Below are 117645 nucleotides of genomic sequence, written 5' to 3'. Positions count from 1 at the left end.
CTTGTTTTATATCTCTCTATGTTACCTTTGGAGTCTTTCTCGGTCTTAAAGACCCATTTACGCCCTACGGGCTTTACTCTTTTAGGTAACGTGACAAGATCCCACATTTGATTTTTAGCCATAGAGTCTAACTCTTCTTTCATGACTTTTATCCAGTGCGAAGATTGTTTGCTTTCAACAGTTTCCATAAAAGTCAACGGATCATCATTCATATCTATGAAATCACTAGGCTCTTGAAGGTACACCACATAATCAGGATGTATGACAGATCTTCTAATCCTTTTGGAACTCTAAACAGGTCGTTCTTCAGGCCCAGATTGAACCTGATCATCCTGTTTGTGCTCTTCCGCATTGTTCACAATAGATTCACTTTGGATTTATGCATTAACAATTGAATGATCAACCACACCATCATTAGGAATAACAATGTGGTATCTTTTGATGTTTTCCTTAACAGGTGATGAAACTGGATCCTGTACTTTTTCAAAACCAAGGCTTTGAAGTGCACTCAATCCTACTGAACCATTTTCTAGGAATTTTGCCTTATCCGTTTCAACAATCTGTGGTGAGTGAGATGAACAATAAAACCTGTACCCTTTTGATCTTTTTGGATAACCAATGAGATATCCACTGGTTGTTCTTGGATCAAAGGCTTTAATGTGGGGGTTATACAGTTTAGCCTCTGCAGGACATCCCCATATGTGCATATAAGACAGTAATGGTTTCTTACCTGTCCACAACTCATAAGGAGTTTTAGACACAGATTTTGTAGGAACCTTATTCAAAATATGCACAACAGTCTTTAAGGCTTCACCCCACAACTTTATGGGAAGTATTGAATAATTCAACATAGCTCTGACCATTTTCTTAAGTGTACGATTTCTCCTTTCAGCTACATCATTTTGATAGGCACTACTAGGCATGATATATTGAGACACAATGTCTTCCTCTTTGAGAAATCGTGCTAATGGTCCTTCTCTCTTCCCCATCTCAGTAAATCTACCATAATATTTGCCACCTCTATCAGACCTGACTATCTTAATAACCTTATCGGTTTATTTTTCTACTTCTTTCTTAAAATCCTTAAACATCTGAATAATATCAGATTTTTCAAAGATCAAGTAGAGATACATATACCAAGAATAGTCATCAATAAAGGTGACAAAATATTTTTCGCCTGTATAACAAGGGAAAAACGGTCCACATACATTCGTATGGACTATCTCCAATATCTCACTGTTGCGTTTGACACCCTCTTTATAAGTGTTTGTATGCTTAGCCTTTATGCAATCAACACATGGGTCATTGTCGGTAAAATCTAGAGATTTCAAGATCCCTTCATTTACGAGTCTCTTTATTCTCTTTTCAGAGATATGACCCAACCTTCGATGCCAAAGCATGTAAGATTTATCATTTATCAAACTACATTTATTTCTAACCAATGTGTATTCAGAAGTCAACGATTCCTGAGTTTGGACCTTCACATTCAATCTATATAAATCATCATAAATTGATGCAGAACCAATTTTAATTGAATTTTTGAATATGAACAATTTAGAATTTTCAAACTTAAAAAAATATCCAAATTTATCCAACTTTGAAATTGAAATTAAGTTTCTACTATACGATGAAATATAAAATATATCATGAAGATCTAAAACTATGTCTGTATCCAGAGTAATCCTGCAGGTTTCAACACCCTTCACATGTGAACGCATGTTGTTTCTCCAATAGATGCTTTTCTCATGCATTGTTGGTTCTCTTATGCTCAGGAACAACTGTAGACAGTTGGAAATATGAACAATAGCACCAGAATCAATCCACCAGCTATTTTCAAGAATTTGTAATAAATTACATTCATGAGAAACAAATGATAAATTACCTCTTTTTTCCAACCACTTTTTATACTTTATGCAATCTGCTTTTATGTGTCCCTTCTTCTTGCAAAAGAAACACTTTATGAGAGCAGAGTTGGATTGCTTGTCTTGGGATGACTTATCCTCAGTTGGCTTCTTCCTAGCATTTCTCTTAAATGCATTCTTTCTTGGTCCTACCTTGGATGTATGAAAAGTTATATGTGCACTCTGCACCTTCTCCCCTTTCAACCTCTCTTCTTCTTCAACACACTTGGACATAAGTTCATTGAATGTTCATTCATCATTATGTGTGTTGTAAGAGATTTTGAAAGGTCCGTACTCCAAAGGTAAGGACGTTAGAACTAAATGCACTAGGAAAGAATCAGAGATGGTGAACTTCATGTCATTTAGCTGAGACGCTATGTTTCTCATCTCTAAAATGTGCTGGTGAATGTTTCCCCCTCTAGTATATTTCATAGATATGAGTTTTGACATCAGGGTACTGGCTCTGGCCTTGTTTGAACTATGACACTTAGAAATTCCTTCATTGTTCTGCATTGTGGGATAGCACTACGAATATTCTTAGCTACTTTAGATTGCAAAAGCAACAAGCTAAGCCTATTCGAGCGCTCCCACTTCTCAAAAGCAATCTTTTGATCAGCAGTGCTCTGATCAGTGAGAGCAACGAGTTCATCTATCCTTAGGGCCATATCTAAATCCATATACTCTAATATAAAAAGAACAGTTTCTTTCCAATCACTAAAATTAGATCCATCAAGAAAAGGTATAGAGCTTGAGTCATTTAAAATCACAGAACTAGAAAATGCATGACAAAAGACACGTATCAAGAAGCATTCGTACGAGACTAAACATTTAATGGAAAAAGCAAAAGAATCAAGGCCCTTGATATACTTATTTTCAGGCCAGTGAAAGGGGTCATCAAAGTCCTACTTTGGTAAGAGCTTCGACACGCGAAACCACTTCGCCTACCGACCATATTCGGTAAAACTAAGGTTCTTATGAAGTTAGACCATCAACATAAGGTATCTTTGGATACCCATGTGTGATGTATCTTAACACATTTATCTTATTTTACCTATTTAAATTCCAAGTACGATAAAACTACCTTTGGGTCATTTATCGTTTCATGAATATAAGTACAATAGTAATATTGGCTAAAACCGTATGATAGTACAAAATTTTGACAACATACGTGTATTCAGTCACTTTGGTAAAATGAATACACTAAATTATCTAACTATCCTTGATGCCAATATTTAAACAACGCTTTGAAATGGTTCAAAATTGGATGAACCTATCATATGAACCATGAACCGGTCCGAAAATTGGATGAACTGGTCAAAATGACCAACGAACCGGTCCTAAAACCGTATGAACCTGTTGAATAACCCATGAACCGGTCCTAAAACCGTATGAACCGGTTAAATCAAGCTCTGAATCGGTTCAGAATGTACCGAACCGGGCCCATTATACTCTGAACCGGTCTCTGCTGCAATGAACTGGTCTCAGTTACCTGAGAACCGGTTCTAGAGAGATCAGGATCGGTTCAGAAACAGGTTGAACCGGCTGAAACAGTTTGTACCCAGTTATAGCTTATCCGGATCCGGTTTTGTCAAGCTGACGGATCCAGAACCATATAATCCGGTTTTAATCGGATTTTGGATCAGTCACTAAAAGAACTGGGTCCGGCTTACCAGGATCTGATCCAAAGAATGTTTTCTGATTCGAGATCTAAGACCCGAAGATCTGAATCCGGACCGAACCTGATTTATCTTCATGGGTCGGTACGGTCATTAAATCCAGGTCAGAACCGCTACCCTATCCAAAGAGTATTTATGTATAGGATATGGTTCCAGAGATCCAAAAAACAGATCTCACAGACCTGATCCGAATCCAAAAAATATAACGGGTCAGGGTCAAATGGATTTGGATCCATTACCCGAGAAATGGATCCGATCCAAAAAAATTTCTTTGATCGGGTTGGATAATATGGATCAAATCTAATCACGGATCCGATTCAGACCCAAAATCCACGCAGATCAGGGTTCTAAACAGAAACGGGTCCCCCACCCGAATCCCTGATCTGATTCGAATCACCTTTATGGATCGGATTCGGGTGGGCGTGTAATAACCACAAATTTTTATGCGTAAATTTGCATAATTTATATGTTATGGGCCTGAGATCCACCTTTCGGATCCAGGATCCATATGTGAATAATATCATATTTGAAATATATATATAATATAATAAATTAATAAAAAGATTAATAAAAATATGTAAGGGATCCACAGTTGGATCCATTTAGACCCAGCCTATGGATCCACTTCGCAATGGGCAGCGGGTCCAAATTTATGGACCCTAATAACCATCAAATCTGCACCGGGTCCCGAGTTCGGACCCGAGTCGCGTCGCCCGTAGCAGGTAAGTAACAAAAAATAAAAAATAAAAAGAGGAACTCTTAGACCCGGGTCGGACCCGACCCGGATCCGTAACCCGGTAGGGTTTTTAAAACCTGATATCGGGTTGCAGTCTTTAAAAAGAAGGGAAAAGCAAGAATCGTGCCTAGGGCACGATTTCTGCAGTACCGAAAGGGAGGAGGGGGGAGCGGTTACAGAGGGAGTAACTGAACCCCGCACCTCTCGACAAGAGAGAGGGGGGTTTCGACGATAAAAGGGGAAGTGGAGAGGGGGTCACACCCTCTTCCCTCGTCTCTCTCTCTCTCGTTCTCCTCCTCTCTGTCTCTCTCATCTTTTCTCCATCCCTCTCGAACCCTTCGCGGCGGCAGCCACCATCACCATTATCGAAGTCGGCGACCCTCCACCCGCGGCAGTCACCTCCTCCGCCCACCAAAAAATGTAGGAACCCTGTTTTTCTCCCTCTTCCCTGTGTTTTCTCGGCTAGCTACCGATGACACCCTCTCAAATCCTCCTGTTAACAGCTGGTGCCTTCCGTGCATTCCCGATTGTGCCTTCACGACAGTCGGAGCAACTAGAGCAATCAGACCGCCTCCTCACAGTAGCAGCCCCAAACGTCGGAAGAGGTACAGGTTCCTCTCTTGCTTCAGATGAGAATGACAACATGGGTTTGATTTTCATTTGGTGTTTTTGAGAAGAATCCATTTGAAAAAAGTAACTCTAGGTGTTTACCCAAAAATACGTGGAAGGGGTGTTGTAGATCTTGATTTTTTTTGTGGTATGCACGGTTTTCCACTCTGTTTCAGCTGTTTGTGTTTCTTTTTACTGGTTGTTGCATTTTGGACTTGAAGCCAAGAATCTGCTCAAACCCAGACTCACGTTTGGTTTGTAGTGTTCAGAGGAGAGTTTAAGCTTCACTTACCTGTTAGCATTTTATTTCTTTTATTTTTCCTATGTTTGTTGCTCTCATTTTGTTTTCAGAGCCGAGCCTGGTGGTGGTGGAGCCTCATCCGAGTGCATCGGCTGGCATTCTTTTAGCATAAGGACCTAGCCGACTGTCAATCGGCTGGGCATTTTCGGCCTTAGCCCCAGCCGATTACATGTCGGTTGGATAATGATTTTGGGCCCGGTGTGGCTTCGTTTTGGACTGGGGTCACATATACTCAAAAGAAGAGAAAAAGAATTTAGATGTCTATACATAATAATTTTTTTGTGCTGGCAGCTTCTTGAAATATATATATATATATATATATATATATATATATGTGTTATTACAGGCTCGTTGCAAAATCATAAATATATATGGTCAAATCAATATTTTTATGATATTGGGCCTTGTGTTGCTGAATCTGTTTTTTTTTTCAAATGAAACTATTTAGCAGGTTCTTATTTGTCACCACATGTTATGCTTATTTGAGCTTGAATAAAACTTCAGTCTGGTATGCAAAACTTTTAGATTTGCTTATTGTAATAAAGATGGCACTTATGCATGTTAGGAATGAGACAGTCACATGCTCAGAATGGGTACCTTATGCTTGATCATTGTCCTTATGTAAAGCTACTTCCATGTGCATGTGTAACTTGAAAGAGTTTATGTGTTGTTACTTGTACATGATTTCATGAGTGCTCACACCTGTCAGTTCAAAATGATTAATGAATGGGAACCCAGTTGTGAATGACTACACCTAAGCACTGCGCACCCTAATATGATCTGACTTTTCTGTTATCATGGGTGCAACGATTCTTTTACAAAAAGGGATATATATATATATATATATATATATATATATATATATAATATGAAATTTGGAGTGGATATGTCCAAATTTTCTTTGCTTATGGGAATAAAATATGCCAAAGTATTAGACTTAATCATATGCATACAAAGGGGTGATATTTCTTATGTGATTAAATTTGATAAGTAATACTTGTTCGAAATTATTGTTGTAAGCGAGTGTACTTGTGCATATACACATATGGAATTTAGATGCCTTCGTAGGGTCAGAATGGCATGGTTGTTCGCATGTTTTAATTGGAATGATTCATGAATGAACTCTTGCATTGGACCTGAGTATTGTGCATGGCATAAAAGCATGCATTTAATGTAGGTATGTGAAATTATGCTTATGCTTATGAAATTATTGTTTCATGCACAACTTGTACACATGAATGTGCATTGAAAAGTGTATGAAAAGAATGCATAAGTGGCATACTCTTTATGATTTTTTTTGCTTATGAGGGCATTGATGGTCAATTGGATCATCGGGGGCTGGGTGAGCCTCGAGAACCCTTTGTTCTCTGTTTTAGTTATTTTGATGCATTGCGCAAATCAGAAGTGATATTATGGTTTCCACTGCACTGTTCTTTGTTGCTACGGACTATGGTCCCATGAACAGCTTGGCATGCTGTTTTGCAAGCTTATGTTATTAATTTTTGCATGTTGATTGGCAAATGTAAAAGAGATGAATTAATAACAAGATAAAAAAAGTAAAGAACAATGTAATTCATGTTCTCCTTGATGTCCCTTCTTTATTGTAGGAATCTTGAAGGTTGCGGTTTGAGAGAAACCGTGAGGATACAAAAACTCCGTGTGCATTGTTGTTGGCCTTGAACCCGATATTGAGGTTATTCTCCTGACCACGATTTTAGAGAGAGTCCTCCACTTTTCCTGGGGTGGTGTGTTTTGACACAACTGTTGTTGTTTTGGTATATCAAGAAAGTGGTGCCAGTGGATGCTGTTTTCCATGGTGTCCCTCACATTGGATGTCATTTTCCAATGTTTCGATGGATGGTGTTGTTTCCTGATATCGGTCGAGGGCTAAGTTTGGAACCCGGTAATAAAATACAAATTGTGTGCTAAGCTACCCCGGAAACTCTACTTGACCTCGGGAACTGTACCCGTTTGGTGTATCTGAGGGTAAATGGTAAATTAGAAAGAGAAACTTAAAGTTGTGTGCATTTAATAGGACATGCATATGAAAAGAGAAAAGCTTAAATGAAAGATAATAAAGGGTTCATGCATTGCTCATAAATTATGCATATTCTTGCTATGCATTAGATCATGCATGTTTATCTGTTCCATTGGTTGTTATATGTTGATCATTGCATGATGTTGATCTCTTTTGCATTTAATTGCCTTATTGATGAAATTTTGATCAATGTTACTTATTTCGTGTTCCTTCATGCTTAATGTTTAGTTTATTTTTGCATGGATGGTTCATTGTCTTATAAATTGGTTATAATTGTATTTCTCAAAAATATTACATGGATCTTATTTATGTTCTTTTTCTTATTCGATTTATTAGGGGAACATGAATGCAGAATTCTTCAAATTTTTGACCCTCTACTTTTATTGGTTTTTCCCAGACACGGGTGATCGGTGAAATCGACTCGCTTTTGAGGAGATACGAGGGTCACATTTGCTTCAGACTGCTTTATTTACGGACAAAGTGACTCTACTTTTGTTTCTTTTAGTTCTTCTTATTTCCTGCAGTTGTTATTTCACTTTTGACATTGTGTATGAGACTCTTTTTGATTCATTAATAAAAGAATTTAGTTGGTTGGTTATGGATGATAAATGTAAGTTTATTTGTGGTGTGTGGCTATCCATCTGAAATTGGAATTGTAAGGACCCCGGGTCTCTAAAAAGTTTTCCGCAACTCTTAGAAAAAAAAATTGCATTTTTCAAAGATATGAGTTGGGGTCGTTACAGGTTTGGTATTAGAGCCCACCACAAAGACTTGCAATGTTATCATCTTTTGAGTATTAAATTTTTATTTTTTGGTATATGAGCCCTGTTCTGAAGCGTCAACAAGTGTGACTCGTCCTCCAGAGCAGTCCTCTTCACTGGTAAGGTCATTTAATACTTTTACTTAAATTATGTGAATTCTGTGTTATTGATTGCAATTATAGTTCAATATTCTTTGGTGTGGATTTAAAAGTCTTGTGTGATTACATGAACGATTATTGTTCATGATCAACCCTAAGGGGGTAGGATCAGTAAGAGTCTAATTGGTAAAAAGGATGTACGTTGTAGATGTCACATTATACCTGCAGAGGTGCTTCGTCTTCTACTGCTGCTCCCACAAACTGGCAGAAGCAAAGAGATTTCATGATATAGGCCATTCATACCCTGACCGAGACCATGACGACTCAGGCGACACAGACAACACAGGCGTTGCAAGCAGCGCAGACCATACAGGCGGCACAGGCTGCACAGGCAGCGGCTCGTGATCCTCGTGTCGATATTGTTTCAAACGTGGGTTGTGTTTCCTTCGAAAGGTTCCTGAAGTTGGATCCGCCTACCTTTTCAGGAAAGGCCGACCCAGAGGCAGCCGAGAGCTGTGTCGAGGAGATCGAAAGAGCATTTGATGTCCTACCTGTCCTTGAGAACAGGAAGACACCTTTTGGCATGTACCGTCTAAAGGGCAATGCCAAGAAGTGGTGGGACACCCTGCAAAGGCTGAAGTTCGTCGATATGGATATAATTCCATGGGAGGTGTTCCGGGAGGAGTTCTTGGACACATATTTTTTCTGCGTACGCTGAGGAGCAAATACAACAGAAGTTCCTCAGCCTAACCTAGGGGAACTTGAGTTTGGTAGACTACACCACCAAATTTCGGAGCCTCAAGAGGTACTGCCCGAACCTATTCAAGAGTGAGAATATGAGGGCAATGAAGTATGTGTGTGGGTTGAAGGACGGACTTCGAGTGCGAGTATTGGGAAGCCGACCCACTACACTGACAGATGTGATTGAGACTGCGACGATCCTGAACGAAGAATGGGAGAGGTTTCGGGGCGACTCGCAGAATAAGGGTAGCAATGGGGGTAGTTCGGCTGGTGGTGCGAGAAAGAACCCACCAGCAAGTGGGATGGAGCAGGGAGGCAAAAGGCAGCGAACCCAGGAGGGACGTCAGCAGGGTGCGCATCAGGGACAACCTCAACATAGGCAGCAACAGGGGAAAGCCCAATCAATGTGTCGCAGATGTAATGAAAGTCATCCTCAGGGTTTTTGTCTGATGTTCAAGGGAGTTTTCTACCGGTGTCAGCAGCCTGGGCACATCGCTCCCTACTGTCCGAACCCGGCAGCAGCTCATGGAGGACAACAACAACAACAACAACAACAACAACAACAACAACAATAACAACAACAACAACAACAACAGAGACCTCAGCAACAACAAGGCCAACAAAAGACCAACGGGAGAGTTTATGTTGTAACGACCTCTACGCAGAAGGATGAGATTGTTTTGATCGAAGGTATCCTCTTGGTAACCGACCATTAGACTTGTGATATACTTGATTTCCGTACTACCCACACTCTTGTAGTCGTTTTAATTTCGAGGACGAAATTCTTTTAAGGGGGTAGGGATGTAATAACCATAAATTTTTATGCGTAAATTTGCATAATTTATGTGTTATGGGTCTGGGATCCACCTTTCGGATCTAGGATCCATATGTGAATAATATCATATTTGAAATATATATATATATAATATAATAAATTAATAAAAATATTAATAAAAATATGTAAGTGATCCACAATTGGATCCATTTGGACCCAACCTATGGATCCACTTCGCAATGGGTAGCGGGTCCAAATTTGTGGACCCTAATAACCATCGAATCTGCACCGGGTCCCGAGTTCGAACCCGAGTTGCGTCCCCCGTAGCAGGTAAGTAACAAAAAAAAATAAAAAAATAAAAAGAGGAACTCTTAGACCCAGGTCGGACCCGACCCAGATCCGTAACTCGGTAGGGTTTTTAAAACCCGATATCGGGTTGCAGTCTTTAAAAAGAGGGTAAAAGCAAGAATCGTGCCTAGGGGACGATTTCTGCAGTACCGAAAGGGAGGAGGGGGGAGCGGTTACAGAGGGAGTAACAGAACCCCGCGCCTCTCGGCAAGAGAGAGGGGGGTTTCAGCGATAAAAGGAGAAGTGGAGAGGGGTCTCATCCTCTTCCCTCGTCTCTCTCTCTCTCTCGTTCTCCTCCTCTCCGTCTCTCCCATCTTTTCTCCATCCCATCACCATTATCGGAGTCGATGACCCTCCACCCGCGGCAGTCACCTCCTCCTCCCACCGAGAAAGGTAGGAACCCTGTCTTTCTCCCTCTTCCCTGTGTTTTCTCGGCTAGCTGACAACGACACCCTCTCAAACCCTCCTGTAAACAGCCGGTGCCTTCTGTGCATTCCCGTTCGTGCCTTGACGACGGTAGGAGCAGCTAGAGCAATTAGACCGCCTCCTCACAGTAGCAGCCCCGAACGTCGGAAGAGGTACGGGTTCCTCTCTTGCTTTGGATGAGAATGAGAACATGGGTTTGATTTTCATGTGGTGTTTTTGAGAAGAATCCATGGGAAAAGGGTAACTCTAGGTGTTTACCCTAAAATACGTGGAAGGGGTGTTGTAGATCTTGATTTTTTTTGTGGTATGCACGATTTTCCACTCTGTTTCAGTTGTTTGTGTTTCTTTTTACTGGTTGTTGCATTTCGGACTTGAAGCCAAGAATCTGTTCAAACCCAGACTCACGTTTGGTTTATAGTGTTCAGAGAAGAGTTTCAGCTTTACTTACCTGTTAGCATTTTATTTCTTTTATTTTTCCTATGTTTGTTGCTCCCATTTCGTTTTCAGGGCCGAGCCTGGTGGTGGTGGAGCCCCATTTTAGTGCATCGGCTGGGCATTCTTTTAGCATAAGGACCCAACTAACTGTCAATCGACTGGGCATTTTCGGCCTTAGCCCCAACCGATTACATGTCGGTTGGATAATGATTTTGGGCCCGGTGTGGCTTCGTTTTGGACTGGGGTCACATATCCTCAAAAGAAGAGAAAAAGAATTTAGATGTCTATACATAATAATTTTTGTGTGCTGGCAGCTTCTTGAAAGAAATATATATATATATATATATATATATATATATATATATATATATATATATATATATATATATGTGTGTGTGTGTGTGTGTGTGTGTGTGTGTGTGTGTGTGTGTGTTATTACAGGCTCGTTGCACAATCATAAATATATATTGTCAAATCAATATTTTTATGATATTGGGCCATGTGTTGCTGAATATGTTTTTTTTTTTCAAATGAAACTATTTAGCAGGTCCTTATTTGTCACCACATGTTATGCTTATTTGAGCTTGAATAAAAATTCATTCTAGTATGCAAAACTTTTAGATTTGCTTATTGTAATAAAGATGGCACTTATGCATGTTAGGAATGAGACAATCACATGCTCAGAATGGGTACCTTATGCTTGATCATTGTCCTTATGTAAAGCTACTTCCATGTGCATGTGTAACTTGAAAGAGTTTATGTGTTGTTACTTGTACATGATTTCATGAGTGCTCACACCTGTCAGTTCAAAATGATTAATGAATGGGAACCCAGTTGTGAATGACTACACCTAAGCACTGCGCACCCTAATATGATCTGACTTTTCTGTTATCATGGGTGCAACGATTCTTTTACAAAAAGGGATATATATATATATATATATATATATATATATATATATATAATATGAAATTTGGAGTGGATATGTCCAAATTTTCTTTGCTTATGGGAATAAAATATGCCAAAGTATTAGACTTAATCATATGCATACAAAGGGGTGATATTTCTTATGTGATTAAATTTGATAAGTAATACTTGTTCGAAATTATTGTTGTAAGCGAGTGTACTTGTGCATATACACATATGGAATTTAGATGCCTTCGTAGGGTCAGAATGGCATGGTTGTTCGCATGTTTTAATTGGAATGATTCATGAATGAACTCTTGCATTGGACCTGAGTATTGTGCATGGCATAAAAGCATGCATTTAATGTAGGTATGTGAAATTATGCTTATGCTTATGAAATTATTGTTTCATGCACAACTTGTACACATGAATGTGCATTGAAAAGTGTATGAAAAGAATGCATAAGTGGCATACTCTTTATGATTTTTTTTGCTTATGAGGGCATTGATGGTCAATTGGATCATCGGGGGCTGGGTGAGCCTCGAGAACCCTTTGTTCTCTGTTTTAGTTATTTTGATGCATTGCGCAAATCAGAAGTGATATTATGGTTTCCACTGCACTGTTCTTTGTTGCTACGGACTATGGTCCCATGAACAGCTTGGCATGCTGTTTTGCAAGCTTATGTTATTAATTTTTGCATGTTGATTGGCAAATGTAAAAGAGATGAATTAATAACAAGATAAAAAAAGTAAAGAACAATGTAATTCATGTTCTCTTTGATGTCCCTTCTTTATTGTAGGAATCTTGAAGGTTGCGGTTTGAGAGAAACCGTGAGGATACAAAAACTCCGTGTGCATTGTTGTTGGCCTTGAACCCGATATTGAGGTTATTCTCCTGACCACGATTTTAGAGAGAGTCCTCCACTTTTCCTGGGGTGGTGTGTTTTGACACAACTGTTGTTGTTTTGGTATATCAAGAAAGTGGTGCCAGTGGATGCTGTTTTCCATGGTGTCCCTCACATTGGATGTCATTTTCCAATGTTTCGATGGATGGTGTTGTTTCCTGATATCGGTCGAGGGCTAAGTTTGGAACCCGGTAATAAAATACAAATTGTGTGCTAAGCTACCCCGGAAACTCTACTTGACCTCGGGAACTGTACCCGTTTGGTGTATCTGAGGGTAAATGGTAAATTAGAAAGAGAAACTTAAAGTTGTGTGCATTTAATAGGACATGCATATGAAAAGAGAAAAGCTTAAATGAAAGATAATAAAGGGTTCATGCATTGCTCATAAATTATGCATATTCTTGCTATGCATTAGATCATGCATGTTTATCTGTTCCATTGGTTGTTATATGTTGATCATTGCATGATGTTGATCTCTTTTGCATTTAATTGCCTTATTGATGAAATTTTGATCAATGTTACTTATTTCGTGTTCCTTCATGCTTAATGTTTAGTTTATTTTTGCATGGATGGTTCATTGTCTTATAAATTGGTTATAATTGTATTTCTCAAAAATATTACATGGATCTTATTTATGTTCTTTTTCTTATTCGATTTATTAGGGGAACATGAATGCAGAATTCTTCAAATTTTTGACCCTCTACTTTTATTGGTTTTTCCCAGACACGGGTGATCGGTGAAATCGACTCGCTTTTGAGGAGATACGAGGGTCACATTTGCTTCAGACTGCTTTATTTACGGACAAAGTGACTCTACTTTTGTTTCTTTTAGTTCTTCTTATTTCCTGCAGTTGTTATTTCACTTTTGACATTGTGTATGAGACTCTTTTTGATTCATTAATAAAAGAATTTAGTTGGTTGGTTATGGATGATAAATGTAAGTTTATTTGTGGTGTGTGGCTATCCATCTGAAATTGGAATTGTAAGGACCCCGGGTCTCTAAAAAGTTTTCCGCAACTCTTAGAAAAAAAAATTGCATTTTTCAAAGATATGAGTTGGGGTCGTTACAGGTTTGGTATTAGAGCCCACCACAAAGACTTGCAATGTTATCATCTTTTGAGTATTAAATTTTTATTTTTTGGTATATGAGCCCTGTTCTGAAGCGTCAACAAGTGTGACTCGTCCTCCAGAGCAGTCCTCTTCACTGGTAAGGTCATTTAATACTTTTACTTAAATTATGTGAATTCTGTGTTATTGATTGCAATTATAGTTCAATATTCTTTGGTGTGGATTTAAAAGTCTTGTGTGATTACATGAACGATTATTGTTCATGATCAACCCTAAGGGGGTAGGATCAGTAAGAGTCTAATTGGTAAAAAGGATGTACGTTGTAGATGTCACATTATACCTGCAGAGGTGCTTCGTCTTCTACTGCTGCTCCCACAAACTGGCAGAAGCAAAGAGATTTCATGATATAGGCCATTCATACCCTGACCGAGACCATGACGACTCAGGCGACACAGACAACACAGGCGTTGCAAGCAGCGCAGACCATACAGGCGGCACAGGCTGCACAGGCAGCGGCTCGTGATCCTCGTGTCGATATTGTTTCAAACGTGGGTTGTGTTTCCTTCGAAAGGTTCCTGAAGTTGGATCCGCCTACCTTTTCAGGAAAGGCCGACCCAGAGGCAGCCGAGAGCTGTGTCGAGGAGATCGAAAGAGCATTTGATGTCCTACCTGTCCTTGAGAACAGGAAGACACCTTTTGGCATGTACCGTCTAAAGGGCAATGCCAAGAAGTGGTGGGACACCCTGCAAAGGCTGAAGTTCGTCGATATGGATATAATTCCATGGGAGGTGTTCCGGGAGGAGTTCTTGGACACATATTTTTTCTGCGTACGCTGAGGAGCAAATACAACAGAAGTTCCTCAGCCTAACCTAGGGGAACTTGAGTTTGGTAGACTACACCACCAAATTTCGGAGCCTCAAGAGGTACTGCCCGAACCTATTCAAGAGTGAGAATATGAGGGCAATGAAGTATGTGTGTGGGTTGAAGGACGGACTTCGAGTGCGAGTATTGGGAAGCCGACCCACTACACTGACAGATGTGATTGAGACTGCGACGATCCTGAACGAAGAATGGGAGAGGTTTCGGGGCGACTCGCAGAATAAGGGTAGCAATGGGGGTAGTTCGGCTGGTGGTGCGAGAAAGAACCCACCAGCAAGTGGGATGGAGCAGGGAGGCAAAAGGCAGCGAACCCAGGAGGGACGTCAGCAGGGTGCGCATCAGGGACAACCTCAACATAGGCAGCAACAGGGGAAAGCCCAATCAATGTGTCGCAGATGTAATGAAAGTCATCCTCAGGGTTTTTGTCTGATGTTCAAGGGAGTTTTCTACCGGTGTCAGCAGCCTGGGCACATCGCTCCCTACTGTCCGAACCCGGCAGCAGCTCATGGAGGACAACAACAACAACAACAACAACAACAACAACAATAACAACAACAACAACAACAACAGAGACCTCAGCAACAACAAGGCCAACAAAAGACCAACGGGAGAGTTTATGTTGTAACGACCTCTACGCAGAAGGATGAGATTGTTTTGATCGAAGGTATCCTCTTGGTAACCGACCATTAGACTTGTGATATACTTGATTTCCGTACTACCCACACTCTTGTAGTCGTTTTAATTTCGAGGACGAAATTCTTTTAAGGGGGTAGGGATGTAATAACCATAAATTTTTATGCGTAAATTTGCATAATTTATGTATTATGGGTCTGGGATCCACCTTTCGGATCTAGGATCCATATGTGAATAATATCATATTTGAAATATATATATATATAATATAATAAATTAATAAAAATATTAATAAAAATATGTAAGTGATCCACAATTGGATCCATTTGGACCCAACCTATGGATCCACTTCGCAATGGGTAGCGGGTCCAAATTTGTGGACCCTAATAACCATCGAATCTGCACCGGGTCCCGAGTTCGAACCCGAGTTGCGTCCCCCGTAGCAGGTAAGTAACAAAAAAAAATAAAAAAATAAAAAGAGGAACTCTTAGACCCAGGTCGGACCCGACCCAGATCCGTAACTCGGTAGGGTTTTTAAAACCCGATATCGGGTTGCAGTCTTTAAAAAGAGGGTAAAAGCAAGAATCGTGCCTAGGGGACGATTTCTGCAGTACCGAAAGGGAGGAGGGGGGAGCGGTTACAGAGGGAGTAACAGAACCCCGCGCCTCTCGGCAAGAGAGAGGGGGGTTTCAGCGATAAAAGGAGAAGTGGAGAGGGGTCTCATCCTCTTCCCTCGTCTCTCTCTCTCTCTCGTTCTCCTCCTCTCCGTCTCTCCCATCTTTTCTCCATCCCATCACCATTATCGGAGTCGATGACCCTCCACCCGCGGCAGTCACCTCCTCCTCCCACCGAGAAAGGTAGGAACCCTGTCTTTCTCCCTCTTCCCTGTGTTTTCTCGGCTAGCTGACAACGACACCCTCTCAAACCCTCCTGTAAACAGCCGGTGCCTTCTGTGCATTCCCGTTCGTGCCTTGACGACGGTAGGAGCAGCTAGAGCAATTAGACCGCCTCCTCACAGTAGCAGCCCCGAACGTCGGAAGAGGTACGGGTTCCTCTCTTGCTTTGGATGAGAATGAGAACATGGGTTTGATTTTCATGTGGTGTTTTTGAGAAGAATCCATGGGAAAAGGGTAACTCTAGGTGTTTACCCTAAAATACGTGGAAGGGGTGTTGTAGATCTTGATTTTTTTTGTGGTATGCACGATTTTCCACTCTGTTTCAGTTGTTTGTGTTTCTTTTTACTGGTTGTTGCATTTCGGACTTGAAGCCAAGAATCTGTTCAAACCCAGACTCACGTTTGGTTTATAGTGTTCAGAGAAGAGTTTCAGCTTTACTTACCTGTTAGCATTTTATTTCTTTTATTTTTCCTATGTTTGTTGCTCCCATTTCGTTTTCAGGGCCGAGCCTGGTGGTGGTGGAGCCCCATTTTAGTGCATCGGCTGGGCATTCTTTTAGCATAAGGACCCAACTAACTGTCAATCGACTGGGCATTTTCGGCCTTAGCCCCAACCGATTACATGTCGGTTGGATAATGATTTTGGGCCCGGTGTGGCTTCGTTTTGGACTGGGGTCACATATCCTCAAAAGAAGAGAAAAAGAATTTAGATGTCTATACATAATAATTTTTGTGTGCTGGCAGCTTCTTGAAAGAAATATATATATATATATATATATATATATATATATATATATATATATATATATATATATATATATATATATATATATATATATATATATATGTGTGTGTGTGTGTGTGTGTGTGTGTGTGTGTGTGTGTGTGTGTGTTATTACAGGCTCGTTGCACAATCATAAATATATATTGTCAAATCAATATTTTTATGATATTGGGCCATGTGTTGCTGAATATGTTTTTTTTTTTCAAATGAAACTATTTAGCAGGTCCTTATTTGTCACCACATGTTATGCTTATTTGAGCTTGAATAAAAATTCATTCTAGTATGCAAAACTTTTAGATTTGCTTATTGTAATAAAGATGGCACTTATGCATGTTAGGAATGAGACAATCACATGCTCAGAATGGGTACCTTATGCTTGATCATTGTCCTTATGTAAAGCTACTTCCATGTGCATGTGTAACTTGAAAGAGTTTATGTGTTGTTACTTGTACATGATTTCATGAGTGCTCACACCTGTCAGTTCAAAATGATTAATGAATGGGAACCCAGTTGTGAATGACTACACCTAAGCACTGCGCACCCTAATATGATCTGACTTTTCTGTTATCATGGGTGCAACGATTCTTTTACAAAAAGGGATATATATATATATATATATATATATATATATATAATATGAAATTTGGAGTGGATATGTCCAAATTTTCTTTGCTTATGGGAATAAAATATGCCAAAGTATTAGACTTAATCATATGCATACAAAGGGGTGATATTTCTTATGTGATTAAATTTGATAAGTAATACTTGTTCGAAATTATTGTTGTAAGCGAGTGTACTTGTGCATATACACATATGGAATTTAGATGCCTTCGTAGGGTCAGAATGGCATGGTTGTTCGCATGTTTTAATTGGAATGATTCATGAATGAACTCTTGCATTGGACCTGAGTATTGTGCATGGCATAAAAGCATGCATTTAATGTAGGTATGTGAAATTATGCTTATGCTTATGAAATTATTGTTTCATGCACAACTTGTACACATGAATGTGCATTGAAAAGTATATGAAAAGAATGCATAAGTGGCATACTCTTTATGATTTTTTTTGCTTATGAGGGCATTGATGGTCAATTGGATCATCGGGGGCTGGGTGAGCCTCGAGAACCCTTTGTTCTCTGTTTTAGTTATTTTGATGCATTGCGCAAATCAGAAGTGATATTATGGTTTCCACTGCACTGTTCTTTGTTGCTACGGACTATGGTCCCATGAACAGCTTGGCATGCTGTTTTGCAAGCTTATGTTATTAATTTTTGCATGTTGATTGGCAAATGTAAAAGAGATGAATTAATAACAAGATAAAAAAAAGTAAAGAACAATGTAATTCATGTTCTCCTTGATGTCCCTTCTTTATTGTAGGAATCTTGAAGGTTGCGGTTTGAGAGAAACCGTGAGGATACAAAAACTCCGTGTGCATTGTTGTTGGCCTTGAACCCGATATTGAGGTTCGTCTCCTGACCACGATTTTAGAGAGAGTCCTCCACTTTTCCTGGGGTGGTGTGTTTTGACACAACTGTTGTTGTTGTTTTGGTATATCAAGAAAGTGGTGCCAGTGGATGCTGTTTTCCATGGTGTCCCTCACATTGGATGTCATTTTCCAATGTTTCGATGGATGGTGTTGTTTCCTGATATCGGTCGAGGGCTAAGTTTGGAACCCAGTAATAAAATACAAATTGTGTGCTAAGCTACCCCGGAAACTCTACTTGACCTCGGGAACTGTACCCGTTTGGTGTATCTGAGGGTAAATGATAAATTAGAAAGAGAAACTTAAAGTTGTGTGCATTTAATAGGACATGCATATGAAAAGAGAAAAGCTTAAATGAAAGATAATAAAGGGTTCATGCATTGCTCATAAATTATGCATATTCTTGCTATGCATTAGATCATGCATGTTTATCTGTTCCATTGGTTGTTATATGTTGATCATTGCATGATGTTGATCTCTTTTGCATTTAATTGCCTTATTGATGAAATTTTGATCAATGTTACTTATTTCGTGTTCCTTCATGCTTAATGTTTAGTTTATTTTTGCATGGATGGTTCATTGTCTTATAAATTGGTTATAATTGTATTTCTCAAAAATATTACATGGATCTTATTTATGTTCTTTTTCTTATTCGATTTATTAGGGGAACATGAATGTAGAATTCTTCAAATTTTTGACCCTCTACTTTTATTGGTTTTTCCCAGACACGGGTGATCGGTGAAATCGACTCGCTTTTGAGGAGATACGAGGGTCACATTTGCTTCAGACTGCTTTATTTACGGACAGAGTGACTCTACTTTTGTTTCTTTTAGTTCTTCTTATTTCCTGCAGTTGTTATTTCACTTTTGACATTGTGTATGAGACTCTTTTTGATTCATTAATAAAAGAATTTAGTTGGTTGGTTATGGATGATAAATGTAAGTTTATTTGTGGTGTGTGGCTATCCATCTGAAATTGGAATTGTAAGGACCCCGGGTCTCTAAAAAGTTTTCCGCAACTCTTAGAAAAAAAAATCGCATTTTTCAAAGATATGAGTTGGGGTCGTTACAGGGCGGGTCCGGTTGAGAAAATGTACCCGACCCGAAATGGTTTAAAAAAGAAACCTTATACGCGAAATAGGGTTTTTCAAACCCTATTTGCGTTTTCTTCTCCAGTTGTAGAGGGGAAAGGCTGCCGTCGACCCAGCGGTCCGGCAATCCCACAATTGTCGGCGATCCGTAAGGTAACCGGTGGAGTTCCACCACCGTCAGTGACCCGGCGGTCACTTTATTTCGACGGTGGGGGAAAAACCAACCAACGATGCCAGCTGTCGAGCTCCGACGACTCGATAGTCGTCGGTGGAAGCGAATTCGGCTCTGCAACACTCAGATGGAGAAGAAGGAGGCCACGAGCAGCCGACGCACCCAACCCGATTGAAAACCCCCAAAATTTGAGGTAAGCCTCCTTTTTTTTTTGTTTCGTCACCCAACGGCGACAGTCGTCGGCTGCCGACGACATCATGTCGCCCCACAGCGACCTGCTGTCGACAGCCTGCAAGGTCGCCCCATGGCGATGCCTCTTTTCCGGAAAACCTTTGTTGCCTCATGGTGACAGTCGTCGAAAAACATTGTTGCCCAATGGCGACAGTTGCCGTAAAACCCAAAAACACCATCGAACCCTCGCCGCGGAAGGGTGGTGTGGGGCCATAACCCATTGTTGGGTCGGTATCCGACAACGCCTCCCCTGTGATAGGGAAAAACCAAAAACACTGTTATTTAAAATAGTTTAATCGCATAGGAGAGGGTTGCGTACCTGATGCCGCCATTGCTGAGCTGCGGTGGTCACCGGAAAAGGGAGGTCGCCGAGGATTCTTTGTTCATCCGGGCTGCAGCCACCACAAGCGCATGCTTTCTCAGGCAGCCGGTGAGTAGACCCTGTATTCCTCTTTCGCACACCAGGGTCGCTCATGATACCCTGTATTTATAAACACAAAATGGGAACCGTTGTGTAACAGTTCCCTCTGATATTATGCAGGTTTAACGGAAGGAGCACTTTATGGGGAGCGTTACCCACATTGTGGGTAACCACCACCAACAGGGTGGTTTATCCCAACAAGATTCTCACTAAATCGAGCATGCTAAACATATCTAACAACTCAGATCTATCATAAAACACTTAAAACATATGGGGCAGGACGAGAAATGAGGCCTAATATGTTCACTTTTCTCTTACTCTCTCTCTCTCTCTATATATATATATATAGGACTGTAACAATGGACGATTTTTTCCACTGTTCTGTTATCCGTTGTTGATTGCAGGCGGTTCAACAGTGGATTTTTTTTTAAACTGAAAGGCAACCAACTGAGGCTCTGCTTGTCTGGTAGGAGCAACTTCACCTTGTTTTGGTTGCAGGTTCAAAACCCAATGGTATAGTGTGTAACTTGTAGGGGTCAGCCTAACCCCAGCTTGCCTTTCAAAAAAAAAAAGACAAATCCTACATGTCGCTAATTGTCTGCGATCAACACTGGTCGGGTCTAGTGTTCAACTTGTCCATCATTACGAGTTTTCCTATATATAAAAGGAGACGAAACATGTTTACCAACCAAAAAATATGTTTGCTGGTATAAAATGAGTTTTTTATAGTTTTTTTGGCAAATCTAACCCTGCCAATGCATTAGGCGTGGTCTATTTGCTAGAAGTCGACTGTTGGATGAACTAAGAGTCTGTTTATATAAAACCAAGCGTCTAGATTACATCTATAAGCTAAATTTTTTTAAAATAAAAAAATCTATGACAATCTTGGTTCATACCAGTAAACATATTTGGCTGGTAAACATATTTGTCCTCGCTTTCAATATGCCTTCATGTTTATTTTTTTGCACTCTCTTCTGCCTCATGCATTGTTTTTAGTATCCATTTCACTTCCCGATAACTGTGTTAAAAATAGTAGTAGTGATGCCATACAACTGCAAATAGGAATGTAAACGAGTGGGACTTGAGTCCGATCTAGTTAATAACGAGTCCTACCTAACCGCTTGGTAATAGTAGGGATATAGAAATGTGTCTGGGTTCCGATCTCAGATCTGACTCGAAACACACACAGAGTTTCAGTTTTGACACTGGATCCTAATCGTCTGGTAACGGGATCTACAAACACAATAGTCACTTCTCTGACAAAACTCTCCAGCTATGTCATTTGTGTAAAATTTAAACAAGAAAATTGGCCACCCTCCCCTAAGCGGTGGCAACTGCTTGCAATTTTTACACATCATGAGGCGTATTTATATTTTGATACTACATATAAGGGTAATATTCGCTACCCTCATGGGTAGGGGTGTCAACGGGTCGGGTTTGGTTCGGACCCAGGTGGAACCAGACTTGGACCAGATTTTCGGTATGGTATCAGGTCTAGGGATGGCAGACCAGGGCAAGGGACAAGGTCTCCACCCCCGTCCCATTTCAAAATCCGAACCTTCATCTTCGCCTCCATCCCCGGACAGGGATGGATTTTAACCTTCACCCCCGCCTCCATTCCCGTTTCATGTCCTCCATCCCCAGTCCAAACGGGGGTGGGGCCCGTTTCCCCTTAGTCTATAGTCATCCCTTAAAGGATTGGGGACGAGACGGGATGGGGTGGGGTTAGGCGGGGATTGAGACGGGGACGGGGCGGGGCGGGGAAAAGCATAAGTCCATTCCTGCCTCCATCCCTGCACGGGGATAGATTTTAACCTTCATCCCCGCCTCCATCCCCGTTTCATGCCCTTCATCCCTGGTCCAAACGGGGCGAGGCAAGGCGGAGCCCCGTTGTCCCCCAGTCCACTGCCATCTCTAATCAGGTCTGGACCTAGGTCTAATCGTGTCCACTATAAGAAAAACCATACCCAGACCCGATAAGAACTACATGAACCAAACTAGGACCATACCAAATGTTTTAAGTTTTATAACATTTTATAACATGTCTCGGTTTTTAACAAATTCGAAATATCAAATGAGCATAAAAAGTTATAAAACTTTTTAGATATAAACTAGACACATAGAGAAAGAAAACCCTTTTTACGGATTTGAAAAATGATCTTCCGTTGGGGAGATATGACTCTTACAAAATGAAATAAAAACCTATGTCACTCAAATAAGGCAGACTGATAGGGGTCTGGTTTTAGATCAAAATGAGATATCAAATGACTATAGAAATCACTGAAAATTTACAGAAATAAACTAAACTTCATAACGAAGACACCACTTTTTACGGATTTAAAATCCGATCTCTGGTTAGGGAGATATGACCCTGACAAGTTGGTCCTGATTCGGATAGCGATTTGTATCACAAATCGCTGTAGTGTTTAGCGAGAAACACTACAAATCGCTATAGCGAGGTCCAACAACACTATAAATCGCTGTGGGTCTCGTTAGAGACCCGAAAACACTATAAATCATAGTTAAAAGACCGAAAAACACTATAAATCGTTGTGGGGCTCGTTGGAGACCCCAAAGCACTATAAATCATAGTTAAAAGATCGAACAACACTATAAATCATTGTGAGGCTCGTTGGAGACCCAAAAATACTATAAATCATAGTAGAGACTCATTTGAGACTCAAAAAAATCATAACAATAATTTGCTGAAGAATATTGTCAATCAAATAACGATTTGTTGAAGAAGTGCTACAACAGTCATGATATGGGGGTCAAAATCAGAACATTTATAAAATCTGGATACAAGGTTCTGGTATTTAATCAAAATAAAATAGTAATTGACCATGAAAAATTCTGAAAATTTACAGGGATGAACTAGACACATAAACAAAGAGAATCCGTTTTACAGAATTGAAAAATGATCTTCCATTAGGAAAATAAAATTCAAACAAAATGGATCAAAATCTGAGCCGTTAAAATGACACAGGGTGACAGGGTTATGGTTTTTGACCCGAAACTGGTACGAAAACACCATAGAAATTACTGAAATTTGGTATGAACAAACTAGATTCAATTTAGAAAACAACCCTTTTTACGGATCGGAAAAATCATCTCTGGTTAGGGAGAAATCACTTTCGCAAGTTGGTCCTGATTCTGCTAAAATCCTAACGGTGCAAAATAACAGGTTTTGAATCTCGATTTTTAAAGTGGGTCAAACAAACTCAGAATGATCTGATTTTTGGTGGAGAGCATGAAGACATATGCATGAAGTGGCAGTAAAAAATTCAAGTTAAAATGAGATCTGGTTACATACAAATCGATAGATCGAAAATGCACAAGAATTCAAAGTATAATCTAGAAAGCAACTGAATATGATGAAAGCAAACTGCACATGCGTGGATGTTCAAAAATGAGATCTAATGCCTTAAAATATGAATGGATAAAAACTTTGAATCAGACTCCACAACTCTTCAAGTTGAATGATGCTACCCACGCTGGGAGGAGCCCCCAAACCCCCCTCCTGTAAGGGCAAAAACTCTAAATCAGGTTCCACAACTCATCAAGTTGAACGATGCTACAGTTAGTGTGCAGGTCAGTCGGTGTTTGATGGAGAAATGTTGGATCGTTTATTGGATGTGCACATAAGTAGAGAGAGAAGGGAGAGAGAGTGAGATGAGGTTTTACCCCTCTCTTGTAAGGGTAAAAACTCTGAATCAGGATCTACAACTCATTTAGTTGAATAATGATACCCACGCTGGGAGGAGCCCCAAAACCCTCCTCCTGTAAGGGTAAAAACTCTGAATCAGGCTTCACAAGAGTCAATGTATAGGTCAGTCGGTGCTTGATGGAGCAATATATGATCTTCTAATGGATGTGCACAGAAGCAAAAATAGAAGGGAGAGAGAGAGTGAGAGGGTTGATGTTCATGGCCTCCTCCAGGGGAGATTTCTTTCTCGGATAATCCTGCAGTGCAGAGACTGAGTCTTAAATAATCATCTTCGGGGCACTTAAGTCTTTACAACCACTCCTTTTCAAGAACCGTCATTTTTTTTTGCACCAATGGAGGAGAGGGTACTTAAGTCTTTGCAATCTTATCAAACTCCAACGCTAATTAATGCTGACAAACATGGGGATACGAGACGCACATGCTTACATACGTGGTGCTCTTTGGGACCCCCGATCATGAGATGTAGCTAACTGCCCTGTTCGGGGGGGGGGGGGACATATAACCTACTTCGCTTTTTTTCTGATAGTCGATCCTTCTAATTTGAGGAGTCCTAAACCATATGGCTTTTGAAGCTGAATATGGATAGGTAGCTCCTTTAACATGCCCCCCTCAAGCTAACCTCCTTGAGATTTAGCTTGTCTCTCGTATAACTAAATCTAGGTCCCTCCAATGGTTTAGTAAGAATATCAACCAATGGTTATTGTGAAAAAACAAACTTAACTTCAATCACTTAATTGGCTACTTTCTCTCTCACAAAATGAAAATCCAACTCTATATGCTTGGTTCTGACATTAAACACTAGATTGACTGACAAATAAGTAGCTTTGAGGTTATCACACTATATAATTGGACTTTTAGACATTTGAATTCCCAGTTCACTAATTAATTGTTGTAACCATAGCAGTTCTGAAACTCCTGCAGGAGTGCAAACGGGGGTAGGAAATGAGCCGGTTCTTTATAGATTCAGATATAAATTTGGATCTAGATCCAACCTGGTAAGATTGACTCTGAGTCCAAAATTAGGGGTGTCAACAGGTCAGGTTTGGTTTAGATCTAGGTGAGTCTGAACTCAGATATATTTTGAGGTGCAGACTCAGGTCTTATTGGGTGCGCTATAAGAAAAACCATACCTGGGTCCTATAAAAATTACATGAACCAGAGCCTAGAGCCTGTCTATACCCAATAAAATAATAATTTTGTATTTTTTTTTATTGAAAAATCATAGGTCTTAAATGAAACTCAGGTCAAACCCGGATCTGGTATAAAATATCACAAACCATACCTGGCTTCATAAACTAATGGGACCCTTTGAATCCGACCCAATTTTTTATTGGAATCTCCTTTTTTATCACCAAACTCTTAGAGTTGGGTATGGGTCAGGTCCGGGTGAAACCCAACACATTAACACGCCTGTCCAGAATACATGTGGTGATATTGGATATGGAGAAAATAAAGCAAAAAACAAGCTATTTACATGTAAAAAATGTAATGGAATTGGATCTAGATTCAGATCAATTTCAGATCCAATTTAAAGTGCTGATCAGAATCCAATCCGAATCCTTTGATAATTTGATTGGACATTTCCAAATCTTATCTGAATGCACATTTGGATTCTACTTAAAAGATTCATATTTGAAAAAAACATGTCCGATTCAGACTGGGTATCTGATATTTGACCTGTTTGCAGGAGGTAGGAATGGCAGTGGACCAGGGAGAAATGGGGCTCCGCTTCGCCTCACCCTGTTTGGAAGGAGGATGAAGGACATAAAACGGGGATGGAGGAGAACTCGTGTGGAATGAACTTACGCGTTCGACCTCGATAGCAGTAGACTGAAAGCCATGATATGAATATGATACGAGATAGAAAGTTAAAATCAAAAGCCGTGTGGGATGAAGGCTTGGGATGGAAGGCAGAATTTATTTTGAGACTGGTTGAAGGGTGGAGACCTTGTCCCCAGCATCCTTCCCTGTCCACTGCCATCCCTACTCTCTAGCGCGAGAGAGAATCTCAAGATCGGGTCAGCCATGGCTTCTTCAACTCTCTCATCTCCAACCATCGCCCTCAAACCCACCTTTTCTTCTTCCTCCTCCTCCTCTCCGCCTTACTCTTCCCCCTCATGGCCCAAGCGCCTCCTCGGCAGCGATCTTCGGTCGTCCCCCCTCCCGCCGTCTGCCCTCCGCTTCTCCGCCTCCGACTCCGGAGTCTACCTCCTCGCTGCCGTACGTTCCCGGCGGCTCTCCGGCCTGCCTGTGCGCCACCTCGTCGTGTCCATGGCGAAGAAGAGCGTAGGCGATCTCTCCGCGTCGGACTTGAAGGGGAAGCGGGTCTTCGTCAGGGCCGACCTTAACGTTCCGTTGGATGGGAACCAGAACATCACCGACGACACCAGGATCAGGGCTGCCGTTCCCACCATCAAGCATTTGATCTCCAGTGGGGCCAAGGTCATTCTCTCCAGCCATCTGGTGAGCTCCTTCTCTCTTGGTGCTTGCTATCTTTCTGCTTTTTCGATTTGCTGCGTGATCTTCGTTGGGTAGACTGCGTGTTTGTTCCTTCTCTTTCTCCGTAATTCTCTCCGTTGAAAATATGGACATGAATGGAGCATTTTTGTTAGTAAGTGATGACGGGTATTTCTGAATTTCTCTGTTTGATGATCAGAGTTTGCCCCATTTTAAACAGAAGCTTGTGATTTGGTTTTTGAGGCAGCAAGTAGAGGAAAACACTTCTTAATAGTTGGGTCTTTTGTTTTTTGTAAAGGAAAACACTTTTTAATAGTTGGGTATTTAGTTTTTGACACAGCAAGGAGAGGAAAACGTTTCTTGGGCATGGAAGATAAATCTGCTAAGTTCGGTAGCGTGGCTCATCTGCTGCAATAAGGGCTTGGTGTCATTATTTCAATAAAAAAAGGTTTGGTGGTTTATTAATGAATTGGTTCGCTACAGAAAATAAGTTCAGGGACTTGAGAATGTGAACCAAGTTCAAAATATTCTGATAGCATAATGTGGGCAGTGCGGAGTACTTGTACATGTCAACAACTCCTGGAGTTATCCAACTGCATTGGGTCGTGAACCATACGGTTACCAACTTTTCATTTGTATAATTATTCCATCTTGATAAATCTTCGAAAATTATCAGTGTACTGTGTACTCATGCGCCATCTTTCAGTGAGTGCAATTTGAATTTTCCTTCTCTACTTGTTGAATGGGGCCTTGAATTTTTTGGGTTTTTTCTTCCTTTTCCCAATCTTAAGGACATCTGCACCCAATGATGATTTCATTGGGATCTTCCCTTTTATATTGGACAACGCCTTAGTTTGTTTTGTATTTTAAATGTTAAATCTATCCCTTGGTTATTAAATCTGGAGACTTAATTGAACTTCTAGTACTAAGTTTGGTTAGAAAACTAACTCTGTGTGTGTGTGTGTGTGAACATTAGTGCTAATTATTCATAGTTCTTTCCCAAAGCTTGTCAATTATCTGTGATGCTTTAAGTCATTTTTTGCTTACAAACTGTTGGCCTGCATCTGTGGGCATGAGCAGAACTCCCTGGGCTATGCTTGTCCATGCAACTAATTGATCGCTTCAATTGATTGTGTGTCATGTTTGATACTTCTTTAAAAAATGAAGAACTTTATTATTCATGCTGCAGATGGACAATTCATAAGTTGACAAATTTCTGTGCTTAGGGACGTCCAAAAGGTGTCACACCAAAGTACAGCTTGAGCCCTCTTGTTCCTAGGTTATCTGAACTCCTTGGCATCAAGGTATAGCTTTGTACTTTGTTGTAAGATGTTCCATGCATGTTTCTGGCAAATTTAATGTTTTCGTATGTTGTTCCAACGATCAGGTTGAAAAAGCTGATGACTGTATTGGTGAAGTGGTCAAGAAACAGGTGGCTGCACTTCCAGAAGGAGGTGTTTTACTTCTTGAAAATGTCAGGTTCTACAAGGAGGAAGAGAAAAATGATCCGGAGTTTGCCAAGAAGCTAGCTTCACTTGCGGAGCTTTATGTAAATGATGCATTTGGTACTGCACATAGAGCACATGCTTCAACAGAGGGAGTGACAAAGTTCTTGAAGCCTTCCGTGGCTGGATTTCTTTTGCAGAAGGTATATTCTGGCAACCGCTTTGTCATCTGAACAATATGTTGTTTTCGTGATGCATGTGTGGGTTTATGTTTTCCATGTCAAATTGGAAGAAAATGCATCTGATTGTCTGTGAATTTTGATTCATGGAATGAAGCATGGGCTTGTTTCAGGAGCTGGATTACCTTGTTGGTGCTATTTCAAATCCCAAGAGACCATTTGCTGCCATTGTTGGAGGTTCAAAGGTGTCATCCAAAATAGGAGTCATTGAATCACTGTTGGAAAAGGTTGACATTCTTCTGCTTGGTGGAGGAATGATCTTCACATTTTACAAGGCACAAGGCCTTTCAGTGGGATCATCCCTTGTGGAAGAAGATAAGCTTGGTCTTGCAACATCACTTCTTGAGAAAGCGAAGGCCAAAAGGGTATCTCTTCTGTTGCCTACAGATATCGTTGTTGCTGACAAATTTACTCCTGATGCAAACTACAAGGTTTGTTGTTGTTCAGCTTTGTAGCCAATTTCATAAATCTAGTTATTCGCTGTCTCTTGGCAAGAGAAAAATTTTACAGTAAATTCAGAGAAATTTGTTTTTCTTAGGGAAATCTTGGTAAATTATCAGCATAAAATGTAAGAAAATATGAAACTTTAAAGAGGTGTTAAATTTGTGTCAGGTTCATGCTAAAATCACAGTATTTTATATGTAGGCACTGTTTTGATATACTGTGCTTTTTTTGGTATTTTATCAGCTTTTGAAAAACCGTTATAAAACCAGTATTTTCAAAATTCCACTGATAATTGTGACTGTATGCAACTAAATTAGAGAAATATTTGGTTTTAAAACCTCTTTTCTTTTCTTTTTTCTTTAACCTTCTGCTTTTCACTTTTGGTGTTCAGATCGTTCCAGCTTCTGGGATACCTGATGGTTGGATGGGACTTGATATAGGACCTGACTCCATCAAGAGTTTCAGTGAAGCATTAGACACTACGAAGACAGTAATATGGAATGGTCCCATGGGAGTCTTTGAGTTTGATAAATTTGCAGTGGGAACTGAGGTATGCTGATACTTATAGTGGTTGACATGATTGTGTGGCTCTTTTCTTGTAGTCCTGCCTCTTGCTAATGCGATTGCAATGGTGACTAAGCTTTCTCTCTAGCTTAATATTTGATTTGTTAGTTCATTAGTTTATGCATACTTGTTTTCATATTAAGGCCATTGCTCAGAAGCTTGCGGATCTTAGTGGAAAGGGTGTGACAACAATCATAGGTGGTGGGGACTCTGTTGCTGCAGTGGAGAAAGTAGGAGTTGCAGACAAGATGAGCCACATATCAACAGGAGGTGGTGCTAGCTTAGAGTTGTTGGAAGGAAAGGTCCTTCCTGGTGTTCTTGCTCTCGATGACGTCTGAGGCTTTGAGGGTGCTTGCCTGTGATAGCAGCCATAGATGATTTATAAATGCTTGGGAATAATAAAACAGCATCTGTAGTTTTATAAATTCCACTCTTTTTTCATTCCTTTTGAAGGAGCCTCGTTTGGTACCCATATATGTCACAATGATACTCCTTTTTTACTTGTGTTTTGTCTCTCCTGTACTAGTCATGTTGAAAAACTTCTTAAAAATGTCTATATCTCTCTGTATCCAAAGCCGTATCCATGTAAATTGTAATACAGGTGCTTTTACAGAACATCATTGTGAACCAATCACGTCTAATAATTAAAAGTTCTGAATAAACCAACCTAATTTGTAGATCAGAGACAGGCTCTACGATGACCGGATCACATATTGGATTGGAGTTGAACAGGCGCATAAACTGCATTGCACCTTGTTGATACCTCATTGAAAATTTGTGGAAAATGATGTATAACTATTAGCCAGTTAAAGAGTTGGTCACTAAGGCTATCTTGGGTTCCAGGATTTTAAAGCACCTTAAGATTCTTACAGTAGAGCCCAGCCCACGTCACCCAGTGGTTAGGGTGGTGCTTATTTACATGGTGGACCATCTTAACATTATCACTTTTTAGCTTTCAATTTGCTTCTACCATCAAGTGAATTGTGATTGAGGTATCCTACTCCCTCGGGGTGCTTACAATTTTATCCATGTTTTAAATAATTCTGTCTACTCCATGTTACCATATCTCTCGAGTGAAGAGTTTTATATGAGAAACTATTAAGAGAAACCCACAAATTGTGTTTCATATAGAAATCAATCAATCAACTTTTTTTTTCGATAGGCAAGCTGGGTTTAGTCCAGGGCCCACCAGTTATACAACTGCGCCATTGGGTTTTGAACTTGCAATGTCCCAACTCAAAGGTGACATGCACTAACAACTCCTACCAAACAAGAGGAGCCTCCGTTGGTCAATCAATTAACTTTTTAATTATGCTTTCAGAGGAAAAAAAAAGTGCAAAATCAGCTGCATTCATGTATTGAACTTAAAGTACACCTGAATTGGAGAGTGAAACCCTAGCTTGAGATTATATGGATTATCGTGCAATTATGCCATATATTTTCATATGTGTGCTTATTTACTTTTTTTTATGGAAAAAAGTTACATAAGCATTAGGGATGGCAGTGGGGCGGGGCGGGGGACAAGGTCTCCACCCCCGCCCCGCCTCAAGATTAGAACCTCCATCCCGGCATCCATCCCCGGCGGGGATGGATTTTAACCTCCACCCCAGCCTTCATCCCCGTTTCATGTCCTCCATCCCTGGTTCAAATGGGGATGAGGCGGGGATGGGGCGGGGACGGGACGGGGCGGGGAAAAGTGTACGTCCATCCCCGAACGGGGATGGATTTTAACCTTCGTCCCCGCCTCCATCCCCGTTTCATACCCTTCATCCCTGGTTCAAACGAGGTGAGGCGGGGCCCCGCTTTCCCCCGGTCCACTGCTATCCCTACACACATACATATGAAAATATATGGCATAATTTCACGATAACCCTTGTAATCTCAAGTGACAAGAAAAGTAAGTATTTGAAACGATGAAAAACTAATTGGAAAGAAACAATACGACCCTGTTTAGGTGATTAGGTGCAAAACCAGGTTTCTCAAAAAACCAAGATTTGCCGCCAAACCATGTGTTTTTTGTAATTTTAGTTTGCCAAAAACTTGGGTTTTCAAGTATTTGGTAGACAAAAAAACTGACTTTTTAAGTAATTTGTTTGCAAATGCAGATCTGTTTAACCAACATTTGATTAGTTGGATCTGGTATCTGTTGCATCCAAACCGAATAGCAACTGATTACATCCCAAACACAAGATTCCTTCGGCGTATTCTGACATGTCTAACTCAGTCCACTAGGTTGATACCAAACCCAGCCTAACTCAATCCATTAGGGTCATGCCAAACCCAGCTTACGCTACAATATTAGAGCTCCAAAATGGATTGAATATGGTCGGATATCTGATTTGAGTTTGACATATTATTTCTAACTTTAAATTCTTTAAGTAAAATTTAAATGTGCTTTCTAGCTGAATTTGGATTTGTACAATCGGATTGCTTTTGGATTTGGGTTGTATTCAGATTGGTGTTTTAAGTCAGACCTGAAATTAATCTGAATTAAAATCTCATCCAGTTGCATTTTTCTATATTTATACTACTGATAAAGGAGGATGAGGAACATTAAAGGACCAAAAATTGGTTGTATTGTAACAACTTGAAAATGAGAATGGAGCGTTTTGGGTTGAATGTCATTTATTTAACTGTTTAGCCTTTTTTTTATTTATATAGGATATACACGTCAAGCAACATCTTCCAAAAAATGACATTGAATATTATAGTTTTTTGTTGTTATTTACCAAATTTGTTAGGGGTTGAAAGTATTTAGTAAAAGAGAGAAAATTCTATAGGAATATTAGAGAAAGAGAAATCAGGAAAGAACCTGATCTGAGAGAGAGAGAGAGAGAGAGAGAGAGAGTCTCTCTTCGTTCTCCCTAAATGGATGTAAAAGTTCAGATTTGGGTAAGATGTAGTCAATACCAAATCCGACTAATCAGATATTGGCTAAGAGGACTTGGGTTGAGATTCGGATGGAGAAAAGCTCATAAATCCGTTGGATTCGGATAATCGATTTTTTTACATGTATTTGGATTTTCATATTCAATTAAAAACCGGATATGGTTTTGGCTTACCATGTTTGACTAAATGGAGTCGGTTTTGGGTCAGATATCCGCTAAAATCAAATCCATTGGCATCTCTAATGTGTGTGTGTGTATGAGCTGATACCTGATCAATCCAATCCATTGACCTGTCTGTAAGGACAGGCTGCATTCTAGTTAAATGTAAACCAGTGCTGCAAATGGATCGGATATAGTTGAATATTTGATACAAGTCTGACATGTTATTTCTGGATATGGATCTTTTAAATAAAATCTGAATGCGCATTTTGATTGGATTCAGATCTATTCAATCAGATTACTTTCGGATTAGGGTCAAATTTAGATAAGCATTTTAAGTCGGATCTAGAGTTTATGCGAATCAAAATCCAACCAGATTATATTCTTTTACATGTAAATAGCTTGGTTTTGTTTTAGTTTTTTCAGATCCAATATTACCACATGTATTTCATATTCATATCCAACCTTGGCTCCTCTGATCTGATTCGAATCCACTGTTTACATTTTCGATTCAGATCTGACAAAATTGGGCCCAAATCCGACCTGTTTGCAAACCTAATGTAAATAGCTTGTTTTTGTTCTACTTTTTTCAGAACCAGTATTACCACGTGTTTTGGATTTGGATTCAATTTTGCCTCATCGGATCTGATTGGGACATACAGTTTGCATTTCGCTTTCGAATTCGGATCTGAAAAGATCTAGCCTCAATCCGACCCATTGCTCCCCTAAACTAGATTGAGGTTAGTGCGAGAAGAGAACCACTAGCAGCAGCAGCCAGACATCGGCTTCTGTTGAGACCATGGTAGCGATGAGTCCGCTCCTCTTCCTTCTCACTGCCAAAATGAAATCCAAAATCTGAATTGTGAAGGAGAAGAAGAAGAAGAAGAAGAGTCACCATCACCAACTTCGTTGCTTCCTTAACTCAAGCCCGAGCTATGCCGCTGTCTCACTCCATCCTCTGCAAACCCATCTTCTTCTCCAAGCTCTCTCTCTTCCTCCTCAACAAGCGCGGCCCCCGCGGCCATGCCTTCCCTTTATCTTCCTCCTCCTCATCCTCAGCGCTCTCTCCAACCAAGACGAACCGCCATGGAGGTCGGGCGCCGGTGGTTTCCCTTCTCGAGGTTGGTGGTGTCAAAATCGACAAAAATGGTGATCACGCACTTCGCAGAATGGCTCTTTCCCCCCATTTTTCTCTTGTTTTCTTCTGAGTTTTTGATGATGGGTTTTAGTTCGTCCGTCGTATAGATGTGGTGCGAGAGGACGTTCCTGGGAACAACGTGCCCGACTCCATATTCTCCAAGATCTCGGGGCGCAGCTCCACCGGAGGGATTCGCACCCGATCGGGATACTGAAGAATGCCATTTACGAATACTTCGACGCGAATTATGCGTCTCTTTTCGTCAAGTTTGATGATCTCTGCCCCATTGTTTCTGTCAAGGAGGTACTTTTTGTTTCCCTGTCTTCCTTTTGGGTCACCGTTTCTATTGCTATCTATGAAGACACTTTTGTTTCTTCGGTGATTGTAGTTTGTGTGGGTGTTCTTGTTCTTAAAGTCTAGAGAGATTCACTGTTCGATAGAGTGAATTGAGGAGCTTTTGTTAAGTTTTATGCTCTGTGAGGAGTAGAAGAGAAAATTCATTGCTTACAAAATAAAAAATGAATGTTCATGGTTGGTTTCTCTTAGGGGTTTTTTGAAGGCACTTATTTACCTGAAAACTAGAATAAGTTCGGCTATTGCTTTTTTCTCGTCATCCAACTTGTCATGATTTTTTTGATCAGCTTGTTAGAGAAGAAGTGTAAGAATTAAATACCAGAATATTCTTATGGGGTTAAGTGGCGTTCTTTAATATTTGGAAACGAGATATGCACGTTTAAACTTGAGGTACAACTTCTGAGGGAAGTGTTGGATGGTGTAGAATCTGTAGATACCAATTTAGAAACTGAACCACTAACATTTAGGAGGATTAATCATCCAAACTAATATAAACAATTCAACATTGGGTCAAAAGGAAGGAACAATCCTGACAAAATACAAACAGATGCATATAGGTATGAATGCAATATGTGCATAGGACCCACTCTAGTAACGGGTTAAGGACAATATTCACAAAATATTATGGATAAACATAGGTAGTGCTACGGGTATTATAACAAAAACTCTGCCTATAATGCCGACAAACGTTGTACACATTCTAGTAACCAGATTGACTGAACATGTTGAGGTTTGTACGGAAGCTTTTAAAACTCAACATAGCACTCTTCACTATCTCACTCCATCAAAACTTTGTGTATCGACAGCGATTCATCATAAATTCAGCTGGAAGCAAATGTGTTCAGAAAATCAAATGCGATGCTGATGGAGCAAGGCCAAACTTCTATTAGAAGCATTCAATCAACAACATGTGCTGGACTATGAATGAAACATTCAGGTAAAACTGAAATGGCTGGACACTATCTTAACCAAGTTTTCAAGAGAAACCAAGGTTACCAGACTAGGAAGTAAAACTGAGAAACAAAAATGAGAAGCGGAAGTGAGGTATTTTCAAATTTGTAAAAAGCGGGATGCGAGGAATCAATTTAAACCCGAAATAGGAATAAAAAAAAAGTAATATGGGATCAAACGGAAAGTAAAACACTAATCAAACGAGAAGGGAATAAAAACTAAAATAAAATTGTCTATACTTAGATTTCATGATTTTGTAGTGTTAAGAATTGAATTCTTCTCAAAATCTAAAAATGATGGTTACCAATTTAGAGAAAGTACATGGGAAAGTGAGTGGGAAGTGTGAAAGAAAGCAAGTGGAAAAGGTAAAAAGAGGCATATAGGATGCAGAGAAGAAATGTGTGGGAAGCATAGGAGAAACGTGGGTGAATAGAGATTCCATCAAGTTTTGGAAGCGAGGAGTATTGTGCTTCCGAAGCGAGTTTCTAGAAAGCGCGCTTCCCAATATTTACGAAGCTTCCGATAACTCTAGGAGAAACATCTGACCATGTTATCATTTAAATTATCATTATCAGGAATTTAGCATAAGATTAGACTAGAGCATAAATAATCTTTATGTTAAAATTTTCTTCTTTTCTGAAGTTGATAGCCTATGTGGTGGCGTATTTATGCTTCCACATGTGGAAACTTTCATGGTTAGGAACATCCCATACTACATTTTCTATCAAGTTCCAAAATTTTTCTATAGCCGTCTCACTTAGATTTGCACCTGGTGCATCAATAGTAGCAATACTAAGGATAGTACTATTTAACATGATCTTGAGCTTAATAATTCTTTCAATCATTCTATTAATATTCCCTCTTTAATTTTTACAACACTAACCAACTAAAATCCCTGCCCTGTTTACTGAATCATCTTCTTTTCCCTGCATACCAAACCTTAAATCTTCCTTCAAGATCTTTAGCTTTCTCTCTTGTTTATTTCATCAATATTTTTCTAATTCTTTGAAGAATACTTTTTTAAAACTTTCCTTATATGCACGTGCATACACTCACACACGTATACACAGAGTGAAGGAGATATATTAAGGTAGTCATGCAGACAACGATAATTGTCTCATGAAAAGAAAAAAGATAAAACACTATATCCATATATTGTCTTTAAGTTAGCTCTACGCTTCTAACATTAGTCAAAGCTAGCTCTGTTACCCAAATTTTAATCGATATAGGAATGCATGTTTGATGTGCCTTTTGTCTTTATTGTCAGCTTGTTGTGTTGGTATCATGACTCATTGACACCAACCCATAGGCCCTAATGGATTGGCTTGGTGATATAGGTTTTAGGGTTAGGGCATGTGTCATAATACCTTTGTGTTTTATTTTACAAGTTTGCTCCTCATTTAGAAAAAAAACTATGAAAAAATATATAGATTTTAATAAAAAAATATGATGTCTGGTATTCAGTATATTCCTGTTCAATGTGTTCATGTTTTTCCATGTATGCTAATTATAGATCCTACTTATTTCTTGTTCAATGCATAATTATGTTCTTATGAGTTTTAATATTTTTGCAGCAGAAGGATACTGGTTTTGTTTGTCAATGTATTTATTATCAATGTGACGAATGTTTTGCAGAATTTTGATTATGTTCTAGTTCCTCCTGATCATGTCAGCAGGAGCTACAATGATACATACTATGTAGATCCTCAAACAGTCTTGAGGTGCCATACGAGTGCTCACCAGGCTGAGTTGTTGTAACGCCCCAAAATTTCAACTTGTGATTTTGAAAACATTATCGAAAAACCTTTCAAAGATTTAAAGTTTTCACTTTTAAAAACGACAACGAAGACATCTAGAAAGGAGCACAAGTCAACAATCCTGGGTACGTTAGCTGAAAAACCGTCATTCACACGAATAACTACTTAAAAGAATTGAGGAAATAAGACAATAGATTATTCATAAATTCTGTAGTTTATTACAAAATAAGCATTTTCCCAAAGTTCAATAATCTAAAGAAAAACTCTAAAACTCAGAGCCAAGCCGCCAGCAGAAAGAAGAGAAATCTTGAGCCATATTGCAACACGCCATCGACCGCCTGTGAAGTCCTACTCCTCACATGCCCATGAAATGGGTCAGTTTCATAACAAACTAGTAGGTGCACGAATAGATAAGTAGAATAAAATAAAGCAGGACATTCATGAGATAAACAACTATTATATTAAAACAACCAATACCATTGTAATCTATTCTGATCAGTGTAACATGTGCAAAGAGCTATTGTTTGAAACATTTCAAGCAGTGTAAGTCTCAATCATCTACAACTATTTAAAAAGATATTCTTTAAGTTCTGATATTAACTGGCCTGTGAGTACGCACAGACGCGAAACGTAGAAACAACCGAGACCGATCCGGGGGTTTATTATGTCAGGTGTTTTCATTAACCCGAATGGCTGACTGAGTCCGCTCCCAAGGGGACAATCAATGACCAATGAGAACAAGAGGGCTCAAGCTGTACTTTTGGTGTGACACCTTTTGAACGTCCTTAAGCACAAAAATTTGTCAACTTATGAATTGTCCATCTGCAACATGAATAATAAAGTTCTTCATTTTTTAAAGAAGCATCAAACATGACACACAATCAATTGAAGCAATCAATTAGTTGCATGGACAAGCATAGCCCAGGGAGTTCTACTCATGCCCACAGATGCAGGCCAACAGTTTGTAAGCAAAATATGACTTAAAGCATCACAGATACTTGACAAGCTTTGGGAAAGAACTATGAATAATTAGCACTAATGTTCACACACACACACAGAGTTAGTTTTCTAACCAAACTTAGTACTAGAAGTTCAATTAAGTGTCCAGATTTAATAACCAAGGGATAGATTTAACATTTAAAATACAAAACAAACTAAGGCGTTGTCCAATATAAAAGGGAAGATCCCAATGAAATCATCATTGGTCACTGACCGTCTCCTTGGGAGCGGACTCAGTCAGCCATTCGGGTTAATGAAAACACCTGACATAATAAACCCCTGGATCAGTCTCAGTTGTTTCTACGTTTCGCGTCTGTGCGTACCCACATGCCAGTTAATATCATAACTTAAAGAATATCTTTTTAAATAGTTGTAGATGATTGAGACTTACACTGCTTGAAATGCTTCAAACAATAGTTTTTTGCACATGTTACACTGATCAGAATAGATTACAATGGTATTGGTTGTTTTAATATAATAACTGCTTATCTCATGAATGTCCTGCTTTATTTTATTCTACTTATCTATTCGTGCACCTACTGGTTTGTTATAAAACTGACACATTTCATGGGCATGTGAGGAGTAGGACTTCACAGGCGATCGATGACGTGGTGCAATATGGCTCAAGATTTCTCTTCTTTATGCTGGCGGCTTGGCTCTGAGTTTTGGAGTTTTTCTTTAGATTATTGAACTTTGGGAAAATGCTCATTTTGTAATAAACTACAAAATTTATGAATAATCTATTGCCTCATTTCCTCAATTCTTTTAAGTAGTTATTCGTGTGAATGATGGTTTTTCAGCTAACGTACCCAGGATTGTTGACTTGTGCTTCTTTCTAGATGTCTTCCGTTGTCGCTTTTAAAAGTGAAAACTTTAAATCTTTGAAAGGTTTTTCGATAATGTTTTCGAAATCACAAGTTGAAATTTTGGGGCGTTACAGTTGTTGAGGAAAAGGCACACCCATTTTCTTGTTACTGGAGATGTTTATCGTAGGGATTCAATTGACTCTACCCACTACCTTGTATTTCATCAGGTATTTCTAAGTTGCATGTTTTGATTGGAGAAGCAGGTCTTCATATTGTTTCCTAATCTGTTACCTATTCTTCAGATGGAAGGAGTCCGTGTTTTCTCGCCAGATGGCTGAATCTGGCTTGGATGGAACTTCTTTATGCAGCAACGGACTTAAAGAGGTGTCTTGAGGGTTTAGCACCACATTTATTTGGTATGCCCTTCTTCTAGATTTTGTCTATTTTTTCATTGCTATATTTTTCACATGATCATTTTTGTTTGATGGACCTTTGCTAACCAAATTTTGTGAGTTTTTCAGGTGCTATTGAAATGCGCTGGGTTGACACCTATTTCCCATTCACCAATCCGTCATTTGAATTGGAAATATTTTTTCAGGTTTGAAAAGCTGTTTTCTTTTCATGCATTGTAGTCTGATGACTGGATAGGATGTATACTTTTCTTTTTATTTTTGAAGCAGAATTTCATGCATGTGTTGGTTAGATTGTTCCAGATGAAGTAGCTAGTAGGAAGAAGACTACTGAATCTATCTATTAAATTGTGCATCTTTTTTCCCCCTCAAAACAGATCTCACCAATCACCACTAGAATAACAAAGGGATGAAAGATCCTTACATACGTTGTTGGAATAAGCTCAAGTTCCACATAACTATATATGGGTACACATATCCTTTTATTTGTCTTTGAGTCATAAGTTACATGATTTGTTGGATGTCAAGGACCAGAACTCCAGAGTAGCATGATTCAGGATATGGGGCACTAGTTGTGGCCTTGTGGGTGGTGAACCAAAGTAATGAATTTTGATGGCCATCATCCCTTTCATGAGGATGAAGTCCTGAGATGAATTTGCAGGGGGCTAATGGAGAGACAAACTGAAGTGTGTACATATTTAGAGTTCAGAGAATGTATATATTGTCTTGCATTTCTTCAAAATTTCTTATGAGAAAAAAGATAACCATAATAAAAGAAAGATGTTCCTGAGGAGATAGACAATGTCTGCACGCAAGCTTAACCTGGGTTGTTTGAGGTTGTCTTATGCAAACTCAAGCAAGTTTAAGCTCCACATCTCAATGTTCAAGCTGAGTTTCATGTATTTGACTTTTTACTTTTTTAATTTGTAAAAAGAAGTGGAGGGCATGGGATTGATTTTGGATTTTAAGGGTAACCTTGTGACTTTTTTCAGTATGAGTCCAGAGTAGGTTATTAGCTGGCCAGACGCACGCATCCCAGTAGCTTCTTCCAGTCCATTTTTAGCAACATTCCATTTTTATGAAGAATTGTGTTTTCTTATGTGTGTGTGTGTGTAAAGTGGTAGCTGCCTACCACTTTTCTAGCCCACCGCCAGCCTACCACGAGCAAACAGGGTTGTTTTTCACAAATCTGACCCTGCAGATGTGTTTGGCATGGTTGATTTGCTAGGAAATGGCACTTGTTTTTTCGATAAAAAATATGACTTTTTAAGCCTTGAATATTTATGAAAATTTTAGACTATAGATTTTTAAATCTTATAAAAACCTACCTGGGTGTTGGAATCGGAAAATCCAAGAGTTAATTCCTATAAAATCAGGCATGTAAATCTCATCTGTATGTTCAGATTTAAGGAAAACATGGAAAGAACCTTCAAAAGCCCTGTAGGCTAGAAAAGTGGTAGGCAGCTACCACCTGCTCTCTCTCTCTCTCTATCTATTATATATATAGATATATATGTGTGTGTGTATACATAAGCGAGCTTAAGCTTAATCTTAAGCTCAAGATCATCTTATTTATTAAATAAACGAACTCAAGCTAGCATTTGGTAAGCGAGCCCAAGCTTCTTGTGATAAGCTCAAGTCAGCACCCATTAGCAATGGCAAATTTATCCTTCATAATTTGGGACGTTTTAATCCATATAAAATGTAAATAGAGGTTGATTATCATTTCACTAGAGAGAACATCAATGAGAAAACATTAAAGTCTTAAAGACATACAAACCAAGATGACATGATTTGCATCATTGCTCAAATTGAGAGGGCTGGTTGAAAAGGTTATTCTTTCTTTATTGCCAGTGGATATGTGCGGTATTTGGCAATAAATAGAATGGCTGAACTCTCACTTGTTCTTCCTTCTTATTGTTCCCTTTTTATCTTCTTAGTTTTCCTTCTTCTTCTCAACAAAAGGGGCCCAGATTTAATACTGGCATTCTGTGAGAGGTTTGCATCAACAATACACACAACAAAGTTGATTAAAAAGTTGAATATTGTAGGTCATCATGTACGGGCACCTAGATCAATGATTTATGTATATAGTTCACTAACTGTATAGTTTTCACATATACCGGTGGTAGACACCCACCAATCACTGATTTTCTATTTTTATTTTTTTCCCCTTGGTAAATACTGGACATTCTTGTGAAAGAGAATCTTCCAGCTAAACGTGAAGCCCTTAACTCTAACCTCAATCCATAACAAGATGCTTCTTCATGGGTGGCTAAACCAAGGGTTGTAGTTTCAATTTTCTTGTCAGCTGGATTACATAACCTTATCAATTTTGCTGGGACCTAGACTGTAGTGTCGACAATGCTGGTTCCTGAAACTCCTATACATCACAGGAGTTCCAGATTCCATGCTTCAATCTTGTTTTGTTCCCAAGCCACTTCTGAGAAATAGTAGGATCATAGTGGGGCACCTCATGCATCTTGTCCTACCACTAGTCTAGTATACGGAAAAACATCGTATTACCTTCTGCTGGTAATGCCAACTAGATACTCACTGTTTCCTGTTTTGCTTTTCTCAGTAACTCTAAGCAACAAGTTTTGAATAGAGCTTAACTGCTTAAGTTGTTTTCATCAAGTGGATTTTAAATGATCACAACTTTCTAAATCTTAATCGGGTGCTCCATTTTATTGGTTATGGGCTTCAGTTGATGTGTATATTGTGGTTAAGCATGTTCTTGTTATGATGCATTAAATTGGTTTATTTGTTATTCGATCATGGGCATGATTGTTTGTATGTCTTTTCTGAATGTAAAATCTGTGACTCATGTATAGGACTATAACTCATATTCTATACCTTCTAAGATGGCAAGCTGCAACAAGCGAACAATGCCAACTAAATGTACACAAATGTGCATATATCAATGCATTGATGTATTGAGATTATGACAAGCTGAGCTTTAGTTTTATGGTCATTTTCAGGAGAAATGCATGGAAGTTTTGGGTTGTGGGGTAACTGAACAAGAAATACTGAGAAGTGGTAAAACAAGTAATGTTGCATGGGCTTTTGGTCTTGGGCTTGAACGACTTGCAATGGTTTTGTTTGAGATACCAGATATTCGACTTTTCTGGTCAACAGATAAGCGTTTTACCTCTCAGGTATGAATTCTCTCTCTCTCTCTCTCGTTTTGGTCATTTGGTAGATTTCTGTATTGACTCATACTAAAAAATCATTCTTTAATTGCCCAAGTTCTCTTTTCTGTCTAAGTTGCACTACCTTCCTGTTCACATGGATCTTGCTTCTGATCTCTGTGTTTTTTGGAGTTCCCAGTATAAAATTGTAAACTAAGATATACTTCCCTCCACTTAAATTCCTGGTTGGAATGTCATTAAATGATTCTAACAATTCATGCATACTTCTTTCTCTCTGTTCTCAGTTATGGTTCATGCACTACTATGCTTTCTCTTCAGTAGGCGTTTGTGTCCTTGCTTCTCTTATAATACTGCTGCTAATGGGTTGAATAAGATCACTGAATGGTAAAGTCACTCTATCATAACCAATGGGCCTCAGGATTAAGGCTACCACAAGAAATTAAAAAAGAAACTGAAAAAGAAAAGTTAGTGCTGCTAATATGATTCTTCTTGCTTGTAGTTTTCTGAAGGGAAGCTTGGGGTCAAGTTCAAATCTTTCTCCAAGGTAAGTATTTATTTCTTAGAGAAGTACCTTTTACTTAATGTTTTCCGTGTGGATGCCTGTTTTTTTGGTTTGTTTAGTGTTGATGAGTTCACTCAGTAGAGCATAGCCACTCTTGTTACCTTTTCTTTTCTTTTTTTCCCCTTTTTCCTTCCTATAGCATGGGAAGTCTACTTTCCGAAGGTGAAAAATGAAAGGACCACAAATGTTACCTTTAATTACTTTCTTCCTCTGGGACTTTTGGCTCGTATATTTGATGTTTTTTAATAAATGACAACAGTTTTATGTTCAACCTATTGCTTGTATGACTGTTTAATGATTTTTTTTTATGCTTTTTAATCACGTAGTTTTGACCCTTTTTTGTTATTTGATCCCTCTGCTCATGTCGAATCCATAGTAACTTCTAATTCCATATTGATGGTTTGAACAGTTCCCTCCATGTTATAAAGACATGAGCTTTTGGATCAACGATTCATTTACAGAGAACAATCTGTGTGAAGTTGTCAGAGGTATTGCTGGTGATCTTGTGGAGGAGGTACATAATCAATGCCTTCTTTGTTGTCCACTTTTCTTGTAACTTTGTAAGCTGTGAGAGCCTGAGTTTGTTGAAATAGTTGTTCTTGGAGTTCACGTTGGAATTTATTTCAAGCAATTTCTGGGAGATTTTGCTGATAGTTTGCTAAACTTGTGCACTTTTCCTTGCCACTGGTGTTTGGGTGTTTTTCCAGATTGTTCTCCACTATATGTTGTTGTTTGGTTTGTTCTTCTTGTTCATTCTTGTATGTCTTAAGGGGGATGGTGTTTAAAGTTCATTCAAAGTTCATTCTGCTTTGCATTCTAGTAAATTCATCTGGTTACTGTGAAAAGATTATGAAATTTAGGTTTTTGCTTTTCACTGTATAGAAAAACATTTTGGAAGAGCAACTTGGAATTTTTTTATAGAAAATACAAAATTCAGGTAATAGATTACTTTTATTGGTGTGGCAAAATGTGTGATCATTGTGTTAGACCAGAAGGGAATTTTATCGGTGGTCACCACTCGCCATATGGGCACATATGTAATTGTTATATTGATTGTGTGTTTTTATCCTTGGTTTTTTATAGTGTCATATTATAGTTCCTGATGTATTATTTCATTCCTTGCAATTTTACTCATTTAGGTTTTCATTTATAAATACAGTAACAGGCGTCTGCCCTTCACCTGCAAAAGAACAAGGGGTCACGTCCAACCCTCTTCCTCTTTTTAGTCATAGATACCAGGTTTATGCATTGTGAATCTTCTAGTAGCCTATATGCAAATATTGAATTTTTCCTCAGGGGTATTTTCAGGATTACATGCTGTGCATGAGTATTAATGGTTTCTATATTCAGTTGATTATGAATGGACTATTATTCTTAATTAAGTTGATCTTTTGTTCGAAATTTCTCAGTAAAAATGAACTAATGTATCTTCTAAGAAATACTTTTGATGTTCAGATCAGGTGGCGTAGAAGTTATTCTCAAAAATGCATTTTTCATACAGGTGCAGTTGATTGATAACTTCACGAACAAGAAAGGGATGACCAGTCACTGCTATAGAATTGCATAATTCCCTCACTGATGAAGAAATAAATCACATGCAGGTAAAAAATAAAAAGATAGAAATACAAAATCCAAGATTTCAAAGCACTAGTTCTACCTGGAATAATGTAAAGTAAAAATGATTTGTGGGTGCAGTTCAATGTTAGAGAAGAAGTGCAGAAGAAGCTGAATTTGGTTCTAAGATGAAGCTGCAAGCTCTTGGAAGAAGCCATTTATCATGGTAGACCATGCATTATCTCTGAAAGAGAGGTGCTGCATCTACCCATACTCAAAATTTTGAGATTTTTGTATTTAAACCAGGGGATGGAAATTTACAATTTTCATCAAGAATCTTATAACAGCTTTGTTTCATGAGAGGAGAAATGTTCGATTGAAATGCTCATTTTTCCAAAAAGCGAATAATTACCATATTTCACTTTCATTAATATATGTATATGAAGAAAAAGTGAATATATGATAGTACATCAAAGAAAACTAGTTATTTCACGGTGATATCCTGAGGCTCACAGCCACTGGATGTGGCTAGGGTTGTGCTAAACAAGATGTTTGGATACATCTAAGGCACACTGTGTGTGTGTTTTATTCCTTTGGCATGTTAAATAGGGGTGCATTTCATTAGCAATCTGAGATCCTAAGGTAAACCAGAGATGCATGTATATTGGGGGTTTTGAGGATCGCAGGCCCTTCAAGCTGAGATTCCCTGTTTGCTTGAATGGAGGATATGGCATGTGCCTCTCACCAGATCCAACCTCGTGCATTAAGATCCAGAGCATTCAAACATGCCCTAAAAAGTGCAACAAGTGCGAGTTGGGAAAGATCTGAAAATGTTGACTCTCTAACCTGCCTGATCACTCTTGTTTGAGTTGGTAGACATCATTGGTAAAATTTTCAAAACATGTCAAATATGATGGTATATTCTTTTCAGTGGAATTGTTGAAATATCTTTTTTTTTAATTATTTGAAGATTAATAGTTGAATTATTAAAGAACATGACCAGCAATTCAAGGAATAACAAAAGGGCTATATGCCAAATAGGGTTGGTAAACAAGCCAAAGGAGCTGAATTTGAGGTGTTCAAGCTTGGCTTATTCTTGTTGTGAGCAGAGTTGAGGTTGAGATCATGGTAAGCCCAAGCTAAATAAGCTGAGATTGAGCTGGACACTTTACCCAAAAAAGGAAAAACTTATTAAAAAATTAAAAAAAGATATCCAACAAACAAGATTTAATAAAAAATATATAAAAAAAACTGGTGAAATAACACAGTTTGTGCTTTTGCCTGGTGTACAAACAATCAAGAAAGGTGATTGAAAAACTGCAGATCTTAATGCCAACCAATGTTAAAATTGGTTCACTAGGTGAATTGGTTTAAAGAAAACCCAAGAATCGAATCCAAATAGTTTGTGAATCTGAAAACTTTTTACCATCAGATGACAAGTGTCATTAAACAATAAAAAAACATTAAAACAAATATTAAATAATTTGTTTACTCTTTAAAAAATATTAAAATTTTGAATTGAAATGACACGTGAATCATTCACGGCTCCTTTTGGATCGCTAAGGGCTAATTTGATCTGGTTCGGCCAGTTCAGACCGATTTTGATAACAATGATTGGAACTCCAAACAGACCTCGCATTTGATATGAAATTTCCTAAACTATATTTGTCTCTATATACTTTAATCGGAACCTTTGGGTCCAAATATCTTAATTGGGCCTCCTCCTTTATCACCAAACATCAACCTTATCGGGCTCTGTTCAAACCCAACCAGTTGACAACATTGGGTGTGACTTGTAAGGATGCAAATGGTTGGGATTCGGATGCAGCCAATGCAAGATCCAATTAATTAGAAATTGGCTAAACATATTCAAGTTTCTGATTCGGATTCAGATGGAAAAAAGCTCATACCAAATCCAATTTTTTGCATGTAAACAAACACCCATCAGATTTGGTAGCAAAATATCAAAACCATATCCGAGTCCGATCATAATCGGATATGGGTTTTGGCTTGCCGAATCCGACTAAGTGGAGTTGGGTATCGGGTAAAAATCCAATCTGTTAACATCCTAGTTGCGAGGTAAGGGAGATTTCATACGAGTTTTAGACCATCGTGCTATAACGTGTCCGATTCGTGTCATACATGACACTCACTTCAGAAAGCGTGTCACTGTGAGTTAGACTAGTTACGAGGCAAGGTGGGGAGTGGGACGATGGGGTTTTTAAGTTACAGAACATAGCCAGTTCGTTGATGACAAGAGATAGAATGGGGAAGGAAGGAGGCGATTCCGAGAAGAGGAAGAAGACGAAGAGGCGCTCACCCTCCTCCTCTGACGCAGGTTTTCCTTCCTCCCTACCTAAAACCAAGCCCTTTTTAGTTCTTACGAACCTCCTATCAGTTTATTCCTCCCCTTTCTCATTTGATTCGGACATTTGATGGCTTTCCAGAGAACAGAGGAAGCAAGCGGCGCCGCTCCAGAGATAAGGAGAGGAAGAAGAGAAAGGAGGAAAATGATGGCAAGAAGAAGAAGAGGCAAAGATCATCCCATCGATCCTCCAGGGACGACGATAAGGGTTTTGCTTCCTTTTGCCCTTCCTCTGTTTTTCTCTTCATCTTTTCTTCTTTCCCCGATTAGTTGGTTTTCTATATCCCAAAACTGCGCATCTATAACTTTGTGTGTTAGAGGCAACTATTCCTTCCCTGCCCTTTTTCTGTAGGTTTGTCTCCTTGGGGGTGATAGAATACGAAAAACAAGGGATCGAAAAGAGTGGTTTAGTTTGTAAAATATCTTGGTGCTTTCGGTTGCTTGAGTTTTATGAATTTTGGAATTAGCTTTCCAATGCTTGTTGAATTGGAAATGCAAATTCATTGTTACCACTGTTTGTAATATAACGTTTAAGGTTCTATGATATCTTGGAAGTGAATCCCGTCAGCGGGACGTGCTTGCAGACGATATTTTGCTATTACATGAATTGCGATGACGGCCCAAAGTGGCCTCATATAGTGCACATACAACTGTGTGACATTGGTTGCATCAAAACACTCTTTTGCTGATCAACAATTTGTCCCGTGTAAGAAGATTGGAGAAGAAAAATAACCAACTTGATAATTCTCTGGGAGATCTTAATTTTCTTTTCTACCCGACCTTAGATTGAATCACAGGGATCATTAGAAGCATGAAACATCCAGCTATGACACCATCCGAGTTATCAAAATATCTGTTTTATCACAATAAAGTATGCTGGAAAGTTTTATTTTAGTTGCCACACTACAATTACACTCCCAACTAGATAGAAGCTCACTCCTACTGATATACAAGCACATCCATAGATCATACTCCTACAACCATTGAATAGGAGCTTTATTATATCCCTAGGAAATAAAGAAAAAAGAGAATGTGATTAGTTTTTAATACAAATATTACGTGCTAAAATTGAAATAACTTAGTGTGTGTAATGTATCAATGAAGAATTTATGATATTATGATACTGTAGGTTCTTTAATTGGATACAATTGCACATGTCACATGTATGTATATATGTACGTGTGTGTATGTATGTATATACTATATTAGCTACGTAATATATTTATTCATTTATATATGTATTTATCTACATGTAAATTGTAAAGTTGAATTTTGTCACTTTTTAAAATCTGTTTCCAAAGATTAAGAACTTCAAAACATCACAAATCTGTAGCATATTATTGAGACAGTTTAGTAAGTAAATTTTGAATTTTGTTTTCCAAAATATTCTCGAGCTTTTCTTATAAAAGCTACTTTATTCACAATTTTTAGAAGAAAAGTTCTCACTAATATTATTGCAAGACTATGATCACACACACACACACACACACACACATATATATATATATGTTTGTGTATATATGTATATACTATGGACATGTATGTATATGGGTGTTGTTAATATCCCAAGTCCTTAGTTCCTTACATTTTTTTATATTTACACAGATTAACCGGCCCCAGGATCAGAGACCTAGCTGCGTTGGCTCTTCCTGCCGTACTTACGATCACTGTCCTGACAGCATAAAACTCTGTGGGCTTACCCATTGCCCCTAGGGAGTCGTTACGTTTCGGCTTGCGCAAGTGGTGACGCCCATGGGATTTGAACCTAGACCGCCTGCCTAGGCTCCATCCCACTACACCAAACCCCTTTGGGGAAGTTCCTTACATTAAATATCTATTTTGAATGTCTTTGAAATTTTTATAAGAAAACCATTACAAAAAACACTTGTTGATATTGCAAGACCAATGCACTATTGGGCGTGATATCAGTTATGGGATACCAGATCCAGTCTAGTCTATCGAGTTCCAAATTGTGATATGGAATTGTTACAGATTTTGTCTGGGCGACCTGAGGTTTGTGTAAATACATTGTACACTTGGATAGGATTTGATTTACGTTTAGACTTTAGATTAGTCTTACCTATTTCTGTACATTTTTATTTCAACTTCTGTAACTGATGCAATCTTTAATTTTCTAAATAGAATTTCATGTGTGACACCCCTGACACAGGAGGTCATTAGGGTTTGAGTATACACAGTAGTCACATCTACATTCCATCCTATTTCTCTACATTTAACATATTTCTTTGACTCATATACATGTGAGATGTGACCATATATATTCATTTCCCAATTTCAGATGTTTTCCTAGTTGAATAATGATGCAAACCTGTTTGCACTCTGAGCTTCAAGCCCAAGGTGCTAACATGGCAAACAATGGCTTTAGTGAATTTGGTGCCTGTTGTTGGCACTAAATGGGTCTATGATTTTGTAGATGTAGTTTGCATTGCAAGGAATTCATTTAAACCATATGTTAATAGGTCATTGTTCCAACTATTTATAATGATAAAGTGCCACAATATTAGTTGGGACTCTGTAAAGGAAAATGCTGATGTGAAGAGATTATCTTGATATTTTCCTATAACTATTTTTTTTGATATTTACATGGAGAAACCGCCCCAGAATTAGAGACCTAGTTGCGTTGTCTCTGACTGCCGTACTTACGGTCGTTGACCTGGCAGCGTAAAACTCCGTGGGCTTACCACTTGCCCCCAGGGAGTCACCACACTTGGGCTTGAGGAAAGGGTGACGCCCATGGGATGTGAACATAGACCGCCTGCTTAGCAGCCTAGGCTCCATCCCACTACACCAAACCCCTTTGGGGCTATTTACCTATAACTTGAAAATTGGATATACCATTTGCTGATTGCTATTTTTCCTTTGACATGTTTTTACATTTAACTGTTACCAGTCTTTGCTTAAGAAAATTAAATTATGGAAATTTTTCTGTGGGCCTTTCATTATTGAAAAAGATGACACTGTTGAGACTGATAAGGACACTTTATTCCGATTAAAACTTGCCAAATCTTTTCTTGTATATTTGTATGAAAATGACATCAGTATGTCTTTGCTGCTTTATAACATGGGAACTTTAAAATGGTTATAGCACTTGCGACAAAGCTAGTAACTCTGGATGCTGCCACCTTTCTCTCTTTCTGTGTGCATTTGAGATTGCTGTGTTGTTAGTTTGAGCTGGGTGCAATTATCTATCCAAACACGATATTATGTAGTAGTAGTTGTTGTGTTTCTTTTTGTTGAAGCTGTCTAGACTATGCTTACTGGCACTAAATTATTCTCAGAGATGAAGACGAAGAAGAGGAAAGATGAGAAGTCTTTGGTAAGTCATATGCTTTTCACCTTTTTGCTGGGAAAGATTGTTCTATTGTGAAGTTTACCTTTGAGTGAAGATCATTCATGTAGTAGTGGCAAAGATGTTGGTATATAATTCTGCAATATGGAATTTTGTTGTGAACTATGTCACAGGGACTCTTCAACTAGGTGCCGCACCCGCGTCACACCCGCATCCGCATCCGCACCTGCACCCGCACCCGATGCAGTCAACCTGACCCTGGGTGCAGTCAACGCACCCAGGATCATTTATGTCCAACTTTTGGACTTTATATATATATATATATATATATAATTTTTTATATTTTTGCTGCACCCCTGCACCCAAGTTTTTGAAAGTGCCGCACCCGCACCCATGTGACATAGGTTGTGAAGTATTTCATTTAAAAAGAATCCCATTCTAAAATGAAACATGATTATTAGTTTTGTGGCTGGAGAAAGCTTCCTTCTTCACTCTTCCCACCACCAGCCACCCCTCATACACAGACACAAGCACAAACATTATGTATATATATATATATATATATATATATATATATACATTGAGGAAGATGGAGAGGGGTGGGGGGGGGGGAATATGGTCCTCCCACTAAATGCCCTTTCATCCATTCTTACCTTCAAAAATCATGTGTGCTTCTTGGCAAATCTGATCATTCGGATGGGATCTTCATGGTTGAAAACCTATGAACCAATTCTTGGGTCAAGTTTTTCTTATGTATACGTAGAATTTTACAAGGATCTAAAAATCAATGGTTCTGAGATCTTTGAAAAAATTTTACATTATGAAATCCTACCTACACATCCAAAAAGTCTGATCCAAGAGTCTATTTATAGGTTTCCAACCATGGAGGTTGTGTCTCTTCAGAGACATCTGATAAATTTGGAACCATGGAGATCTGTATGGCCAGATTTGTTGAAAAATGTATGTAGATATGATTTTGAAGGCCAGGACAGGTGGGTGCACCATTTAGTGGGAGGACCATCCCCTTCTCTCTCTCTCTCACACACACACACATATATAAGGCGCTTCTGTGGTGGTAAATTTTCACTATAACTTACAGTGGTACATACTTGATTTATGTAGATCTAAGCTCAAAAAGCAAAATCTAACCATTGGATCATGCTTAGCATATTCTATTTTATTATTTTCATGTGTTAATGTTGACTCAAATATGATGATTTATACAAATTTTAGACCACTCTTATTTTCATTATTTGTGAGCCGTTGATTTTCGCTGTATCAAAAAAAATCTTATGGTGTATTAAACGTGATAAAACCTTGTAATATACTAAATAGATCATGCTAAATACATCTGTATGCTACCATTTGGTGGATGGATCTATGCAAACAAGAGTGTGTTCCACCATATGGTGTCATGGTACAAAACCATCATATATATATATATATATATATATATATATATATATATATATATATATATATAGAGAGAGAGAGAGAGAGAGAGAGAGAGAGAGAGAGAGAGAGAGAGAGAGAGAGAGAGAGACGCCAAATGTTGGTTCTAGCCATATGGATGTATTTAACATGATCTCTTATACATCATTAGATTCAATTCTCAAGGTAGTGAAAAATCAGTGGTTCACAATTCATGAAGATGATTAATGGCTCCAAAGATCATCTTGGAATCAACTTTAATGCGTGAAAGTAATAAATAGATCATATTGAGCATGATCCAAAGGTTAGTAGTTGCTTCTGGAGATTAGATCTATATAAATAAAGAGCATACCACTTTAAGTTATGGTGGTCTGGTACCACACCCATATTAGTGTGTAAGTCCTAAACAGTCTTATTTTCTAGACCATCCTGAACGGCTAGGAGAGTGTACATATTGGTATTTGCTTAATGTGAACTTACAAATGTATTCTATATGACTTAGTAGAAAACACATGTTTGATGAGATACTTTCATGTTTACATGTGTTTCTAGATCAATAAAAAGCCAGGGGTCATGTCGCACTAAAACTTGATGGTGAAAGATCAAATTTTCTGGTTAAATCGACTCGATTCAAAGCACAGTTTTCAAGTAAATAGATAATGATAAAAACATCTACATGATTAAGCAAAAAATACCTATAACTATCTTTGGTGATAATGAAGTATTAAACTAAAGATGATGAATTGATGATGATGATGGTGGTACAAAAGTAAACAAATCAGAGTTGTCTTTAAACAACCTTAATTGTCTCGAGGTAAACTATCAAAAAGTCAACTGAAAATGTCCAACTGTCGAGATTTGAAAAGCCTAGTCTGTCTTGTTTTGTCACCCCACAACCCTAAGTTTGGAAAGATACTGCTCTACCCACGTTCAACACGACTGTGGCTTATGAGCAAACCGCACATTTGGAAATTGGGGGATATCAGAACATGAGGTGTACATGGCACCTATCATTATCTTTTATGTACCTTTTGCAGTTTTCAGCTTTGTCAATGCCATTGAAGGTCCTTGGGTTGTATGAGGCCATTAAGAGATGGAATAAACTTTTACTGTTATCTACTTGTAATAACAGAGCTTCAAAGATGCTATTTTGAAACTAATAACTATGACAAGTTTGTGTTGATGAAGCCACTGGGCTCATGGGACTTCGAACAAGAACCTTTGGCATTTGATCATAAGCCTAGGTACAGCGGAAGTTCTTGCAAGCATGTCAACAGCCTCCTCGACCAACATTTATGAGCTTTTAACAGGCTTAATAGGGGCTTTGAAAGTTTCCAAAATCGAGAGATGGGTTCTGTAAAAAGAAATTGACTAGTAAGGTGGCTTTAAAATATCTCAGATATTATAGAATATGGGGATTTTTTGTGAGCTTAGAACAAGCTTGGTTTGCTAAGATGTTAGCTTCACAAGGTTTAGCTTTTTGAAAATTGCTCGATGGTTTCTTCTCCAAACTGTCCTTACAACATGAGCGGAGATGCTGAAGCTTGTGATCTTCATCATGAAGAGAGAAGAGGTGCTCGGTTTTGGGCTGAGGTTATTGGGGGTGCCCTCCCCGCCTCCTCCCAACCCAAATCTTCCCCCTCCTATGGGAGGATCATGATGGCAAGAAGTGTATTCACTTTCCAAAAGCGGTTTATGAAGAAAGAATGAAGCTGTTTTCTTACTCCTTAGTCTGCAAGTGGGATGTGAAACCTATGGAGTGTATTCGATGGGGCTTTCAAGGTTGTGGAGACTTTAGAGCAAACCACATATCTGTGTGCTTTCTAGAAGTGAGTGTAGTGAAATATGCGAAAATACAAAACAAGGGCCTCTAAGGGCTTACAATATCATAAACACAAGGTGCACAAGTCCAACTAAGGGACAATACAAGAGCACAAAGGCACTACACTATTGTTGTTAGAGGCGAACGCCTCAGTACCTGAAGCGTATGCCTCAGAGGCGAAGCGCAAGCTCAAGGAACCGAGGCGCTGTAGGAAGGCGTTTGCAGGCTCAAATCGCACGCTTCACATGGGGTGAAGCGCACGCCTCACGTCGAGGCGCGCTTCGTTTCTAAGGCGTACGCATCATGTAGTCTGGTGCGAGCACAACAATATCCCTGCACCTTCCCCTCGCTCTTCCCAATTCCCATACCTCCATTTTTTTCATCAACAAGGCCTCCTGGAACTCATCCCCCTATTCCGTCCAAACAACGGAAAAGAAAAGAATTCTTTGATCTTTTCCCCTCGTTTTGCTCCCTCCCCTTTCGGAACAGAGGAAGGAATCCCCAAACTTTGCACTCGATTTCGTTTGGAAGGAATGGGAGGTGGGGAAACGTTTCCCTCCGGATTGGAGGCGTTAGAGTCGGAATCAGAGGCGAGGGGGGTGGTGCAGTCTTTGATCGACCTCGTTCGGGAGATCTCAGCCGTGTCGAAAAGTTGCCGCAGCCCCTCGAAGAAGCATGCCTTCGATCTGACGGGGAGGGTGAAGTTGCTAAGCCCTCTCTTCGATGAGCTGAGGGAGATGGACGGCGCCGTCGGCCTAGACGTCGTAGCTGGCCCCGTCGCCCTCAAATCGGCGTTCGAATCGGCCAAGGTCCTCCAATTCATTAACGAGGGCAGCAAATTGTTTCAGGCAATTATCTTTTTCCTCTTCTTTGCTATTTGTTTTCTTCTTTGTAAGCGTTAGTTAGTTCTTGGTGTTCTTTTGGTATCGTATCAGAGACGAGAAAACGAGCCTCATGTTTTTGTGTAATTGACTGAATTTGATTTACTTTGATGCTTAAATTGAGGTAACGGCTTGTAGTTTTTCATCCTTATATTGATCTTTGATTGAAATTTACACGGTTGTTCTTGTGCTTCATTTTTGTCTCTTTTTGTTTTGGTGATTATTGTTGTCGCTTCTAAGTTAATTTTATTTATTCATTTGTGATTATGTGAATGGAGGAGAAGGATTCATGTGGAAGACCCATAATGATTTTCTTTGTTGGTTCATATCGCCGACCCCAATTGTTTTGGGATGAAGGCGTTGTTGTTGTTGTTGTTGTTGTATTTGTGATTCTGTGAATGTTAGTTTTGTACAATAGTTGAGGAATTAACTTATTTTATATTAATTGTGCATTTGAACTCTATTATTATAACAAAAAAATTGTGCATAAAAGGTATTTCTAGAATACGTCGATTTGGAGATGGCCCCACATGTATTCAATATGATTTCATGATTGTAGATATAACTTGTTTTATCTTGCACTATGGGTCTAACTTAATTGTGGTTTACATGTGCATGTAAGAAAATGAATAATACGAGTTAATTATAGGAAAGTAGTATTTATTTTATACTGTCGTTTATTAATAGTTCTTATTTAAAATTTTCATTATTTTATTAATATTATATATTTTATTATTTTGATCATGAAGCTTACGCTTCAACGTCTCGCTTCGCCTCATCGCATTTAACAACCTTGCACTACACAAACACTAAGTGCATTCAAGACAATAAAGAATTTAAAAGAGGAACACAAGAACATAAAAAATATATATTTTATTGAGCATGAATGTTTAAGAGAAGCATTAAAGAACAAGAAGGGGGGGTTCACCCCTATTTATACACAAGAGGTAATCTCAAATACAGCTATTGGACTGGTCTATTGACTAGTCAACTCTATGCATCTCTATCTGGTCAAAGACCACATAGTTTCTATAAAAACATAAACAGACAAAAAGAACAAAGTAAGTAAAATTATCAATATACCCCTAATGGGCATAGCTTGTTACAAGGATTGAAATGACCAAAATACCCCTAATAGGTATTTACCTACTATATATAATATATATACAACTTAACGCTCCCCCTCAAACTTATTGGGTGATATATATATATATATATACAACTTAACGCTCCCCCTCAAACTTATTGGGTGATATACCGAACATTTTAAAATACAAAAAAGAATCAATGAAAATGATCTAAATCTTCAAGTGTCTTCAATGAAGATCTCCATCTTTATGATATATTAGAGAATTTTGCAAATACAAGTCTTTAAATGTCTTATTGGTGATCATTCCCAAATGCCTACATTGGCTATCGCCCTCTTCATGATGCATCAAAGATATTCATTTCTCAATCCATTGCATCTTTAAGAACCTGTAGAGGAAACAAAACAAAAGTCCCAACTACACAAAAGAAAATATTCTAACCAAATAGTCATGAAGTTTTAAAAAAAAATATATATATATATATATATATATATATATATATATATATATAACACTCAAGTAGAATTTTTCAAATAAAGTAGCATAGACAATCATTAAGAAAGATAAGAGGAGCATACCTCAAAGAGAAATTTTTATGAAATCAATTTTAGACAATCTTAAACCTAAAATCAACATATTTTTCAAGAAAACATAAATATTGATCATAAGAGAATTTAATCACTAAAGAACGTATAAATTATTAAGAAGAGATACACAATCATGTATTAATAATATCTCAAATTTTTAGAAAAACACTTCAAATAAAACCAATCATCAATTTATACCAAAAACAACATGCATATATAGTATTAACATTTCAACAACAAAGAACCCTAAAAAAAGAGGAGTTAATTAAACTTATGCATGCGAACAAGATAATCAATACGAAACACACACACACACATACACACATATATATATATATATATATGCACTATTTTTAATTCACATAATAATAAATGAGAGCAATCTCATAAATCACAATCCATTAGAATTCACTCACACAATCAAGAATGGGTTTAAGTACAAGGAACTAAATAACAATCTTTAAAACACACACACGCACGCACGCACACACACATATATATATATATATGTGTTATCAATAAAATACATGAAATTTTATCAATAAACATTTTTTCATATAAGGAAAAAATAAGTAGCAAAAGTTTAGAAATTTCATTGCGAGATTTTAAAAATCCCACAAATATCAATAAATGATATTTTGCAAATCTCAACAATAGTTCGACCACCACAAGCAATCACCTCACTAGACCTCCAAACCTCAAAATTCAAGTGTATCAGGTACTAGAACAAGAGCACAATCACAATGACACTTATGAACTTAACAATTACACAGAAAATGTAAATAACCAATGGGTGCACATAACTCACCACATTAACAAAACATCTCTTGTCTACATAAAATGACATTTAAATAAAAAACAAACATCAATATTAAAGTGTATCAACTACTATAACAAGAGCGTAATACAAACACACAAAATAGTGTGAATAACCAATGGGTGCACATAACTCACCATAAAATAACATCTCTTGTCTTTATAAAATGACACTTAAATAAGAGACAAACATCAATATTCAAGTGTATCAACTACTAGAACAAGAGCATAGTACAAACACACAAAAAATGTGAATAACCCATGGATGCACATAATTCACCATAAAATAACATCTCTTGTCTACATAAAATGACACTTAAATAAGAGTCCTAATCAAAGTTGCCAGACTAAGAAGCGATAGCGGGTAACGATATGGAAAGTGAAAGTGAGAAGCGATGTATTTGAAAATGTATAGGAAGCAAAAGGCGAGAAATTAAAAAAAGCAATATAAGAATTTAATGAGAATCAAAATAGAATGCAAATAAAAACTAAAATAAAAGTGACTATTCTTAAATTTTGTGATTTTTTAGTATAAGAATTAAATTTTTAACAAAAATCTAAAAAAGATGACTATCAATTTAGAGAAAGCACATGAAAGTGAGTGTGAAGTGTGAAAGGAAACACATAAAAACACGAAAAGTAGAGTGGGAAAACAAATAAGAAGAATAGATGAAGCGTGTGGAAAACATAGAAGCATGAGAGAATCGAGATTCTCATCAAATTTTGGAAGCGAGGAGTATCGCGCTTCCGAAGCGAGTTTTCGAGAAGCGGGCTTCCGACCTATCTAATAAGCTTTCGGTAACTCTAGTCCTAATAGTAGAGAACACACGAGGTAAGAGAGTTTGTAATGAAAACAAACTAATGTCACTAAGAAGAATAAGGATATCAATTTTAACAACCTTTAGAAACATCATGGTTTAAAAAAATAAATAGCCATCACAGATAAACATGATTAAAAGCATCCAACATAATAATAATGGCCAAATAAACAAATGAGTGATACAACACACTCATAGAATTAGAGATCAAATAACCGTCAGTTAGAGTCGAATTATAAGCCAACAATCTAAACTGACAAAAAACAAGGTGTATACAACTCACTCCGACAAATATCCTTGGTTCAACAAAGTCAACATGGATGCAAAGGTCTATAAACTATTAATTAAACCCAAGATAATTGACATGTCACTCATAACCCTTGGGAATCTAGACTGATAAGATGACATGAGGTGCACACATAATCCACCTCAACAAATAACCTTGATCCAATAACAACAAGGCCAAAAAGAAATAAAATTTGTGATGGAAAAAACAAATGTCATAAGAAGGCAATACATACTCACGAAAATCAATTTCCAAATAAGTGAGTTTATATAAAGGAACCAATTTGAAAAAAATAAATTTTCAAATAAAATCCAATAAAGATAGATGAAACCTTAGAATGAATATAGTGCAATAATATGCACAACAAAATATCAATTGATGCAATCATATGCATGGTCAATACAAGCAAGTCTACTATGAGACAACAAAGACATACAACATTAACGAGGGCCAAAACATATATAGAGATTCTCAAAGAACCATGTAGGAAACCAAGAGTATAGACAAGTACAACTAATCATGGATACCCATAAAGAGATCAAAATTCATCCATATGCAATAATTTTAACAACTTAAAACCACATATCCTATACAAAAGCGCTATGAAGAATTATATATATATATATATATATATATATATATATATATATATATATATATATATGCAAGATATATATGAAAAGTAACATATGATACATGGCATAATTATCCAAATGATCACAAGTGCCACAAAAGGACCAATAATAACATAACCATTTTTAATAATTTTAAAAACATTCATAAAAGTGAATAATTCCCATAATAAGAATCCATGCTCAATACCTTATGCATAAGGATCATATATCAATATAAACAAATATTTATTCAAATTTCAAAAATAACAAAGTATCCATGATCACTAAGATCCCAACCACATAATAATTTTTTTAATATTTCATAAAATATTTTATGTTTCACATAATAATACATCAAAGCAAAATCTCATAAAACATACTTGTGAATGATACACCAAACCATTTAAAAATAAATATTTTAAATTACTTTAAAGTATTTGATAATTTTTTAAAAAACAAACAAATTTCAATATAACAATAAATACGAATATGATTTGACATTTATAACCATGAAGTGTTAGAATAAAGCATCTAAATGCGAACAACACATGCTTAATAATACTAGATAATATACATACATATAAAACAAGTTCAAAAATCTAAGATTCAAACTAGATCTCATAAAAGCATACACATATATCATTTCACAAGATCAAACAAATTTTATAAACCTTATAAAAGATTTAATAAGAATAAATCCAACAATAATTTTAAAAAACATTTAAAGATTTTAGTTTCTAACAAAAACAACCAATAACTTTTCATAGATAAGAAAAATAAGTATTTTCTCATGCATAATGCATGAGATAGATAACTCAAGTAACACTAAAGATTTAAGATACATACCGGGTCAAGATTTCTATTGAATTCAAGCCACACAACGATCACGAACCTTCAAGAAGCACGAACTTGAACAAAAGAATCCCAAGACCCAAAAGATAAAATGCCAAGAAAGATTTCTTGGCGCTGATACCATGTAATAAAATATGCGAAAATACAAAACAAGGGCCTTTAAGGGCTTATAATATCATAAACACAATGTGCACATGCACATACACAAGTCCAACTAAGGGACAATACAAGAGCACAATGCATTAAGACAACAAAGAATTTAAAAGAGGAATAAAAGAACATAAAAAATATATATTTTATTGAGCATGAATGCTTAAGAGAAGCATTAAAGAACAAGAGGGGGTTTCACCCGTATTTATACACAAGAGGTAATCTCAAATAGAGTTGTTGGACTGTTCTAACAGCTATAAATATAGCTGTTGGACTGTTCCAACAACTCTATTTACTAGTCAACTCTATGTTGACTAGTCCAAAAGGAACCCAATAACTCTATTTGGTCAAAGACCAAATAGTCTCTATAAAAACAAGAACAAAAACAAAAACAAAAACAAAACAAAAAAACAAAATAAAGTAAAAGTATCAATGTACTCCTAATGGACACAGCCTATTACAAGGACTGAAATGGCGAAAATACCCCTAATGGGTATTTACCTATTACATCATTATAAATACATATATATATATATACACATATATATATACATATATATATATGTACAACTTAACAGTGAGTTTATTGTTTTGTTCAATAACAAGAAAGACTTTGAAAGGGTCTGTTATGGTGGTCCTTGATCTATTGCTGGTCGTACCCTTCTGATGGATATGTGGGATGGAGCAGGTGTTCCTTGTTTCACTGGTCTCCGATCCATACCTGTGTGGGTTTGTGTCCAAGGGTTGCCTACGGTTTTGTGATGTGTTGACACTTATTGGCTGATTGTAGATGCTAGCTTATAGCAATTGATCCAAAAACTTCATCTTTAGAGCATTTGCATTATGGTCGCCTTTTGTTGGAATTTTCAGCTAATAAGGTGCTAAGTGATAGTATCAGTTTTTCTATGGGAGATTTGCTCGAGGGAGTTCTATCGTTGGGTATGAATCTTCTACAAAGATTTGTTCTATTTGTAGTGCTCGTTCACACTGCCATGAACAATGTCCTAAAGTGTTACATGATAGGAAGACATCTGTTCAGGTCAATAGGACTAAATTGCAATGGGTTAAGAAACCAATTCAACCTAATAAGGGTCCTTCTCATGATATTCAGCAGGCTGGGGAACTTCTCAGTGAAGTGCATGCTGAGAAGGATGGTGCCTTCACAGCTCATATCCCCCGAGTCATCCCTTTAAACAATGTAGGGTTTAATGCTTTTATAATTAATGATCGGGGTTTAGATTTGGTGTTGGGTTTGAGTAAATCAAGTTCCGAATGTCTTGTTATCATCTCAGCCTGAGATGCCAAACCTGGTAGCGGAGATTAATCAATTTGATTCCAGCAATCAGATTTTTCTGACTGTTCAAGAAGATTCCTGCCAAATACATAGTAATGTCAATACCTTGAATGCTATGTCACAGGGACTCGGCCAACTGGATGCTGCACCCGCGTCATTTATGTCCAACTTTTGGACTATATATATATATATATATATATATATATATATATATATATATATATATATATATATATATATATATATATATATATAATTTTTTTTGCCGCACCCGCACCCGCACCCATGTGACATAGCTTGAATGGGATGGGAAATAGTGAGAAGTGTGAAAATGCCAAGAGGCCAATATTTTTAGAGGGCATAAAGTCAGGACAAGAGATAGGGATGGAGCCGATTGGTGATTTGTTGGCTCATCTACATGAGGAAAATCCTAAAGGATGTTCTGGGGTGGAGGATGAGGACATTGGGGCTTCTAAGTCAAATAGGAGTCCTCATGTGATCTTATCTCAAGGTGCTTGTAAGGAGACTAAATTCTGAAAGCAAGCAAATTAACAAATCAGGGAGTAGGGAATCTCTTATTAAACGTGGATTTCTATTAAACATGGATTTCTATCTCCTACTCAAAAACATGGGGCTTCCTAAAAAGAATCCAATTGAGGTTTCTAAAGTGGTTTCTAGTGGGAAATCTTCTTTAGTAAAGTTTCCTAGCAAGAATGTTGCTGAGTTGGATGGCTGTGCCCAACTTGTCTTAGATATAGATGGGGAGATTCTAAAGGAGAAGGCATCAGCTTTTGGGAAGGATCTTGTTGATCTTGAAGACCCTAATGTTGAGTTGTTTCAAATTGGTGAATGGTCTCTTTTCTTTGAGGGTGATCCTAATGAGGAAACTGCTGGAGTTGATGTGCAATCCAAGGAGTCTTCAGCGGGTGCAAAGTTTCCATGTTGAAGAAAGGTTTCCTTTCTTCCAAACCTAAAAAAGTGGGTAGTCCGAGGAAAGTCAGAACTCTAGAAAGTGTAATGGGGAAACCTATAATAAGTCTTGGATCTCTTGACCTTAGATCTGGATCTGTTAATAAAAATCCTAGTCCACTGTAAATCGATAATATTAGGTTTGGGCCTTGGATTTTCATTGGGGGTTTATCTCTTGAGATTTTTTTGTATTCTTTGGAATAGCTTCCTTTAGGAAGATCACTGTAAATTGCAATTCTGTTAAATGAATTGGTAGGGGCCTGCCTAACCCTAGCTTGCCTATAAAAAAAAAATGTTCGATGGGAGGAGGGATCTCTCTCTTTCTCTCTCATTTTAAGGATATTTTTATTTTCCCTAATAGTATATAGCTTGCCTATTCTCGCTATAGTCTGAACTGACACTTAGAATTCACCTTTGTTGGGTTTATTGGTACAATCTTGCAGTACATGTGCACAAGGGTAGCCTCCAATCATGACTGGCTTTGTACAAACTTGTTTAGTGTTTCAATTCTAGGAGCTTTTAATACCAGTCTTCTCTGATGTACTTAAAGAGAACATGTATCTTTGGAAGCTTTTGATATTCTGCTTCTCAAAGTTTATACTAGGCTGCATTTCTTGAGACTCGTTCTTAGCATTTTTGGGCGATTGTTTGGGGCGATTTCTACCAGCTTTAAGGGATTTTTGTAGTGATTATCATCTGATAATCTTGTAGCAAGAATGCAGCTTACACCAATGGCTTGATGTAACGTGATATCTTAAAGGTATTTCTCATTGTTGGAGAGATGATGTCATAAGTTAATGTGACATAATGCTAAAATGGTAGTTGATGGGTTCCTCATTGATGTTGTGGCCAATGACATGACATGCTGATGGTAGAATTTGTTATATCATTTGAAAGAGTACTTATGCTTACATGGTCACATGACATGATGTGGCACTTTGATGGATCAAATGATGGCATGGGCCATGGCCACGTGATGCAGATATGACATGCCACACAGCAATTGGGGTGGGTTTGAGCAATGTCATGGTGCCGATGTAGCATGAGCTAGATGCACCACATACTATCTTGACTGAACTTTGTAAGGCATTTATTGTCTATTACATGACGTTCATAGCTGTTTACATGAAAATGACCACGTCCTCACCCTTCAGAGCCATGTGGTAGTTTACAATTGTGGCATATAAAACTATGAAGATACATTATTTCAAAATATCAACAAACTCAAACCCATATTCTCTGGTTCTATTTTATGTTCTTCCATGTTTCACATCCCAAATTTAAACATCTGCAGTATTAGCTTTATGCACCTTATGAGAAACAATACATCAGATCTTTGTGTATTTTTTAAGTACCCTTCCTAAAATTATTGGTACCAAAAAGACAAAGTATGGCTGTGCTCTCTTCTCTATAAATTTTATAAACAAGATTTACCATCAATTGCTTAAGAGTAATATGGTTTTGATTTTTAACTATAGATGCAAGTTAGCTATTAGGATTTTTATGCTAATGAAACAAGTCAGCAAGGCACTGCCTTTTTTTTTTGAATAGGCAAGCTGGGGTTAGGCAGACCCCCACCAGTTACACTACATACCATTGGGTTTTGAACTTACAACGTCCCAACACATGGTAACGTGCACTAACAGATCCTACCAAACAAGCGGAGCCCCTGTTGGTACTGCCTTTGTATTTTTTAGTGCACAATGTCTGGGGATGGCATCACATAGGTAGATGAATCCTTTAATGCATTGACTTGACATTGAATGGTGCCTATTCCCAGTAGTTAGGAGCTGTGAAGCTTTTCTTTAGATTCAGAAGTCTTGGTGGCATTTTAGCCAATCAATGATTGTTTACCGGGGTGAAAGATTTCATCATTGGCCTTTAGACAGTTCAAGAAGGTTCTTGACCTTTACTGCTAGTTGTCTAATCTTCGGCTGTAATTCTAGCCATCTGATGCTTTATACAGCTGGAGCTACGGAAACTACAAGCCTGCTGGAATGCTTTTCTCATGCGTGCATTCATGCATGTATGTGTGCATGCATCCGCATACATGTGCATATTTATTTGAACATGCATGTATGCTAGAGAATTATGAACTTGTGCTTTAGTGTTTGGTGTGAAGCTGTGATCCCTCCTTGCTGAAGGACATGGAAGCATACTTTTTTTCATTGAGACTAATGGCTTTTTCCTGTGGATCAGATTGAAGAGCTTTCAGAGAGTGACTACTACTCCAAGAATAACGAGTTCTCAACTTGGTTGAAAGAAGAGAAAAAACTCTTCTTTTCCAATCTTTCATCCGATGAAGCACATAAGCTGTTTAAGAGATTCATCAAGGACTGGAACAATCACAAACTGCAATCTCACTATTACCAAGGCATAGCTAGTGGCCCGCGATCAGGCCATAACTGGAATATCAGACTTGAAAATGTGCCTGATGGTTGAAATATGGTCTATGGCTGGAAAATTGGACATGAGAAGAGATATCTGATGGTTGAAATTTATCGGTTTCATCTTACAATAGCTTCTAGAATTTGGTTACAACTTATTTGGTGGTGTTTGGTTTGGTTGCATCGTCTCTTGTGAAACTGGAATAATCTTCTGTGCATGCCAGCATAGAGGATGTACTTTTTTGGGTTGCATTTATTTCCAAGCATGGGATCTAACTGAACATGAACTAAGCCATGTAAAGTCTGAGCATGGCCGAACTGTGATGAGGACCGAAACTCACCAGCATCTGTTGGATATGTCACATGGAGTCCTAAAAGGACACGGGACACGCCCTTTTTTTGTGTGTAATTTTCCATTAGGAACAGCATACATGGGGACATGACAAAAGAGTAAACTGTTGTATCCCTGTGACTTATTGGATGTGATATATGAATTTTGGGTAGAACACTTTATTCTGCCGTAATGCTGGTTACTTCTGATAACGATTCATCTCAACCTTATGAAAAATGCTAGATTACTATTATCATGGATAATGCTGCTTGCCACGCACCAGCCTTTTTGCATTTCAAGTGCTTTCTCTTGCACAATGTACTTGCACAATGTACTATTTTCTTTAGGGATAATGTTGGATACCTCGTGGATTCCAAAACCCTTGGCAAAATATTTTTTATTTTTAGTTTTTAGTTTTTGACAAATCTGACCCTCCAGATGTGATTTATATGTTTGGTTTAGTAAAACCATATCCTTAGATCATGTTTTTCGGATGTATATGTCAGATTTTGGAGGGTTGAAAAATCAACAGCCCACAATGTACCAAATTTTCAACTCTCAAATAATCGCAACTTTGCATAAAAGAACCATTTGAGGGCTGATTCATACTATTTTGATCATGATAAACACATCCATGATATCAAATTTGGTCAAAGTTTCTATCTATGAGTTTTAATAAGTAAAATAATTAAGAAGAGATGGTCGGTTTTAATTGTAGTTTTCATGCCAAAATTAAGCTTTGTTAAATTTTAAACCCCTGTCTTTTTCTAAAATATCATAGTGTCGGGGCAAAAGTTCAGTCATCTTATTATGCGCTTGTAGTGGTTTGATGCTTTAGGTGATACTTCAAATGGCCCCCGTTTGGTAAGAGCAGTTTGCGCAAATTGTTAGAACTTCAGTTTCCTGCTGGGCTGATCTGCAAAAGAGGGAAAGGTGAGAAGAAAAAAGGGAGAAAGAAGATGAGATGCCGAGTCAATATTACTGCACACAGGTTGACGATATTCTTTTTCAATGTGATATCGTGGCCTGGTTTAATCTATTTAAGCATTAGGTATTAGGTTACAATTTAACAAGTTACAAATTACATGCATGCCCCAGTAAACACGTCAATAGGATTTTCCAGTTTGGGTTTGGGTCAGACCCAAACTGGGTCCAGCATACGACACTTAATACTCTCCCTCAAGTTGTGCATGGTCTTGAACCATGGACAACTTGTTCTTCAGGAACCAAAATCTGTTTTTCGTCAAACCCTTTATAAAAAAATCCGCCACTTGGTTTTCTGTAGAAATGAAATGAGGTTCAATCTCTTTGTCTTCAACCTTCTGTCGAATGAAATGCTGATCTATCTCAATGTGCTTTGTCTTACTGTGAAAAATAGGATTAAAGGATATGTTAATGGCACTTTGATTGTCACACAATAAAATAGACTTGGAAATCTGTTCTTCCAATTCATTCAACAAATGTCTCGTCCAAGTAGCTTTAGCAGTTGCAGCAGCCATTGATCGATATTCAGCCTCAGTACTTGATCTAGCCGCTGCTTTTTGTTTTCTACTGCTCCAGGATACTAGGTTCTCCCTGAGAAAGATGCAATATTCGGAAACCGATCTCCTTTCATCAGGATCTCTTGCCCAGTCTGCATCACTGTAGACCATGACATCATGCATGCTTCCTTTTTCCAACTTTTCTGATACACCAACCCATCTCCAATAGTACCTTTTAAGTATCTCAACACCCTCTTGACTGCATCCATATGCCCTGTTCGTGGCTCATGCATGAATTGCGACACTTGATTGACAGAATAAACAATGTCAGGGCGAGTAAAGGTAAGATATTGAAGCATGCCAACTATACTTCGATATCTTGTAGGATCCGGGTACAAATCTCCATCCTGTGAACTGAGCTTTTGATGTAAGACACTCGGTGTAGACAAAGGCTTGCAATCTTGCATACCAAACTTCTTCAATAAATCTAGTGTGTATTTATGTTGTGTCAAGGTTAGGTAACCATCCTTCCCGTCTACCTCGACTCTAAGGAAATAACGCAAATCTCCCAAATCTTTCATCTTAAACCTTTGACTTAATAGTCCTTTTATTTCTTCAATGTGATTCATGGAGTTCCCTGTAACTATAATATCATCAACGTATATCAACAACAAGGTGGTTATGCCTTTATCCTTGAAGATGAATAAGGAGTGGTCTAAGAGAGATTTACAGAACCCATGCCTCTGTATTTCTAAGGAGAAACTCTCAAACCACGAGCGTGAGGCCTGCTTCAAACCATATATGGCTCTTTTTAATCTGCATACATATGTGCTCGGGTCTCCCTCAGCATATCCTGGAGGTTGTTCCATATAAACTTTTTCTTTCAAGTCTCCATGAAAAAATGCATTTTTGACATTTAACTGACTCAATGTCCATCCATGTTTGACGGCTAAAGACAATATAATTCTTATTGTCCTCATTTTGACCACTGGACTGAAAGTCTCATCATAGTCCTGACCATATTCCTGTGTAAACCCCTTTGCAACAAGTCTTGCTTTGTATCGTTCTATAGTGCCATCGGGTCTGTATTTGATTTTATAAACCCACTTGGAATCAACAACATTTCTGTTAGGAGGTCTGGCAACAATTTCCCATGTCTGACATTCATGAAGCGCTTCCACTTCTTCATTCATGGCCTCAATCCATTTGTTTGATTTCACAACATGATGAAACCCTATAGGTTCATCATGCTTATCAACCTGAGACAGAAAAAGTTGAAGATCCATAGAAAAATTATTGTAGCTGACCCATCTGTCAATAGGATGTCCGATTCTATTCGAACTCCTCAGGTTTCCAACATGTATATAAGTATCTGATCCAGTGTGAGGAGCAGGGGGAGTACCCCTCAGGTTTTCTCTTCGCACATACACATACCCTTTAATTTTTTTGATAGGATGCGATTGTGGGTCTGCCCCTTCTTCAGTGTATGAAGCTCCACCGACTTGATCCCCAGATTGAGGTAAGCATGCTTGGCCTGAGTCAATATTATTTTGGTCAGCCGAGTTTGTTTCTTGAGTACACTAAGGTGAGCAATCACCATAAGTATCTGCAAATAATTCTGCATTCATCCACGGATGATAAACTTCTTCTCTGGGAATCCTTTGACTAGTATTAAATGATACATCTTCAAGATTATTCTCGTCAAACACAACATTCCTGGAAATCTTAATACGCTTAGTCATGGGGTCATATCACCGATAGCCTTTATAATCATCAGCATATCCCACAAATCTACACTTGGAAGCCTTTGGTTGGAATTTGTTCCTGAGAGAATCATCAATATGAACATAACAATGCATCCAAACACCCGTAGAGCATTATAATCGGGTTGAATGCCGAAAAGAGAACAAAATGGTGAACTATTTTGCAAAACTATCATAGGCAGACGATTTATAATATAGACAGCTGAATGGAATGCTTCTGTCCACAAACTAATGAGAAGATTACTGTCGTGCATCATGCTCATGGCCGTTTCAACAATATGCCTGTGCTTTCTCTCAGCGACCCCATTTTGTTGTGGCGTATATAGACAAGACACTCTACGCTTTATTCCATTACTTTGGAGAAAATCAGTAAAATCCTTCGATGTATACTCACCACCTCCATCACAATGAAAATGCAAAATATTGGTAGAGAAATGGTTTCGAACAAAGGCATGAAAGTTGCGAAATATGGAAAAGGTTTCAGACTTATGCTTCATAAAGAATATCCAAGTATAACGAGAGTAACTGCCAATAAAGATGAGATAATATCTGCTGCCAGAAGAAGAGCATATGGGTGCAAGACCCCAAACATCTGAATAAACAATTTCAAAGGATCTTGAAGCTCTTTTATTTATAGAATCAAAAGGAAGTACATGACTCTTACGCATCTGACAACTGGGGCATTTTTTATTACTGACCTCAAGGGCTAAGCTTGATTTAGGAATTAATTTGCTTGATACAAGTTTCTCAAGAAAAGAATAACTGCAATGACCAAGACGATCATGCCAAAGACTTGACTTATTACATTTGGAAAGACTAAAAACAGACTCAGGACCTGACTTAGATAACTCAGACTGAAAAGACTTAGACTTCAATAAGGGCTTCAAGACGGGACTGGTACGCGCAAGTGGATCTTCCTTGAAGATGTACATATTTTCTTTTCGCTCCCCTTCAGCGAATGTCTCCCTCGTTTGAAGATCCTTGACATACACAGAAGAGGGAGTGAATTCAACATAAGAATGTGTATCATCAACAAGTTTAGACACAGAGATTATGTTCTTTTTATGTTAGGAGCATGAACAACATTTGACAAATTGAGAGATGATTTTGACAAAGGAATGATTGCATTACCAATGTGAGAAATGTGATGGTGAGATCCATCTCCAGTAACAATACTATTTTTACCAAAGTAAGAAACCGAGTTCGAGAGCTTACCAACATCGCCTGTAACATGGGTCGCTGCTCCTGAATCAACATACCATGATCCTTGATCATTCTGTTTCAAGTTTAACCCAGACAGTGCGGCCAACAAAAGTTGTTTCACCTCCCCATCAAACTTGGTAACATTATCTTCCTTCTTGCTCTCAGTGTTTTGCAATTTGCCTTTAATTTGAGGATTAAACAAGCAATTTGCCTTTGTTTTGAGGATTAAACCAGCAATTTGCCTTAATATGTCCCTTTTTATTGCACAGGTAACATGTCGGGACAACTCTTTGAGTTTGGTTCTTCGCATTAGAGTTGAATGACATATTGAGTGTGGGAAGCAAACCTGGACCTGCAAATCTGCCACGACCTCTTCCTCCTCTGAAGCCATTTGCTCCACGTCCACGACCAAAGGAGAACCCAGTGGCTAAGACATCTTGGGAGTCAGATTGAGCACTAGAATCTTCAACCATGCCTTTCAATGACATTTCATATTGTAGAAGTTTTGCTCGGAGGTCTTCAAATGTGGGAAGCACGGGTAAGCACAATAATGATGTCACCAATACATGATAATCTGGGCCTAAACCATTCAATGTCTGTTGCACTTTATCCTTGTCCGACACTTCACATCCAATAATGGCTAATTGATCTGTAATGGTCTTCATCTTATTCAAGTAATCCATGATAGATAGACCACCTTTCTTAAGAAGCTGAAATTCTCGCTTGAGGAATAAAACTCTTGCCTCAGATATCTGAGAGTATGTCTGTGTCAACTTGTTCCACAATTCCATCGCTGTGTAGTCGTCGGGGATAGCAACTAGTACTTCCTGAGACAAGGTAGAGGTGATGTAGGCAATTAATGCCTGATCTTTTCTCATCCAAGAGACATAATCCGGGTTGCGAACACGGTGAGTAGATGCAACCTCGTGAGCGTTGGTTTCCTCCTTTGCAATGAACTCTGGTGGGATTGGAATTGATCCATCTAGATGACCAAAGAGATCTTGGCTCCTGATAAAAGGAACTATTTGCCCAAGTCAGGAAATTGGAGTTATTTAATTTTTCAGAAACAAGTTGACTAAGAAAGTTTGATGACAAACCAGACTGGGATGGAAAAGAATCCATGGTAACGAGACACGAGAATATAAAATGGAAAGCACTCTAAGAAAGGGCAATCAAATGATTACTTAAAACTCAAGATAATGTAACCGTTCAGAATCAGTCCAGAAGAGAACTCACTATAACAGAACTCGGATCCTTTTTTTTTTCAGATCACGAGAATACTCAAATTATCAACTCAATATTTATGAATCAAGCCAAAGCACAACTAATCAACGTTGTGCATATTCAAGATATCGGATCACGTGAACAAGGGCCAGATCACGTTGATTAACTGAGTTTTCAGATTAATCAACAATGAATATTCAAATAAAGGAATGGGAAAACAGATCCAACAGAAAGAGAAGAAAGGAAAGTACGAGCAACGATTCAAGAGATATTGATTAATCGTATTTGCAGATTAATCAACAATAAAGAAATGAGAAAACAAATTTTAGAGAAGGAAGAAAGAAGAAATCATGTTTTCAGATGAAGGAAGAAAGAGGAAATCACGAGTTTCAAGATAGGGTTTCAGATGAAAAACACGACAGTGCTTTAAAAAAAAAACTAGAAGAGAAGAAGAGAGGGTTTCAGATGAAAAACACGACAGTGCTTTCAAAAAGAATTGGAAGAGAAGAAGAGATCGTGGTTTGAGAGAGAAAACGATAACCCAGATTGGGAAGAAGGAAAGTTTCCTGGCTGAAATTAGATGATCTCTAAGGTCATACCTTTTTGGAATCAACACCGAGCCCTAGGTCCAACCACGCTCTGATACCATGTTAGAACTTCAGTTTCCTCCTGGGCTGATCTGCAAAAGAGGGAAAGGTGAGAAGAAAAAAGGGAGAAAGAAGATGAGACACTGAGTCGATATTACTGCACACAGGCTGACGATATTCTTTTTCAATGTGATATCGTGGCCTGGTTTAATCTATTTAAGCATTAGGTATTAGGTTACAATTTAACAAGTTACAAATTACATGCGTGCCCCAGTAAACACGTCAATAGGATTTCCCAGTTTGGGTCTGGGTCAGACCCAAACTGGGTCCAGCATATGACACTTAATACAAATCCCCATGTGATGAGATGTTGCAAGTTCGAACTCCACTGATATGGGTGGTTGAATAACTTACCTGGCTGTATAGCCACCAGTAGGGCTTGTCTACTGGAAAAGAAGTTGGGGCTTTAATCCTGCAGCTTGATCATAAAAAAAAAACTAGTTGAACATTCAATTTGGCCTGAGGTTAGTTATCACATGATGTAAAATTGAAAGTGACCAAGGTTCTTATAAGTCCATCTATTTAATCATAGTCTCACCGGGTCCACTTTTTTCGGGTAATCTGGACCTCGCCCTTGGGTGTTTAGGGAAACAACCTACTTCAATTGTTTCTTTTACCTTTTATTTTGTTTTGTTTTGTTTTTTTAATTTTTATTTCCCTTTTCTGAAGTTACTAATCAAAACATATTGCTAGCAAATGAAAGTATTTGGGTCCAAAAGCATATAAATTTGGCTCTAGATTATTGTCAATGGTGAAAAGTGCAGAATCAACTAAATGGGTATATAACCAACGGGGCTCCACTCACCTGGTATGAGCACTTTGTGCACGTCACCATGTGATGGAACGTTGCAAGTTTGAAACCCACTGGTATACGGTGGTTGAATAACCTCTGCAAAAGGAGAAGGCCCATAATTTCCCCCAACCCTGTTAAGGGGAAAAAAAGTAAATAGGTATATAAGGTTCAGATCAAGTAAAAATAAGTTTTATATGTAAAGTTCAGATGAAGTAAAAATAAGTTTTATATGTAAAGAGAATGAGATTGAAACATGGATTTGGGATATGGTGAAGAAACATGGAATGATAGTTTAGCGTCTTATAATTTTTTCTGATGTTTTTTTTAGACAGAGGAAGCTGGGGTTAGGCAGACCCCTACCAGTTATACAACCATACCATTGGGATTCGAACTTGCAACGTCCAAACACAAGGTGACGTGCACTAACTGATCCTGCCAGACACGCGAATACCCTGTTGGTAATTTTTTCTGATGTTGTGTATGTACAGCCTGAATATCCATGTTTTGGCTAGCTGTCTAAAATTTCCTAATTTTACTATGTTTCACAATTTTAAAAGAGATTCTAATTTTTTCTGATGTGTATGGACGGCCTGAATATCCATGTTTTTGCTAGCCATGTCTAAAATATTATAATTTTACTATGTTTCACAATTTAAAAAGAATCGCTTAATTTTACTATTTATCAATTGAATAAATATTCGCGCTTGTTCTAGACATGTCAAAAAATACATTTTAGCTAACATTTTACATATTCCTGAGGCTAAACAAGAACTTGGTCCTAATTTTCAAGACACATCCCACAAAGGTGATGTTCGCTCTTATGAACCATAAGAAAACAAACGTAATTCTACAATGAAGCACCGTAGCAATATTATTATTATTTGCTCCTATATATGCTTCTTTTTAACGTTTCATTTTCAAGAATTATTGATACCTTAAAAGTAAAACCCTTGATGTCCCCCTTAACCACTGGGGGAGAAATACCCAGCTTTGACCTTTGGGCAAGAGATGCTACCCGTGGGTTTTGAACTTGTGACATCCCGTCAACTTGGTGACATTCACAAGTCGCCCTACCAGATGAGCGATCATTTTTTGAGAATTATTGATATTTTGTTTTATTGGCATTGAAATAACCTCAAACAAATATCAGCAAATGATTCAAAAGGGTACACTTAAAAATTTACCCAACTAGTTTCCTTTGGGGAAAAACCTTGGAGCATGCACTTCCTCTTCTAGGTTAAATGCAAATCCTGCCATACTCGCCAAATGGTTTACTCTAAACCAAAAATGTAAATCTTTGGCTTACAACCGGAAAGAAGCAAAATAACAACCCGAAATGCTAAAGTCGTGCAGAAAGCATGGACATTCTTACCAAACAAAACTGGAATTCAAGGAGACTCGACAATCCAAAAGTGACTTCAAAATTATTCAGTGTGCAGCATGGATGAAATGTTTGTCTTCTACTGAATGATCTCACTGTCGGACTTTAGTGCTCAGAGTCTTCTGTTTCACAGAATTTTGAGTATTTATCTGAATCCATCAAGGATTTAAGTACATCTGGGTCACTCATCTCAACTTTTATAATCCAACCGTTCTCGTAAGGACTAGCATTAACCTGCATCATAAGAAACAGTTAATCCCATGCATTGCGAGGAATTCGATGAAAAATTTCCAGACCCACAACCAGAAGCTGAGGGAAGTTGAGCTTATCAAAGGGCAATGATCATTTTGCTGCAATTTTAAAAGCTTCTCAAGGTTGCCTATTTTCACTCCATTGCTGTAGCTACATCTGTAGTAAATAAAAATAAGTTGAATTTGAAATATAATAACCAATAGCAATCTTATAAATAATAAAATTACTACAAAATGATCAAAATAAGAAAAGAAACACGAAAGGACAAGGTGTTGACCATGGTTGACCCAAGTCCAATTATGTCTACTGGCATATCGTATCATGTTGACATGCAATATGTGTGCTGCATCAACATCATGTAAAGTAGCATGTTCTGCATGTCAATATAGATATAGATACAGATATAAGCACTCACACCCAAGAATAACAATATAATATAATGTTACACCATATGAAGCATTGTATGACAAAACCATGCAAGCAGGCTGCATGACAGGAAGAGCATTCCCACCATGTTGAACTGAGAGAGGGTATCTCCTGGTTGCAACCCAGTGTATGAAACCAGAAGCCAACCAGACGCATTATTAATAAATATGCACTAATGGCTGTTTATGGGTTGTCCATGAGCATGTAACTGCTTCACTATCAGAGAGCCATGGTACGGCAAAGCAAAAAATAGCATTGACCTTGTGCAGTAATCGAGGATTATCATACTTACATCCCTTAGACCACATGGGAGAGGGCTAGTCAACAAGGAATTCTAAAATGTATTGATAGCCAACGTAAGCAATTTAGATTTAGGAGCCAGAAATGTGACACTATGTAGGAAATTTGGGTTTATGAGCCAGAAATTTGACATCCATCATTCTGTTTTCGTGGACAACTGATGGCTGCAAAGCAGAGAATTTTCTAATTTCATCAGTTTGGCAAGAAACAATTCTAGGTTTTCATGTAAATACTGTCAAGAAGAATGGGGCAGATACTGTTGTGTTACTTCCCATGATTCCTCATTTTGGTCAACAGGCTGCAGAAGCTTAAGGTGGTGGCTGTAGCCTACCTCATATCACCAAAATGAGATTATAATATTAGAGGATCTTTTAATCCCAAGAAGTTCCAGGCTCACATTACAATTTTTTAGCTGGTATTATTTGAAATAGAAGTGGTGTCACATGAGGTCAGCAAATTGATAAAACCATCAGCTCTAGGATAAGACTTCCAGCACGTCTTTCATGAGGAGACCATAGACTCTTAAAGATTTTAGCTAGGCTCAAGTGGGAAAACTGGGAATTTGAATGAAGTCCAACTGATTATTGAGTTGTGCAAGAACCTATCATATGCATATTTATTTAGTGACAAGACTTGGAGGAATTCCTTCAAAAAAAAAAAAGACTTGGAAGAATTGGTGTATGTATATGACCTCAATATTTTCAATGAGTCTGTCATATGTAAAGTTTGTGCTTCATTAATTTCAATGGTGATATTATGTGATCACAAATTTATGGTTTAATATTTCTGAAACTACATTGGATATATTTGTAGTTGAACATCCTCACTCAAAGTAGATCACTAACATATCATTTAAGTTAATGTTAAATCTCAGCCACAATATTGTGATTGGTCATGTGTTAACATCTCTATTACATGGTCTCAGCATTTGATCCACTAAGCTAATCATCTATTCTGTTTACATTCTCTTAATTTCCTCCAACAATTTTTTTATTTCCTCCTATTTTAGGCCCTTAATATGTTATTTCCTTAAAAAAATCCTGCTTTTCAATAGACATCTTTTAGTTTCTTATCCTTGAAAGGAATAAAAGGGATAAGGGGAAGAAAAACTGAGGGGAAGAAAATTCATGCACAAGAAATAAAGAAAATTCACCCATCAGCTCTGTCAACATTAACTTAGCCAACAAATTTGAATGAATCCACTTCATCCACTGAAGAACCAATTCATTAAATAAATTGACCGAATCTCAGAATTATGTATTATTGATGTTAATAGTCCAGTCTTTTGGGTCATCCGTAGTTTCTCCACTTGAAATTATCAGCCAATCTAAACTCTTGGAGGTTCTTCACAGATACCTTCTGTTCATACCCCCAGTAACAAATTAGAGGTAGGAAACTGGAACAGCTAGATCCAGAATGCCTTCAACTCTCTCTTATACTCTCAGGGCATAGAATTGCCACTAGTAAGGTTGGTAGGCCAACCAAAAATCTAGGCCCAAACCACAGTATAAAAAGAAAAGAAATAAGCCAGAATCTTACATGATTAAAGCCCATCAGAAGGGGAAAGAAAAAGGCAGTTTCAATATTTTGTTAGCTTTTGAAATGTCCCCAATTTCTTAACCCATAATATTTGTAATAAAAACATATTAATTTTTCTTTATCATCCTATCTATATCGTATCATATACCTCAAAATATCTATAATGAACAATGATACTAATTAAATTAAAATAAAATTATGGAATCAAACATTTTTTTCTGATAAACCTGATAATTTTCAGAACCAAACTAGTAAAAAACTTACTTTGAACAATTACTAGGTGACTTACCAAACCTAGAGAGATGCCAAGTTTCCCATTAAAATTTTAGTAGAATTATTGATTTAAACACTTCTTGGTGATAAACCTGATTATTTTCTGGAACCAAACTAGAACCTAATGCCAGCTGTCACTAGATGACTTACCAAACCTGGAGAGCTGCTGAGTTCCTCATTTACTTCCACTACTTTTCCCGAAACAGGAGAGTTGATGTCACTAGTTGCCTTGACACTTTCAACAGCACCAAAGCTACTGCCTTGTTGTACAATGGTTCCAACTTCAGGCAATTCAACATATACAACATCACCTAAGTGATCCTGAAACAGGATAAAAAACAGTACATTAGGAAATTTGCAAGGAGGCAGCATTTCATAGGATCTACTAATGCTACATCTAGTACCACAGTTTAAGATGCCTGATGTTCTGTTCATTTTCATCATTTTCCCTACAAGGTATCATTTCCATGTAGGACTTCTATCTTTCTCTATAAGTACTGTTGTATTGCTTTAGGCTCTCTTTGGAATGTGGGAATCGGAGTTTGCTGGAGAAGAACTGGGATATTCCCAGCACCAAAACTTGGTTGGGAGAGTGGAAAACATGCATTTTGTAGATATAGTGATATACACATAATGTAGATATATGGCATGTTCTTAAGCCTTCTGTTGAATACTTTTATGAGCTAATTTGCTTTAGTCAGAAGTTCTATAGAACAAAATATACGCAATGCAATCATAAGCAGGAGTGTAAATCGTGGAGATTAATATTCTTAAAGATAAATAGCTAATTACTGTATTGTGAGAAAATCAACAAAATTTTTCAACTTTATTGTCTTTATTACAGCTTGTTCCTACATAACTTTTTTAAGTTTTTTTTGGGGGGGGAAAGGTAGGGGTGGGGTGGGTGGGGGAAATAAGGAAAAATATTTCATTAAAAGAAGTAACAAGGAATTACGAAAACAGGTACATAAAACAAAAGAGAAATGTGACAACAAGAGCTAGCATACAGTCCTAAGTTCTAACTTATCGGCTCCAATCCAACTAATATCAAAGTTGGCCCAGTCTCTAGCAAAACTAGAAATGGAATGCTGAATTTTCTTATAGATCATGAAGCTATCCATAAGAACAACATGCAATATTCAAGAACAGAAATCTGAAATACTCTAAAGGTACAAACCACTCCATCTGCGAATTTGCATAGGACAAACTTCAAACCTGAAAAATCAACTTCAATGAAGACTTCATAATCCTCATTTGTTAAATGCTAAAATAAATCCCGATCAAATGACAAGGCGGTAGTGGAATAAAAGTCATCAATGAACATAATACAACTATACTGACAAATATATATGTGAATCTGGAGCAATGAAAAATAATAACCTGAGCATGGTCAGTTATCCCCACAGTAGCCAAAGAGCCATCAACCATGACCCACTCATGAGAGTCAGCATACATCAAATCCTTCACGACTGCAACATGGCAAATGAAAATTTACTACAAAGGAAATCATGCTGTCTTAATCAGATATTCACCAACATAAACTTACTTAACAAAGTTATCACACAATACTTGAATCAGATATTCAGAAAAGAGGCCTATTCGAAAGGTTATGGAATATGGATGCACTGTACACTTACAGATAGCATGTTTTCTTGATTTTATTAGCTATATATATTTTTATAGCACGGTCATCTAGATGTTCTTTAGAGCGAGATATGGATAAAGGGATTACAAGAATAAAAATCAGAGCATCCTGGAAAGATGATCATTTAGATGTAGAGATCTATCAAGAAGCAGAAATGATTTGAAGCCAAGGAAAGTCATTTTCCCTCTTTGATATCAGGATGAACGTGGAGCAACCTAGACGTGAGGAAGAGAAGTTGCTTCGGGAAGACTATTGATCCCATAAGAATGTGAAACTGATCACTATGTTTGTGTTTGCACTAAAACTTTATACAGCATCATCATGAGTACCTTACAGTATCTCTCACCATGCTTAGAAACTAAATGGAAAAAGGGAATCGATTCATATTTTGAGCAACCACAACACTTTCTACCAACTCTAGCAATCATCCATAGAAACAGCTATGTAGCACTTGCCGATAATGAAGAAACAAATGAATCAATAAATGAAACAAAACTAAAATACATTCAGAAAACGATATAGGCTACTTATCCAGCACTCATGTTTTAGTAATTTCAAACTACTGCTTTCAACCTTCTGAAGTCACTATGCAGTTCTTGACAGCATTAAGAACTATACTGATTGATGCATTTAGTGGAGTCGGAACAAGAATGAGATTTTCCATTTCGATTATTTCGCTGCTTTGTTGTTGCAGAAACAGTGTAAAATGAGAAAAACTTAGAGATCCAACCCACCCGATGCGTCCATTGAATCGGGTACAAGCATAGAAAATGTTCCAGACAAACACAGAATCACAATAACACATTCATCTCATCACATTCCGTCAACGATCTTTATGAGAAAAGAAGTAGAACACTAGGTATGATTTTTTTTTTCTCATTTGAAAAAAAAATCATGTTTTCCGTTCTCTGAAGAACATTACAAGCTTTTTCTCTCTTCCAAACGTGTCTAAAGATAAGCCAGGAAAAGAATACCATGCCAGCGATCTCGAAGTCATCGGGATCATGATCAAACTCTACGAAGCATCATGACCAAAGCAAAAACAAACGAAACCGAAAAGAAAAAACTTAAGAATGGATAATCGAATTCGTTAAAGATTCACATATCACGATCGAAATCAAAAGATTTCCCCGAGAACTCCGATCATCAATGTTCAGGCCATGATCCCTGATACTGTATCACACACACACACACACACACACACAGAGAGAGAGAGAGAGAGAGAGAGAGAGAGAGAGAGAGAGTACCGGAGGAGAAGGATCGGCAGCAAAAAGGAGGAGAGGAGGAGGAGGAGAGTCTGAAGTAGGAAGCAGCCCTGGAGGCCCACATTCTTGAAGCCATTGATGTCACTATAGAGACAGAGAGAGAGATGGTAGCGGCTCCCCTCTGCTGCTGCTTCTTCTTCCTCAGGTGATCCCCCACGAAAAAGAGGAGGGCTGCGCTGGCGCGAGCGAGGGAGGAAAGCAGAGAGAGATAGAGAGAGTGTGTGTCGATTCCCACTTCCCTCTTGCTGTGGTTGCGTATGATATATAGGAGCCAAAGTTGGAGGCAATGCCGCCTCGTTCAGTCGCACGCGATGCAACAATAAACGGGTCGGACTCGTTTAAAGTCCGGATCTATTAGCATGTAGTGTGTGTATGGCATCAACGGGTCGGGTTTACCCGGACCAAACCCTATAGGGTCCGGGTATGATGATAAATAAGAAGACCCGATTAAGACTCGGGTCCAGATTTGAAGGTCCAATTAATACATGGATCTGGGTATAGTTTATGAAAATTTACATCAGACTCGTGCCCGACCCAAGTTTTTGACCCATAAATTTTCAATGTAAAAATGATAAAAAATATTATTTTATCGAGTATAGTTCGGGTCTGGTTCATGCAATTCTTATCGGGTCTGGGTATGGTTTATCTTATAGTGGACCCGATTAGTCCTAGATCCATACCCAAAAATTGGGTCTAAGTCTGGTTTCACATGGGTCTGAACCAAACCCGACCCGTTGACACCCCTAAGTGGGTGCCTGGAGTGTCGACGGGTCAAATCTGGTTCAGACTCAAGTGAGACAGAACTCAGATATGACTTTGAGGTGCTAGTACCAAGTTCAAACCAGAGTCCATCGTAACAAAAACCATACTCGGGCCCTATAAGGAGTACATGAACCAGAAGTGATCTATGCTAGATAAATTTTTTTTTATCTTTTTTATATTAAAAAAACATGGATCTTAATTAGAACATGAGTCATATCCTAGTTTAGCGAAAATTTTCACAAACCATATATGGCTCCATATACTAATCAGACCTTTTGGGCCTGACCCAGATTCTAATTGAACCTTATTCTTCGTCACCAAACCCTAACCATATAGGGTTTGGTATGTGTTGGATCCGGATCAAACTGACTCATTGACACCCCTACTTGATGGGTCCCTTTTCACTTTTCACTTAGTTTATGTGGACACAAAAATCGATACCACATAATGGTTGCAAAAAAAATTGACATGAAGACATACGCTCCACCTATTCAATCCAACTTTTTTGATGTGATTTATATAGTTTGTTTAATAAAAAACAAGTTTTTCACATGTTATAATATAGTCGGTCATACAACAAAGAGGAGGAGAATTGTAACGACTACAACTCATACCCCTTAAAAATGTATTTTTTTAAAATAAATGCGAAAACAATCCCAGAGACCAGGGGCCTTTACAGTTAAACACAACCACCACCACCACAATGGATCTTATACTCATCTATCATACAAAACCAAATTCAAACCAAACTTTATTTATTCAAATATAAAAAGTTCAAGACAAGTAAATAAAAGTAAAGAAAGCAAAAAGAAGAAGCCATGCCGTCCCAAGAATCTGTCTTGCAGCCGTGTAGTCCCCTCGTGACTCTTTTCAAAAGCAAGTCCTCCCTACTAGGCATCTGAGGCTACAAAAAATACAAAAAATATGGTGTCAGAATCCAAAGAATCTTAGGTATGAATCCCTCTAGTGAATCAAACAAGTAAAAAGAACATAAATAAGATTCATACAATATTTTAGAGGGACATAAATATAACACATTCATAATTCGACTAATCATTCATGTAATAGGAAATATTTATTAAGCATGAGGGAACATTTAATAACAACAGAAATCATAATTTAAGCAATAAAGATATTTAACATGCATTAGAAAATAAACATCATGCATTCATCAATATATCACAATTAAGGGAATAAGTAAATATGCATTATCTAATGCATAGCAAGAATATGCATGATTTCAGTGCAATGCATGAATAATTTATTATCTTAAATCAAGTTCTCTTTCATATGCACGTCCCTATTAGGATGCACACACATTTAAGTTCCTTTTTTTAATTACCATTGCCCGCAGATACTCAAAACAGGTAAAATCTTCGAGGTCAAGTTAGGTTCTCAGGGTAACTTAGTACACAAGTTGTATTTTATTATTAGGATTCTAAATTTAGCCCTCGATCGATATCAGAAAACAACACCATTCATCGGAATAATGAAAATCAACATCCAATGTCAGAGACCATGAAAATCAACATCCATTGACGCCACTTTCTTAGCATACCAAAACAACAGTTGTGTCTACACACCACCCTAGGAAAAATGACAGATTCTCTCTAAAATCGTGGCCAGGAGAAGAACCTCAATAGCGGGTTCAGGGGCAACAACAACGCATATAGAGTTTTAGTATCCTCACAGTTTTCCCAAAACCGCAATATCCAAGATTCTCACACTAAAAAAGTGACATCAAGAAAATATAAATTACATTGTTCTTTACTTTCTTTTATCTTGTTATTAATTTATCTATTTTATATTTGCAAATCAATAGGAAGAATTAATAATATAAGCTTGCAAATTAACATGCCAAGCTCTTCACGGGATCACAGCTCGTGGCAACATAGAATAGTGCAATAAGAACAATAACATCACATTTGATTTTTGCAATGCATTTAACCACTAAAACAAAAAGCAACACATGCTCAAGGCTTACACAGTTCAGGACGATCCATTTGATCATCAATGCATTCATATGCAAAAATCATGAATAACATGCCAGTATGCATTCCTTCCCAACACACACTTATACAAGCGATTTTTGAGATGTACACGAAACAATAAATTTCATAAACATATGCATTTATGCCATTTCGAAACATGCACGAACCCACAATATACATGTGCGTGTGCATGAGTTCACGACTTCATATTTATTTCATGCTTTTATTCAATACATGTATTCATATCAAATGCATGATTTCATTTAAAGCGTGTACTCATGTCAAATGCATGCTTTAACTCACAAGTTAACGTCCTATGCATACTTTCATGCAATACACACTTTAATCGATTATGTGCACACTCATGCAGTGATTTACATATAAACACATATCAATTCCATTCTGACTCATGCATAAGAAGCCAACCTCATATTAAAACTTTAACTTAGCATAAAACATTCAGTTAAAGCATTGAAAACAACTTATACGATGGCAACGAAAAATAATTACATAGCTAACTGAATCATGGCAACACCCATAAACGTTTTTGTTCCACTAATTACATAGGTGTATACCTAATAAGCTTTGCATGATCATATGTATTTTATTACCTGGTAAAAAGGTATGACATGATGCATACCATTAATCAAATATGCTGCTAAAAAGGAATTGAGTGGGTGATTAAACACGAGTATATATATACACCAAAAAAATTTAGGATATCCATATGAAACTGAACTAACATATATATATATATATATATATATATATATATATATATATATATATGTATAAAATTTTCTCTCTCTTTTTCAAGAACAAATGACCCAATATCATAAAAATTTTAATTTAACAAAACATGTTTATATTGTTTCCCCCTATTTCTTTTTCAGGTAACTGGCCCAACATGTAAAACCTGCAAAATTTTGGTAATGATCAAAATAAATAAATGTTAAAATTATTTAAAATGAATACAATAGTATGATATGGATTTGATCCAAATGGATCTTGAATCCGAATAAGATCAAATGAATCCAGAAATTGGATTCAGTTAGGACAAGTGGATTCGGATCCTTGATGGATCCAAGATCTATTTTGAATTCAATTGGATCTCAATGGATCCAAATGCGATTGAATCTCAATCAAGATCCAAAAATCTAGTTAGAGAGTTCAGAAGTTCTAAAGTATAGACCCAACTCGGATTTGAGATCCGAATCCCAACCCGATTGCAATTGGATCTTGATAGATCCAAATATCTTGTGGAACCTTATTCAAGACTCCGGTACAAGATTCAAGATATATTAAATAGAAGTTAATGAGATGTCAGGAAGAATTGGGAAAGCCCACGTGGAAATGAGAAAATCCGCTGAAAGGGGAAACATCAAGTGTAAGCTTATATAAATTAATTTCTGTCAAAATAAGCAACAAGAGAGAGTATGGTGTAGTGGTGAGGCTTGTTACCTCCTGGAGTTTTACCACTACAAGAAAAATGCTAATTAGCGACAAAACTATGCGACGGTTTTTTTCTGTCGCAAAGTTATGATGGATTAGCGAGAGATAACCATCCACCGTAAACAGTCAAAATATGTACGAACTTAGCGACAAAAAACATTTTGTTGCCAAATCCATCACTAATTAGCGACGGATTCCCGAAGAAAAATTTTCCATCGCAAAACTCGTTACACGTAGCGACGGATGTGGCGACAGAATTTTTCCGTTGCTAGTTAGCGACGACGTTTGCGACAGAAATATTTTGTCGCTAATGGCGCTTGCTAGGTAGCGATGGAGTAGCAACATAATATTTCTGTCGCCTATCCATCGCTAAATGTCGATGTAAAATGCCCATCTAGGGCATAAAATCGATATTTTCCTCTCTCACCCACGTCGCTCTCCGTCGACCGCCCCCTCCCTCTCTCCGGCTACCACTCCCTCCTTCCCGCTCTCCAGCGACCGCCCCCCTTCTGCTCTTTGTCGATCGCCTCCTCTCGTCGGCCCCCGGTCTGCCTCATGTTGCCCCCCCTGCCCGCCGACCGTCGCCCCCCTGCCCGCCGCTGTCGACGCCCCCCCCCCCTGTTGCCCCACGGCCAGCCGACCGTCGCCCCCCTTCCCGCCATCTGTCGACCCCGGACCCACCGTACCCCTTCTCGCCTCCTCTCAACCCCCAGCCTGCCTTTCTTCCCGCCGCCTGTCGACCTCCAGCCTGCCGCTCCCCTTCCCGCCTCCTCTCGCCCTTCATTCCCCCCTCCTCTTGCCCCCCAGCCCGCCGCCCCCCTTCCCGCCTCCTCTCGCCCCCCAGTCGATCCACCTTCTTTTGGCCCCCCTTCCCGCTGCCTGTCGACCCCCGGCCCATCGCCTCCCATCCCGCCTCCTCTTGCCCCCCAGCCCACCTTCTTTTGGCCCCCCTTCCTGTCGCCTGTCGACCCCCGACTCGCTGTCTCCTTCCCGCCTCCTCTCACCCCCTTCCTGCATCCTCTTGCCCCCCGCCCCCTCGGCCCGCCTCCTGTCGCCCCCTTCTTCGGCAACCTTATCGAGCCCCTTTCGCAGTGCACCTGATTTAGGCCGACACCCCCATTCGGACATCCCCTTTTCCCCTCTTTTTCACTCCTATTCCGGACATCCCTAACACTTTTATCCCGTCTCTAGCGACCTCGTAGGTAACCCTCCAGTCTGCCTCCTTGTATTATACTATATATTTGTGCTTTGCAGGTACTTTGCTGAGCCAAAGACACGCAATGCTTAGTGCTAAGCATCACATGTGGCTAAAAATGCAATGCAAAATCGGGTAAATACCCGTGGTGAGTAAGTGATGCAAGCACATCACATGTTATTTAATTTATTGGATGCAACACTTTTATGTTCACACACTCACATAGTTGTGGATATCTAGGACTGTTTTGATGGAGTTTAGAGATCATGCTGAGCATGATTTTAATGTATGAGTGAAAGTGTTCTTATTTTTGGAGTACGGATTTCATGCTCAATATGGTAGTAGTTAGTGAGATATTGAAGTGTGTTTGCTGCAGGTACATGTTTGATATATGTTTTGATATGAATGATTTGAATGTATTGTAATGTTTGATGTTTCTATATCCATGTTTGCACAAAGTTATTTTCCATTTTATTATGCCTTCCATGTGGAATTGTATCATGATTTTTTTATTCAAATGAATATATTTGTGTCATCATAGCATTATTAATATTTTCTTTTAACTAGTGATGAAAATATCTATAATATTTTAGGACAAAATGACTGCAAACCGTGAATTAATGTATCGTAGGATAGTTGATAATGAGGTGTCGCATGAATATATGGATAGTGTTGATAGTTTTATTGAATTTGCAATGACAAGTGTCAGTACAGTGGATCCTACCAGTCGGATCAGATGCCTCTGCACGATGTGTAAGAACAATCGATTTCTAGAACCTCATGGCATTAGACATCACCTATACAGGAAGGGTTTTGTTAGTGGTTATCAAAATTTGATGCTTAATGGTGAAAAATTTTGGAATAATTATGATGCAAGGGTGGATGTGGTGCACGATAATCTATATGTGGACCTGATATTTGATGCCGCAAGACCGAAAATGGGTTTTGCTTTGGGATATAGTGATGCACCAACTGGGGTAGAGGAAGAAACAACAAACGATGCAGCTAGTACATTCTATGACTTACTTAGAGATGCTGATGAACCACTGTGGAATGGTTGCGAGAGTCACACTATCCTGTCTGTAGTTCTTCAACTACTGAATTTGAAGTGCGAGTTTAATTTAAGTCAATCATGTTTTCACCGTTTGTGCTCTATTGTGAAGAGTATGTTGCCCAAAGATGAGAAATTGCCATAAAATCTCTATCGTGTGAAGGTTATGGTCAATGTTCTCGGTATGAGGTATCAAAAGATAGATGTTTATCCCAATCACTGCATGTTGTATTTTAAAGATCAAGAAAAAAGTAGATCATGCCCATCATGTGGACATCCTCGATTCAAGCCAAAGACAAAGAGAAATGGTAGCACAAGGTCAAAAGAAGTATCGTATAAGTCACTCTGCTACTTCCCTCTCACCCCTAGATTGCAACGTCTTTATATGTCTTCGATGACAGCTAAACAAATGATATGACATGTAAATAAAGTTCAACATGATGAAGACAAGATCACACATCTTGTTGACACAGAAACTTGGAGGCACTTTGATCGTACTCATCAGAACTTCGCTTTGAAAGTGAGAAATGTTAGGTTAGGTTTATGTGCAGATGGATTTAATCCATTTGGGGGTAGATCAACTCCATACTCGTGTTGGTCGACATTTGTCACCCCATACAACCTTCCTTCAAGCTTGTGTATGAAGCGTCAAAATCTTTTCTTGTCTCTATTGATCCTTGGTCCGACGTCTCCCGGCAAAAATCTTGATGTATATTTGAGGTCATTGATTGATGAACTGAAAATATTGTGGGATGACGGTGTTCTCACGTACGATACCCACAAAAAACAAAACTTTAATATGAATGTTGTTGTTCTATGGACAATTAGTGACTTCCCTGCATATGGTATGTTATCTGGTTGGAGCACACATGGGAGGTTAGCATGTCTGTACTGCATGGAGGATACAAAATCGTTTAGATTGACGCATGGAAGGAAGCTATGCTTGTTTGATTGTCATCGTTGATTTCTACCCAGCGATCATCCGTTCCAATGACAAAAGAATGTGTTTCGAGCAGGCACAACTGTAATGGAAGGTCCACCAACAAGGTCGTCTGACATAGAGATTTTAAGAAGACTGTGATACTTTCCATGTGGACTGACAGATGCCTGTAGGGCAACACCCTTTATTGGATTTGGGAAGGATCACAATTGGACAAAAAAAATCTATATTTTGGGAACTACCATATTGGCCAACCTTATTGATACGACATAATTTAGATGTCATGCATGTTGAAAAAATGTATTCGATAATGTATTTAATACAGTAATGAATGTGAAAGGAAAAACAAAGGATAATCCAAAGGCACGTATGGATTTAAAAGTGATATGTAAAAGATCAGAATTGGAACTCAAAGAGTACAATAGCAAAGTACTGAAACCAAAGGCAAGGTATGTGCTTGGTACAAATCAAGTAAAGCTGGTATGTCAATGGTTGAGACATTTGAGATTTTTGGACGACTATGTTTCTAACATGACTCGGGTTGTGAAGATAGACAAGAGACAGTTATATGGGTTGAAGAGCCATGATTGTCATGTCATTATGCAACAGTTGATACCCCTTGCATTCCATGATATGTTAGACAAACCTATATGGGGGGTATTGTCCGAGTTGAGTAGATTTTTTAGAACATTGTGCGCAACTGAAGTTGTAGTATCTGAGGTAAAGAATCTAGAAGAATCTGTTGTAACTACTATTTGTCATCTAGAGAAGATATTTCCACCAACATTTTTTGATGTTATGAAACATGTGGTCATACATTTGCCATATGAACTTAGGGTTGGTGGACGTGTGCAATATCGGTGGATGCACCCATTTGAAAGGTATATGTTTATTTAAATTTTTTTTTTCAATACTATTGAGAAATTTATTGTAATCCGAGATGTATATTGTTGACAGATGCATATTTGACCTAAAAAAAAAGGTTCGGAATAAAACAAGAGCAGAGGGCTCTATTTGTGAGGCGTACACCTTGAAAGAGATTTCAAATTTCTTATCTATGTACTTTGAACCTCACATTCCAACACGTTACACATGCCCACCTCGTAATGATGATGGAGAACAATTAACTGGAACTGACAAATTATCTATATTTCAACCACTTCGACATGCATTTGGCAGTTGTCGGTCAAGACTCTTAGAAGATCGAGAGCGAGACACAGCACAAATATATGTCCTTTTCAATTGCTTAGCAATCGACCCATACATTGAGTAAGTATAGTTAATACGTAACATTAAGTTCTATACATGTGTACATGGTTCGATAAAATAAGTTTATGTTAAGTGTAGACGATTTGATCTGGAGTTGCAAAGAAAGCTTCCACAACTCACTGATGCAGAAGTACAGAAAGAATGTGAAAATAAATTTATAACATGGTTGAAAGAGTTGGTAAGGACGATTGTATACATTTTTTTATTTTATACAACAATAAGATACTTGTCGTGATCATAGTCCTTGTTTGTGCTTGTAGGTCCACCATGGTGATGTTAAAGATCAAGGAATATGTGATTTACAAAATGGTCCGTCTAAAGTTGTGCAGTGTTACAACGGGTATATCGTAAATGGTTATCGTTTCCATACAAAAGACTACGGTGTCAGCAAGTCAATGATGAATAGTGGCATGTGCGTCAAAAGTAGCAGCTATGAAAAAAATGAACATGACTACTACGGTGTTATAGAAGAAATAATGGAGTTGACTCACTTAGGCACAAATAATAGCTTAACTTTATTCAAGTGTCAATGGTTTGATCCCACGACAACTAGAGTCGACAATGTCTTAGGCATTGTGGAGATGAATGGTAAGTCAGGGTTTGAAACATATGAACCATTCATGTTAGCCTCACAAGCTCAATAAGTGTACTATACATCATATCCGACTACAAGGAAGTTAGATAAAAATGAATGGTGGGCAGTTTGTAAGGTAAAGTCTAAACTATACCCCGAGTATGATCAGTTACAGGAAGACAAGATTGATGAAGATGATGAATACTATCAATCAGATGATATGTATGACTTCTCTTATGATCACGATGTCGCACATGGTATGCATGTCATATCTCCATTGGCTGATGGCACATACATGGAAGAATGTGATCCAAATGATATACGAAGTGGATGGACGCTAAATGAAGAAGAAGAAGATGATGACGAAGAGGAGGAGGAGGAGGAGGAGGAGGAGGAGGAGGAAGACTATGAAAGTCAGACAAGTGATGATGAGTCATTCATGAGCTAGTGAAATACAACTTGTAATATAATTTGATATGAATGATCTAAATGATTAGAATGTATTGAAATGTATTATATTGATTTGAATATATTGAAATGTGTTGCAATGTTTGAAAGTCTTGCATGAAGTTTTTTTCAATTTGATACGAATGATCTGAATGATTAGAATAATTTGAATGTATTGTATTGATTTGAATATATTGAAATGTGTTGCAATGTTTGAATGTCTTGCATGAAGTTTTTTTCAATTTGATCTGAATGATTTGAATGTATTGAAATGTATTGTATTGATTTGAATATATTAAAATGTGTTGCAATGTTTGAATGTCTTGCATGAAGGTTTTTTCAATTTGATCTGAATGATTAGAATGATTTGAATGTATTGAAATGTATTGTATTGATTTGAATGTATTGAAATGTGTTGCAATATTTGAATGTCTTGCATGAAGTTTTTTTCAATTTGATCTGAATGATTTGAATGTATTGAAATACATTATATTGATTTGAATATATTGAAATATGTTGCAATGTTTGAATGTCTTGCATGAAGGTTTTTTCAATTTGATCTGAATGATTAGAATGATTTGAATATATTGAAATGTAATGCAATGTTTGAATGTATTGCCAGTACATTTTAATTTGTTAGAATATGGTTCATGAAACAATCGTCGAGGACCCAGTGGTAGCTAGTCTGAGTCTTCATCTTCGCGGGCTCCTTCGATAGGTATATCATTTAAATAATTGTATATTTGATTAGTTGAAATTTATATTATATAAATTTCTAACTCATTGTTCTGTAGGTGTTGTTTCGCCTACACATGACCCACATACGTCGGATGCAAGGTCTTCTCTGTGTGACCCACGACAAGTAATTCAAATAATGTATATCGATGGCCGACAGTAAGTATTTCATTATCACTTGTTCAATATTTAACTTATAAAAAATGTATATTGACGGTCGATTGTTAATGTGTATCTTTTCATGTACAGTGCGAGGTTTGAGCAACAAGAAGTAATACGAGAAATTACAAAGTCATTACTGCATCATCTTCCAAGACTGGTAGCACAATGGAAAGAGTACCCGAGAGAGGTGTTGGACAACTTAATTTCCTAATTCATGGTATGCAATCATTTATCATAACAAGCAATGTTTTATTGAAATGTGTGCTAACGTTCTAAAAGTATTTGTAGGCCTCCCATCGCTTCGCGAGTGCAAACGAGGAGAAGGACACAAGGGTAGTGTGGCAGAAGGTGGCTGCCAATCGATTTGCCGACATGCTGCACAATATGAGGACTGCAGCAAAAAAAATAGCTGGTGGGATAGATGATCCACTACAGTGGAAGGTCCATGGGCCGGCTACTATCAGGAGAAATTATTGGGAGGGCATGTGCGACAAGTGGGCGAGCAATGATTTTCGAAACCGCTCAGGAAAGGCTGCACAAAACCAAGCAGCGATGCCCGATGCGCATCTACACACAGGTGGATCTAGGACTTTTGGGAGCCACCAGAAGAAAATGGTAAGTCATCAAATGGAAAAGGAAGCATTGTAATGTTTGATGTTTCTGTATTCATGCTTGCACGATGTTCATATATATATATATATATATATATATATATATATATATATATATATATATATATATATATAATCAAATTTGTGAGTATTTTTGCATACTTATTAATCAAGTTTTTATATCATGTCACATTGTAGGAAGCAAAAAAAGGAAGCATTGTGCCTTACAAGGATGTGTTTGTTGAAACACATAAACGTAAGAGCACGAAAGATTTTGTATTAGAGAAGGCAAGAGCGACAACGGTATGTATTTATTGTATTAATAAACATTGTAATATACAAGTTACTTTGAATTATGTTATCATAAACATTGTAATTCTTAATTATTAATTCATATTCTAATTATTACTTTGTACGAGTCATACGAGCAGTAAATGATACAACGATATGACGATGACTCCACTCAGCATCAGTCTTTTGATCCTGCAGCATGGGTGATTGCTACAGGTGAACCAAAAAATGGTTGTGTGTTCGAGTTTGGGAGTAACATGAACACCACACTAGTCGTTGCCTCCTGCAGCCTGAGCTCACAGAGTTCTCCCGCCAGCATCAACTCCCAATGTCCTATTGACCATGTTGTGTCTTGGGATGGTGTTTATCAGCGTCTTGAGGACAAAATGCAACACTTTTTAAATAAAGCCATTCCCAACCTTGTCCGTAATGAGTTGTGCAACTTTTTTCAGGACAATAGAACTTCACCTGCATTCAATATGAGCTCAGGTACCCGTCAGGTATGCATGATTGAATTGCTATAAATTTTTTCTTATAATTTTGTTAATGTCCTTCAGTTTATTACTAGTCTATTTGTCATTCATCCATTTACTTTGTTGCATTAGATTAGATGGATTGCATATAATTTATTTCATTATGTTTTGTTTATAAATACTAACATTTTGGTTCTCTTTTGTAGGATAATAGAGATGATCAATGTAGAGGAACTAACGAAGGCATAGAGGAAGGGGCAGATCGATAAAATGAAGAGGATGATGCCCAAAATCTTGGCGAGGATTAGATTTTTTTGTTTAATTAGTTTGACAAACTTGTAACTAATTATAACTTTGCAAGGACTGTACTTGGTAGTTAAAGTTTGCTTAACTTAGCATTTCTGTTTAATTTGTATGCATTTTTTATTTGTACTATTTTTTATAAGCAGGATATATGAATTATACGAGATTTTTTTTTTCAAAATATTTCAAAAAAAAAAATTTAAATTTTTTATTACAAATTAGTGACGGAGTAGCAGCGGATAATATCCATCGCTATTCCGTCGCCAATTTGAGGTAGTCGTCGGTTTGCGATGGAATTTAAGTCATCGCTAATTAGCGACGGATATTCATCCATCGATGAATGGTAGCAATAGAAATAACGTCAGATTAAATTTCGTTGCTTAACCAAATCGGTCATCGTTTAATAATGAATTTATGATGTACATGATCTGTCGCTTAACCGTCGCAACATAGCGACAGATTTGCGGTAGGTAAATTCTGTCGCAATTTAGCGACTAGGGTTATGCGATAGATGATATCCGTCGCTAGTCCGTCGCAAAATCCGTCGTAAACATGTACAATGACGGATAGCATCCGTCGCCATTACACATTTTTCTTGTAGTATACGTAGGTTTAAAACCCACTCTGAGCACACATGTGATATGAAGGAAAATGTTTTTCCTTTTTACATAGAAACCGAAAGTAGGCCCAGACAGGGTTAAGTATAATAATTTTCGCTTTATTTGCAACGAAATTAAATATAGCATAGTGGTGGGGTTTGTTTCCCCTTTGAGAGTAGACCACATTTCAAAACCCCCTTTTTGCACAAACCATATGCATTTTTACCTTTTTGAAAAAGAAAAAAAATGTAAGGGCTAAAAGAATCCCAATCTTTTAGCCCTCTTTCCACCAAAAATATGAGAGGAGTTGTTACTCCTCTCACTTTACCAAAAAAATAGGGAAGTCCCACCAAAAGGGGATGGAGGGGAAACACTAAAGCAAAAAAATAAAGAAGTTAGAGAAATTTTAGTCAAGAGGGAGAAGGGTATTATCGAAAGTAGAGGAGACCCACCAAAATTTGTGGGATTCAGAGGGGGGGGGGGTTCCATGAATTTGAGTTTTGAAATCCACCTAAGTAGGTGAAGATAAAATAGGGGGAAAGAGCTTGGGAAAATCATCATGAATCATGATTTTGGCTCTCCAAATTTCTCTCTCTCTCTCTCTCTCCCTCTCATCTCTCTCTCTCTTCCCACTCTAAGCCCACCAAAGACCCTCATTGTTGTTGTGAGATCCTCTTTCTTCACCTTACGTAGAGCCGCAGTCGGAAAGGAAGGAAGCAACGTAGTTTTGTGGTTCGATTCTCCGAATAAGGGTAAAAGCATTTTATCTTTATGTGTGTACTTAGTGACATGAAGTACACGTATCTAGCGTATTGCTTGAAGATATATATATATATATATATATATATATATATATATATATATATATATATATATATATATATATATATATATATAGTTATGCAACCATGGTTTCTCTAAAGTCTGAAAATACTCTTGTTGCTTGAACGTTGAGCCGGTCGAATCTCCCATGAGTTTGATTGTTTTCTTTTTGTTGTAACTTCTGAACCAGATGGGTTAAAATTATTCATTCGGCTTATGAGTATCGTAGTTTTCTATTTGAAAGAAGTTTCAAAAAAATATATATAATAATTGAATTTGTAGATCTGGATATTCATAATGGCCATTCTATGTGTGTGTGTGGTTAGTGCCCTGCTGCACAAATGGGTGGTAACACCCTTATCTTTTTTCTCTTGGATGACACCACCGGCATGAGCTATGTGCTTATCGTCATGACGTGTGCGTGTACGTGTACGTGTGTTGAACTCCTACTCGTTATAGAACTAAGTATAGGGGTTAAGCCAGCAACCTCCGCCATCGTTTACACAGTGACTCGTGGTATTCCTACAAGTATACATGTAGTCCTGCGCCAATAGGTATACAACTATCAAAGGCGATGATGGTGGAGGGGTGGATGGGTCGTTCCGCGACACCACGTCGGGGTGGTGATGGCGGGGACTGAATCCCATTTCATGATATCCCGTCTGCCATTAAGACCAACGATTTCAGGAAGCACCTCGAATGTTAGCTGTATGGGATCGGGTTACTATTAAGGTTGGCTACTTCCTTGAAATAAATATGGAAACCGTGGGTAGAAAGATTGGATTATGCTACTAAATCTTAGCATACCTTTTTGTTGCATATGTTACTGAAAACCATTCACGTATCACCAGTCTTTTTTTTCTTTTTGTTTAGCTGATAGTTTAACGTTGCTGAAAGAATGAGTCAGAATATACGCCACACACACCCACATGATCTGTCAAAAAAAGAGAGGATATATCTAGGTATAGGACAAAGTGCAAAGAAGCCAATACGCTTTCTACGCTGCTGTGGTGTATCCTTATAACATTAACCAGTGTGTGTGTGTTAAACAATAGCTAAGAAATTGTTGGGATATTTTTTTTACTGAAACGTCAAAATCGTTTTGGACGTTATCATCTTGTTAGAAAATTTCTGAAATATTAGTGATAGATAGTTTTGAAAAGAATCTGATCCTTGAAAAAAAATGGGTATAAAGTGGTGTAATGTGATCCAATGGGATGCACGTTACCCTGTCTCATCTAACCGTGCGGTGGGTACCCAGTGGGGACTGGTCAGGCCTGGTTGGTCTGGCTGGTTTGCTCCAACTGAACAGGGTCGTGACCCATCTTGCAAGGCAGCACACGTTGCTTCTGCTGGTGTTGTCAGCACCGCTTGTGCCAGTGGCGTAGCTAGGATTCATGTGAGGGAGGGGGGGGCAAACAAGGGTGTAGGAAAAAAAAATCTGGTTTGATAGTCGGGGGTTCGGGGGCAGCGCCCCCATTTTTTTTTGAGATAAAATAAAAAATGGCTACAATTATTAATAAAAATCTATTTCATATGAACAAATCAAACTATTTGCTGCAGTCAGGGCCGGGCTAGGACTGGGCTAAAAAAATGGATAAAAATCTATTTCATATGGAATCAGGGCTGGGCTTTTACAAAAAAAAAAAAGTAACTGTTTTGGGAGGCAGGACTGGGCTACAGCCCAGCCCCCCCCCCCCCCGCAGCTTCGCCTATGGCTTGTGCCAGTAGCACTGCTGGCCCTACTAGGCTGAGGAGCCATAGCACATGGGCTGCAGGCTGATAGGAGTTGCTGGGTGTTCTGGTGATGTTGACACCATTTGGCAGCAGGCTGACGGTGTGGCGTTGCCTGTTGCTGATGGGTAGTATTCGGATGAAGCAAAACAGCAGATCACCTGCATATGGTGATGCCGGCGCTGCCAGCAAGCATGTTGCTGCTTCTACTAGTGGGACGCCGGGGTTTACAAGTTTTCAAACCTGTGTGGGTCTGTTGCAGCCATCAGGTCCTTATAAAAAAAATGGTCACATATGTTGCAACAACTAACTGATGGTTTAAAATCAGAGTTCCAGCAAACTCAAAGTTGGTTTTAATGTCCATTTTCAATCAGTGACGTAGTTCAGTGTATATATATATAGGTATTTTATGAACTACATAGTGACCTACGATTTAAAATTTGGTTTTTTGTGGAAAACGATATTTATGTAGGATATCAAGCTTTCTAATATGTGATTTTAAAGTATGGGTTTATAAAAAAAGAAGAAGAAGAATTTGGCAAAACCGTTTGGGTTCTCGAGGCGCTAGTCGACTGTCGCTTCGTGTTTGTGCAATAGAATGGGGTGGCATGACCTCTTGTCTTGTACCCAGACAACCAGCAGAGTGCACCGCCCTGTTGGTGCACCTATTTCGTGACTGCATGGGATTTGCAGCATGCCAATGATTTGTCGCAACCCAACAACCGTCTCAAGAATATATATGTGCACATATATATATATATATACATATGATAAAATATTTTGAGAAGATAAAGCGGCTTAGTACAATCTTAAAAGAAAATAATTTCTCGAAATTACAAAACGTCTTCCAAGAGTTACAATTTTTGCACTGGTTGTTCCTTAAATGAATGTTTATCTCATTCTCGAGTTGCGAAATGCCAGTTATACTTGTTGTTTCCTCTACAAATGAAATGTGTGTACATTTGAGATTCTCTATTATACACATACTCAGAGTAGGTCTAAAACGCACTGATGCACACATACATTGGCTATGTCAAAAACTCACTTTAGTGCACATGTTTAGATAGCATGATGATTTTATTATATGCTTATGAAAAGAATGTCATATGTTGATGAATGTGGCAAATGAATGAGATGTTAATGAAGTATTTATGTTGCACATAGTTTTATATGTAATTGACATATGAAGGTTACGACCAATGTTTCAATGCATAAACTGTCTGTTGTTAAATACATATTTTTTGCTATAATTGAACAAATAAGAAAAACTACAAGGGCATGATAGTACAAGATTGAAACTGAGCATGCCAAATCCTTGTGGTGCCATATGGGCACTTATGATGCTAATTGATTTGCATATAATTTCATCATGATTGCATGTAAATATTATGACATGTCTTGTGCCGGTTGATCTATGCTTGTTCTGCAAAAAATTGCATAATAATGGATGTTTTTTATTCCATGATCATGTGAAAGCTCAAAACTGAGCTTGCGGTCTTGCAGGACCATTGTAATGCCATACGAGCACTTATAAAAAGTTGTACTTGAGACATGCCTTATGAGTGCATGATCAATAGGGTACAAAACGTACACCCGAGCTCAGAAATAAAACTTTACGATGTTGTAAGTACAAGTACTCGACTTAGAGTTGAGCCAAAATTCTGAGAAATTATGGTTGGTGCCTATGGGGCATTCGATGGGTAATGTGCATACACTGAGATCACCTCGAGTGTGGGTTGGGATTTTGGAAATCTTTTGTGGTACAATGACTTGCACAAAAAAATAAACAAGAATGAAAAATATGCACACATAACGTAAATATGAGATTCTGGGTATACCTGAAAGACAATATATGTTACCGATTTCTCGAGATACTGAGTATACCTGACAACAGTATATGTTACTGTTTTTTCCAGGTTATGAGTACACCTGAAAGACAGTGTATGTTATCGGACCCATGGTCTACCTTAGAGAGGGTAGGTGATATAAGCTTCGTGGGACAATTGTATTTTTGTGAGAGCTAGGCATTTCACTCGGTCTTCAGTCCTCGAAGTTAGGGGGCCGGGACTACCATTACATCCTAGGTGGTAGATCCAAGTCTTCTGCAGAAGTTACCAGGGTGCATCCTAATTCTAGTTTTAGCCACTAGAGAGTACTTTCTCAGTCACGGACCGTCCCCTTTGGATATCCGTACGACTAGTCATATGTGGTATTAATTTGAAAAAAACAATAGACCCCCTATGGTCTCGGTTCGCTACAATCTTGAATGCCTGTGCATACATACATGGTAATTAACAAGAGAAACATAAAGTCACTACACTTTTGAAAGTCTTCAAGTATACACACAATGCTTGATGTTGCATTTGTTATGGTATGATTGTGATTCACTCATGTGATGCATAGCAATGCTTTCCTTTACATTCAAAATACAAAAATCTAAATGTCATTCGTTCATATGATGTGTCATTCATTGATATTTTCCTTTATGTAATAAATCATGAAATGTTTATATTGAGTGAATTGTACATTCAGAATTTGTTTGAATGATTGACATTGCTTATATCAATGTGTTGCACATATACTTGTACACATGACACTGAGCACATACATATATATATATATATATATATATATATATATATATATATATATATATATATATATATATATATATATATATATATATATATATATAATGCTTCTTACTCAGACGGGCAGTCTGACACCTTCTGAATTAATATTTTAAGGAAACAAATAAAGATGAGCAATTGCAGTCGTCATTGAGGACCGACAATGAGACCATATCTTTTGTGGATATCCTGAGGAACTCTGACTTTAAGTTCATTAAATTTATTATTTATGACTTGTAAGATTCTTAGGCAAGATTTAAATTCGCCTAATATTATTGAGTCTGTGCTATCACCTATAACCCGCCCAACTTATTTGACTGAGGGATTTGTAAAACATTTTCGTTGTGGTTTTAACAAAAAAAAAATTATTCCAAAATTTTTGAGTTAAATATTTGGGGCATTACACAGCCGAACCCAGTCGACTGAGTCTGTTCACTGCCAAAGCACACCCAGCTGACTAGGTCGGTTGGGGCCAAACCGAGCCACTTGCCCAGCACGATAATGCATATAAAAAAAATTGTTTAACCACATATATATACTATTTTTTTTGTTTAAAACCCAACTACACTCAGCCGAACCTAGCCGGCTGGGGTTCGGTTCAAGCTCAGAGGGACCCAACCAGCTGGGTCAGATCTGGATAGACCTGGCAGGGGACTGCCAGGTCTGCCAAGTCTAGCGACAGGCTGGTCTGGGCCCAACACGACCTGGCATGCCCAATCGAGCCCCTCGGATGGGCTGCCAGGTGCCCAGCTAGCACCCCTGCTGGGCCTGGTGTGGCCCGAACAGACCCAGCCACGCCCGGCACGTCAGGCCAGCTTTGGATGGTCTGACCACCAGGGGACTAAAAATATACATACATATATATATATATATATATATATATATATATATATATATATTATCTTTTTTTTGGAAAGCCTACATATATATTATATATATAGTCCCATTAAAACAGTCTGTGTACGTGAAATTTCATGTTTCATGTATACTTTAATGTGCACCACTATAAATGGTTATACATACGTGGACTGATTCACTGTTCCTGCATGTATATATATGCTCTTATGCTTAATAAAGACACATGCATAATCAAAACTTTTCAAAATGACATGCGTGCATAAACAAAACAACAATATCCAATGGTCCTTCAATGGGATATTCATGAAGAACCAATTTTATCATGAACAAAACACATAATGGACTATATTTACCGTAACAAAAAATTCTGTTTTGGTGCAAATATGTCATGCATATAAATTTCTTTGTTGCTAGGTGTGTAAAATAAAAAATACCTCCATGAAACAAGATTTACACAACCTCATCCATGTATTTTAGAGTAAATAACTAGATTTACTCTTTTTCCATGGATTTTTCTCAAAAACATTACTTGGAAATCCAATCCATGTTCTTTTTCTTGTTTGAAACAAGAGAGAAACCTCTACCATGAATCCGAGATAAATAAAATGATGGTAAATATTGAAAAACGTGGGTAAATGGTTGGAGATGGCCTAAACTCCTCTTCTTCCTTCTTTTTCCTCTCTTTTTCTCACTTTATCTCTCTTCCTCATTTTTTTCCTTCTCTTTCTCTTTTCTCTCTCTCTTTTGGGGTCTTTTTATAAGCCCCATAAGGGAGGTCACCCCTTCCTTTTTCTTCAGCCATCTCTAAGAGAGTTTCCAAAAGATGGAACTCTCTCTCTCTCTCTCCCCCTTTGTTTCCTAATTTTTTTGAAACTCTACCAAATGTTGACTTTAAAAAAAAAAACTTTCAATCCTTTTAAAACTCTTTCTTAACCTCTCTTAAGCTGGAATAAGGACTCTTTTAAAGAGTCCTACTCAGGCCCAAAAAAATTAAATTCAGAATTAGTATTAATTAATTATTAAATATTAATTAATTAAAATTATCTAAAAACTTTCAAAAATTACCAAATTAACCCAAAAGGCTTCTCAACCTTATTAAACTCCAAATTAAGGCTTTATATTGAATTTAAAACTAAAAAAATATTGGGCTTGGATTTAGATCCAGATTCGGGTCCAAGAATCAAATCCGTACCCAAAATGAAAATGGATCAAGATCTGGATTAAATTTAGATTTAAGTAGGACTTAAATAAGACCCAAATCCATATTAGTTCAGATCGTAGGCCTTGGATCTAATTCGATCCAACTTTGGATCCATTTCGACAAATTGCTCAATTTTTAGAAAAATATGCTTTTTGGGCCAACCGAGACTCGATTTCAGGAAAGTAAAATATCATCGTGCTCAGAATTCTAAGGCGCACACGAATATTAAATTCTAAACTTTGCTAAAAAATAACCTGAATTTCACTCGAATTTCACTTCAATTTAAAGGTCAAAAATAAAACTTTTTCTCACATTCAAATTGGCTCATTTAGTCCTAGTTGATAAGACTTGGGTTAAACCCAGACTCAAAACATAAATCTAAAATCGAGGTTCAAATGATTTTTCTCTCAGACTTAGCCAAATTTTCAAAAATCTCAAATTTAACTAAGTGTGAAAATACGTGACATTACAAGAATAATCGAAGAGTGTTGGCTCTTCACATGAGAAGGGTCCAATGAGCTGCAAAGTTGTGTGTGTTGACCAAAGCATATGTAAGTATTCTTGAAATAATTTTATGTTTTTATAAATAGTGAGATATAGGACTAACCATGAATGAAATTTAGTTTTGTAGGTAACTTGGTGCTCCTACAAAGATGTGGACCAAGAGGATGAGGATGTGACTATGCAAGTGAAGGACATCATGATGATGAACATTAGTTGCATAATATGAATAAAGTTGAGCGCCAAATGGCTAGCTGAGTAACATGATAGTTTGGGTTTGTTCAACAACCACCTCATCACCTTCACGTAGTTAGTAGAACCATCTTGAGCACAATAAATGATCGAACAAAGGATTACCACACAATGTTCCTCTCTAAACTTGAAGACTGGATTGATGACAAAGACATCGACTTGTCATCCATAGTTGTATTGGCTGACAAGGAAGACAAGGATGTAGTTGGTGTTGATGAAAACCTACAGTTTGCAAGCAGTCCCTTCGTAAAGAGGGGCATTGAGGAGGATGAGGTACTTGAGACAAGAAGTCTAAAACACAGAAAGGATGCAAGTGAAGAGGATTCAGAGTTGGATATATTAAGAGCTAAAAATCACATGTTGAAGGATTTGCTTCAAGCAAAAGAGTCCATTATATGGACTCAAGTTGACCTTATCATGCAAAACACTAAGGTCATCAAGGAGATAAGGGCACACCTGATGCATCCACAATAGTGACTTATATTTTTTATTTTTTGTAAATCATTGTAATTAAGTAAATAGTATTTTGTAACTAATTATAAATAACTTTGTAATTGAATTTTTGTTTAACAGTTAAAATGGTTTAAATGTGTACCAAGTTTGAATTGTATATACATGTGTGACTATAATAGCTTAACTTTGAATGGCTATCGAATGCGTAAAGTTTTGAATATTACAGATGAATTTGAATGTTACAGGTGGATTGTGTATCCGTTGAATCATAATTTTAAATGTTATTGTATTTTAATGTTGAATGTTACATGTGAATTTCATTGTTACAGGTAAATTGTGTATATGATGAATTATAAATTTGAATGTTACATGTGAACATGACCAATATTTGCAAAGATAATGAAGTTTGCAAAAAAAATTTAAGAACAATGACCAATATTTGTGAAACATGAGGACCTTTGTGAGAAAAAAGATGCGAACAAAATTTGCATATTTGCGGAATTGGTGTACTATTTATGAATTTTGTGTTTGGAGACAATTAACTCCACAACTTAAGGATTTGCAAACAATGAACAATATTTGTGAATATACACCATTAGTTGCCGGAAGTTGTTTTCAACTTACATAATTGTGCACTTAAACACAATCCACATAAACTAACGCATGAGGTTTCTCCCAAATATGTGTATTTTCAATTACCAATGCAAAAAATTATCCTATATATGTGAATTTTCTATGTGAACTTCTTCCTCATATGCGAATTTCTTCTTAAATATGAAAATTTTGAATTTTTACCTATATATGTGATTTTTTTACTAAATATGTGATTTTTCTCATAAATATGCAAAATTCATATTTCCTATGCAAATACAAAATATGCAAATTTTGATTTTTCTTCTAAAGGGCAGAACATCAAGAACTTACAAAGCACAATTTACAGAACTCCAAATCATTAAAAAATATCCAAAATTTACAAAGCATATAAAACATCTAAGAACTATGGAATATCCAACATGAACTGTCAAATTTACATTCAAAGAATCCCATTGTGTTTCAGATGGACAGCATCTTAATAGTTTAAAATGAATGGCTCACAATGAGCCTTATTCACTGTTTGACAAGAGTAGTTTATTTTTAAGATGAACAGCATCCAAGGTGCCTCCCACGATGTTGCTGTCAGAGCTGCCTCTGACCTGATCCTCTCTTCAAACCAGGGGGTGTGCATCCCTCTCTGTAAGGACAAAGCTGGGTGCACTCTCTAACAACCAAAGGCACACCAGGTTTTATGCTGACCAACACTGTGAACAAGGTATAGGTCAGCAGACCAAAAAAGAGAACTTAGAGCCCATTGAACAGACCTGCTTCTTGCTTCACAATGCATTCATTGCTTCTGGCACTCGCTTCTAACTCTAGTAATTATCTACGGTTTTGACATTAATTCAACCCCTGCATGCTGGGATTGAAAGTGATAAAGATGAATTTAGTTCCCCTCATCTCCTATGTCATTCCCCATCTTTATAACCCTCTTAAATCTCACTATGTTAGTTGTTTTGATCAAATTTGACCTTAGATATAGATTTAGCATGGTCTATTTAGTGAGAAATGACTCTTGGATAGTATTTTTTCAACAAAAAATTCTGATTTTTTTTTAAATCACAAATTTGTGTTTTGTCAACAGATGATTTTTTATCACCAAAAAAATCTTACACACAAGTGGGAAAATTTTTTTTTGAGATAAAATAAAAAATGGCTACAATTATTAATAAAAATCTATTTCATATGGACAAATCAAACTATTTGCTGCAGTCAGGGCTGAGCTAGGACTGGGCTGGGCAACAAAAATAGATAAAAATCTATTTCATATGGAATCAGGGCTGGGCTAGGACTGGGCTTTTTAAAAAAAAAAAAAATTAACTGTTTCGGGATGCAGGACTGGGCTACAGCCCAGTCCTGCCCCCCCCCCCCCTAGCTACGCCTTTGGTGAAGGGGTTACGAAGACAAAGGATGACATAGGTGATGAGTAGGGAACTGATGTGTGCGTGTCATAGCCTTTTAGCTAGAGGGTTCCCATGCAATACATGCATCAAGCTGTTTACCTTATGCCATTTCCAGGCCCACAACTGACTTACTCTATCCACAAGTCTTGGGTTCCTGGATGCAATCATCCCCTGTGCCAATATCTGCATTGGTGATTGTAACCCCCATGGATTGCTCCACGTGTATGCCATCACTGTTGGGGCTGGTGCTAGGGGTCACAATCTTGAGTCCCTCCTTTTGTACGTTCTCGCAGCTATCGATGACAATGAGGAAGATCTCACTATCAAAAGAGGTGGTGTTTGTTAACATGATATTGCTTGACGAGAGTCTGCAATTGACAGAAGATTGATATATGATGAGGCCTCTTGAATTTTTTACCATTTTAAAAGAAATACTCTGTGAAGCCTTTTCTTTCTTTCTTTTCTCTTTTTTTAATCTCTTTCCACATAACAAGCATAATGAACTACCCCTCTTGAGGTGGAGGGACATGGTTCTGATTCTATTTTCATTGTGCAAGCCTTGTCAGTAATTATGATGGGATCCATTAGAGACCCTAGTGAAAAACTAGCAGCGATATTTTGAAAATATCATTAAAAAATGGTAGTTTGTCTACATTTTAATTAAATAGACAAAATGTCAAAGTGTTACTGTTTAAATGAAAATATCATGATTTTTATGTTTTTATTGGCTATATCTCGAAAGAAAAGATATATTCTTATTTTTTTTTCTATATGTTTTTTCTCCAATATTTTCCTGATTTTTTAATTTGTTAATATTTGCTGATATTTTACCAATAAAAAACATAAGGAAACCAAAAAAATTCCAAATTTTCATGAGAGAGTTTGGCTGCCTTTATTTTTTCCCTTTTCAAACTTTTATCACTATGTTAGCGAGCTGCAACTTCAAGAATAAAGCCTTCTCGATATATATAGCAAAGCTATTGTAACACTTTTTTTTGTTTGGATAGTTCGCGAAACTCATGGGTGGCGTCCCTTGCCGCAAGGTCCAAGCTGGGTGTACTCCCCTGCAGAGAGGGAAACCTCAAAAGTTTTACCAAAGATATTATGACACTTTGCAAATATAAAAGACCAAGAAAAAAAGAATAATATCATCCGATTCTTTTGTTCAGTCACCGTTGGCACAAAGGGACACTGTCCTTTACCAGCCTTGAATGACCATAATGCTGAGCCCTTTTCATCAAGATACCCTCCTAGTCTTTTTTGTATCTTGGAATTTGAGCCCGTGGTATGCAACCTCATACTCTTCCACTACAAGAAAAGCTATAATTAACAACGGAAATTTGCTACAGATTTTTTCCCTCGCAAATTTGTGATGGATTAGCTAGAGAAAACTATCCGTCGCTAATTAACGATGACATTTGTCCATCGCTAATCCGTCGGTAAATAGCGACAAATTAGCGACGATAAAAAAAATTGTCTCAGACTCCGTCACAACTTAGCGACAAAAGGCATCCACTGCTACAAAAGTCTTTACTTAGCGACGGAATAAGTCCGTCGTGAATCTGTCACTATTTTTTGATATAAGCCCCTTTAAGCCGCAACATTCTCTCTCCTCCCTCTCTGATTTCCCTCAAAACCAAACCCTACTTCGCCGCATTCAGCTCTGACGAGCAAACCTCAACGTCGTCGTCTTCCTCTTTGTTAGCCACTGACGGCATGCTACCAGCGACCACCGTCCCCATTCTCAGCAGGCGCCGCTGACCAAAGCTGCCGATGACCCCGAGTACTCCCCTATGCTCCCGTTCGACAAACCCTATGAGCAGAGCCACTGCCTCTGTCGTCAACACACCAACGACCTCTCGGTCATGGTCTTCGTGCTCCCCCCTTTTTGGTGTCATCGCTGCAGTCCCCAACGCACCTCACGATCGTCGTTTCCTCCGTTCCCATCTGTGAGCTCCTACAAGCCGGTCCTTCATGCCAGTCCTACCGCCAATGTCTTTTCTGGCGTCTCCCAGGTAAACGCTGCGACCCCCTCTCACCTTTTCTCCCTTTCTTTCGGGATCGTCGGAGGACCGACAAAGGACCAATGTCCTCTGTCGGAGCCTCTCCTTTCCCTGGGGTTGTCGGGATCCGACAAGGGGCCCGATGGCCTCTGTCGAACCCTCCCCCTTTCTTTCGATAGTTGCCTGAGTGCTGACAGAGGCCCGAATGCCCTTGTCAGGGCCCTCCCTATCCATCGGGGTCGATGGAGGGGGTATCCATCCCTGCCCTCGTGATTCCGCCGCCCCCCCTGTTTCCCCCCAGTTTTTCGGTCTTTTTTTCTCATCATTTTGGTTTCTTGACTGCATTTGTTTGATCCGAGTTGTTTTGTGTTTCCCCGCTCGAATGATAATGTTTTCCATTGTTTGTAGTTGTTTCTGCTTAAAAGAGATCTTTGAGTTGGGTTCTCTGAGTCAATGAGTGGAGGGTGTGAAGAACTGATGCTTGTAATTGCGCCTTTGGAGCATTTTGTGTGGTGCAAGGTCTTCGATAGTTCGTACATTATTGATTCATGCAATATTTTCTGCTTTCCTGGATGTTCCGTAGTTAAATTAGTGATGATAGATCTAGTAGTTGGGATTGCAAATGATTTTGCTTGCATTGCATTGATAAAGTAAAATTACTGCAACAATGATAGAGAGTCGAGCCTCTATTTCTAATAGCATATTTGTTGGAGTTCTATTACGTATATCTTTGTTATAGATTTTTAATTTTGATTTGAAATGCTCTTTTTTTAGCGAACATTGCTCATTGCTCCTTGCTCCTTGAGATGGATGGTTCGTTACAAGACTGATGTGAGTACTGCATAATAGATGATCTCTTTACTAAATAATCTGCTTAAGTTGTGTTTAGGACTTGGATAGTTTGCAACAAACTTCACCTCCAAAAGTCTATCAAAGACCTCACTACGTTCAGAGATCCAGTCCATTCATAGATCCTAGTTTCAGTTTCTTGTGCTTGCTTGGGCGTTTTATTACAGAAGCTACTTCTGTTAATTTAATGTTAATTTTTTACTGAATATTTATTTTTAATTTGTTTGGATAATCTAGCTTAGGGTATTCTTTTGGTAAGTCTCTAGTGATCTTTACCAAGATTTTCCTCTGCTCCAGGGGTATCTTTAGTTTGAAAAATGATATTAGGCTTTTATGTTCTGCATTTTTTCTGTATCATGATCACACGGTCTTGTAAAAATTTTTCTGCTCCTGCCTGTGTGACATTTCTGCTATTTTCCTTTATTTTTCTAATATTCAGGCGAATTGTGATTATTTATATATCCATTGAGATTCTTAAGCTAATATTAATTTCACTAGTGCCTTTCTGATATTGATTCCATTTTGTGGTGTTTCAAGAATGAGGCTGAGGAATATGTATTGTGATCCATTGATGGATGCTGGCCATAAAATCATCACGAGACAACGTTGGACACCAAGCCAGATGCAGCTTCAAGTACTTGAGAATATCTTTGAACAAGGAAATGGAACACCTAGCAAGCAAAAGATAAAAGAGATAGCCTCTGAACTGTTACAACATGGACCAATTTCAGAAACCAATATGTATAATTGGTTCCAGAATAGGAGGGCCCGGTCAAACCAATGTGTCGTTGGTGATTTTCTCTTCAGGTTTTTTCTTCTTCCCTCTTGAAAGAAAAGAAATATTAAGAGTTCTATCTTTTGTTTTCTTTTCCAGTTCTGCTAAATATTTTCTCAGCCTCTGTAGATTCCACATTCTTAACCTTGCATCTAACTTTTGGTGTGTGAATGTAGGGATTGAGCATCTTATGGAAAAAATGGAAGGCCTAGACTTCAGTCCATTCTGCAAGAAATGTTTTTTTGAGGCGCGCCTCGCCTTGCCTCGAGGTGTGCACCTCAAGGCGTATGAGGCACACGCCTCGGGGCTCTTTTTTTAAAATTTTGTTTTGAAATTTGGCAACGGATTTGCGACATATAATATCTGTCGTTAATATGAATTTTTGATGTTTTGCGATGGATTATATTCCATCGCTATTATAGCGACGAAATATAATCCGTCGCATAACCAAATCAGTCTCAGATTAGCGACGAATCATGTCCATCGCTAATCCATTGCTAATTAGCGACGGATAAAATCTGTCGCAGTTTAGCGACTAGAATTATGCGATGAACGTGATCCATCACTAAGCCATCGTGAATCTGTCGCTAAACACGTTAGCGATGGATGTTGCAATGTATTAGCGACGGATAGCGTCCATCGCTAATACACATTTTTCTTGTAGTGTTCAGTCTGTCCTTGCAGCCAATTAGCCATCAACCTGAATAGTGATCTTGTTATTGGCACAAGGACCTGAGAACACAGTGGGGTGCACCAAGTACTGACCAGAGGGCACATATATTGTTGCTCCCTCTGATGAGGTGCAAGCTGCTGTCTACGCCCCTAGAGATGCAGGACTATCATCACTCCTGCATTGGCTCCATTACTTATAAGAGTGAATCTGCATTGGGAGAGTGCATAAAGGGCCATAAGTATCAGAAATGTGAGTATGGTATAGGAGTTCCTCATATGAGTAAAATGTTTTCTTGGCACATTTGAAATCAAGTTGGTGATTGTGGTATTGTTGGTTTTGGTGAGGTAACACATTTCCTTCTAATGGCTAAAAAAATTAATGAACATATATATGCCTTAAGTATGCAGCATCCTTCCTGCATTAATTCTTTCACATTCTGGTGGTGGGGCCTATAGATGATTGATTGTGAACCTTGGTAAGTGAAGCAACGCTTTATGATGATGATGATGATGATGGTGATAATGCTGGCTAAATACTGGATATTGACAATATCCAGTTAGTTTGATACTGATCAGTCTTGTCAGTATCGTTGAGTATCGGCCTGAATCGTATTGTATAGTTAAAAAATGGATAGGATACTGACCTGAATTGGCTATTTTTTAATAAATGTAAAAAATAGCTTAAAATTAATCTTTTGATATTATTTTAATGGCTTTAACACTTGTTAGTGTTTTGATTGACACATAATATTTTTTAATTATATTTTTGCCGATTCATAATAATTCACTTGAGAATCATTATTTGCCGATTCACCTGAATCATTGACCAAATCGATACAGGTCCGATTCCAATACTGATAACATTAATGATATTGACCAACATGGCTCAAAGCATGCCACTACAAACAATTGGGGATGCAAGTTGGTCGGATCTTTATCTGATTCCAACCAAACTGAAGGTATTTCGGGCGGATATGATCCATAATGGTTCATCATGTAAACAAGTCCAATTTGAAATAAATAATGTCGGGTTTAGTTGGATCCAGGTCGAAACTGGATAAGCAAACTGGATTGAAACTAGGTCTGGCCCAACCCGTTTTGTCTATTTCACATGAAAGCCGATATACTCGACCTGTTTTCTTACCCGGATCCAGGATTCTACCACGTGCTTTGAGTTGAATCCTGATGCAGAATCGGACCGGCTCATTGAAAGTCGGATCTGGTGTGGGTTAACCCTGAACTGACTTGTTTGCAACCGTACTAATAATTGCATGGTTTGGCTAGATCTAATAGTGTTCAATTGAGGGAGGGTGCAGTTTGATTCAATTTGTTTCAAGCTAAATCAAGTCTTAGAGATATGTTGTACAAATGGACCACAAATCTTGCAATCAGACCCTCTAAAAGCTAAAGGATTGCCCCCACATATGGAGGGCAGTCAGGTGCAGGCTCAAAGTGTGCAATGTGATTTCACCTGATCCACCATCTTCACCTGACCAAGCTTTGACCGTGTCGCTGAGCCCGTGGGCCTATCGAGATGGGATCGGATCGGTGAAATAGCTAGGTTTGAGACATCGGTTCAGGTTGGGTACAAACAAAGTTTGGGCCTATATTTTTCATACCAAAGAATGGACTTTTTTCGTTGCAGAAAATTTCACATCCTACCCCGAGTCCATCAAAATGGGGTCAGGTAAGGTCCAATAGCTAGCTAGGCTCGGATCGGGCGCACCCGACTTAGTCACCTTTACCACAACGATCACATATGATTCACACTACTTACACGTTAAGCACAATTACCATAACCACACTAACCTTGTATATTTTTACGTCAATATATAGTATCCTTGAGTTTTCTACAACTGACAATTTACTAAATTACTTAGGTATACATGCACACACTAATAATTTAGGTAGACCCCTACCAGTTATACAACTATATCATTGGGTTTTGAACCTGCAACGTCCCAACACAAGGTGACGTAAATTTGCTAAAAGCTAACCTTTTTAATTGTACAGTTTAGATGTAGGGCATTGTCAATTGTTACTTGATTAAACCCTTGAAGAGTTATATAAACCCTCCACGGTTTAAGGTAGCCATGGAGGACTACTGCAGGCAACTTGGCGGCACGATCGCGCCGCTAGCGGTCCCAAATGCTTGCCGGCATGAGGCCATGGAAGGCTGGCCCTTGTACGTCAATTGCACATTTGCCATCTTGATGCCTTGGCACCCAGTGCTAGTACTACAGCTGAACTTCACTGCTACTTCAGTTGCTGATGTTCCTTTGATATTGTTGTATGTCACTTGTGATATTTTCACACCAGAACTCTGCATAGATAACCGTATACGGTTTAGTTAAAGACCGGGCTTGCATGGGAAGAAAGCCCTGGATCCATGATAATGGATCCAAAATATCTGAAAAAATGGATTGGATCCCACGCCCGGCCAATTGACATCCCTAAAGTTAATTACTTCTGAACTATGCATCCCTTGCACTCTGTGACAAATATTGCGAGATTTATAAAAATCTCGCTGATATATCGCGAGAAATTGCCTGAAAGTTTAAAACCGCAATTTCTCGTGAGATTTTCAAACTGTGACAAATATCACGATATTTATTATTTTAAAAGATATTTATTGTGAAAACCTCCAAGATTTTTATTTTTAAATGTGTTTTATTTATATTATTTATATTTTTTATTTCGGAGGTTTTGTCAAAAAAAAGATGTGTTTCATCAAAATTTTAAAATCTCCCGAGTTTTTTCCCTGCCGAGATTTTGCCGTTTTTAACTTTTGTCACTATGCCCTTGCCACAAGTCTAAAACACTAGAAGCTATGTCTCGAGGGTCTGGTACCCGGAGGTTTTACATATACGATGGGCCGGTTGGTGAAGGAAAAGTTGAGGTTACCAACGGGGGGCTCTACTTGTTTGGTAGGAGCTGTTAGTGTACGTCACTATGTGTTGGCACGTTGCAAGTTCAAAACTCAATGGTATGTTGTGTAACTGGTAGGGTATGCCTAACACCAGCTTGCCTATAAAAAAAAAAAACAAAAGGAAAAGTTTATTTAATCCCCAAACTTCTTAAATGGTTGATTTTCTTAATAGTTAAAAAAAAAAGTTTTTTGCAAACTGGTTTCCGCCATTCTGCATATCAGTCCTCGCCTTCCTTACAGTTAAGGGTGTCAACGGGTCGGGTTTACCCAGACCTGACCCAAACCAAACCATATAGGGTCTGGGTATGGTGATAAATAATAAGACCCGATTAAGACTCGGGTCAGGAGCCCCGAAGGTCCCATTAATACATGGACTCAGGTATAGTTTGTGAAATTTTATACGAGACCCAGACCCGACCAGAGCTCCGATTAAGACCCACAAATTTTCAATATAGAAATGACAAAAAATATGATTTTAAAAGGTATGGTCCGGGTCTTGTTCATGTAGTTCTTATCTGGTCCCTTATGATTTTTTTATAGTGGACCCGATTTGACCTGAGTCCGGATCCAATACCATACTTGAAACCGGGTCCAAGTCTGATACCACCTAAGTCCAAACCAAACCCGACCCTCCTGCTCACAGTCATTACAAACTGGTCCTTTTATAATCGGTCACCAAAATGCCCTTTATCTAATAGTTGTTAGTGTATTAAATTTTTGCAAATTGGTCTTTACCTTATTTAAATTTTATAAATTGGTCCTCCTGTAAGGGCAGAACCGTCAAATTGTTTAACCTTTAATAATAACCATAAGACAGTTGTTCACCTCAAGGACTGATTTGCAAGGGTTAATGAAAAGCAGGGACCGAATTGCAAATTGGCATAAGGCAGGAGTTGTTTTGCAAATAGACTATAAGACACGGACTAATTTGCAAAAAATACCAAAAAGACGATAATTTCCAAATTAGCACTTAAGTTTTCAGCATAATTAGGAAACACACCTATGTTTTGAAAAATTTCATGCGCCTCAACTTTGTTATGGTTAATCAAAAAAGAAAACCAAACTAATAGTTTTGGCATTAAATTTCTAGTGAAATCTCAAATGTAACCTTTAAAAAATTACAATCATGTTTTCTCTCTTTGATTTCAAACATTGGAACTCTTTTTTCGATGGGTTGATCAAATTTTATTGTGTCATGAGGACAATAATTATCTGAACATCAGTACAATTTAAGAATAAATAAGAACAATAAAAACCAAAACTTGATGGAGGAACACATCTTTATTCCCAAGCCTTGGAAACCCAAGTCCACATATAAGCTGAAGACTATATTCTAATTGTCAGAGGGTAAAATGGTAATATCATTGTAAAGTTTTTTTTTTTTTAAAATCTATATTAACGAAACTTTGGTGGCTTCTGAAAATTTTCAAATTGAGTAAGTTTTTTGAATGATGCCAAAACCTAGTTGCCACTTGCCACCTTGATAATTTTCCCAAGGCTCTGTTTGGGAGCCACATTTGAGATGGAGATGGGGATTCACTAGATCTCCTATCCCCTATATCCTCTCTGCTGTTTGGTAGACTGGATTTGGGAGATTGGAGTGGACAATAGCCAGGAGATAGGGATGGAGATGACCGCCCCTATTGCTGTGCCAATACTGAAAAGGATGCAATTAATTACTCCACTCTCATCACCCATTTCCCTCTCCAGTCCCATCACGCTCTTATTTCCCCACTCCAATACGGGTAGGGGTGCACAACAAGCTCGAGCTAGCTCGGCTTGGGTGCAGGCTCGGTGTGGGCTCGGGCTCACTCTTATTTCCCCACTCCAATACCTTAGTGGTCAGGCTTTGTATCTGACTTTTTAGAGGTGGTGGGATCAAATCCCGCCTCTTGAAAAATGTAAAACAACACTTTTTTTGGAAGTCAGTCAAGCTCAGCTCGACTCGAGCCGATCCTAGACAATGTTGTTCAAGCTCCCCTCCAAGCTCGAGCCGAGTTCGAGCAGTGTTATTTCTGTCTGAGCCGAGCTTGAACAGCCCAAGCTCAGCTTGAGCTCGAGCTCGGCTCATGTACACCCCTACATAAATGCTCCTAAAAGGGATGTCAATTAATCGGATTTCATCCAATATCATATCCGACCAAATTCGATTGCCTATAGTTGCTTTTGGTAAACCAAAACCATATCACAGATTATAATCTGATGCCGATATGGTTTTGGTTTTTTGCTACTGAATCCAATAAATATCCGAATTTGATTGATATCTGAATATGGCATTGGCAACATCCGACTAGTTGAATATGGCATTGGCAACATCTGATCTGAATCCCAACCGTTTACATCCATAGCTTCTAAACATTGCTGCTGCAGGTTAAAGGAAAATTAAAGCCAATGAAATAATAAGTGCATATTGCCGTATCAGGCTGCAATATGCTCTAGGTAGGAGTGTGATTGATACCTCATTGGGGCAGTTTAGCGTATGAGGACAATACTGTTGGTCAATTATGATTGGGTACTTGACATTGTTCACGGTGGCTCCGTCGAATGTTATTTCTCTAGCAAACCCTCTGCTATTTCTGGCCCATGATTTTATTCTCAACCCATTCTGAGTCCCTGTCAGTACCACGTTTCTTACTGTAACATTCTGAACACCTCCTTCATTGGCACTCTTTCCCAAACTCCCAATGCTGTCATCGAAACAAATACCATACTTAGAAAAAACGCAAACCTGACACTTGCACATAATATTCATGCAAAACAATATATATATATATATATATATATATATATATATATATATATATATATATATAGAGAGAGAGAGAGAGAGAGAGAGAGAGAGAGAGAGAGAGAGAAGTGAACATATTAGGTTCCATTTCTCGTTTTGCCCCATTCTTCCCCATAAGTTTTAAGTGTTTTATAATAGATTTGAATCATTAGATGTGTTTAGCATGCTCGATTTACTGGGAATAGATTCTTGGATCATGTTTTTTCGATGAAAAAACATGTTTTTATGAGCCGGAAAAAACTACCATTGATTTTGGATAACGGAAAAATATGTATACATGTTAGATTCTGATGATTCAAAAGCCGGTTCCCATTAAACAAAACCTATAGATCATAACCTGACACATGCACATAATATTCATGCAAAACAATATATATATATATATATATATATATATATATAGAGAGAGAGAGAGAGAGAGAGAGAGAGAGAGAGCTGAACATATTAGGTTCCATTTCTCGTTTTGCCCCATTCTTCCCCATAAGTTTTAAGTGTTTTATAATAGATCTGAATCATTAGATGTGTTTAGCATGCTCGATTTACTGGGAATAGATTCTTGGATCATGTTTTTTCGATGAAAAAACATGTTTTTATGAGCAGGAAAAAACTAGTACCTTCGTACCATTGATTTTGGATAACAGGAAAAATATGTATACATGTTAGATTCTGATGATTCAAAAGCCGGTTCCCATTAAACAAAACCTATAGATCATATCTACGGTGTTAGAAGTGAGAAAAAAAACTAAAACTATGATTTTTGAAGGAGCCTAACGAGACCTAACGAAAAAAGGTGGCCTAAGGAGCACATTACTCTCACACACACACACACATATATAGGGTGTGTGTGTGTGTGTGTGGGGGGGGGGGGGGGGGGGGGCACCCCTTTTGCTTTCTCCACCCCATCACTGATCACACTTTGGCTGACCAATGGTTGATTGAGAGAGACCCTTATAGTAGGATATAAAGATTCCGATCAGGAACATCTCAATACATGGGATTCGGATAGGAAAAAACTGCATCCCGGATCTTGCCCATTTGCATCCCTACCTTATGGGCATTCTTTATCCAAAGGCTATAAGACTGTTTGGGAGCCTCAAATTCAAGGTGCATTAAAGTTTCTCCAACACCCTCTGTTATTTGAAACCAAAGCATAGCGGTTTCTTGAACACCTGTTATTTGGGAGCAACAATGTTGCCAAAACAGTGTTGTGGTTGGAGTTGGGAATGCCAACACCACATTTAAACGCCATTCACAAGGGGCATGTTTTTGGCAACTGTATCTCTAGCACTACATTTTTGGCAGCACCATATTTTGACAATACCATTTAACAGTCAATTGAAAAAACGATTCAATCACAACGCAAGACTCCCAAGCAAAGCCTAAATGAAGGCTCTTTTTTTTTTTTTATGATGAGGAACCCTTGCCAAAGCGAGGCAAACCATATGGTTTTAATTAAGTTAATCCATACCCATATGGGCCCTACACACCAGACTAGGTGGGTCGGCTCAAGGCATTCAAATTGGAGGACTGCCAAGAGTTTGATACCTAGAGTGGACATCCCTTGCCTTGAGAACAAAGTAGCAGGCTCCCTGGTTAGGAAGGAGATGGCCGAGGGGATTTAACCGCATAGAGGATGAGCCATGCAATAGTGTCAATCTCCATAGCCCCACCACCTCAACCGGGATTTCTCCCTTGTTAAGTGTGTGTAAGATAGAGAGAAAATATTTGCTACTAATAAAGGTAAGGAACTAGTGAGCTAGAAATCATAGGTGCAGGATGAATCGACTCAATCTAGCCACATCGATGTGTTCAGCATGGTTTGTTTGCTAAGGATTTGGCCTTGGATCGTGCATTTCTGATGTAAAAATGTGATCTTTTGAGTTATGAATTTTTGGCACATTGAGGCCGGTTGGTTTTTGGACCAATTTTAAAACCTAATTACTTGTTACAATCTCATGATTCAAAATAAGTTTCCTACTAAATGTAGATCACATCCGTAACATTTGATCTACAAAAAAATGAATATTTTGAAAAAATGAGTGATTTCTACTCATTAGTTTCTTACCTTCATTACTAGCCTATATATATATATATGTATATATATAAGTAAAGCTACAGTGTGTACCTACTCCTACATACTAAAAATCATGTTTGTAGTTAGTATCTTCTAAATTAAACCTTATAGATGCACTCAACATAGTTTATTTGATTCATGTCTTTTGGGCATAAAAGTAGGATCTTTTAAGTTATGAAATTTTGATACGTTGTGAGCCATTGATTTTTAATGGTCTTAAAAACATACATATATGTTATAATCAAATGATTCAAAACTTGTTTTATGCTAAATAATGCTTATAGATCATACGGGTCTGGTGAACTAAAAAGGTTTAAGAATATTTTTTGTATCTTTTCAATTAAACCTTATGTATGTACTCAACATAGTTTATTTGATAAGAATCACATGCTTTGGATCATGTCTTTTGGACATAAAAGAAGAATTTTTTAAGTTATGAAATTTTGATACATTGTGAACCGTTGTTTTTTAAAGGTCTTAAAAACATACATATATGTTATAATCACATGATTCAAAACTTGTTTTATACTAAATAATGCTTATAGATCATATCTATAGGGTCTGATGAACCAAAAAGGTTTAAGAAATACGACAATCTAAAGCTTCTATTTAAGTGGGAGTAAGTACTCCGGGAGCACCATATCGTTATCACACACACACACACACACACATATATATATATATATATATATATATATATATATATATATATATATGAATATATATATATGTATATATATATATGAATATATATACTTGTTTTATACTAAATAATGCTTATAGATCATATCTATAGGGTCTGATGAACCAAAAAGGTTTAAGAAATACGACAATCTAAAGCTTCTATTTAAGTGGGAGTAAGTACTCGGGGAGCACCATATCGTTATCACACACACACACACACACACATATATATATATATATATATATATATATATATATATATATATATATATATATGAATGTGACGGCTTGATTGAAGCATGTAGATAGTACTTAAGCAGAGGGGTCTCATGTAAGCCATGCATGAAGCTGTTTACCTTATGCCATGGCCGGGCCCACAGCTGACTCCCTCTATCCATAAGTTTTGGGCCCCTTGACCAACAGAAATGCAGTCATCCCCTGTGCCTATATCTGTGTTGGTGACCGTAACCCCTGTAGATTGCTCCACATGTATGCCATCAGTGTTGGGGCTGGCGTCCGGAGCCACAATCTTGAGTCCCTCCATTTGTATGTTCTTGCAGCCATCAATGACAATGTGGAAGAGCTCACTATCAACAGAAGTGATGTTTGTCAACCTAACGTCCCTTGCATTGTTGAAGACGAGAGTCTGCAGCAGAGAAAAATGATTTATACATAACAAGGAGGGCTGAATTCTACCGTTTTACTGGCGCAGGGATGTGTCCTTAGCTTTCAGAGGTGAGCCACGTAAGGCACTGTGGTCGCCCCCCCCCCTGGCGTTTTCCTCACTTCGGCGAGGGTTTCTCATCATCAAAAAGAAAATTCTACCATTTTAAAAGAAGTGCCACCTTTTTTGTTTCTCTTTTTTCTGTTTTTGTGGGATTTGAACCTGAGATCCGTTAGTTATGATAGTGTAACCTAACCATCCAACTATCTCATTCACCAACCCTTACTAAACCATCCATCTTGGGTTAAGGGGGACATGGTTCTGAACTCCTGATTCCATTTTCACTTATTCAACTTTTTTTTTTTGTCATATTGCTTCATTGCAGGGTACAAATTTGGATAAAATTTTGAAAACATAAAAAAAAACACTGTATATCCAAAATAAATATTTTGATATTATCATTTAAATAAAAATATTGTGATCTTATTATAATGTTAGAGAATTTTAGATGAAGATTGGTAGTAACTATGGTGGATTGTAGATGAAGATTGGTGAATTTTCTCTCATGGTGCACAAGTACAAGAAACTCCGAGTGTCCACGATAGATATGGTTGGCTGAGTAGAGAATAGAACTAAACTGTCATAAGAATGATAATTCTTAGTTCTTATAGAATTCTTAACACCGGATAAACAACCAAGCAGGATAGTTTTTAAAATCTTGATATCTTTTCTAGATATTCAAGGTGCATCCAAACACTACAGGTTTTCAGAAACAAACAAATATGAAGTTTTAGAAACCCTGAGTTTTAAATTTCTGGATTTCTATCCAAACAGGCCCTAAAAGCACGAGAAAAAACAAAATTCAAAATTTAGCGAGAATTTGGCTGTCATCATCTTGTCGTTTAAACTTTTCTCATGAGGTGAAGCCTCTCAAGATATCAAAGCTGCTAGAAAACTTTCTTGAAGGCCAGAAAAAGAATATCACTCACCGTTGCTCCATAGGGGCACTTCCCTCTACCAGCCTTGCATGACCATAATGATGAACCCTTTCCATCAAGATACCCTCCCTGGAATGTCAATCCTTTTACACTTTTGAATTTAAGCCAATATTTTGCAATACCATAATTTTCATAGTCTGTTCTTGCGACCAATTGGCCATCAACCTGAATAGTGATGTTGTTATTGGCACAGGGACCTGAGAACATAGTGGGGTGCACCAGGTACTGACCAGAGGGCACATATATTGTTGCTCCCTTTGATGAGGTGCAAGCTGCTGCCCATGCCCCTAGAAATGCAGGGCTATCATTACTCACTCCATCTGCTTTGGCTCCAAAAGTTACTATGTTGAGTAGTGTAGCATTTGAGGTGTGCACAAAGGCCAAAAGGATCAGTAGCCTTTGTATGGTATGGGAGTTCCCCATGTTAGGAAAATCTCTTGACACAATTTAAATCAAGTTGGTTCTTGTGGCAGTGTTGGTTTTGGTGGTTAACAAGGCCCCTCTAAAATGCATATATATATATATATATATATATATATATATATATATATATATATATATATATATATATATATATATATAATGCATGAGTATAACCCAAGCATGCAGCACACTTCCTGCATTGGTGTTAGGCCTTCATGACGATGGATTGTGTATATCTATGTAGGTGAAGCAATGTTTGTTGTTGATGATGATGACTACGTCGACGATGATAATGATGGTTAGTTTGGTAATGCCCGACGTGGTCCCAAAGGATACCACTAATGACTAGGGCTGGTAAACGAGCCGAACAAACCAAACAGATTGTGGCAAGCTGAATCCAGCTCGAGCTCGAGCTCGAGCTCGTGACAAGCCAAAGTTAAACAAGCTGAGCTTGAGCTGGCTCCTATTAACGAAAAAATACATTTTCTTAAAATTGAAAATAATAGAAATTGAACTCTTAAACCAACTGACCAAGCTCAAACTTTTTCATTTATGAAAATAAATGCCCTTGTTTCAAAGTCAAAAGCGATAGGATTTGAATTCTAAACTTATTGCTTGCAAGCCAAACATTTCAACTATCAATACTCTATTGTATGAAATATACGTAAATGTATTTATTACTTGTTAACGAGCCCACACGAGCCGGTCTTCATGTTTGGCTTGTTAAGCCTATTTCATGAGTTCGAACGAGCTGTTTACTAGCTGAACATGAGCGGATTCACAAGCGGTTTGTTTTTCTTGAGCTCCATACACAGTAATCACATTAATTCCTCCCCAAGAGGAGGAGCTAACTTTTCGCAACAGATTAGGTTGGCATTAAGCACAGGAACTTTGACGTCACGTTGAAGGAAACTATCTGAATTTTGTATATTGTGCATGGATTCAACCAATTAAAGCATGGGAATTCAAGGTTTCATACTGCAAGAGAGATATGCAATTTATATTTGAGTGCCTTCTTGCTTTGCTTGGCTGATCTCCCTTTTTGCACAAGTTGTTGTGGTCAGTTGGCAAATTTCATGAATGTCCTCCCTCATACACTATTGAATTGTGGCCCACAAAATCAATACTTTAGAAATTGATCAAATAATCTTTCAAATATTAATCAATCATTTAGGGTATGTTTGATTGCAGTAGATTTATAAGGAAATCCATGATCAAAGGATGTGGCCCATTCCTTGATCTCTCTCTCTCTCTCTCTCTCTCTCTCTCATAATTGAGCATTTGAGATCCCGGGGCAGATCCAGTGATCAAACCCGAATACCTTACAAAGTACTTAGGCCACAAAATACAGGAAATTACTGTGCATGTAGCGATT

At 37.9% G+C, this 117645-nt stretch overlaps 4 protein-coding genes and 1 pseudogene across 6 annotated transcripts; 3 read left to right on the top strand and 2 right to left on the bottom strand.

Moving 5' to 3' along the window:
* The first annotated feature begins 25926 nt into the window (after positions 1 to 25926).
* Positions 25927 to 29798, top strand: LOC149834546 (phosphoglycerate kinase 3, cytosolic-like). Its single transcript, XM_090010182.1, has 6 exons — positions 25927 to 26499; positions 27720 to 27797; positions 27881 to 28141; positions 28291 to 28608; positions 29013 to 29171; positions 29329 to 29798. Exons 1-6 carry the CDS (start codon positions 26062 to 26064, stop codon positions 29521 to 29523), a joined length of 1449 nt encoding a protein of 482 aa, XP_089866308.1. The 5' UTR covers positions 25927 to 26061; the 3' UTR covers positions 29524 to 29798.
* A 3252-nt stretch (positions 29799 to 33050) lies between these two features.
* Positions 33051 to 44251, top strand: LOC149834545 (phenylalanine--tRNA ligase, chloroplastic/mitochondrial-like; annotated as a pseudogene). Its single transcript, XR_016432545.1, has 12 exons — positions 33051 to 33381; positions 33478 to 33673; positions 36311 to 36423; position 37491; positions 38372 to 38464; positions 38540 to 38653; positions 38759 to 38835; positions 41629 to 41805; positions 42299 to 42343; positions 42771 to 42875; positions 43863 to 43962; positions 44057 to 44251. The product of XR_016432545.1 is annotated as a phenylalanine--tRNA ligase, chloroplastic/mitochondrial-like (transcript).
* Positions 44252 to 46170: 1919 nt separating this feature from the next.
* On the top strand, positions 46171 to 71549 carry LOC149834544 (uncharacterized). Of its 2 annotated transcripts, none has more exons than XM_090010180.1 (4): positions 46171 to 46253; positions 46363 to 46488; positions 49580 to 49617; positions 71356 to 71549. In XM_090010180.1, exons 1-4 carry the CDS (start codon positions 46181 to 46183, stop codon positions 71455 to 71457), a joined length of 339 nt encoding a protein of 112 aa, XP_089866306.1. In that variant the 5' UTR covers positions 46171 to 46180; the 3' UTR covers positions 71458 to 71549. The 2 variants fall into 2 exon arrangements, with proteins under 2 accessions (XP_089866306.1, XP_089866305.1); XM_090010179.1 differs by lacking the exon at positions 71356 to 71549 and adding an exon at positions 63398 to 64128.
* Positions 71550 to 72513: 964 nt separating this feature from the next.
* LOC149834543 (glycine cleavage system H protein 2, mitochondrial-like) lies at positions 72514 to 78196 on the bottom strand. Its single transcript, XM_090010178.1, has 4 exons — positions 78091 to 78196; positions 76579 to 76667; positions 75349 to 75519; positions 72514 to 72642 (listed from the first exon to the last, which is right to left on the bottom strand). The coding sequence occupies exons 1-4, from the start codon at positions 78182 to 78184 to the stop codon at positions 72514 to 72516; spliced, it is 483 nt and encodes a 160-aa protein (XP_089866304.1). The 5' UTR covers positions 78185 to 78196.
* Positions 78197 to 107811: 29615 nt separating this feature from the next.
* Positions 107812 to 116270, bottom strand: LOC149834542 (polygalacturonase-like). The gene is made up of 4 exons (XM_090009389.1): positions 115839 to 116270; positions 114542 to 114831; positions 111098 to 111326; positions 107812 to 108033 (listed from the first exon to the last, which is right to left on the bottom strand). Exons 1-4 carry the CDS (start codon positions 116268 to 116270, stop codon positions 107812 to 107814), a joined length of 1173 nt encoding a protein of 390 aa, XP_089865515.1.
* Positions 116271 to 117645: the final 1375 nt, after the last annotated feature.

Source organism: Nuphar pumila, chromosome 6 (assembly GCF_984573655.1).
Source record: "Nuphar pumila chromosome 6, dmNupPumi1.hap1.1, whole genome shotgun sequence".
NCBI classification, from domain to species: Eukaryota; Viridiplantae; Streptophyta; class Magnoliopsida; order Nymphaeales; family Nymphaeaceae; genus Nuphar; species Nuphar pumila.
This window is presented reverse-complemented; position numbering and strand designations above follow the sequence as displayed.

Bases quoted from the DNA above. Each gene is read 5' to 3' on its own strand.
- LOC149834546 (XM_090010182.1), top strand. From the start codon at position 26,062: ATGGCTTCTTCAACTCTCTCATCTCCAACCATCGCCCTCAAACCCACC. The intron at 27,798-27,880 runs GTATAGCTTTGT...TCCAACGATCAG, and splicing joins CTGAACTCCTTGGCATCAAG to GTTGAAAAAGCTGATGACTG. The intron at 28,142-28,290 runs GTATATTCTGGC...GGCTTGTTTCAG, and splicing joins CTGGATTTCTTTTGCAGAAG to GAGCTGGATTACCTTGTTGG.
- LOC149834544 (XM_090010179.1), top strand. From the start codon at position 46,181: ATGGGGAAGGAAGGAGGCGATTCCGAGAAGAGGAAGAAGACGAAGAGG. The intron at 46,254-46,362 runs GTTTTCCTTCCT...ATGGCTTTCCAG, and splicing joins ACCCTCCTCCTCTGACGCAG to AGAACAGAGGAAGCAAGCGG. The intron at 49,618-63,397 runs GTAAGTCATATG...CCTGTGGATCAG, and splicing joins GGAAAGATGAGAAGTCTTTG to ATTGAAGAGCTTTCAGAGAG.
- LOC149834543 (XM_090010178.1), bottom strand. From the start codon at position 78,184: ATGGCTTCAAGAATGTGGGCCTCCAGGGCTGCTTCCTACTTCAGACTC. The intron at 76,668-78,090 runs GTACTCTCTCTC...GCCATGTTGCAG, and splicing joins CTGCCGATCCTTCTCCTCCG to TCGTGAAGGATTTGATGTAT. The intron at 75,520-76,578 runs GTTATTATTTTT...ATCCTGTTTCAG, and splicing joins GGATAACTGACCATGCTCAG to GATCACTTAGGTGATGTTGT.
- LOC149834542 (XM_090009389.1), bottom strand. From the start codon at position 116,270: ATGGGGAACTCCCATACCATACAAAGGCTACTGATCCTTTTGGCCTTT. The intron at 111,327-114,541 runs GTAAACAGCTTC...TTTCGATGACAG, and splicing joins GGGCCCGGCCATGGCATAAG to CATTGGGAGTTTGGGAAAGA. The intron at 108,034-111,097 runs GTATCAATCACA...TTATCTATGCAG, and splicing joins CGCTAAACTGCCCCAATGAG to AGTTCTGGTGTGAAAATATC.